This window comes from Coregonus lavaretus, assembly GCF_964263955.1.
Source record: "Coregonus lavaretus genome assembly, chromosome: 2".
Classification (NCBI taxonomy): Eukaryota; Metazoa; Chordata; class Actinopteri; order Salmoniformes; family Salmonidae; genus Coregonus; species Coregonus lavaretus.
In genome coordinates this window covers 12,170,809-12,314,987 of record NC_139989.1, presented here as the reverse complement: position 1 = coordinate 12,314,987, position 144,179 = coordinate 12,170,809, and the positions used below count along the sequence as shown (strand labels likewise).

General features: G+C 43.4%; 4 protein-coding genes across 9 annotated transcripts in view; 1 reads left to right on the top strand and 3 right to left on the bottom strand.

Moving 5' to 3' along the window:
- The window catches only part of LOC311147492 (uncharacterized protein), a 74,846-nt gene extending 47,513 nt beyond the window's left edge, over nt 1-27,333 (top strand). Inside the window, exons 4-9 of the mRNA XM_084184231.1 lie at nt 6,105-6,232; nt 13,254-13,343; nt 17,247-17,382; nt 17,859-17,992; nt 20,303-20,508; nt 23,539-27,333. Of these exons, the coding sequence (XP_084040357.1) occupies nt 6,105-6,232; nt 13,254-13,343; nt 17,247-17,382; nt 17,859-17,992; nt 20,303-20,508; nt 23,539-24,637 (1,793 nt within the window). The 3' untranslated portion in view covers nt 24,638-27,333. The remainder of the gene's footprint in view (nt 1-6,104; nt 6,233-13,253; nt 13,344-17,246; nt 17,383-17,858; nt 17,993-20,302; nt 20,509-23,538) is intronic.
- A 12,367-nt stretch (nt 27,334-39,700) lies between these two features.
- Nucleotides 39,701-44,974, bottom strand: pigm (phosphatidylinositol glycan anchor biosynthesis, class M). The gene is made up of 5 exons (XM_084187720.1): nt 44,516-44,974; nt 42,487-43,025; nt 42,012-42,270; nt 41,572-41,673; nt 39,701-40,188 (listed from the first exon to the last, which is right to left on the bottom strand). Exons 1-5 carry the CDS (start codon nt 44,696-44,698, stop codon nt 40,021-40,023), a joined length of 1,251 nt encoding a protein of 416 aa, XP_084043846.1. The 5' UTR covers nt 44,699-44,974; the 3' UTR covers nt 39,701-40,020.
- Nucleotides 44,975-51,649: 6,675 nt separating this feature from the next.
- LOC311104484 (leukocyte elastase inhibitor-like) lies at nt 51,650-59,964 on the bottom strand. 2 transcript variants are annotated; one of them, XM_084146334.1, is made up of 8 exons: nt 59,605-59,964; nt 56,450-56,647; nt 55,269-55,364; nt 54,245-54,385; nt 53,802-53,919; nt 53,367-53,509; nt 52,841-53,008; nt 51,650-52,615 (listed from the first exon to the last, which is right to left on the bottom strand). In XM_084146334.1, the coding sequence occupies exons 2-8, from the start codon at nt 56,615-56,617 to the stop codon at nt 52,208-52,210; spliced, it is 1,242 nt and encodes a 413-aa protein (XP_084002460.1). In that variant the 5' UTR covers nt 56,618-56,647; nt 59,605-59,964; the 3' UTR covers nt 51,650-52,207. The 2 variants fall into 2 exon arrangements, with proteins under 2 accessions (XP_084002460.1, XP_084002461.1); XM_084146335.1 differs by lacking the exon at nt 55,269-55,364 and having other exon boundaries at nt 59,605-59,731.
- A 163-nt stretch (nt 59,965-60,127) lies between these two features.
- On the bottom strand, nt 60,128-140,568 carry LOC311101070 (zinc finger CCHC domain-containing protein 2-like). Of its 5 annotated transcripts, none has more exons than XM_084142118.1 (14): nt 139,644-140,568; nt 117,540-117,678; nt 117,372-117,442; nt 85,017-85,088; nt 84,577-84,680; nt 82,438-82,538; nt 72,072-72,143; nt 71,010-71,070; nt 70,389-70,533; nt 68,659-68,729; nt 66,062-66,159; nt 65,602-65,745; nt 63,948-65,477; nt 60,128-63,313 (listed from the first exon to the last, which is right to left on the bottom strand). In XM_084142118.1, the coding sequence occupies exons 1-14, from the start codon at nt 140,415-140,417 to the stop codon at nt 63,252-63,254; spliced, it is 3,444 nt and encodes a 1,147-aa protein (XP_083998244.1). In that variant the 5' UTR covers nt 140,418-140,568; the 3' UTR covers nt 60,128-63,251. The 5 variants fall into 5 exon arrangements, with proteins under 5 accessions (XP_083998244.1, XP_083998245.1, XP_083998241.1 ...); XM_084142119.1 differs by having other exon boundaries at nt 84,577-84,677; XM_084142115.1 differs by lacking the exon at nt 60,128-63,313 and having other exon boundaries at nt 63,369-65,477.
- Between the last annotated feature and the right edge of the window lie 3,611 nt (nt 140,569-144,179).

The window sequence follows — 144,179 nt, the reverse complement described above, 5'->3', positions numbered from 1 at the left end:
GACATGGAGCATTCCGGAATGTTTTTGAGGCCACATTGCTGCCGTGGTGGTGGTCAAGGCTGTCATTTTGTCATTAAATATTTTGCTCAAGTTACCTTTAGCTTCAGATATGTCAGGGTAATATACAAACCTATGGTAGTCTATTTTGAAATTCAAACAATATACTGTATGGAAGTAGCTATAATAGTTATATGCCAGTAACATTCAAACATTTAAGTTACAGTATGTTTTGTCAGTCAGGACAGGGGTCTATGTAGACACTTCTATTACCCTCCAACTCTGAGCCAATGAAAACAGCAATGGAAGCAATCATGTTTCTATAAAAACCTCTGTTTATATGATATCATTTTTTCTTTGTCCTGATATCACTTCCCTTTGCTCAGTATCTTCAGCTACAAATGAGCCTTTTGTTTTCATGTGCTCAGAGAGAAAAAAGAGTTCCCTCTAGAGATACAGTGAGGGAAAAAAGTATTTGATCCCCTGCTGATTTTGTACGTTTGCCCACTGACAAAGAAATGATCAGTCTATAATTTTAATGGTAGGTTTATTTGAACAGTGAGAGACAGAATAACAACAAAAAATCCAGAAAAACGTATGTCAAAAATGTTATAAATTGATTTGCATTTTAATGAGGGAAATAAGTATTTGACCCCCTCTCAATCAGAAAGATTTCTGGCTCCCAGGTGTCTTTTATACAGGTAACGAGCTGAGATTAGGAGCACACTCTTAAAGGGAGTGCTCCTAATCTCAGCTTGTTACCTGTATAAAAGACACCTTTCCACAGAAGCAATCAATCAATCAGATTCCAAACTCTCCACCATGGCCAAGACCAAAGAGCTCTCCAAGGATGTCAGGGACAAGATTGTAGACCTACACAAGGCTGGAATAGGCTACAAGACCATCGCAAAGCAGCTTGGTGAGAAGATGAGAACAGTTGGTGCGATTATTTGCAAATGGAAGAAAGACAAAAGTACTGTCAATCTCCCTCGTCCTGGGGCTCCATGCAAGAGCTCACCTCGTGGAGTTGCAATGATCATGAGAACGGTGAGGAATCAGCCCAGAACTACACGGGAGGATCTTGTCAATGATCTCAAGGCAGCTGGGACCATAGTCACCAAGAAAACAATTGGTAACACACTACGCCGTGAAGGACTGAAATCCTGCAGCGCCCGCAAGGTCCCCCTGCTCAAGAAAGCACATATACATGCTCGTCTGAAGTTTGCCAATGAACATCTGAATGATTCAGAGGAAAACTGGGTGAAAGTGTTGTGGTCAGATGAGACCAAAATGGAGCTCTTTGGCATCAACTCAACTCGCCGTGTTTGGAGGAGGAGGAATGCTGCCTATGACCCCAAGAACACCATCCCCACCGTCAAACATGGAGGTGGAAACATTATGCTTTGGGGGTGTTTTTCTGCTAAGGGGACAGGACAACTTCACTGCATCAAAGGGACGATGGACGGGGCCATGTACTGTCAAATCTTGGGTGAGAACCTCCTTCCCTCAGCCAGGGCATTGAAAATGGGTCGTGGATGGTTATTCCAGCATGACAATGACCCAGAACACACGGCCAAGGCAACAAAGGAGTGGCTCAAGAAGAAGCACATTAAGGTCCTGGAGTGGCCTAGCCAGTCTCCAGACCTTAATCCCATAGAAAATCTGTGAAGGGAGCTGAAGGTTCGAGTTGCCAAACGTCAGCCTCGAAACCTTAATGACTTGGAGAAGATCTGCAAAGAGGAGTGGAACAAAATCCCTCCTGAGATGTGTGCAAACCTGGGACCAACTACAAGAAACGTCTGACCTCTCTGATTGCCAACAAGGGTTTTGCCACCAAGTACTAAGTCATGTTTTGCAGAGGGGTCAAATACTTATTTCCCTCATTAAAATGCAAATCAATTTATAACATTTTTGACATGTGTTTTTCTGGATTGTTTTGTTGTTATTCTGTCTCTCACTGTTCAAATAAACCTACCATTAAAATTATAGACTGATAATTTCTTTGTCAGTGGGCAAACGTACAAAATCAGCAGGGGATCAAATACTTTTTTCCCTCACTGTATGGCTTCCTTCCGCTTGCTGTCCTGCTCTCCATTAAATCACTCACTTGATTCTAATCCACAGTGAAATATGAAATGTGTGATTTCCCCCCAATTGGAGTTGCCAAATCTGGGTTATAACAACCGGTTACAACAACATATTCACTGAGATATAACTATCTTTTACATGGAACAAACATACTTTTTATGTTATAAAAACAATATGTCAGATTAAGGATTTATAGTTCTAATGCGAACGTGGTATTGGATCTAGAATGACAATAATAACACAGATTATACTACAATGTTATGGCATTATAACAAGGCAATAAAACTCAGCAACTGAACCGACAACAAATGGCTTCTGTTTCTCTGCAGAAACTACAGCGGAACAAAACCTCTGCCGAAGTAGCTGCCCTCTTCCTTTAGTTAGTCCAAATTCATGCCACATTACCTAAAAAAGAGATTTCCGGATATTCGATACATCATAATGAAGAATTAGGTTCCATTACACTGCGGGCTTAACCTTTGCAGAGAGCATTGAGCACTTGCCAGCAGTCATCAATATTTAACAGCTGTTGTTATTATGAAATTCTTTATAGGCTAATGTGGCTTGCCGGCTTGCACGCAAGGGTTTGGCCAGGTGCCAGCGCTCTGTCAGGGACCAGAGAGAAGATTGACAGACGGTTAGTTTGCGTGACAACGGGGCTTCGGTCAGCCAGCTCCTACTCTGCCTGTACTGCAGCTCCCTCCCCTCTCCCGCGCTTCTCTCTCTCTCTCTCTCTCTCTCTCTCTCTCTCTCTCTCTCTCTCTCTCTCTCTCTCTCTCTCTCTCTCTCTCTCTCTCTCTCTCTCTCTCTCTCTCTCCCTCCCTCTGGTGTTTCTCGTTCTCCTGTGGATTTCCTGAGCTGCAAAGGGAGGGAGGGAGGGAGGGAAGGAGAAAAGGGAATAGGCAAAGGAGGTGGCTGTCAGCCAGTTGCCTTCCCCTCCCCAACCTACCACCCCATAGCCTCAAGTGAAGATATGTGTGCTATCTCTGCGTGCACGCAAGGCCTTTCAGAGGGGAGGGGAACAGAGTGGAGCTCTCACGTGACTGGAGGTCTTTAAAAGCCCAACAGGCTCTGCCAAAAGATGGCACCCCAGTAATATTTACTAAGCTGGGAGCTGAATGCTAGGCCTTCACAGGGAGCAGCCATAAAATACTGCACTTCCATGGAGACTTGAAAATACTGTATTGACACACAGGGAAAATGTAAGACAGGGCTGTTTTGAGTTTTTTAAAGTCTTGTAATGACTTGACACACTTTTTCAGCAATTTGTATGAATGAATATAGAGCTAATGAGTAGGCTACTAAAACAGTCATTTTAGGCTTTCCATTCCATTCCCCCCCAAAAACGTGGACCAAATTACTCAAGAAACCAGAGTGCTTTTATTATTTATGAACTGCACGGGTAGCAATCTCAGAAAGCTTGTGAGAGGATACAGACAATGAAATATGACACTTTCCAGCTTTGCACGCAATACCTATAATTCTACCCGCCCTCCCCCCTCTCCCTCCTTCTGAACCCACGACTGGTTCTCTCAGTTGCTCATTGCCTTGTGAAACATGTCTTTGTGTGCCTATAATGGGCTATTACACCAGGAATAACAGCATGTCGCACGGTGAACAGATGAATTAATGATTTGATCTAGTGACATGTCATGCCAAAGCCTCTCTCCACTTCCTCGTTTGGTAGACGGGAGGATGTGGGTTAGGGAGGGATGTTACATGTAAAAAGGGTGCGTGACGAACCCCACTTTTTTCCACCGCACTTGGCTCCACCCGCAGATTTCATTACCACTGAGGGCTGGCCCCCCTTGCCTCCCCCAACACATCCCAACACACACACACCCCACGCCACCCCCATCGTTAGGCAGCATCCACGGTAGCCCAAAAGTTCTGGCGTTGACACCCCGCTTAACACGATCAAGTCAACAGATGCCATCTCCAACACGCACACATCACCGACACTGTACCGGTTTGTCCTCCTTTCCTCATTTGCAGCCAAAGCCTAGCCTACTCATTGGAGCCTTGCCAAAACGAGCATCCTTGTCCCCCCTTTCTACTTGAACCAAGTGCTGGAGAAAGGTCAGGGGAAGCGGTAAGTTGAGATAATATGCTGATTGAATAAAGGCATCAGGGGAATTTCAGCTTGCTGGGCCTGAGGCTGCCGGAAGAGTCCCCGGCCATGGATGCCAAAGTATAGTACCCATTTGAGTACCCTTGCTTTCAAAATGTGGGGGCTGTGAGCACATAGAGCCCCTCACTTCCTTCCCAATGTGTCCACTTCACAAGTTGTGTATTTGACTGATGGGTATTAGCCATGCATTAGATGATGCACCACCATATAGGACTATATATGAAGTCCTGTAGTTTTAGGAACACACCTGTAATGTTGTTGGCTCAACCACAGACTGCTACTGACATTTGAGGGCTGTATTATTTAAAGCAGGGCGAGTAAGAAGGACCACTTATACCATCATAATTGGGCCTCTAGTCTACATATCCTGACAGTTGTCACCTCACACTAAACGGAGTGTCTTAATAGAGAGCATATAAACGTCGAATCATTAGGTTTTCTGTTTTCTTTGAGACAACACCAAAACAAGTGTAATGAATAAAGTCACTGTTGGCTGAGGAAGCACAACTCCAATGATTAATCATCCAGTATATTTGTCTTTCCGGACTCGCATCCTCTCCAAGGCTTTCGTAAGGGCTAGAGTAGAGTGTGTGTGTGTGTGTGTGTGTGTGTGTGTGTGTGTGTGTGTGTGTGTTTGTGTGTGTGTGTGTGTGTGTGTGTGTGTGTGTGTGTGTGTGTGTGCGTCCGTGTGCTAGAGAAAAATCATGGTCATTGAAAAACTCTGATTCATTACCTGCCCTGGTTTCCACCAGTCAGACTAAACTGAGGTGACTGTAGAATAAGAGTGCGTGAGGGGAGAGTAGGGGGTGAAGTAGGTAGAGTACGCCTTGTGTATTGAAGTAAAGATTCAACCTGTGGTAAAAACAGAGAAGGAACATGAACATGTAGCTCTAGCCTTTGTATCATAAAAAAAAAGTGGTTCAAATCGCTCGCGTGCCTCGGACGGAATTAAGTTCAGGGAAATTGTCGGAAAAGCTGCTGCTCGCCGGTGTAGTGCTGTAGAACCAGCGGAGATGTGGAAAAGGAAGGAGGGAGGGAGTTAGGGGTTGTGTCTGAGTGGAGCAATGAGAGCGGGTTAAAATGAGTCCTAGGTGTTGGTAGAATACACTGTAAGGTCCCGGCGCTTGCTCCTTCATTGGGACCATGGCCCGGTGAGTGTGCGTGACTGTGTAGGTTTGACAGGCCGGCCACTGATCCCATCTGGGTGGAGCAGGGTTGGGGTCAATTCCAGCCAATTCAGGAAGTACACTGAAATTCCAATTCCCTTCAATGCTTTTCAATGAGGAAAATGTGGAAATGGCATTTGGTTTACATTCTGAATTAACCATGTGCACGTTCAATAGTGAGTAAGAAACCAAATAAAATAGGATAGCCTGTGTGTTTTGTCTTTACAGTGCAGGATAACAGGAGAGCTCTATTGGTTTAATAGTCTCAGGGAAATGTTATTGCCAGTGTGTGCGCACTGTTTCGTGCCAATCAGATCAGAAAATCAGATGTTCTAAATGCCATTTTGTGAGGTTTTTCCAAAATAAAGAGTGCGCCATGTGGTGGAAACGTGTAAAGTTTGCTCTTCTTAAGTACCCCATCCTCACTGCTAAATAACTTGTATTTAACTGGGAATATGTTGTGTAGGGGTTATGCCTAACACATGTTAATGATTTACCTTTCCCCACTCCCATACAATATCATTTTATGTATCAATGTCGATTTGGAATTCCATAATGATAAAGCTAGTTGATTTTCTTTTTTCTTGCAAAACGCTTGAATTTGCCAACCACTAAGTAAGAACAAGTAAAGGTAAAGTCAAGTCATAGGGAATAGAAACTTTGTAACTCTTATATTATGTGGAGACTCCATTTATGACTTTTCCCTATCTCATATTTTCCAGTGAATCATGAGAAGCCGTCCAGCAGAAAACATATCAGTCCATCCACCAACCCCCTCCCCGAGCCCAGAAAAGACAGCCTGCCTATGGCTATGGGCAACAGCATCACAGAGAGTGGGCTCCTTCTGGAGGTAAGCAGCCAAATGTGTGTGTGTGTGTGTATGTGTGTGTGTGTGTGTACATGTGCATGCATTTGCATATGTGTGTCAGTGTGTGTGCTTTAGTGCATCTGTGTGTGTGTGTTGTCATTGTTAGAGAGTGTGCCTGTCACAACAGCGACCATCTCCTCGGGTTATGCCGTAGCAGGCCCTGAGGGCTTTTGGGATGAGGGGTGGGGCACAGGGGGGCAATAGCCCCCCTTCCTCTTCCCCTGACCTCTGCTGGAGCGATCTAATATCGCATGACGGACGTGGGGATGGTGGACAGAGAGGGAATGGATAAGTGCAGTTTAGCTCCAGTAGATGCCAGAGTGGACTCATCATGACCAGTTGGCCCCCTGCAGGTCTGCTGGCGGGAAACTGACTTAAACACCCGGAGTCATGGAAATGCGGAGGTTAGAATTTTTCAGCGTTAATCTTCTTCTGGAGGCAGCTTTGCAGAATGGTCACTAGCTGGCACAGCCACAAAGTCATAAAATCACATTTTAAACCTAACCTTAACCTTAACCACACTGCTGACCCTAATGCCTAATCCTAATTTTAAATTTAGACCAAAAAGCACATTTGTGCTTTCATAATTTTTTTTACAATATAACCCATTTTGACTGGCCCATCTAGCGGAAATCGCTCAGTTCTGCCTCCAGTACAAGATTCAGGACAATAAATGTTAACTTGCTGAAAATGCACAGAGAGAAATCTCAGTCACTGGTGCTAAAATGAGCGCATAAGAGAAGAGAGGAGGTGCAAGATTGAAGAGTAGTCTTGCAAAATAAGAGATGTTGTTAAAGTGTCTGTACCACTGCATCATGAAGTGACTGACTCCATACCAGCCAAACAGGTGCATGGCTGATGAGTGTGAACAACAGTGTGTTCGTGAGAGACCCAACTGGAGCTAGTCCTGAGCTATAATACACATGTGAACCACAGTGTGCTCAGATCATTGTTTGTGATCTAATTAGGCATTCAATGTGGTAATGAGTGTTTTATTAAACAAAGGGCTATAACACTATTCCTAACCTAACCAACCCCTGCCTATCCCCCCATGCACACGCACACACACAGAAACACACACACACAGAAACACATTCAGAACACACACACACACACAAACACACACACACACATACACACACATAGAGAAGAGCCCAGTGAGGCTTCGGTTAACGTGTCAGGCTGTCACAACACAGGCTATAAACAAAGAGTCGATTGACTGTGGCAATAATGTGTCGCCTTTCCTTGCGTGACTCCAGAAATGACTAGCTTCACGGTGGTTGCCGTTGCTGTGGCAACGGGCTCTCCTGAGGCAGCGAGAGGATGCCAGTGAGTTTCCCCTTTCTCTCCCTGCCGGCTGCCGCAGATGACTCAAAATACTAGGAACAGCTCTTTTTCACTGCGACCCTGGCACTGCTGCTTTGATCTCGTGGTGACAATGTGAGAGAGGAGGAAACCTATCAAATGTGTGGAGACAAAGGCATGTCACCCCTCCACCCCAGTCCCTCTCTTTCTCTCTCTCCCTCAGCGCAGCCCTCTGCCGTGTCCAAATGTAGTGAGCGTATTTTTGGTAATGCGTGCAAACTGCCTCTTAAGAGTTATAAGTCAAAGCTTTTAACCTTCCACCTCGTTTATAGGAGTCTTGAGGGTATTTGGACTTTGAATTTGAAATGTTTTCTGGTCCAGGCCAGGAGCAGGTGCAAGTTTCCATTACCTAATGCTGTCGGAATTCCATGAACCGGGAGAAAAATAAATGCTGGGAAGCAGTGATTTTAAAATGCTCCCTCTCTCTCTCTCTCTCTCTCTCTGTGAAAACAAATGGAAGAGAGAGAGAGAGAATTCCAACAAGGGGATAGTATTGATAGTGTGATACAGTGACATCTGGCTTAGAGAGAACATATCATATCTGAGGGGTTGGCTGGAGTGCTGCAGCATCATGAACACAGTGACAGCTCTGTCTATGAACCATCTGGGTGTGTAATGTATTATGAATTCATTATCGGCATTTATGTATTGGACTGTTATAGTGCAATGAATGCTTATAGCAAGTCCTATTAAGCACTGGTGAAACCACATTAGGCATCAAAGAAAGTGATACTAAATCTACATCTTCATTGTGAGTAGTAATAAACATTTACTAATACATACACTGTTTCCTATATCCACTATCATTATTACCCCCCCCCCCATACACCTGCGTTAAAGAACAATAATAGATATTCGTGCCAGAATGCAAGAGTAGCTTATCACGCACTGGCCTGCTGTTTTCGCTGAGCAGTGCTTGGTTGCACCATGGCTGGTCGCTGGGGGAAGGGGAGTGCATTTACTAGGTCAGCAACCCCACTGACTGTTGCAGGAGTGTGTGTGTGTATCAGCAGCCCCCCTGACAGTTCCAGGCGTGTGCAGTTTAAACATGTCAAACACTGTCTTCATCCACAACGCTACACACAGAGGGGGAGGGGAGACTCTATCTTTCTACACACACACACACACACACACACACACACACACACACACACACATCAGCGCACTCATGCACACACACTTAGAGATCCATTGCCCGCAAACATATAAGCACACACACACACACACACGTCTCAGAGCAGTACCTGTATACATTAGTACATTAGCAGTGAGCGTGCACAATAAACAGGGGATTAAATGGCATGCCAGTGAAGTGAGCTCACCCTGTAAGGATCTGGGGAGACTCAGTAGTGATAAAGAGAGATGTCATACATCCGTTGACAATTACCAGGGTGGATTTTCTTAGTGTCTCCCTGTAATCTATGAACATGGTTTTGTTATTGTTTTCAACCTGGGGTGTGGAGGATCAGTAGTGAATTGAATTGAGTAAACTTTATTGGTCATATTTAAAGGGATACTTCCTGATTTTGGCAATCAAGCCCTTTATCTAATTCCCCAGAGTCAGATGAACTAATAGATACCATTTTTATGTCTCTGCATCCAGTATGAAGGAAGTTAGAGGTAGTTTCGTGAGCCACTGCTAACTAGCATTAGCTCAATAACTGGAAGTATGTGGTATCTACTAGCATATTAGCAGTTACAATAGACTTCCAGTCATTGTGATAACGCTAGTTAGCAATTGCACTAACGCTGGTTAGCAACTTCCTTTAAACTGCACACTGAGACATAAAAATGGTATCCACGAGTTCATCTGACTCTGGGGAAGTAGATTGCGAAAATCCGGAAGTATCCCTTTAAGTAATTGCAATGGTTTTTGTGGTCAACATACACTACCGGTCAAAGGTTTTAGAACACCTACTCATTCAAGGGTTTTTCTTTGTTTTTACTATTTTCTACATTGTAGAATAATAGTGAAGACATCAAAACTATGAAATAACACATATGGAATCATGTAGTAACCAAAAAATATATATTTTATGTTTGAGATTCTTCAAATAGCCACCCTTTGCCTTGATGACAGCTTTGCACACTCTTGGCATTCTCTCAACCAGTTTCACCTGGAATGCTTTTCCAACGGTCTTGAAGGAGTTCCCACATATGCTGAGCACTTGTTGGCTGCTTTTCCTTCACTCTGCGGACCGACTCATCCCAAACCATCTCAATTTGGTTGAGGTCGGGATATTGTGGAGGCCAGGTCATCTGATGCAGCACTCCATCACTCTCCTTCTTGGTAAAATAGCCCTTACACAGCCTGGAGGTGTGTTGGGTCATTGTCCTGTTGAAAAACAAATGATAGTCCCACTAAGCCCAAACCAGATGGGATGGTGTATCGCTGCAGAATGCTGTGGTAGCCATGCTGGTTAAGTGTGCCTCGAATTGTAAATAAATCACAGACAGTGTCACCAGCAAAGCCCCCCCCCCCACACCATAACATCTCCTCCTCCATGCTTTACGGTGGGAAATACACATACGGAGATCATCCGTTCACCCACACCGCGTCTCACAAAGACACGCCGGTTGGAACCAAACATCTCCAATTTGGACTCGAGACCAAAGGACAAATTTCCACCGTTGCTCGTGTTTCTTGGCCCAAGCAAGTATCTTCTTCTTCTTGGTGTCCTTTCGTAATGGTTTCTTTGAAGCAATTGACCATGAAGGCCTGATTCAAACAGTCTCCTCTGAACAGTTGATGTTGAGATGTGTCTGTTACTTGAACTCTATGAAGCATTTATTTGGGCTGCAATTTCTGAGGCTGGTAACTCTAATGAATTCATCTTCTGCAGCAGAGGTAACTCTGGGTTTTTCATTCCTGTGGCGATCCTCATGAGAGCCAGTTTCATCATAGCTCTTGATGGTTTTTGCGACTGCACTTGAAGAAACTTTCAAAGTTCTTGACATTTTCCGTATTGACCTTCATGTCTTAAAGTAATGATGGACAATCGTTTCTCTTTGCTTATTTGAGTTGTTCTTGCCATAATATGGACTTGGTCTTTTACCAGATAGGGCTATCTTCTGTATACCCCCCCTACCTTGTCACAACACAACTGATTGGCTCAAACGCATTAAGAAGGAAAGAAAGTCCACAAATTAACTTTTAAGAAGGCACGAGGTGATTACCTCATGAAGCTGGTTGAGATAATGCCAAGAGTGTGCAAAGCTGTCATCAAGGCAAAGGGTGGCTATTTGAAGAATCTCAAATATTTTGATTTGTTTCACACTTTTTTGGTTACTACATGATTCCATATGTGTTATTTCATAGTTTTGATGTCTTCACTATTATTCTACAATGTAGAAAATAGTAAAAATAAAGAAAAACCCTTGAATGAGTAGGTGTTCTAAAACTTTTGACCGGTAGTGTATTTATCTACACACAAAATCAAACACACTGTCAAATTGTTGTACCGTCAAATTAGAAAAGGTTTATATTGACACAGGTGTCAAAAGGTGTTAGTTAGTAGTTCATGGTAGAAGCTACATTATTGCTGCTGTTTATTGCATTGTCTAGTAGACATTCTCTTTATTGTTCTTTGTCGTCTTCCTGACATTCCCCCTCTAAATGAGCTAATTGATCCGTAGTCCTCATGCATCATGCAAGGCATCACAACACATTCGCTAAGATAATGTGACGGTCATTTTGAGGTTACACCACCAGACACACAGCCATGGAATTTGTTTTTCAATAAATCTGTGAAATATGCCTGTCACTCAAAATGAGGGAGTACTAGGGAATTAGGACATGAGCAAAATAATGGGGGGAAAGAAGTTGACAAAGAACAGAAGCCTGTTGAAGTATGAGGCGTGTTGTTAGTTTGAGGTTGAAGAAACAGAAGGCCAGTGGCTGTGTATGTTGTGTTGTGCCACACTCTGTAAGAGCTGGGCAGCCACAGAGGGCAAACATAAACCTTAGCCCACAGACAGCTACCACACCAGACCAGATCAGACCACCCCTTATCCATCATGGACTGTACACACACCCCAAACACACAGCATCATTGAACATAGATCAATACATAGCCAAACAGCAGCAGTAGTAGTCCCAGTGCTAGCCTGTGCTAGCCAGGACTGGAGCAGTGTAGCAGCCTGGGCTGACCTGGTGTTGCTCACAGTAAACTGGAGGTGACAGGTCTGGCAGGAGCACAGCGCCAGTCACGCGATCGCCGGGGTCTTGACCCAGTACAAACACTGGGAAGTTCATAAATTACAGTTTGGGGAACCGACTCCTCTGCTTCCACCGCCCTCCTTCCCTCCTTCCTTCCCTCCCTCCCTCCTCCCTCCTCCTCCCTCCTCCTTCCTTCCTTCCTTCCTTCCTTCCTTCCTTCCTTCCTTCCTTCCTTCCTTCCCTCCCGCCCTCCCTCCCTCCCTCCCTCCCTCCCTCCCCTCCCTCCCTCCCTCCTTCCTTCCTTCTTCCTTCCTTCCTTCCTTCCTTCCTTCCTTCCTTCCTTCCTTCCTTCCTTCCTTCCTTCCTTCCTTCCTTCCTTCCTTCTTCCTTCCTTCCTTCCTTCCTTCCTTCCTCCTCCTTCCTTCCTTCCTTCCTTCCTCCTTCCCTCCCTCCTCCCTCCCTCCCTCCCTCCCTCCACCCCTTCCTTCCTCCTTCCTTCCTTCCTTCCGCCCTCCCTCCTTCCCTGCCTCCCTCCCCCTCCCTTCCTTCCCTCCTTCCCTCCCTCCTTCCTTCCTTCCCTCCTACCTTCCTTCCTTCCTTCCTTCCTTCCTTCCTTCCTTCCTTCCTTCCTTCCTTCCTTCCTTCCTTCCTTCCTTCCTTCCTTCCTTCCTTCCTTCTTTCCTTCCCTCCCTCCCTCCCTCCCTCCCTCCCTCACACTTCCTTCCTTCCTTCCCGCACTCCCTCCTTCCCTGCCTCCCTCCCCCTTCCTTCCTTCCTTCCTTCCTTCCTTCCTTCCTTCCTTCCTTCCTTCCTTCCTTCCTTCCTTCCTTCCTTCCTTCCTTCCTTCCTTCCTTCCCTCCATCCTTCCTTCCTTCCTTCCTTCCTTCCTTCCTTCCTTCCTTCCTTCCTTCCTTCCTTCCTTCCTTCCTTCCTTCCTTACTTCCTTACTTCCTTCCTTCCATCCTTCCCTCCCTCCCTCCCTCCCTCCCTCCCTCCTCCCTCCCTCCCTCCCTCCCTCCCTCCCTCCCTCCCTCCCTCCCTCCCTCCCTCCCTCCTCCCTCCCTCCCTCCCTCCCTCCCTCCCTCCCTCCCTCCCCCTTCCTTCCTTCCCGCCCTCCCTCCTTCCCTGCCTCCCTCCCCCTTACTTCCTTCCCTCCTTCCTTCCTGCACTCCCTCCTTCCCCCTCAGTTGTGGACAGCCTGTTGTGAATGAGCTGTATGAATCCCATTAATGAATACTTTCAATATGAGGGCAGTCGATTGAAAACCTCTGTGATGGCTTTGCTCGGTGTTGTCATCTTTTGGGTGTTCCTTGGAAGGGCTTTTGGAAGACAAACACTGTCAGGAAATGTAAAAACTCACCCTCATATCTGTGATATTAAATTGCTAATAACCCAAACAAGATGAGCCAAGCTCCAAAGCCAAGTGCCGCTATTATGATTCATGCAAACTAACGTGTGTCTCTCTTTTGTCCCCTCTAGTCCCTGACTGGCTTTGCGCTGGTGGTGAGCAGTGATGGAATGGTCTTCTATGCCTCCTCCACCATCGTTGACTACTTGGGCTTCCATCAGGTATGTCTCATTATTAAGATATTTTATTAATTTTATGTATTTTATATGGTCTTCCAGGGCATACTGGTAACAGATAACATACGTTCAGTTAAAGGTATTTCTGCTGACATTTACCACAGTCGTGAAGCAGCGATTAAGGGCGACAGCCAGGCTAACTAGAGTAGAGGGACTGTATATGTACTCTGCACATTGAGAGAGCCCCAAGAGGGTTGAGACAGGGGCCATGGCCCACTGCACTCAGTGTCAGCCTGGTAGAAACTGCTGTCCCAATGGGAGCCGGCCACAGCAGCAGACACACAAAAGAAGATACAGTCACACCAGTTCACAATGTTGAGGTGTCAGTCAAAGGCTAGGCCTAGTTACCCTGCCACTGTCTCTTGGCTTTCCATCCCCTGACCTCTCTTAGCCTCTCTCCCCTTCACTTTGCTCCATCTCTCCATCCCTCTCTATGCGGGTCTGTCAGATTATTTGGTGGGGTGTAAAGAACTCCCTGAACCCTTCACCAGAGGGAAAAGGTGATGGGGAGGTCAGCTCAGCAGCTGTTCAGAGAGAGAGAGAGAAAGGTTCTGAGGGGGTCAGGAGGTAGTGACCGGGCCAGGCAGGCGTAAGACGAGGCGAACTCCGGCTTCTCCGACTTCCTCCATGACGTTAATTATTGATGTTATCAACTGGGCATGCCTGTCCTCCCCTACTTAAATCATTTCCCCTCACAGTCATGAATAAAGTGCTTTAACACTATTAGCAGCGCCACCAGCTCCCCAGACAAGGCAGCCGTTTGAGCGCGGGAGATTATTCTGCAAGAGTGCCTGCACTTGCCTTACAAGGAGTTGGGTGCAATAACAGCATCATTAAAATGAAATGAAAACTGAAGTGGTCTGAAAGTGGTGCCTTGCTGCGTGCCAGAGACTTTAGCCGTATGTCACTCCAGAGCTGTGAGTGCTCGTTCATGACACAGCCGCGTTTACAGCCAAATTCAACTGTGTCCAGTTCAAGTGGCTTTGTGTCATCGGCCCTCAATTCTGTAGAGGATTGGGGAGATTAAAATTATATTTCACAAATTATATTTCACAAGGGGTGTGAAAAAGGAGGTTTCTGTGACAGTGTTTAGTCCTGCCATTTAGAATCACCTACAGAAGGATGTTGCATGGTCTGACACAGAATTGTTACATTTCACAGTAGCCCATAAGTTGTCCTAACCCCCACTGACACACTCACTCACACACACTTGTGACTATAGATCACTCAGTATAAATCGTTGTTCACCTTTAAAAAAACATACAATTAATCATTTTTTAAGCGTGTAAGTCTGTTCAATTTTCTAATACAAAACAAACTTCAACTCATAATATGAGTTTATATATACACTACATGACCAAAATGCCCCCCCTTTGTTGCTATAACAGTCTCAACTCTTCTGGGAAGGCTTTCCACTAGATGTTGGAACATTGCTGTGGGGACATGCTTCCATTCAGCCACAAGAGCATTAGTGAGGTCGGACACATTAGTGAGGTCGGCGATTAGGCCTGGCTCGCAGTCTGCGTTCCAATTCATCCCAAAGGTGTTCGATGGGGTTGAGGTCAGGGCTCTGTGCAGGCCAGTCAAGTTATTCTACACCGATCTCGACAAACCATTTCTGTATGGACCTCGCTTTGTGCATGGGGGCATTGTCATGCTGAAACAGGAAAAGGCCTTCCCCAAACTGTTGCCACAAAGTTGGAAGCACAGAATCGTTTAGAATGTCATTGTATGCTGTAGCGTTAAGACTTCCCTTCACTGGAACTAAGGGGCCTAGCCCAAACCATGAAAAACAGCCCCAGACCATTATTCCTCCTCCACCAAACTTTACAGTTGGCACTAGGCATTCGGGCAGGTAGTGTTCTCCTGGCATCTGCCAAACCCAGATTCGTCCGTCGGACTGCCAGATGGTGAAGCGTGATTCATCACTCCAGAGAACGTGTTTCCACTGCTCCAGAGCCCAATGGTGGCGAGCTTTACACCACTCCAGCCGACGCTTGCGCATGGTGATTTTAGGATTGTGTGCGGCTGCTCGGCCATGGAAACCCATTTCATGAAGCTCCCGACGAACAGTTCTTGTGCTGACGTTGCTCGCAGAGGCAGTTTGGAACTCGGTAGTGAGTGTTGCAACCAAGGACAGACGATTTTTACACGTTACGCGCTTCAGCACGTCTCGTTCTGTGAGCTTGTGTGGCCTACCATTTCGCGGCTGAGCCGTTGTTGCTCCTAGACATTTCCACTTCACAATAACAGCACTTACAGTTGACAGGGGCAGCTGTAGCAGGGCAGAAATTTCACGAACTGACTTGTTGGAAAGGTGGCATCGTATGATGGTGCCACGTGGAAAGTCATTGAGTTCTTCAGTAAGGCCATTCTACTGCCAATGTTTGTCTATGAAGATTGCATGGCGGTGTGCTTGATTTTATACACCTGTCAGCAACGGGTGTGGCTGAAATAGCCGAATCCACTAATTTGAAGGGGTGTCCACATACTTTTGTATATAGAGTGTGCACAATATAGTTTACTATTTAATTTACGGCTTATAACTGTCAAGTTGTGGCATTATGTATACATCATGCAGTTGGGTGTGATTGTGAGAAAGAGTCTGATAATACCACTTAAACCTTGACAAAACATTCCAGACATCCATAATTAAGAAGCCATAAAGAAGACAGACACACTAATAGGCAACACTGAAGACATATATAGGGCTGTTTTTAGGACGACACCACAAGAAAGCACTGAAATGGTGCAGAAACAGCATTGTCGCTTTGATCCTATTTGTTCCGTTGTAATTATGCTTTTGAAGATCAAGACGCGAGGGCCAGAGAAAATATCACTTATTCTTATTTTACAAGAGAATCTCACACAATAGACACCCGATCTGTCTGCCGGTGGGAACTGTGGTGGCGCTTGCCATGTGCTTCGGTTGGAGGAATTGTTTTGCAAGGCAAATGTTCAAAAAACCTTGCGTGTCTCCAATGTGGAAATTATGGGGGGAAGGTTGAATATTTCAGTGGGGATCTGTCATTTCCCTGACAGAAAGCACAGCTATTGCTGGAAAGAAAGACACAGCTATTGCTGGAAAGAAAGAGGCATTACAAATGTGGGCTGGGTTGGGTTGTAAGGGGGGTTTTCAGCAGGGCTGGGCTGGGCTGCTCTTCAGGAGCTGGTGTCACGCAATGTTTGACAAACAAGACTTGCCCTCACTGGCCCCGTGGCTCAGTGACATTGGAGAGCCACTGTAAATGCTGCCTGTAGTGTAGTTTAGTAGAAGCATTCCTTGAGGAATTGCAGCAGCACACAAAAAAAGTGTAATATATTGGCAACAACAACCAGCTGATCTCAGACAATCTTCCAGTAAATATGCCACTTTTTCAGAGCTGCTGTGGATATTGCTCTGAATACACGATTTAACTGAAATTGTGTAAAGTCATTCACTGAGTCATTCAAACAGTCACATTCTTTAAACAAAGTGTTGTATATTTATTTAGATTTCAAGTTATTTATAAGTTATTCCAACCACAAAATGTCCTAAACAAGATTCGATCCAGCTTCGAAACTCATACAAAATCACACCAATCCCAATCTGAGCGACAGACAGACCGATTAGCAGCCCGTTAGCCAGACCCATTACAGAACTATGGTGTCACCCCCAGAGCCCTCTGCGTGTGAGGCCGTCAGGCCAACCCAGTGAACCACAGCAGAGGTCACGTGGCGAGAGCGCCACTGTTTGCCAACACAATAAACCAGATCCTGGATCCCATCAATACTTCAAGCGGAGGGGGGCCTGGTAATGGGCTCTGGGTTATGGGTTATGGGTGGGGGTAATGGTTAATGGTTCTGGGGTCTTGATGTGTTATAGTCTCGGTCTCTCCCTCCATGCAGACGGACGTGATGCACCAGAACGTCTTTGATTATATCCACGTGGATGACCGGCAGGAGTTCAGAAAACAGCTCCACTGGGCCATGAACCCCAGCCAGCACGGCTCGTCCCAGGACCACCATTCAGCCGCAGAAACTGGTGTGTATATAATTACCCGCAACAGTAAAGGTAGGGAGGGTCAGGGGGGTTTTAGTGGAGGGAGGCCCTCTGCCTAGAAACAGCGGGAGTGAGCGAGCAGAAATGAGGAGCACTGATTCAGCAAACAGTAAGACTAGACTGTTTGTTTTGAATAAGGAGCACTGTAATCAAATGCTGTTAACTCTATTCACAACCACTAACCAGACTGTGATTAATGGTCAATGTATGAGCGGAAAGTCCCCACCAGACTATGCTTGTTATGAATACTTCAGTGTAGGTAAACAATTGTAAGTCGATTATGTTAGAGATAGGCCTTCATAACCACAGGGATGAGGTGTGTGAGAAATATGAAGGCCTATCTCTAACATAATCGACTCTACAATTGTTTACCTACACTGTAAGTATTTTAAGGCTTGTCTACAGTAAGATACTGGAAATCTGCAATATAGTGAATATTAGTTAATTTATTTTTATAGGAGAGGACTTTGTGGTGAGCAGCCTGTTCCATTCTCAGGAGGCGGGGGGAGTTGCTCCTGAGTTCTCCTCCTTCCTCAACCGCTGTTTCATCTCTCGCGTACGCTGCCTGCTGGACAGCACCTCTGGCTTTCTGGTGAGTGGACTAACCCATCCAAAGACCCCACCCAGCCATGATGCCTCTAATGAGAACTGACTGGGATATACTTACCAAAGGAAAATCTCCCATTTGGTGTCATGTTTGCTGAAATTGTAACTTGAGTGTAGGTATAAATAGAATGTCCCCATATCCCAGGCATAGCAGGCCAGGAGATTTGGTGCTTGGACACAGATTTATTTACTATTTACAGCCATTGGTCCACCTTCCATAGTTCTGACCAGAGTGGTTTGGAGGTTTGGATCCGTCAATGGAAATGGATGGGGCTTGAAGTTGGCCTTGGTTTGAACACTGTAGGGAAGGTCAACAGAGATCCTCCTGTCAACGGGTCCATTTCGATGGCTGGCAAAGACAGCTTTGGTCGTTCAGTTATTTCTCTAGGCTTTTGTGACTGAATAAACTATTTTTTGCATTACCAAAAGTGCTGAGATCAGACAAGTTGTAAGCCAGAATTCATTAATAGCATAATAGTGCTTCAAATTATAGTGTTCTAAACAGCATCTGGCAAAAGTTCTCGACATGAACATGTTCTTTATACAGGAGGGAAAAAAGCATTTGATCCCCTGCTGATTTTGTACGTTTGCCCACTGACAAAGAAATTATCAGTCTATAATTTTAATGGTAGGTTTATTTGAACAGTGAGAGACAGAATAGCAACAAAAAAATCCAGAAAAACGCATGTCAAAAATGTTATGAATTGATTTGCATTTTAATGAGGGAAATAAGTATTTGACCCCTCTGCAAAACATGACTTAGTACTTGGTGGCAAAACCCTTGTTGGCAATCACAGAGGTCAGACATTTCTTGTAGTTGGCCACCAGGTTTGCACACATCTCAGGAGGGATTTTGTCCCACTCCTCTTTGCAGATCTTCTCCAAGTCATTAAGGTTTCGAGGCTGACGTTTGGCAACTCGAACCTTCAGCTCCCTCCACAGACAGACCCGTCGGCAGACCTCAGTCTTAAGGGGGGCATATGAAATGCATGGGAGGGCAGGGCACAATTATTATTAGCCTACAGTACGTATATTTAATAATAAATTCCCTCAAGTGGGGGGGGCACAAGCATTTTTGGGGGCGGGCCCGGCCCCCTATGGCCCGCCCATAGCGACGGGTGTGTCCACAGATTGGCTAGGCCACTCCAGGACCTTAATGTGCTTCTTCTTGAGCCACTCCTTTGTTGCCTTGGCCGTGTGTTTTGGGTCATTGTCATGCTGGAATACCCATCCACGATCCATTTACAATGCCCTGGCTGAGGGAAGGAGGTTCTCACCCAAGATTTGACGGTAGATGGCCCCGTCCATCGTCCCTTTGATGCGGTGAAGTTGTCCTGTCCCCTTAGCAGAAAAACACCCCCAAAGCATAATGTTTCCACCTCCATGGTTGACGGTGGGGATGGTGTTCTTGGGGTCATAGGCAGCATTCCTCCTCCTCCAAACACGGCGAGTTGAGTTGATGCCAAAGAGCTCCATTTTGGTCTCATCTGACGACAACACTTTCACCCAGTTCTCCTCTGAATCATTCAGATGTTCATTGGCAAACTTCAGACGGGCCTGTATATGTGCTTTCTTGAGCAGGGGGACCTTGCGGGCGCTGCAGGATTTCAGTCCTTCACGGCGTAGTGTGTTACCAATTGTTTTCTTGGTGACTATGGTCCCAGCTGCCTTGAGCTCATTGACAAGATCCTCCCGTGTAGTTCTGGGCTGATTCCTCACCGTTCTCATGAGCAATGCAACTCCATGAGGTGAGATCTTGCATGGAGCCCCAGGCCGAGGGAGATTGACAGTTCTTTTGTGTTTCTTCCATTTGCGAATAATCACACCAACTGTTGTCACCTTCTCACCAAGCTGCTTGGCGATGGTCTTGTAGCCCAATTCCAGCCTTGTGTAGGTCTACAATATTGTCCCTGACATCCTTGGAGAGCTCTTTGGTCTTGGCCATGGTGGAGAGTTTGGAATCTGATTGATTGATTGCTTCTAAGAGTGTGCTCCTAATCTCAGCTCGTTACCTGTATAAAAGACACCTGGGAGCCAGAAATCTTTCTGATTGAGAGGGGGTCAAATACTTATTTCCCTCATTACATGCGTTTTTCTGGATTTTGTTTTTGTTATTCTGTCTCTCACTGTTCAAATAAACCTACCATTAAAATTATAGACTGATCATTTCTTTGTCAGCTGGCAAACGTACAAAATCAGCAGGGGATCAAATACTTTTTCCCCTCACTGTACCTATTTTGGGTGCTAAACACTCCACCTCCAAGTTGTAACCTCTAACCTTGTGTCCCTCTGTTAGACCATGCAGTTCCAGGGGCGGCTCAAGTTCCTCCAGGGCCAGAAGAAGAAGTCGGGTTCGGGGGCCCTGCTACCCCCCCAGCTGGCCCTGTTCTGTGTGGCCGTGCCTCTTCTGCTGCCCTCCATCACAGAGATGAAGATGAAGGGCATGATGATGAGGGGCAAGCAGAAGAGCGGAGGGGGCATCATCACTGCACTAGATCATGGGTAAGGATGGAAGGACCCAGCTAGACTCTGACGTCATCATATAGGCTTACACTGACTATACTTCTAAATGTACTCACTTTATAGGCTTCAATTGAGAGTGATATTATTTAAAACTCCCATTTTTTATTGAAGATGGGGGCTATGTCATGCCTTATAAGTTTACTACTAACTTTGAGGCGGATGGAAATCCTTGGAGCATGGCTCAGTCAATCTAGTTTTGCCTTATCTGCAGACCAACCATTCTCAGACCATTCTTTTATTTATTTGAACAGCAACTTCAGTGTGGTCCTAATAGTTAGATTTGGGACAGAGTTGGCACAGTCCAAGTGTTTGGAGTGAGAAAGGGGCAAGGTCAGCCAAGGGGCCAGGCTAAGCTAGGCCCGGCGCATTAACTGGACAGATCTGGGTCACCAAGGGCAAATGCCGCCAGGTATTGGGTTCACCCCCTGCTCGCCTAGACCAATCAGAAACAACCTGTTACATCAAGAACAATAGCTTCACACAGAAGCTGGCTTCTTTCTCTTTCCACCAGCTCAAACACAGACACCACACAAACACGCACGCACACACACTAAAAGGAGCTTTGGACGGCTCACAATACTCAATTAGGACAACAAATGGATTTTCTGTTTTTGGACTCGGGCCTGTGCTTCATGGATCATTAGGGAGTAAAGCAGGCTTTGAGGGTAAAAGTTGAGTTGGAGGGCACACTCAGTAGTAGTCAACTAGGGCCCTACAACTCCCTCTTGTGTTCGCTATGAGTAATGTGTAATATCTCCAAAATAGTATTCTCTTTTCACACTCCAACTCAGGTGGTTCCACAGTTGATATGAAGGAGAAGCACAAAATGGCTTACTTTTCTATAATAAATCAACCCTTTGTAACTTTAGGGTGATAGTGATGAAGCCCTAAAACAATCACAGATATCTTCAGGTTATACGTACATGGATCATAGACTTGCACCTGCACAACATATGATTCAAACATTGTAAAAGTCATACAAAGCTACATTGAGGTGACTGTAAAAAAAAATGTTGGGGGTAGATCAGCTTAATATTGCAGATAGATTGTAACTTCTATCAATGTAATTGTCTGCATCACTTCCAATCCCCCATGTTTTTTATATATATATTCCCCTTTATTACTTTCCAACCCCGCCACCCTTTCCCTACTTGGGGTAAACTAGTGAACAACAATGCTTAGGCCTCTACTTCCAGCTTATACTTACTATCTACATTTTATGGACACAGTCAATTTTACAATAATTATATTTTGTTAGTTTTTTTCTCCTGAACTTCTTCTACTCTCAACCTCTCCGATCATTTTTATGATGTCCATCCGGTTTGCTTCTATATGCCATATCTTTCTAACTGTGCTCTTTCCCAAAAGCTCCCAACATACAACCTATATACTTATTATGGACACAGTATGCTTACATTATTAGTTATCTTGTTATTATTTTGTTGTTAGTTGTTATTAGTCCCATCCTTCAGCTCCATTCAACACCTCCCATCTATCTCTTAACACCATCCATATAGGATTTCTATTTGCCATATATATTTAAACTGTACTGTGATGTTTTACAAAAATTCTGAACCTTTCTATTCTCATTGTTTCTACAGAATACATTTTTGCTAAAAGTATTATTATATTATTGATCGATTGACTATGACTTTTCAGATCACCCAGTAATGCTATCTGCAAGGTTAGCTCCAGGTGACTGTTTAACGGACTGTTCTTTCATGAGGCAGTACAGATATCCAAAAGAAAATACGTTGCACCAGACTTTGATATTATTCCATGTATATTTAATCCATTACTATTGTTCTACCATAGGATCATGATGTTTCATGACAACACTTGTTCAGAGTATAAGTCCAATACACATTACATAAGCATTAGGGATTTGACAGACTCCCGATGTAAGACATAGGTCTACACACTTTATAAACCTGAAGCATACCTTGCTTCTGAGGTGAATCGACGATCATACGTCAAAAGAGCTTCCCACTAATTCCAGTTAAAGCTGTTATGAAGTGACCTCAGTGTCTCCTCCATGACATCAGTGTCTCCTCCACAACCTCAGTGTCTCCTCCACGACCTCAGTGTCTCCACAGTCCATGGTTCTTTTACCCTCTGCCAAAACCAGCTAAATGACAGAATTGAATGATGAGTAGAGGGAGAGAGACAGAGAAGGAGTGATATTGTTTGTGATGTTGATAAATGACAGAACGGGTCATGCTCTTACCAGCAGAGTTCACTAAAGAGACATTCAATAGGTTTTGGTCTCTGTAGGCCTACCCTCGACACGGTGCACAGACTTAAGCCCAGAATGTGTCATTGAAACACAGTTGGGGTCTTAAGAACTAAACATGTATCTGTTTATCACTGAGGGCATTGAAATACAATTTGTAGGGAAGGGAAGGAAGATAACACAGTTCTCTAGGCTAACTGATCCCCAGCTTTGGCAGGAAGTTATATAATCTGCCTGGCTGTGTTTAGATCCTGGGAAAGATTAAATCATTCTCAGAAATAAATACGGCTTCGTTTTTGTCATTCTGAGAATTCGATGTCAATGTTGTTGTTGACTTGATTATTTGAACGGACAAAATGGATAGCTGAAAGGACATGAGAAATATATGATTATTATAATCCACATACACTGTTCTGATGAGACAGGATAAAGCAGGAGAATTGTATTCCTCTCTTGTTGACATAGCAAAAAATAGTCTTGTTCCCTATATGATCATCTCTCTCATATTGATGTGTATATTAATGTGTATAGTGATGTGTATAGTGTATATTGATGTGTGTTGATAGGTATGCATGACTCCCTGTCGAAATAAATGTTGCATAAAAATAAATAGAATAATTTATACTGTAATGAACGGGAGGGATAATCTGTTGAAGTAATCAGATGTCATTACAATACTGACACAAAACAGTTGGGGCTGCCAAAATGGTTTGTTTTCAGATCTAATAAATCACCATAATCTTCCTACCTCTCTTCCCTCTTCCTCCATGTTGCAGTGAGAGAGAGCAGCACTTCAGGAGGCACGCTGGCAGTGTGGCGATGGTGGATGGCGGGGACCCGCTGCTCCTCAACTGCACCAACCCTGGGGGGTCCCAGCAGCGCCTCAAGTACAAGTCGGAGGGGGGCTACTACGGCCAGGACGAGCCCCTCAACTACTGCAAGACCTCTATGGGCGGCGTCCCCCACCACAAAGGTCCAGGCCCGGACTCCCCGTGGCCCATGCGGCCTGCCTCAGGGACCGTCCGGGCTGGGCAGAGTGGCGGCTACATCCTCTCGAATCGACTCGGGAAGGCGGGCCACTATGGCAAGCCCTACCGCATGTCCCCCAGCATGTGTCATGGAGGAGGGCGAGGTGGTGAGGTTTACGTGCCCAAGATGTACGGGAGCCTCCAGAGCCCAGACGGCTCGGACCCCTACTGCTTGGGAGAGGCGGTGAAGAGTGAGAACGGCTACGGCGAGTGCTACGATGGCCGCCTGCTGCCCGAGATGCCCATCAAGGTGGAGCAGGACTCTGACTCGGAGAACGGCTGCGACGCCTACGGCCGTCCGTGGACGTGCCGGGAGCCCGTAGATCGTCGCTACGGCAACGGCTACGGCGACAACAATGGACTTCAGATGAAGTCGGAGGCGGACTACTACGAGCAGTACTCGCCGTGCCAGCGGGGCAAGGCAGGTATCAGCCCCATCAGTCCGCCCTACAACAACGGCCACTTCCAGAACTATAATAATGTAGGGGGCGGCAGGCCCTTGAAGAATGTGATCAACAAGGACCAGTCCCAGTTCAGTCCCCAGAGGCTCTCCCACTCAGACCCCCTATGTAGCAGCCAGAGCATCAACTGCATGGACGTGTATGCAAGCGGCCCCGTGGATCACAACAAGGGATACATGCAGCAGGACTACAAGCTGAGCTACGAGTTCAAAGGTCATGGACTGCTCCACGCCATAAAGCGGGAGCCCATGGACTCACCCCCGTGGTCGGACGGCAGCAGCAACGACATGAGTCATGCCATGGGGCACTCTCAGAGGAACGTTATGCCCCACTGTGTGATGAACGCTGGGCAGCACAAAGCCAACCCCTATGTTTATATGCAATAGACGTACATCCATCCCATACTTCCTCATTCACCAGCATAACACATTGGCAGAAGACATTCAGGATATGGCTCAGGTTTAAAGACTAAGTGTTGAGACAATCAAAGAAAGGAATGGATTTTGTTTTGATGAATGGAAGAAATTGTAGTTATTATCCTAAGCACTTTTGATTTAGTGATGCAAATATTTCTAGTCACATTTCTGTTTGTGTTTTGTGTTGTCTACACTTGACTTCTCTGGTAGGCTGTTTAAAATTGTGATGGTAAACTGTATAAAATGTACACATTCGTAATGGGTGATACAGGATTGTGTTACAGTGAGTGTATCTGGAGTGAATTTGCTATTATGTAAATATTTGACCAGAAATTATTTTCTGTCTAGAAGGTTTACCCAAAGAGGGTCATGCATGCTCTTTTTAGTCAGGTTTTGTAAATCAATTGAAGGATCATTTGAACATGGTACGCATTAGTCTGAATACACTATATATACAAAAGTATACGGACATCCCTTCAAATTAGTGGATTCGGCTAGTTCAGCCACACCCGTTGCTGACAGGTGTATAAAATCGAGCACACAGCCATGCAATCTCCATAGACAAACATTGGCAGTAGAATGGCCATACTGAAGAGCTCAGTGACTTTCAATGTGGCACCGTCATGGGATGCCACCTTTCCAACAAGTCAGTTCGTCAAATGTCTGCCCTGCTAGAGCTGCCCTGGTCAACTGTAAGTGCTGTTATTGTGAAGTGGAAACGTCTAGGAGCCACAACGGCTCAGCCGCAAAACGGTAGGCCACACAAGCTCACAGAACAGGACCACAGAGTGCTGAAGTGAGTATTGCCTAAAAATCATCTGTCCTTGGTTGCAACACTCACTACCGAGTTCCAAACTGCCTCTGGAAGCAACGTCAGCACAAGAACTGTTTGTCGGCTTCATGAAATGGGTTTCCATGGCCGAGCAGCTGCACACAAGCCTAAGATCACCATGCGCAATGCCAAGCGTCGGCGTAAAGCTCGCCGCCATTGGACTCTGGAGCATAGGAAACGCGTTCTCTGGAGTGATGAATCACGCTTCACCATCTGGCAGTCTAACGGACTAATCTGGGTTTGGCGGATGCCAGGAGAACGCTACCTGCCCCAATGCATAGTGCCAACTGTAAAGTTTGGTGGAGGAATAATGGTCTGGTGCTGTTTTTCATGGTTCGGGCTAGGGCTAGTCCCCTTAGTTCCAGTGAAGGGAAATCTTAACGCTACAGCATACAATTACATTCTTTTTTTTGTGTATTTTACCCCCTTTTTCTCCCCATTTTCTTTCTTGTCTCATCGCTGCAACTCCCCAACAGGCTCGGGAGGCGAAAGTCGAGTCATGCGTCCTCCAAAACATTCGCCTTAGACTGCTTCGCCACTCGGGAGGCCCTATACAATGACATTCTAAACAAGTCTGTGCTTCCAACTTTGTGGCAACAGTTTGGGGAAGGCCCTTTCCTGTTTCAGCATGACAATGCCCCCATGCACAAAGCGAGGTCCATACAGAAATGGTTTGTCGGGATCGGTGTGGAATAACTTGACTTGCCTGCACAGAGCCCTGACCTCAATCCCATCGAACACCTTTGGGATGAATTGGAACGCAGACTACGAGCCAGGCCTAATCGCCCAACATCAGTGCCCGACCTCACTAATGCTCTTGTGGCTGAATAGAATCAAGTCCCCACAGCAACATCAACTCCATATTAATGTCCATGATTTTGGAATGAGATGTTCGATGAGCAGGTGTCCACATACTTTTGGTCATGTAGTGTATGTGTGTGTGTGTCCAGTGTGTCCAGTTTTGCGAGAAATGATTTTTTTGCATGATTTTAAAATCTTTGATTTAATCCTATTCTTATAAATCTATGCGCACAACTCAATCAGCTCTAGTCACTATTGTAGAGAAAGATACTGTATTGATCTCTAAGGTCACTATTGCCTGTTTCATTGTTCTTACTACAAAATACATGACATTCTCCTCCAGTCCCACCCTGGCAAGACACACAAGTTACTGAATGTTGTGTAAGTTGACAGTTCATTGTCATATCATTCAAACTACTAAATAGAGGTTAAAACACGGTCACACTCATGTAAAGTAATCCCAGAAGGAACTGTGTTCAAAACTGTTTAAGTTGCTTTCTATGCATGCTCTTATGAATTATGAACAAAATCATGTTGCTCTGCTCTACACAAAACAAAACAAACACGTCACCTTCAGTCTCCACAGTACAAAATAGTCTTTGATGTTTTCTTTCAATATTTCACACATGAAGCTACTGTTAAGATTTTGTTGCACTACTGGGACTGACTCATCATCCATTCAATACCTACCTAGACATGATGTCGAGTTGACATGCACATTGTAAATGGCTTCACCTTTGAGATTTAAAATGACTTTTATTTTTGTGTTAAATTCAGTAAATGTCCAATGATTCATATTTATTTTCTAGCCAGAATTGTATATTTAAATCCAGACATCTGGGGGCTTTGCGCTGTTTCACGAAGGAAAATAAAATATTTTTTTTTTATAAAACATTAACAAGTAAATACACAATTAAGATCTCTGGCTAGCATTGTAGCTGCAAGGCAGCAAGTATGTATTTGCGGCAACTTGTTATTTTTCAGTGTTTTTCAAAAACAAGAATGACCTAATAAAATATAATTCTTAAAGTGATACTCCAGAACTTTTGTATAATTTCAGTAGTTTTGAAAGTGGTACTCAGGAGCCAAAATGGGTCCCCGTTTTTTGTGTACTAGTTCATCCAATTGTGTACTACATCATCCATTTTGTATGATATGTTATGTCCTGCAAAACAGAACCAAAAAAATATATATTTTTGCAATTCATATGATATGTCACAAATCCAATTCGTTTGTTGTGCTTGAGATTCCGGACTGCATCTTTAAGGAAGACAGAGTACCAGTTTCTCTTTTCCTGCTGTCAGACCAAAACATATTGGGTATTACGGCAATATATTGTGCACAATGAATAATAAAAAATACATTAAAAAAATCATGGTAACAAGGTCTGCAAAGGCTCTCTTTAGATTACATGGGTGTCTTTTAACTCAAAAAGGACATTACAACCTTTTGCCAACAGTTTATTATCATGCTATTGTTTATTGACATTAATAGCTAGCTCTTTAGTGCCATATTTCAACCTGCAGTCTTATTGTCTTTCTCCATTAGAAATGGATGAGAGGAAAAAAAGATATGCAGGAGCACTGCCCACTTTATGATGAATGCAGTGTAAATGCTACGTGACAGTTCCTTCGCACGACTAGGGGAATGGAACACGGACCACTTACCACAGTCTGGGAAGAGCTGGAAACAGGGGAAATACTGTACCTTCCTATATTAAGTCAAAACAGTTAATGTCATGACACATTGTAGTAAATTGTATGAGAGGGAGCCATGCAAGTGGAGGAGGGTTCTCACTGCTTGGAAAGAGGCAAGAACTTTGACTAACCTTATGATTCAGAAGACCAAAAACCTTACAAAACTCAGACATATACTGTATATTTCAACACCACACCTTTGAGCAGATAGAAGTAACAATATCATAATGGATAGAAGGGATGACTCCCTGTGAGTGTCCAAAACAGGCTAGCAATCTGTCACTCTTGATTTACAGTATCCTAATCAGTGTTGTCAATTAACAGCTATTAGCTTAATCATTCTCACTGACTATTTGCTGTGCAATCTCACTAGTGAAAAGATCATAAGGCCCCCCAATAATATACGCTTCACGAGTAGCTCAGGATGGGTCAGAGCTCAGCACCGGTCAATGCTAAAAACAAACCAGATATATAGCGCTGACTCAGTGCTATGTGGTAGAGCTAATGAGCTTGGATAGGATAGTGATGAGTGATGACCATTGGTCTCATCGCCTGTACACAACTCATTTACCTACTTTGTAACTGTGCAATACAACTCATATTTTACTTGTTTACTTGTCACTCTGTGAAATACAGGACAAAGACTGAATTGACGATCCAATGAAAAGCTGGATATGACAGCACCAGACATACAGTAGACTGGGTACTTTACAAAATGGTCATGTGACTCTATGATTGACCCTAAGCCGACCAGCCAGCTGGAGGGCTGTCCTCCTCATTGGTTTAGGAGGAAAACCAATCCTCAGAAGAGGATTACCTTCTTCCTTCCATCTTGCTATATCTGCGCCCTAATTCTCCATAACAACCTGTGTGTCCTAAAAGGGCCATAACATTCCATGTCAAAAGTCAAAGAGCGATAGAAGGATAAGCGCTCGGCAGGTCTGTCACCAGCAGTCACATAAGTGTTATTTTAGCTAAGCTAAGCTCATGTAACCAAACATTGCAAGCTCTGATATTGCTCAAATTTGGAATACAAGTAGTCAGTTGTCTGCCCTATATACACAAACAAACAACATTAGGATATCTCAATGCATCTTGGAAATATAGACCTGTAAACACACAGATACAATAGTTGGAAATATCAAATATGAATATTTATGATGACTGTAAACTTAACTTTTTGGTTGCTATTCAATATACAACTTTCCAAGTCAAATTTGTATGGTCCTGCCTAACAAAAATGTATATAGTTACATTTTCTTTGTATGTTGTGTCTAAGGCAAGTGGGCTCAGACACTGAAAACGTAATTATTTTCCAGTCAAAGGTTCCTCTGTGGGTTCTATATGTTTAGTCCCTACTCTTGCAATAACATTAGGCGGCCCCCATAGATTTGACTACAAATCCAATATGGAGTGCAAAATCCAATATGGCTGCCACATTACCAATACATTTAAAATGAGAAATGTTTCAGATTTGTGTACTGTACTTATGACCTGTACTCAATACTATTTTTGTGTACTTCATCTATATTAGGAATCCAATATGCCCACCATATACACTCAAACACTTTTGTCTGGATATATAAAAAGGCAGCAGACTGCTTGGCATAGCAACACCAAGTATTCCAAGTCACAAACCTCTTTGAGGATCACTGAGGCAACTGGGAGACTCTGACGAAAGGAAAGAGAATCCAACCCTGGACTTTGACACCCTCTCCCTAGCTTTACAATTTGCCCCCACTGTGGTATAATTTTCCCCTCTAGGATAGGGCTCTTAAGTCACCTTATCATTTAGAAGTGAGCTTTGATTCATTGCTAGTCTATTACGTCTGCCTGAATCCCAACATGACCTTCTGCTGGCTCACTGCATTTGTGATGCACATTGGGATGTTCCGGTGCACTCTTATCGAGATGTTCCGGTGCACTCTTATTGAGGTTGAGCTGGCACATTGCTTCTTCCAGACAATCATGTCTACCATCCTGGCTGTCTGCCCTGGAGTCGCCGTATATGTTGACTTGGTGACAGTTATGGTATGGGGAGGATGTAACCATACATGAGAAGTGCATAAAGCAGGTGTTCCCTACAATGAACCAACACAACCTGACACTCATTGACAAGAAATGCCATCAACTTAATGGGCTTTCACATGTCATAGGAATTGCACCTCTCCAATGTCAATGCCATCCTGAATCTCCCAGAACTGTCCTCGATAGGCCCACTTCACCATCAATACTCCCCTCAAGCAGTTACTAGAGACAGAGACACCATGGAACTAGATTGCCACATGTCAGGATGCCATTCATCAGCCAAAATGCCGTCTGGAAATTGCTGGCGTGCATTGTCCTCATATGTACCTATTTGGCTACCAACCATGTCTGGCCAGCCCACCTGAACTGGACTCGCATGTGAAGAATGAACTTTCATTCAGGGGTGACTCATGCATTGGTTTGGGAAACTGCAGTAATCCCAACATCCCTATAAGGACATATGCTATTTATGGCAAACAAGAGGCACCTTTGGATGGTAGAACTTGCTGTATGTGATCATGTATGGTGGCTGGGGATTGACTGTGAGATAGTGGTCTTTGTGCTCCATGCTAGATCAGCTCCACCTCCTCTGCAACCCTTTTACTGTCCATCAAAGCCCAGTGATCATCTTCAAATATACAGTGCCTTGAAAAAGTATTCATCACACTTGGCGTTTCGCCTATTTTGTTGCATTACAACCTGTAATTTTAATTGATTTTTATTTGGATTTCATGTAATGGACATACACAAAATAGTCCAAATTGGTGAAGTGAAATGAAAAAATTAACTTGTTTCAAAAGATTATGAAAAATAAATAACGGAAAAGTGGTGCGTGCGTATGTATTCACCCCCTTTGCTATGAAGCCCCTAAATAAGATCTGGTGCAACCAATTACCTTCAGAAGTCACATAATTAGTTAAATAAAGTCCACCTGTGTGCAATCTAAGTGTGACATGATCTCAGTATATATACACCTGTTCTGAAAGGCCCCAGAGTCTGCAACACCACTAAGCAATGGGCACCACCAAGCAAGCAGCACCATGAAGACCAAGGAGCCTTCCAAACAGGTCAGGGACAAAGTTGTGGAGAAGTACAGATCAGGGTTGGGTTATAAAAAAGTATCCAAAACGTTGAAAATCCCACGGAGCACCATTAAATCCATTATAAAAAAATGGAAAGAATATGACACCACAACAAACCTGCCAAGAGAGGGCCGCCCAACAAAACTCACGGACCAGGCAAGGAGGGCATTAATCAGAGAGGCAACAAAGAGACCAAAGATAACCCTGAAGGAGCTGCAAAGCTCCACAGCGGAGATTGGAGTATGTGTTCTTAGAACCACTTTAAGCCGTACACTCCACAGAGCTGGGCTTTACGGAAGAGTGGCCAGAAAAAAGCCATTGCTTAAAGAAAAAAATAAGCAAACATGTTTGGTGTTTGCCAAAAGGCATGTGGGAGACTCCCCAAACATATGGAAGAAGGTACTCTGATCAGATGAGACTAAAATTGAGCTTTTTGGCCATCAAGGAAAATGCTATGTCTGGCGCAAACCCAACACCTCTCATCACCCCGAGAACACCATCCCCACAGTGAAGCATGGTGGTGGCAGCATCATGCTGTGGGAATGTTTTTCATCGGCAGGGACTGGGAAACTGGTCAGAATTGAAGGAATGACGGATGGCGCTAAATACAGGGAATTTCTTGAGGGAAACCTGTTTCAGTCTTCCAGAGATTGGAGACTGGGACGGAGGTTCACCTTCCAGCAGGACAATGACCCTAAGCATTCTGCTAAAGCAACACTCAAGTGGTTTAAGGGGAAACGTTTAAATGTCTAAGAATGGCCTAGTCAAAGCCCAGACCTCAATCCAATTGAGAATCTGTGGTATGACTTAAAGATTGTTGTACACCAGCGGAACCCATCCAACTTGAAGGAGCTGGAGCTGTTTTGCCTTGAAAAATTGGCAATAATCCCAGTGGCTAGATGTGCCAAGCTTATAGAGACATACCCCAAGAGACTTGCAGCTGTAACTGCTGCAAAAGGTGGCTCTACAAAGTATTGACTTTGGGGGGGGGGGGGGGGGGGGGTGAATAGTTATGCACACTCAAGTTTTCCGTTTTTTGTCTTATTTCTTGTTTTTTTTCACAATAAAAAATATTTTGCATCTTCAAAGTGGTAGGCATGTTGTGTAAATCAAATGATATAAACCTCCAAAAAATCCATTTTAATTCCAGGTTGTAAGGCAACAAAATAGGAAAAATGCCAAGGGGGGTGAATACTTTTGCAAGCCACTGTATGTGTATGGACCCGTGCTATGTTCCTCACAACCAATGCTTCTTAGTCATAGTCTATGACCTAGCTACACTCTAACTCAGTGGCTCCCAAACTGTGGGGTGCGCCCCCCCCCCCCCCCCCCCCCCCCCCCCCCCCCGTTGGCAGGGGGAGCAGGGAAACTCAGGCCGGCTTTAAAGGAACTCAGTCCGGCTTTAAACTTACTCTTGACAGTTGTAATAGTAAAATGCACAAGGTGCAATTTCGAAATTGGGTAGTGCATCATCAGTTCCTCCTGTCATGTCAGTCATTGCATGCCTTAAAGAGCTATTTATAACTTGTCAGAAATGTCCAGATCAACTAGCCAATGTCAGCTAACGTTTTTTTATTTAGGGTTTTTAGCCCATAGATATTGTTGTAATTTTTTAGTCACTCAAATATCACAGATACACATTAGACATGGCAAAATGTATAGAATTGCAAGAAAATTTGCTTTAAAACTGCTAAATGTTCTTTGTACCCCATGATAAAATGTATAGAATTGCAGGAAATAAGCTTTAATCCTGCAAAATTCTCTCCACCAACAAGAGTTTTGTTGTTCTAACTAAGCTCTGAGTAACCCGAGGTCAACATCACAGGTTCTGTCACTCTCCACATCTCCTGCTGGGCGTGCCCCAGTCTGTAATCAATGCCAACCACCCACAGTTAATATCGGCCACATTATCATCCTACCTGACTTCCAAAGGAATATAAAGAAATATGAAAGATGTGACCTGAAGGACTTTTTGCCATATTCAACATAAAAAACTCCAACCAACAGGCCAATTAGGCATTGGAAAGATCTAAAGGCAAGTCTGTTTGTGATAGCGCAATCACAGACTTTATTTCACAACCAGACAACCTTCCATTCCACTACTGGAGTATCCCCAGCATCATTCAGGCTGGGATAACATTCCAGTTAGTCAATGGGTCTCTTTGGTATGCAAGCTGCATCTGCTGACTGCCTATACCGAACTGTAGAAATGGAAACTGATCACCCCACAACTCCAATACCCTGCCAGTCATATAGGAAGAATACTACCCTTGTCACTGCATGTCCTGGTCACCTCAAAGATTTTGAATCAACCTTGCACACTTAGTTTTAGTGGGGAAAAGAGGGCTGAAAATGTACACTACTAGACTGTTATAAATATAATCTGTGATTGCCCCTTTGACTTAATTGCAAGACTAGGGGCTAAAGATACAAAATCCTTTAAAGAACCTCGGACACCAAAAAATGTAATTTCGATGTCTGAGCCCACTTGTTTTCTTTAGAGACAATTACAATAGCCACAACATCAAAAAAATAATTTTTGTCAGGCAGGACTATAGAGCACTGAATGAGAGCACATTTGACTTGTAAAGTTGTTTATTGAACAGCTACCAAAAAGTGAAGTTTACATTGATCATAAATATTCATAGTTGATATTTCCGACTATTGTATCTCTGTGTTTACAGATCAAAGATTTTCAAAATGCTTTAAGATATCGTAATGTTGTTTGTTTCTGTATATAGGGCAGGCAATTGCTTACTTGTATTCCAAATTTTTGCAATATCAGAGCTTGATATTGGGTTACATTAGCTTACGTGCCCAACAACTAAGATTTTGAATCCAAACAACTCAGATGTTATAAAGGGTTCTTAGATTAATTGTCTCTTTCTCTTGGTTCCTAACCTGCTGTGGTGTGATACACTCTTTCTTTCAGGCTATAACTTCTCTCTCCCTCTCCCCCAAGAACTATGGGCCATGGCACAAGCCATGGTTTCTTTCTCTCTCTCTCTGATCATGCCTAGATACTGTTTTGTTAATGTCAGTTTTGACTTGTAACTTAAGTTTATGCCTTGTATGATGTTATCATTCATTTTACAATTATATTAAATATCCACCTTTGATATAGACAATTCTCAGACCTTTCTTGATTGCCTACTACTTCAACTATAGTGTCTTGCATATTGTTAAATCATCTTTATGGAGTCAGATATTACATTCACATTTTAGTCATTTAGCAGATGCTCTTATCCAGAGCAACTTACAGTTTGCGAGTGCATACATTTTCATACTGGCCCCCCGTGGGAAACGAACCCACAACCCTGGCGTTGCAAGTGCCATGCTCTACCAATTGAGCTACAGGGGACTATTCAGTTGAATAGACTTTATTAGCATACAAATGCCATTGTCTTATTATGGGTTGCATGTGAGATACTGTATAATACAGTATCCACTACATTGGATGACCCCTGACCTCATCTAACATGAGGCAAAACCATCTGGAAAATATATTAGTCTACCACAGATCCTATAAGGTAAAAATGATGGGCCACAGCTGAGAGGTCATTTGGTTTCATCATACATGCAGCTACATTGTTCAGACCACACGTATGACCCAAAATGCTACGCTAATGGACATCGTCATTATAGAACAAATGAAAAGCAGCAGTGCAACTAGCTACTTATATTGTGCAATAACTCATAGGTGACTTCCATTGATCTGGCTTGCCTCTTTAACTCTACCTAATGTGACTGTTTTCATACTAGCTCAGATAACAATGTATCCTAAATCCCTCTGCCCTTTCACCCATGTCAATTCTACTGTGGGATAGTGAAAAGGTTATGATATCTCCTTGCCTCACAATTCTCTACCTTTCACCTGAAGTGCACTCCTCTTCAAAAGCATTGGATTGCTGTTCCTACAACACTCCTTTGCACTTGAATCCATGAAGGGAAGTGAACTAGTACACACATAGAACATAAGGGTAGAAAAGGAAGAGCTGACCCAGGCAGTAGAGTATAGCGCAGCTTACTGGCTTTATACCTTCCATTCTCTTGATGATCCAAAGGGGAACCAGGATTCGTTCACCATGTAGGGCTTAAATGACACACTAGTAGACGCAGTGGTCTCAGAAGAATGGGTTTATCCCCCAGAGCCTGGGACAGGCTGGCCAAGTCATTAAGCACGGCTTTAGCTCGGCAGGCTATATCACGGTTCCAGGATAGGTGTTGTCTGTATCAGTGGCAATGTGATGGTAGCGGATTAGAGTGTGTGTGTGTGTGAGTGTTTAAACCACAGTATTTTCCCACAGCAGCTGTGTTGAGCACCATGAGCCTGGAAAGATAGACTAAGGCACTAAATGTTCCATGGCACTGGATGCAGTGGAGGCTGCTGAGGGGAGAACGGCTCATAATAATGTCTGGAAGGGAGCGAATGGAATGGCATCAAACACCTGGAAACAATGTGTTTGATGTATTTAATACCATTCCATTCAATCCGCTCCAGCCATTACCACAAGCCTGTCCTCCCCAATTAAGGTGCCACCAACCTCCTGTGACTGGATGTACATGTTCCCGTGCAGGGGGAGCCTCAGTGCCCACTCTCCAAGGCCTAGCCAGAGTGTCTTGGCATGGCATGGGCACCGCTGTGCCCTCCATCTCAGTGCTATGCCAATAGCCCCCGCCTCCCCATCTCTGTGTGACTCTGGGCTGCCTCAGCCCCCCACAGAAAGTCTGTGATCTGCTCAGCAAACCCGTCCAGACCTTCACAGTGAGTCCCATGCCCCTCTTAGGTAAATCCCCCCCACACACCAGGGATAAGTGGCTCCTGCCCACTGTGCCTAAAGGGAGGTGGCCAGGACCACGTTGGGACAGCGGGGGATGCTGAATGGGGGGTAGATGTAAGCCACTGTTTAAAAAGTAGGTAGCGTAGCGGTTAAGAGCGTTGGGCCAATAACCGGAAGGTTGCTGGTTCGAATCCCCAAACCGACTAGGTGAAGAATCTGCCGATGTGCCCTTGAGCAAGATACTTAAACCTAGTTTCTCTGGATAAGAGCGTCTGCTAAATGACTAAAATGTTAAAGTGATAACTGCATCCTGGCTTTTAAGTGTTGGGGTAACCACCTGACTTATTTAAAAAATAACTAGGCAAGTCACATAAGAAACAAATTCTTATTTACAATGACGGCCTACACCGGCCAAACCTGGGCCAATTCTGCGCCGCCCTATGGGACTCCCAATCACAGCCGGTTGTGATACAGCCTGGAATCGAACCAGGGAGTCTGTAGTGACGCCTCAAGCACTGAGATGCAGTGCCTTAGACCGCGGCGCCACTCGGGAGCCCAGAGTTTCGCCAGAGATTCATGTAAAACTTCAAAAATGTTCTGATGAACCGAGAAGGAACATTCTAGCTAAGCAGTGGTTTAGTTTATATACAAAGACACTACATAAACATCACTATGGTGTGTTTTGTTTGAGTTCCAGACATACTTGAGGTAAAAGCATCTCCTTCTTTCATGATACACAGAGGGCGAAGACAGGATGATCAATGAGTTCAATATGCTAAAACGTCCCCCAACAATACACTCTGTGTGCGCTGCAACAATACAGACTAACATCACAAGTGCCAGATTGTCGTCTCTTCATTTATGTTGTTGTTGTCATCCAAACAAAAATAGAACACTAAAAAGGCTGCATTGAGTAAATAAGTCAAAGGTAAGAGTGAAAACCAGAACACCCTAACATACTGGATGCCTAGTATGCTTTGGGGTGAAGTTTCCCCTTAACCTGGTCTCAGAGCATTTTATATTATTCTGTACGCAAATCCGAGACACTCCATTTAGTATGATGTTACGTTTCGTATGGTATGTATTCATTTGTGGATGTCCATCATCCATTTCGTATGATATGTTACCAATTACAATGATATTTACGAATTGCAATTCATACAATATGTTACGAATTTGCAAAACGTACATGTTACGAATTTGTCAAACGTATGATGTTACGAATTCCAATTTGTTGCTGCTAACGTTAGTTAGGTGGCTAACACTAATGTTAGCTAGGCTAGGGGTTAGGGTTAAGGTTAGGGTTAGGTTAAAGGGTTAAGGTTAGTGTTAGGGGAAGGGTTAGTTAAAAGGGTTAAGGTTAGCTAACATGCTAAGTAGTTGCAAAAACTAAAGTTGTCCATGATGAGATTCGAACACACAACCTTGGGTTGCTAGACGTTCGCATTATGCACCCACCCCGACCAACCATGTTCCTTTCATTTTAGCCTTAAGTAACCTTCTGTTTTATGTAACCATACCAAACTTAACATATCATACTATCATACATACTACTGAACAAAAATATAAATGCAACATGTAAAGTGTTGGTCCCATGTATTATGAGCTGAAATAAAAGACCCCAGAAATGTTCCATACGCACAAAAAGCTTATTTCTCTAAAATGTTGTTCACAAATTTGTTTACATCACTGTTAGTGAGCATTTCTCTATTGCCAAGATAATCCATCCACCTGACAGGTGTGGCATATCAAGAAGCTGATTAAACAACATGATCATTACACAGGTACCCCCGCTGAGGGGTATTTCTGTCTGTAATAAAGCCCCTTTGTGGGGAAAAACTCATTCTGATTGGCTGGGGCTGAAATTGTTGCATTTATATTTTTGTTCAGTATAATTTGAGTGTCCCAGATTCACATCTACTATGTTACGTCTGGTCTATAAAACCAGGCTGTTCTCCTAGGTACAGATCTAGGATCAGCTTCCCCTTCCCCTAATCCTAACTTTAACCATTAGTGGAAAATGCTAAACTGACCCAAGACCAACGTCTGGGGGCAACTTCACCCTATTCCATATGCCTACATGAGAAACAAGAGCATGTTTAGCAGCTGCGGAGCTACCATGACATTAATTAGCATGTAATGGTGGCACATACAGTAAGTAGTATGTAGGAGTGCCATTAGCTAGCTGTCACTGAGGAACAAAGGGACTATATGAGAGAATGAGTTGTGTGCTACGCCTCATCCCTTAAGCTACAATAGTACATCACTCTCTGTGACAATAGCATCTGAGTCACTTAGCATTCAATGATATACAAGATCCAAGTCTCTCTCTCTCACACACACATTCCCTTTTGTGGTGATATGAGTGTAAATGCGCTGTATAGAGAAATGAACATGTTTAATCCTAATCCTTGTCAGCACGCAGGCGACCTTGTGGCATGCCATCTGACTGACTGCGCAGAGGAGGCTGTGTAATTCGGTACATCAGAGAGAAAGGGATAGGGCTTGGGGCAACAATGACGCACAGTGGAACCTTTGATGTGCATTGACAGCTGTATAGAGGGGGAGGAGAATGGGGGGGTTGATCCATGGAGACCAATGAGACCTTAATCCTTTTCCATCGAGGGATGCGTGACCGGTTCGCACCCACTAGTCATTACTCCCTCACCATTGGCTCTAATTGGTCACACCCACCACCCCTCCCGTCTTGTCATTGGTCTTGATGAGCAGTGACCTTGGGGATGATGTCACAACCCCAGACTCCAGCAGATGGAAGCTAGTCACGCAACCAACCCAGGGCCTGGAGTAAATGTGTCAGTGCTTAAAGAGAACCCTCATTACCAGGTAAACACTGTAGATTAAAGGAACCGGACTCAGTGTTTCCCTATTGAGCAGGATGTTTTGTGCGTTGTTGAGGAGGTTCAACTAGGCGAGGCGGCTAAATGAAACAGCATTGGAGATGTATTGGGTGTGGGATAGGTTTGGCTGGTGGGTGTGGAGCTGTAGAGAGGGCACTGAGTGCAATAGTGTGACTCATGACCTGGGAATGCAAACTCACAGCTGAGTCACACACAAGCATGAACACACACACAACGCTGCCAGGGGTCACTAAAGTCAGCAGTCATAACCCAAGGGACGGAGTGTAAACACACCCTTGCTTGTGCCTTGTTCATGACCTTTTCAAAGTCAGGAGCATACTTTTAAGTTAAGGACACAAACACGTTTGTTCTTTATGTGGGAAATTCTGGCATTTAGGCCCTTGTTCTACTTAGAGTAAGATTAACTTGTGGATACCATTTTTATGCATATGTGTGCAGTATGAAGGAAGTTAGCGGTAGTTTCACGAGCCAATGCTAATGACTGGAAGTCTACAGGTACGGTAGCATTGCTCGTGAAACTACCGCTAACTTCCTTCATACTGCAAGCAGAGCCATAGAAATTATATACACGAGTTCATCTGACTCTGGGTAAGTAGAACTGAAATGGGCTGAAATGACAGAATCTCGCAGTATCTCTTTAAACAATATGTAGATACCAGAAATAGAGCGGAATTATAAAGCAATAATCTCCATGATATTAAAGTAACAAATACAGTATACATTATTGTTTGTCAGTTGTGTTCATGGCAGTTGTGTTCATGGCTGAATGCTTTGATTATGATGGGGCATTTGAGGATAGAGCCTCTTTTAGCGCTATCATCAGCTAAATGCTGCCACCTTCTGATAAGTTTTTTTAAAAAGCACCCTGTTCTATTTCTATGGACAACGTTCACTTAGTTCACTACTGGGTAGAACATGCTGTTAAGCCTGCTGTTAAAAGTCAATACAATACATTTATGTATTTTTTTTCAACAAATTATGCAAGATTGGATTGTGTACGTACAGTTTCAAATAGCTTTAAAAAAAGAAATACATAAATGTTTTACCAAATTGAAACAACGACCAATATCATCCATTGAATAGACATCCATGCCAGATTTCTTTTCTTTTATACATACATAATTCCCCATATAGTCCAAATAACAAATGCATTGCAATTATCAACAACTAAGTTGGCTACTAGTGAAAAGTCTTCATTTGATCCCTTATATCCAAGGAACATAGAATGAAGTGTTCAAGTAGTTGTCCGGATATCACTCTGCTTTCAGTCTCTGCATGGTGTCTGATGGTTTGTAATGGGTTATAATCTGTACCATAATGAATGAGTTAATGATCAAGAATAGCAGTCCAGCCAGCCAAATGAGCAGAAAGGTGTTGTATCCCTTAAACTCCAGGTAGTACGCAGGGGCCAACCATATACCCTGAGACAAAAGAAGAAGAAAACATTTCCTAAATACAAAGGGTAAGCATTTGCTATACAACTTCAATGACAAGTCATTTTATATGATGCAAGCCATAGTCTGACGCCACTTCGAGAGGACACAAGTTATGTATTTATTTATCAATATTATAATGACCAACTTTGGGGGAATTTTTGAGCTACTGTTTCATTTGATAATATTGGAGCCATGTTGGTTAGTCTGGTAATACTGTATATGGTAAGTTAGGTTGGGTCTATTTTTGAAGCCATTTATGTTTGTATAATGGGACTATAACTAGGTTTCCAGCCAACCTTTTTATGCAAGTAAAGTACGTTGGATAAGAAATGCCACTGCAGGCCTGATTGAAACAGCAAATTTGTTGGTAAACTTTCCAAATGTCGACAAAACAAATACGCTAGACAAGGTGGGATCTTTTTGTGTCTGTAAAATTCAGTGGTGTACTTAAGTAGTTTTTTGGGGGTATCTGTACTTTACTATTTATATTTTTGACTACTTTTACATTTAATTCACTTCCTTCCTAAAGAAAATGTTATACCTTTTACTCCATACATTTCCCTTGACACCCAAAAGTACTCGTTACATTTTATCAACAGAACATCCCTGGTCATCCCTACTGCCTCTGATCTGGCGGACTCACTAAACACACATGCTTCGTTTGTAAATGATGTCTGAATATTGGAGTGTGCCCCTGGCTATCCGTAAAAAAAGTTTTTTTAATGGTGCCGTCTGGTTTGTTTAATATAAGGAATTTGAAATGATTTATACTTTTACTTTTGATACTTAAGTATATTTTAGCAATTACATTTACTTTTGATACTTAAGTATATTTTAAACAAAATACTTTAAAACTTTTACTCAAGTAGAATTTTACTGGGTGACTTTTAATTGAGTCATTTTCTATGAAGGTATCTTTACTTTTACTAAATTATGATAATGAGGTACTTTTTCCACCACTGGTTAAATTAATTATGTGATAAATGGTGGTGGACATGCTTTTATGCTAAAATATTGATATAATAGCCGTCATATCGAAGTAAACTAGCTCCGACTGGGATTTTTTTTTTGAATGGACATCCAACTCGGAATCTCAAGTCGGGAACTTTATAGAGCACTTTCCGACCTGAATACCACTGATGTCATGATTTTTTTATTCGGTACATGGGAATTTAACTGCAAATAAATGCTTTACGTGCACTACGTCAACACGCAAAGCCTTTTATCCGCAACAAGTCAATTTGATGAAAACATCTCGTGGGAAAATGCGCATATCGTTTTTTATTTGGATTTTAGAATATTCACATGAAAATCTGTCGCCAATTGGACAGAAATCTTGCTAAAATCAACCAATAATGCTGCACCTACCTGTCCAGCGAACCAGAGAGCCAGAAGTTCTACTCCTTGTTTTGGTGACAGGGTCAGTCGAGGTAGGATGAGAGGAAACAGACACAGATACCACAGGAAGTACTGCAAAAAAACACAAAACATACTATCAGCATCATAACATTCCCACAAGCTACATGCCATGGGTTTGATGTTACAGTATGCACGCCCTTGGTTTTCAACCAATATAATGCAACAACAAAAAAACACTGCTATCATGATATAGCACCGTCAACACCAGCATGATACAGATTGGGGGAAAGGTCACATTCAACACAACACATGTATCATAACATTTAACCTAACATGTCATACCATCTATGTCATATCAGTGTCACAATATCCATGTTTATCGATTTAATGTTACTTAACACCTAACAACAGTTTCAAACATGATACAGATGGAGGAGTGTCATATTCACCTGGGAGGTGCAGACTTTGTTGAAGGAGACAAAGATGGCGGTGTGGAGGAAGCAGCAGAGGGCCAGGTCTGTGTGGAAGGCCAGGGAGACCAGGAGCAGCAGCAGGGCCTGGGGCAGGAAGGCAGCCAGGCCCAGGGCCAGGCTCCAGGGGCTGTCTGCAGTCAGGTACAGCATGTAGAAGTAGGGGGAGAAGTTGTGGCGGATGTCCCTCCGCGTCAGGTGGTACAGGTAGGTCTCGTGGAGGAAATCCCAGCCGTACCTGATTAGAGACGGTCAAATGGGTAGAGAACAGTTATGAGGACAATTGTATTGGTAACATGATTTACCATTAGAAAACAAGCATCAAACACATGAAATAACAGATTTCAAAACTGACAATTAAAAGCCTTTCATGGTCAATGACCAACCGATCTTTACTAGGAGCATCGACAACAACTCAAGTTTTCATTAGCCCACTGAGCTGTCCCAAACTTACATGTTATAAAACAGGACAGTCAATCCACAGAACACCACTCCGGCCACACCTGCAAACAGAAACAGCTCCTTATTCAGTAGCCTGAGGACAAACCCAAGAGCTCTCCTCCACCACCCCGCTCTCCTCTCCTCCCCATCCTCCCTTCTCTGTAGGGATAGGGCGATAGGCAGGGCATAGGTTACTGGGTATATTTTCATGTGGACGGCCAGGCCGTACAAGATGGCTGCCATGGGGAGCCGCCTCAGCTCCAGGCAGAGCAGCGTGGCCAGAACCAGGGCGGTTAAGACCGACTCGGCGTTGCCTCGGCTGGACACACCGGCCGGTAACGGGTTGAGGAGCCACAGGGAGCAGACACGGCAGGCAGCCTCGCAGCTAAGTCCCCGCTGGCGAAGGATAAGGTAGATCAGGTGGCCTGAGAGCACGTCGCATGTGATGAAGAGAAGCTTCCCGAAGACATGGCTGAGGTAGACGTTCGGGGTCAGGATCCATGCTAGTAGAGGGGTGTAGCGGTAGGTGGATCTGTGGTATGGAGACTGGCCCTGCAATGACATGAGGACAGAATGATGCAGGTTAGGTACACTACACATGTAAAAATCACTGTTTGCTAAAGTGTAGCTTTGCAGGAATGCAGACTCATCACCAGCAGGGACTCACAGCTGGGAGGTTCTCTCAAATAAAGCAAAATTCTCTCAAATAACGATTTGGGCATGAGTAATGTAACATTGACAGATCCAACCAACATTTTATTATATTGATTCTCAAGCCAGTGGCTTTCAGCTGGCCAGGTCCCTGAAATTTTTTTAGGATAAAACTTGCCAGAAGATACCGACCCCACCATTACGCTTGTTTACACTGAGCTGCATTGTGCTCGGAACGCAATCATGGTTACATTAAGACACTGTGGAGCTGGCCCGAGATATGGGTCAGAAAACATACCTCAATGCAGGGATGGGATATGCAACTGTACTCCAAATTTGACCTTTATCCACACTGCTCCATCGAGAACATTTAAATCCTGGTAGTTTCCGGAACACTGCCCTATTTCGTCCTCATGCTAGTTGCCGTAGCCACAGTAGCCATTATGGAATGGCAACGTCGTGTTGAACAACAAAGGAGCTGATTGGCTGACACTGCCATTCCAAAATGGCTGCGGTGGCTACTGCTAGCTAGCATGAGGACGAAAAGGGTCGTTTTCCTGGAAAACAAGCAGTGTTTCAATCATCTCAATGGAGCAGTGTGGATAAAGGTAACATTTGTACAGTGTATGGCGCAATTTCAGTGCCAAAAGAAATTGTATTTGAATCCATAATTTTGAATTTGTATTAGAATATTGAATTTGAATGTAATATTTTTGTATTTGTAATGCACAAATTGAATCATTGAATTCATACATTGGATTTGTATTTCATGACTTGAAACTGAATTGAGTGAATATTGCATTCAGTTTAAAAATTCTATTTCAATTTAATTGATTATTCAAATGAATATATCGCATTAATTGTCTGTGTATTATGTTTAGAAACATTTATTTCAAGTTTATCAAAGTTTCATATATTCAACTTCTCAGATGCATTCAGATTCAGTTATCAAATTCAGTTCTCTAAATTCAGATTCAAAACCAGAGACAACATCCTGGTACTTTGCCAGCCAGGAAAAGTAGAGAACAGATATAATTAAACGCTCACTGTTGTTAAAATAAGCTTCTGAAGCCAATGTGGCATGTTGAATTTATTTTCTTCTTATGAATTTTGCTCTAACGTTTGAACCGTTTTGGCTATAAATATTATGACCCCATTCCTGAAAGCTAGGAATCTCTGGAATATGGATGTCACAAAAACCATTTTGGGACTTTAATCGCGTTCCGACTCCAGTGCAGCTCAGTGTAAACAAGTCTAACGGTAGGTTCGGTATCTTCTGGCAAGGATAAAACACATTGCAAATAACACCAGAAAGGCCTACAACAGATCTCCTGTCAGAACTGTCAGACAGGTATGTATATTTCTAATATTTAAGAAAATGGTGAACTTACTTGCGTGATGAACTTCGAAGCATCTGTAAACACGTGATAATCAATATCAGTGTATTTGACCACCATAGTTCTGTCCTGATAGACACCAAAACTGACCAAAACAAGTCGTACGAAAATCGACACAGTGAAAAGTACATTTTTATTCATAAGCTTGGACAGGGCGCTTTCCATGATACAAGCCATAGCGTTAGTTGTCCAACCTGTTCGACAATAAGTTAGCTAGCAGCTACTGTAGCTAACGTTACTGTCTTCCTAGCTAGGTAATGCAAGGGATAAAGCCATGCCGTGTCATTGTCCTATCGTGTAGATAGCAAGCTAACGTTAGATACATTCACATCTGACTAGATAGCTTGTCCGTTATATCAATTGTATAATAATTTTCACAATTTCACTAGAAATACAAGTTGCTGCAGCTCCTGCTGTTAACTAGGAAGTGTTTTCTTCTTCGTGTGACTTTCCGCCAGACTAGACGATGTGTTGCGTATTGCTGCCTTTCGCAGCTTGGAGTGCGGATTGCACATTTTGGTCACTTTTATTTTTCTTCTTAAATCTTAAATTGTACCACCGTCTAACCCTGCACCTATACACTATCCCCCAAAACCCAACACCCCATTCCCCTACTTTGGCCCTAAACGATCTTACAATTGGCTGTGGGCCTGGGAGGATGGCACCCCTTATCTCAACTTCCTATAGATCTTCTACACTAAAATCTCTCAAGCCCAAATATGTCTCTGCTGCTGCAACTACCACATATATCTTCTGTGATTTCTGCTGCATCAGCGCAGTGCAGTTGATCACCATGTCTATATAGGGCGGCAGGTAGCTTAGTGGGTAAGAGCGTTGTGCCAGTAACCGAAAGGTCGCTGGTTCTAATCCCCGAGCCAACTAGGTGAAAAATCTGTCGATGTGCCCTTGAGCAAGGCACTTAACCCTAATTGCTCCTGTAAGTCGCTCTGGATAAGAGCGTCTGCTAAATGACTAAAAAAAAAAAAAAAAAAAAAAAATAAACGCAAGAAATCCAACCTTACTAAAACGCATCCTCTGGATCTCTCTCTTCAGGCCTACTCACAGGGGGCTCCCGGTGGAATCACTCACCCTTGGGCTATCCTCTACTCTCTTCACTGCCTCAGCATAGGAAACTTTCTTCCCCACAACTCTGGCAATCTCAACCTGTCTCTCTCTCTCAAAGGGCACTTCGGAACCCCAGCTGCATGGGTGCCTCCACAGACACAGTGTTTTCTCTATCCCAACTGTACACTCCCTCTGACAATGCCCTTCTGCACATTTCTCACATCATGGGATCTCCATTCTACACACTGCTGCAACATGTCCGAATCCTTGGCACCTAAAGCACCGTAGCAGGTTCGGAACATAGGTCCTCACAGAATAGCAAATATAACCTAATATGACTATCAGGTAGAAACTCTGTGTCAAAGCTTAACAAGAGAGACAGGGTATTCTCATTCTTGCCATTGCCACCGGGTATACGTCTCACCAAACGGCGGGCGTCACAAACACCAGGAATATTATTTTTCATTTGATTCACCTCTACACTCAATGCTACCCCACTGATCACCGCTTTGAGTTCCGGAGAGCAAAGCACGCCACAGGTTGAGCCGCGTGATGCGAAGAGCCCGATTCCTCTGGGCGGAGGATGGAATTTTGCCTATGCTTTGCTCCATTCTGTTTATTTGTTATCCTGAAAAACTCCCCAGTCCTTAACGATTACAAGCATACCTACAGTGGCTTGTGAAAGTATTCACCCCCCTTGGCATTTTTCATATTTTGTTGCCTAACAACCTGGAATTAAAATTGATTTTTTGGGGGTTTGTATCATTTGATTTACACAACATGCCTACCACTTTGAAGATGCTAAATAAATAAAAATTGTGAAACAAACAAGAAATAAGACAAAAAAACTGAACTTGAGCGTGCATAACTATTCACCCCCCCTAAAGTCAATACTTTGCAGAGCCACCTTTTGCAGCAATTACAGCTGCAAGTCTCTTGGGGTATGTCTCTATAAGCTTGACACATCTAGCCACTGGGAAGTTTGCCCATTCTTCAAGGCAAAACTGCTCCAGCTCCTTCAAGTTGGTTGGGTTCCGCTGGTGTACAGCAATCTTTAAGTCATACCACATATTCTCAATTGGATTGAGGTCTGGGCTTTGACTAGGCCATTCCAAGACATTTAAATGTTTCCCCTTAAACCACTCAAGTGTTGCATTAGCAGTATGCTTAGGGTCATTGTCCTGCTGGAAGGTGAACCTCCATCCCAGTCTCAAATCTCTGGAAGACTGAAACAGGTTTCCCTCAAAAATGTCCCTGTATTTAGCGCTATCCATCATTCCTTCAATTCTGACCAGTTTCCCAGTCCCTGCCGATGAAAAACATCCCCACAGCATGATGCTGCCACCACCATGCTTCACTGTGGGGATGGTGTTCTCGGGGTGATGAGAGGATTTGGGTTTGCACCAGACAGAGCGTTTTCCTTGATGGCCAAAAACCTCAATTTTAGTCTCATCTGACCAGAGTACCTTCTTCCATATGTTTGGGAAGTCTCCCACAGGGCTTTTGGAGAACACCAAACATGTTTGCTTATTTTTTTCTTTAAGCAATGGCTTTTTTTCTGGCCACTCTTCCGTAAAGCCCAGCTCTGTGGAGTGTACGGCTTAAAGTGGTCCTATGGACAGATACTCCAATCTCCGCTGTGGAGCTTTGCAGCTCCTTCAGGGTTATCTTTGGTCTCTTTGTTGCCTCTCTGATTAATGCCCTCCTTGCCTGGAGTTTTGGTGGGTGGCCCTCTCTTGGCAGGTTTGTTGTGGTGCCATATTCTTTGGATTTAATGGTGCTCCGTGGGATGTTCAAAGTTTCATATATTTTTATATAACCAACCCTGATCTGTACTTCTCCACCACTTTGTCCCTGACCTGTTTGGAGAGCTCCTTGGTCTTCATGGTGTCGCTTGCTTGGTGGTGCCCCTTGCTTAGTGGTGTTGCAGACTCTGGGGCCTTTCAGAACAGGTGTATATATACTGAGATCATGTGACAGATCATGTGACACTTAGATTGCACACAAGTGGACTATATTTAACTAATTATGTGACTTCTGAAGGTAATTGGTTGCACCAGATCTTATTTAGGGGCTTCATAGCAAAGGGGGTGAATACATATGCACGCACCACTTTTCCATAATTTTTTCTGGAGAACTTTTTTAAACAAGTTATTTTTTTCATTTCACTTCACCAATTTTGACTATTTTCTGTATGTCCATTACATGAAATCAAAATCAAAATAAATTTAAATTACAGGTTGTAATGCAACAAAATAGGAAAAACGCCAAGGGGGATGAATACTTTTGCAAGGCACTGTATACAATGCCTTCAGAAAGTATTCAGACCCCTTGACTTTTCTACACAATATTACGTTACAGCCTTATTCTAAAATTGATTAAATAAATGTTTTTCCTCATCAATCTACACACAATACCCCATAATGAGAAAGCGAAAACAGGTTTTTAGAATTGTTTGCAAATGTATAAAACATTTAAAACAGAAATACCTTATTTACATAAGTATTCAGACCCTTTGCTATGCTGTTTCCATTGATCATCCTTGAGATGTTTCTACAACTTGATTGGAGTCCACCTGTGGTAAATTCAATTGATTGGACATGATTTGGAAAGGCACACACCTATCTATATATGGTCCCACAGTTGACAGTGCATGTCAGAGCAAAAACCAAGCCATGAGGTCAAAGGAATTGTCTGTGAGCTCCGAGACAAGATTGTGTCGAGGCACAGATCTGGGGAAGGGTACCAAAACATTTCTGCAGCATTGAAGGTCCCCAAGAACACAGTGGCCTTCATCATTCTTAAATGGAAGAAGTTTGGAACCACCAAGACTCTTCCTAGAGCTGGCCGCCCGGCCAAACTGAGAATTGGGGGAGAAGGGCCTTGGTCAGGGAGGTGACCAAGAACCCGACGGCTTTGGGACAAGTCTCTGAATGTCCTTGAGTGGCCCAGCCAGAGCGCGGACTTGAACCCGATCAAACATCTCTGGAGAGACCTGAAAATAGCTCTGCAGCGACACTCCTCATCCAACCTGACAGAGCTTGAGAGGATCTGCAGAGACAAAGAGGGGGAAACTCCCCAAATACAGGTGTGCCAAGCTTGTAGCGTCATACCGAAGAAGACTTAAGGCTGTAATCACTGCCAAAGGTGTTTCAACAAAGTACTGAGTAAAGGGTCTGAATACTTATGTTAATGTTATATTTCAGTTTTTTATTTTTAATAAATGTGCAATAATTAATAAACAGATTTTGCTTTGTCATTATAGGGTATTGTGTGTAGATTGATGAGGGAGAAAAAACAATTTAATCCATATTAGAATAAGGCTGTAACGTAACAAAAGGTGGAAAAAGTCAAGGGGTCTGAATACTTTCCAAATGCACTGTACTACTGTTCTGTACTCTGTCATGTATTTGTACGTTTTATGTGGACCCCAAGAAGAGTAGCTGCTGCATGAGCAGTAGCTAATGGGGATCCTAATAAACTAAGCTAAATACTCATAACATGATGCATCCTCCACTATGCTTGAAAATATGCAGTAATGTGTTGTATTGGATTTGCCCCAATCATAACACTTTGTATTCAGGACAAAATGTTTCTTGCTTTGCCGCATTACTTTAGCGCCTTGTTGCAAACAGGATGCATGTTTTGAAATATTTGTATTCTGTACAGGCGTCCTTCTTTTCACTATGTCAATTAGGTTAGTATTGTAGAGGAACTACAATGTTGATCATTCCTCTGTTTTCTCCTATCACAGCCATTAAACTCTGTAACTGTTTTAAATCACCATTGGCCTCATGATGAAATCCCTGAGCGGTTTCCTTCCTCTGCAACTGAGTTAGGAAGCACGCCTGTATCTTTGTAGTGACTGGGTGTATTGAAACACCATCCAAAGTGTAATTAATAACTTCACCATGCTGAAAGGGATATTCAGTGTTAGCTTCTTTTTTTTTCCCCATCTACCAATAGGTGCCCTTTGCGAGGCATTGGAAAACCTCCCTGGTATTTGTGGTTAAATCTGTGTTTGAAATTCACTGCTCGACTGAGGGACCTTACAGATAATTGTATAATAATATGCCATTTACAGTGGGGAAAAAAAGTATTTAGTCAGCCACCAATTGTGCAAGTTCTCCCACTTAAAAAGATGAGAGAGGCCTGTAATTTTCATCATAGGTACACGTCAACTATGACAGACAAAATGAGAAAATCACATTGTAGGATTTTTTATGAATTTATTTGCAAATTATGGAGGAAAATAAGTATTTGGTCAATAACAAAAGTTTCTCAATACTTTGTTATATACCCTTTGTTGGCAATGACACAGGTCAAACGTTTTCTCTAAGTCTTCACAAGGTTTTCACACACTGTTGCTGGTATTTTGGCCCATTCCTCCATGCAGATCTCCTCTAGAGCAGTGATGTTTTGGGGCTGTCGCTGGGCAACACGGACTTTCAACTCCCTTCAAAGATTTTCTATGGGGTTGAGATCTGGAGACTGGCTAGGCCACTCCAGGACCTTGAAATGCTTCTTACGAAGCCACTCCTTCGTTGCCCGGGCGGTGTGATTGGGATCATTGTCATGCTGAAAGACCCAGCCACGTTTTATCTTCAATGCCCTTGCTGATGGAAGGAGGTTTTCACTCAGAATCTCACGATACATGGCCCCATTCATTCTTTCCTTTACACGGATCAGTCGTCCTGGTCCCTTTGCAGAAAAACAGCCCCAAAGCATGATGTTTCCACCCCCATGCTTCACAGTAGGTATGGTGTTCTTTGGATGCAACTCAGCATTATTTGTCCTCCAAACACGACGAGTTGAGTTTTTACCAAAAAGTTATATTTAGGTTTCATCTGACATTCTCCCAATCCTCTTCTGGATCATCCAAATGCACTCTAGCAAACTTCAGACGGGCCTGGACATGTACTGGCTTAAGCAGGGGGAGACGTCTGGCACTGCAGGATTTGAGTCCCTGGCGGCGTAGTGTGTTACTGATGGTAGGCTTTGTTACTTTGGTCCCAGCTCTCTGCAGGTCATTCACTAGGTCCCCCCGTGTGGTTCTGGGATTTTTGCTCACCGTTCTTGTGATCATTTTGACCCCACGGGGTGAGATCTTGCGTGGAGCCCCAGATCGAGGGAGATTATCAGTGGTCTTGTATGTCTTTCCTAATAATTGCTCCCACAGTTGATTTATTCAAACCAAGCTGCTTACCTATTGCAGATTCAGTCTTCCCAGCCTGGTGCAGGTCTACAATTTTGTTTCTGGTGTCCTTTGACAGCTCTTTGGTCTTGGCCATAGTGGAGTTTGGAGTGTGACTGTTTGAGGTTGTGGACAGGTGTCTTTTATACTGATAACAAATTCAAACAGGTGCCATTAATACAGGTAACGAGTGGAGGACAGAGGAGCCTCTTAAAGAAGTTATAGGTCTGTGAGAGCCAGAAATCTTGCTTGTTTGTAGGTGACCAAATACTTATTTTCCACCATAATTTGCAAATAAATTCATTAAAAATCCTACAATGTGATTTCCTGGATTTTTTTTGTCAATTTGTCTGTCATAGTTGACGTGTACCTATGATGAAAATTACAGGCCTCTCTCATCTTTTTAAGTGGGAGAACTTGCACAATTGGTGGCTGACTAAATACTTTTTTCCCCCACTGTGGCAGACGCTTTTATCCAAAGCGACTTAGTCATGTGTGCATACATTTTTACATATGGGTGGTCCCGGGGATCGAACCCACTACCCTGGCGTTACAAGCGCCATGCTCTACCAATTGAGCTACAGAGGACCATATGGTTGGGGTACAGAGATGAAGTACTGTTACTGTCCCCACTACAAGAAAATAATACTTAAATACATGTAATTTTGTCCTCTGAACATTTAATTGAAATACTTTAGAATCCCATTCATTCCTATAGAGGACTGCTTCTTCTAGGGAGTGCCAATATGGCCGACCAGTGGCGTCAAAGCCTCTCATTGGACAATACATAGTATCGTCAATCCAGGGTTTATATACATCATTGGTTAAGACACCCATGTGAACACACAGGAAATGACACACACACACACTTAAGTTCATATATCATCTTTATTTCTTGTAAACGATCATATAGTTGCTTAATTGGAAAAAACGGCAGTATTGCATCAGAAGACTAGGTGAGAGTACATTATCAGAACATGAAGTAAAAATACGTTTGAAGATAATTGCACTTCAGTGTGTTGAAGAAGGTGGAAAGTAGAGAAACATCGATCATAAGGCAAAATGTGTTGGATACTTTATAACATCAGGCCAGTAAGACATTCATCAAATTCCTCAAACCTAATTTTACCACAAACGTTTACATTTTAGTCATTTAGCAGACGCTCTTATCCAGAGCGACTTACAGTTAGTGAGTGCATACATTTTCATACTGGCGCCCCGTGGGAATCGAACCCACAACCCTGGTGTTGCAAACACCATGCTCTACCAACTGAGCTACAGAGGTCCAATACACTCAACTCTTCAATTCTTTGGTAAGGCGTTGACATCAAAGCATATAATCAAGCACACAGATGGGATATTGATGTAGCTGCTGCAGTATATACTATTAATACCCCTTCCTCCCTCCACGTGGAATGTCCCATTTCCTATATAGGGGAGCAGTAGCGACCGTAGAACAGAATGCTCTGGGTGGGGTTGTGTCGGATGAAGAAGAGGAAGGGGTGGTCGGCAACAAATTTTGGTGTCCTCATGGCACAGCGCATCATCATGATGGCGGCTGTGGCGCCCGCTGCCTCTGTTCCCTCCTCGTTGACCTCCACAAAGGCCTTGTGAATCACCTCGGACAGCACCAGGTCGTTGCTGGGCGACATGCCCGAGAAGTCACTTTTGGAGTCGTCGAAGGCGTCCGTCATGCCCATGCTGACCAGCAAGTCCTTCAGGTCCAGGCTCTCCTCCAGCTTGAACTTGGGCAGGCCCACCTGAACCTCCACTGTGTCCATCATGTCAGGCCTGGTCCACTCCACAAGGTTATTGTATGTCAGCTCCTTCTCCAGCTGCGTTGTGGGGGGGAGGAGACAAAGTCAAGACATTGACACGTCTAAAGTATGACAATGACTTTTTTTGGTGTGAGCTAACCGTATAACTAGCTTTGTAATTCAAGTTAACTTAATTCTCCACATCATTATGCAAATGCAGATATTTCAATTGAATGCTGTGCAGTTACATGTGTATTGTGTTGGCCACAAAACCATCTTGTTGAATGTAAATGTGAGTCCTACCTTCTTCAGACCAGTGGTGTCATCCTCCATCTCATTAGGTAGCATGATGAGCATGCTCAGTTCGTTCCCTACGTAGGGCAGCTCCAGAATCTGGCAGTTGGCCTCTGGGATGAAGGTCAGGGGGAACTTGGCCTTCTGATGCATCATTTTCACTGGCTTACTCTCATTCTGCACTCAATGAACGGAAAGGTAGGGAGTCACACACTATTTTGTTAACAGTTGCCTTCTTGTGTGTAATTTGTGACTACAAAGTATTTTCACCATTTTAGCAAAGGTTACTCATGAAAGTGAAGCAAGCTAGAACGTTACTCTCACAATAGACTCAGAAGGGATGACTGGAACCGACTACAGTAACAGTTCAGTGGAAGCCAGCTCTTTTCTTTAGAAGTACTACTCTAAAGACAGATAATGAGTGATCACCACATTCATTGCGCAAACAGACACATCAGAAAAATAAATGAAAAGGCACTCCTCAGATTGTGTCGGGACTTCGTTCTGTATATCAAGCTGGTTGGGGAAACACTACCTTGTTCAGTTTGAACAGGGCATCGCTGGTGCTGGTCTCTTTGAACTTCTTCTCCCAGTTGCCCTTGAAGTAGATGGCATTCACCAACACTAGTCTGGTCAGGTGGTCGACAATCCCTTCCGCCAATAGGTTCTTGATTTTCTCTACAAAATACAGAGACCATATAACTTACAGAAGTGATGGTAACATTGTAACAAGGTGTAGTTACATAACAAATCAAACAGATACATCATGGACACCTAATGGATTTAAAATCCATATGAACAAAATGTATGTAATTAATTAATTCTCAATCCAGTCCCTTTGATTTTTACACCGAATTTGAGAATATTTAGCATTCAAAATGTCAGTGAATAATATAATCAATACATAGGCTGTTTATAAATAGAGTTAATATTATTGTGCACATGGAGACAGCTTGCGGCATCTAATCACCTGCGGTCTGGTTCTCCACCCAGGCGTTAATGTTCTGTCTGGCAGTCTCCGCATTGGACTTGAAGTCCACAGCCTCCAGCTCGGCATTGTAGTGCTTCTTGGTGTCGCCGAGGAAAGTCTGTCACATTTACCAGAGACACAAAGATAAACACAGTCAATATCCTAGCTTTATCAATCCCTAAGTACCTAAAATAGTGTCTAGTCTACAATGATGTACAGTATAATTGTATGTACAGTCTAATGATTGCATTTTCCTGGATATTCTATCCATTCTATCTTTTTGCTGACAACTCTCTTCGTCATATGTTCCAACGAGTAATGAAATGCATAATGACCTCTAACCTAACACACTGTGATTCATTAGGGTCAATTCAGATTGAGCACAAATATCTAATCTTAGACACCCACTTACTCCACTCACTGTGTAAACAATAGGGCTTTACCTCAACAAACTGGTAAGACTGCTCTCCGTATAGGCGATTGGCCAGGCTCAGTGCGTACGGGGCTCCCTTCTTGTTCAGTTCACTCATGAGTTTGCTGAAGCCGACATGGACGTTATCCGTAGCTTTGTGGAGGTGCAGGGACTGCAGACAGGAATATAAAAATAATATTTACAAAAGTGACATTGTGGTAGCATCTTCCTGTAGCATCCATGACATGCAAACCCCTAGCCGAAACACGACTCTTATGTTTTCTCAATAGTCGTGTTTCGGCTAGCAGACAAACCCTCCATTGTTTACTGTATTCATCCACCATATCACCATATAAAGAAATGTTTTCAGGAAAAAAAAGTGTAAACATTAAAATGCATCCAAACATCATAACTTCTGTCGTTTTGACATTTGGTGGTTGAACATGCCCAGCACAGATTACGTTCATGTTGCTCTCAAAGTGGATAAGGAATCCTTGGTATGTGTGAGTGTGACAAGACTTTCATGTTTTATATTTCCGTTTTCAGATGGCAGCTTATCAAGGGTTATGAAAAATATAGATAATGGCAAGTTGAAACGGAGAAGAAACCTTATAAAAGAAAGAATATGCTTGTGTTCCCTCAAGTCCCAAATGTACCTACGACATTTTGCACATAGGCTATAAGATGATTTGTGTATTAATTTGTATGGGACTTATATCCCCTCACATACGTACTGTAAACAAACCACATAGAAGACAGAAAACACAGACCCCACACCAAGACTATCCAACCCTTTTCCGGGAGAGCTACGTCCTGTAGGTTTTCGCTTCAACTAAAGATAAGATTAATAAAGTTAGATACATCTTGGAATGGAGCGAAAACCTACCAGAGGGTAGCGCTCCAGGAACAGGGTTGAAGAGCCCTGCACCCACACTGATAGTAGTACCTTGTTCCCACCAGTTGGCTACCTCACCAACAGCCCAATGTTAAGTGGAAGCAAGCTCTCTTTGAACCCCCTGGGTTACCCATTCCTTACTATATACTTATATTAGCACCTTTATCAGAGCCAGCGGAAGCTGGGGCTTTTGTACTTGCTGGAGTAGTCCTGGGTCAGCCTTTTTAGATTTGTCTGCTTTGACAAAGCAGAGGACCTAGTGGAGGTCAGTATGATAATTGGTTATCGTTTTTGAACAGCATAGATGTGGGGAGTGGGTGGAATACGACACTGTGTGTGCGTGTGGCTGGCGAACTTTGTAGGTTCCAGAAATAATCCTTCAAAAAGTAATGTAGGGCAGTAAATTATGGCCGTTGAGTCCTTGACAGGTAAAGAAATTGAGACCACCCCTACAATATTTGTTCTGTGAAGATTGCTCAATAGGAAGGTATCCATTCTTGTCCCACCCTTGTGTACTCTAGACTCACCCTTTTTATGACCTCAACTCTACACTGCTGCTATTTCATCACTACCTACATGTAAAGAAAGGCTTTAGTCACATTGGAAAATACATTCCATGGTTATTATAATACATCTGCTGGCTGACAGCTAAATGGAGGTTGTACAAATTAATATATTTTTTTAACTGTCAGTGCCTCGCCCCCTGATCCCATGAAAACGTAAGCGTTTATCTGGCACCTCCATGACTACTAGCTGTACACAGACACGCGGAACAGAGAGACTGATAAGAGGGATTACTTTATTGCTCTCCATGTTGCCACAGTAACAGCCAGTGTGTACTCAAATAAAGCCTCATCTGCTGACTAAAAGGAAGCCTTCTGTGAATCATCATGGATAGTTTACCCATTTGTCAGCCACACCCTTTCCTATTCATCTCAGAAAATCCCTGTGAAAAACCTTTCCAGTGTAAGGGAGAAGCTATAGTCAATTTAGGTGCACTGTTAAATAAATGTTCCTGTGCATGTGACTAAATAAAAAATCTAATCTAATCTAGTCTTGATGCAAGTTTACATTACAGACAGGATAATGACAAAAAGTAAAGGCTACATTATCCAATCTTTGTCGATAGTGACCCGCCTATAACAAACTATTTAATCAAATATATTTGTATTCATTCCAGTACCATGGTGCTGTCTGTATACTATATGTGCACACTAAACAGGATAATCAACATAAGTATAGTTGGATAAGAAGTCACATGGGTGAGAGTAAGATTATTATGTTTGAATGTATGCGTTTTTGGATGGACGGGATCCCCGAAAATGGGTCACACTCACTCACCTCTGACATCTGGGTAGCAGTGTTACCTCTGGCTCCCAGGGACACCATGGCCAGGGCAGAAGAGATGCTGAGAGGGGAGTAGAAGATATTGCCTGTTTTGTTGCTCTCTGTGATCTTCTTGAACAGCTCCAGAGAGAAGTTGGTGTTGGCCACAGACACTGATGCCATTGTAACAGGTGGGAGAGACGGCAGGCAGAACTTTGGAAGAAAAGTTAAGAAGTTAGTGTCAGTGGGCACTGCGTCTAAAACTTCATTGTAACAGAGCAGTCATATACAGTAGCCTATACAATGGAATGCAATTATCGCGAGTGCCATCTTGGGCTGATGCGAAAGAAAAAGTAGGCTAAAGAACATATAATTAATGTAGTCTAGCTAGTAGTCTGATTAATCAGGCTGTGTAATACACAATTAATTGGTATATACAGCTTGAAACTAATGCCTGCACAATTGTGTAAATGTTCCTTACAAGCCAGAATGTTTAATAAAATTACATTTAAACTTACTCTAACAATTAATTGTGTATTACAGCCTGATTAAATCATTGCCTGACCACTCAAACTGAATTCTTCCTCTGCTCTATCGTTCGCTACATACTTGCGAACGAGTATGTACATCATAGTGGTGCACGGTTCAGCTGTTTGTTCACCCGCACCCGCCCGCAATTGCTAATAACCCATCCACAACCGCCCGACTACACACAGAGTGTACAAAACATTAAGAACACTTTCCTAATATTGACTTGCACCCCCTTTTCCCCCTCAGAACAGCCTCAATTCGTTGGGCATGGACTACAAGGTCTCAAGCGTTCCACAGGGATGCTGGCCCATGTATCCCGAGTGGCGCAGTGATCCTGGTTCGAATCCAGGCTCTGTCGTAGCCGGCCACGACCGGGAGACCCATGGGGCGGCGCACAATTGGCCCAGCGTCGTCCAGGGTAGGGGAGGGAATGGCCTGCAGGGATGTAGCTCAGTTGGTAGAGCATGGCTTTTGCAACGCCAGGGTTGTGGGTTCGATTCTCACGGGGGGCCAGTATAAAAAAGTAATGTATGCACTCACTAACTATAAGTCGCTCTGGATAAGAGCGTCTGCTAAATGACTTAAATGTAAATGTTGACTCCAATGCTTCCCACAGTGTCAAGTTGGCTGGATGTCCTTTGGGTGGTGGACCATTCTTGATACACACGGGAAACTGTTAAACATGAAAAACCCAGCACCGTTGCAGTTCTTGACACACTCAAACCGGTGTGCCTGGCACCTACTACCATACCCCGTTCAAAGGCATTTAAAACACATACACAATCCATGTCTCAAGGATTACAAATCCTTCTTTAACCTGCCTCTTCCCCCTCATCTACACTGATTTAAAGTGGATTTAACTGGTGACATCAATAAGAGATCATAGCTTTCACCTGGTCAGTGTTACGGAAAAGGCAGGTCTTCCTAATGTTTTGTACAGACAGTGTATGTGAAAGTGAACATTTGAGGCCCACAACCGACCCAAACTGGCTTATAGAAAATGCGCTGTCGGCTACAGTCAAAGCCGGCAGAACGATTTTTTTGCCAGAGGGTGCAGTTTTTTTTGTTGTTGCCTGATTTAGATATGTTTCTGCTTATACTTTCCAACATTTTGGTAGGCTATTTGTTAGTCCACTTGACTATTTATTAGATACATGCATCTTATCTTCGGTCATTAGATGAATAGCCTATATGTTGCCCTAGAAAACGAAACCCTTGCTCACCGGAGTGTCATTAATCGATGAATGCTTCAATCAGTTGACATCGGTAAAGTTCTGTCATCTGCTTCTTTCACAGAGAAAATACATTTATGGATCGGGAGAAAATGAAATATCCCCAAAAAACTTGTAACGATTTTCTGGGGCAAAATGTCCAAATTACATCAGTTTGACCAATTGTAACGAAATAGAACGCTGTGAGAAGATTTCAGTTTGGCTTGGCTGGATATTTTATGTGGTTGAAAGAGGTTGATAGCAGTGCCGGCTATGTTATATGTAATATTGTGAGGCGCTATACAAATTCGACAGTCACAAGATGGGGACTTCAAATAGGACTATGGCACGTCAAGGGAACTGTAGCCTACTGTTCAGACGGCTTAAATGGAAACTGAACTCTGGACTGACTGTAGGTCTAGAACCTCTCACATAGCCTTAATATTAACTCCTGCAGAATTAAGCATTTCTTGCAGTAAAATGGCACTGACTGTAGGTCTATACAGACTGTATTTAACTGCGCATTCGCATTATCTCAAGATGCTGAAAGAAATCACATTTCTCCACTCTTATTCCCAAGTCAAAATGTAGCTAACATTTGCTGTACCATTTTACTGCAAGTTAATATTAAGGCTATGTGAGGGGTTCTAGACCTACAGTCCCCGCTCCCACTTACCGTCAACCAATCATATCAATGCAGTGCTATACAGAGCCCTCCATGTTGTTACAACATTGAGAGGCGCACAGCGATCCTGCACAGACAGAGCTCAATGTGGCCTCTGCGTGCCTCTGGAGGCACACCCTCCATTCGGAGTTTTCAACCTCATTTTCGAATCAAAACATACATTTGCCCTTACGCACTAATGCCAGATAGGTTTTTCTTTGGTTTAGGCTAAATGTAGCCTATAGATCTAAATTGCACAAAAATTATACATTTATGGTTTTTAATGTTTTGTCTTTATTCAACATGGCCGCCACCCGCCCTTCATCCACACAATATTAATTTATCCGCGGGGTGGATATAAGCGCGGGGACTGCGGGTTGAGTCAACATACATCATACATCATTGCGGAGAAGAAACTAAAGTCCGTGGGCGTGGCGTAGCGTTTGGCTGGAGCAAGGAGTTTGGGTTACCAGTAGCCAGGCAAGATTTTTCAACGATCTAGTTACCCACCTACGTTGATTAGAGTTATCAATGTCCAGTCCCCTTTGATCTTACATTGATGGTGTTGTCTATATAGCCAAGTAAACAACAATAGGTCTTATTATGCTAAATAAAGTAATTCACCAATTAAAAAAGTAATCGCAACCAACCTGAAAATCCGTTTATCAGGATGGCAAATGGCAACAGGGTTAACATTGAAAAAAAATAAGTTAGTCAGTGCCTTCACCGGTAGATTGAGAAAATATTTTATTACAGCAACTCACCAATTAATGGTTCTTTATCAATGTCAGGTAGTGCTCTCTTCAGCCAGGTGACTTCAGTAGGTGGTTTACTACAGACGAGTTTCAGCTAACCACCGGAAATATGTAATATACAAGACAGACACGCCCTGTGGGGGTAGTCACTAGTTACCACAACCACAGTCATAAACCCCGCCTATTTCTAACATTTATAAAATCTGATTTTAAACGTAACCCTAACGATAACCTTAACCACACTGCTACCCTTAAATTAAGACCAAAAAGCACATTTTTATTTTCACGAATTTTACAATATAGCTAATTCTGACTTTATGACTGTGGTAACTAGTGTAAACACCCGGTGGGCTGTCAGTGCTCTTCCGCATTCTCATCAGCTGACTACTACGGCAAGCCAAGTGGATAAAACTGTACTGTGAAGAAGTTTATTTATTTATTTTATTTTTTACCTTTATTTAACTAAGGTACAAACAAACTACATACAAGCAGTGTAGGACCTAATTACAACAGACTGAAATAAACAAGAATGTTGGGGCATTTTGTATTTATTGCTGTTAATTCCAGGAAAACAGATCAACAATTTGCATAAAATCAAAATTCGTTCTAGAAATATATTTGACCTTTCCAGTACAATAACATTTAGATATCAAAGAATACAGTAAACATACACCTTAAGGTAACAGTGAGTGTACCCTCTACAGTACAGCATTTTTAACCATATATGTTCAACATGTACAACTGGCAGGTTAATATGTACAATTGTCCTCCATGCTCACATGGTTCTTCAATCATCCAGCCGATTTTGTAAAGCAGTCCACACATTTTCTTTCCCTGTGTTCATGTCCGCACTGTTCCAAGTTTGCCTCAATATTTGAAGTAATTGCAAGAAATCTCTGCTTCCATCAAATCAAGCAGAAGAAATGTAGAATACTTCACCGGTTGGTGGAGACAAAGTGTGGCTACTCATGAAAATGGACATAACTTCTCATATCAACAAACAAGTGTGTACTGTAAGTGTAATATGCCTATATGCCATTTATAATGTGTAGACCCCAAAGCTTAAACAGACACGAAAGAGCTCTAAATGATTGACAATTATCTCAAGGGATATGATGTCTGAGAAGGCCAGGGATTGACATTGAAGCCTGAAAGGCACTTGCCCATCGTCAAGTCAGGATAATTTTTTGGTTGTCCGAAGACTATGATCACTTGCCCGAAAATGTAAATGATCTATTTACAGGCAGTAAGTAAGTGCCATATATTGCCTGCATTTCACCTACACATAGGAATCAGAAAGATTGATTTAATTATTTGTATTTTGGAATAATTCTTCCATTTTGTACATCAGTTAAAAACATTCTCAGAGAAGGCTCAACTTGCCTGACAGAAATAAATTGTCTGTCTTTCACTTATTAAACAATGGGAAGGAAATGGAAAGATCAGATTTAGGCTACTGGAATTCTTTGCAGTTTAGTTGTTTTCAAAAATCTAATAAACTGCCCAATATGGCAACCTCAGAGCAGGGTCAACTTGCTCAACTGCTCAGTTCACTTGCTCCAGGCAATATGGCAACCCTTAATGTCAATCCCTGGAAGGCTACCAATCCTGATATTCAAAAAGCTCCAGTCAGACACCTCCATTAGTGTTCACACTTTTCATTTTCATACTCACATGAAAACATCAATTTATAGCGTGTATGTGCATAGATTTGAGTACATTTAACAATGTACAAACATATGCCATACAGTTAGATCTCACTGCTGCATTGAAGGAAGAAGAAACATAGTGTCTAGGAAGGCTACATGACACCTGCCTTTGCCACCACAGTCCTGTAGAAATGGCTAAAGAAAATAGTTATTTTCAGAGGAGAACATGTTATCACTTATAGTATTATCCCTCCTAACCACTGATGCTCCACATGGCACCACCTTGTAGCCCGACTTTGCAGTGCAGTGCAACATTTCCAAGAGAATACTGGATGGAGGGGCAGCAGTGTAGCACAGTATAGAGCGTCACTGCTGCAATAACATCTGTGTCTAGGTTTGATTTTAGGACTGTTTCAGTGCACTTGAGAGACTTCAGAATTCCTGGTAGCTATAGTGCACGTTACCAAAAATAAAAACACAGCAGCATTTAACTTCTATATGACAGACATGATGATTAAGAACATCTTACTATGTGTTTCACATTATATCAAGTGGCAAATGCTTTAAGAATCCCCCCCCGAAACTGCCAGATTCCTTAACATTAATAAGTAAATGTTGTACATTCAAAAACACTGCAGCGAAAAAGAGAAAAATAATCAGTTTCTTTTTTTAACATTTACTTTTTTGTTGGTTTGCATTCATCTTTCGTAGCTGTACAGTTAAACAATACAAATCCTAGTCGAAGAACAATAATAAGTAGGTATAAATATACCGTTATAAAAAACAAAGTATATGGAACTCTTTCATCGAGATCACGCAGGATCCCCATGTATTCTGAGAACAAAATAATTTTGCGAAGCTCCCATACACATGATGTCTTAAAAAAAAAAAAAAAAAAAATCTAATAATATAAGAAATAAGTTAGTAAACATGAGCTGCTGTCTTGTGCCAGTCTTCAGTGCAAAATACCAAAAGCCACTGGGGGATTGGTGGGGGGTATGCGTCTCTATGGAAACGAGACAGCTTCACCCTCAGCTGTGATGGGGATGTCTCAGGCACAAGTACTCAGGACCCTCCTCGCACACGCTCTTTAAAAATGTAAAACCAAAAACGTGAATAGCTAGGTTTCCATCCAATTGACGACATATTTTCATGTGAATATTCTAAAATCGGCATAAACAAAATATGCGCATTTTCCCACCAGAAGTGTTTCCACCAAACTGACTTGTTGTGGATAAAAATCAGTGCATGATAACGTAGTGCACACAAAATGTACTTTTTCACTTACATTTTCATGTACCAAATAAAAATCTAAAGTTCAATGTGTTTCCATCGCATTTTCATCTCTACGGATAGTTTTGTCACAAACTGTTGCGTTAAATTGCAAATGTGCCGACTCCGGTCTTGGCATGTGCTCTAGCCAACAGCTCCCAGATACAGTGCGGTAGGCTAGTCTACATGATGAGATTATTATGGATAAGAGCGAGAATATTTGCATTTGTTAAACGGCAGTCAAGCATCGATCATCATGTCACCAGAATCTGACATTTAATGGAAAGGAGCATCAAGATCACTGCGCATTTTCACCTCCCTGTGAAGTTCAACATAAATTATTTAATCTGTAGCCTAATAAACTGCATGGTTTCCCCGAGTCGTAGTGGGAGGACCACACACCATATCATCGCATTACTCCAAGTTTACTTCAATATGATGGTTATTATATCAATATTTGCGCATAAAGGCATTTCCATCTCATTTTACCTACACAAAAAGATCCCACCTTGTCTAGCATATTTTGTTTTGTCGAGATCTGGAAAGTTTACCGACACATTTTTATTTCCATCAGGCCTGTCATGAATTTTTTTATCCGACATGTATTTACCCGCATAAAAAAGTTGGATGGAAACCTGGTTAATGCCAGGGAAACGTTGAGTGATGCTCTCTTGAAATGGAGGGGTCTCTGACCGCTCATGACAAGAAACAAGATGGCGGAATGAGAAGACTTCTTCAGTCGGCGTTGTCTAGTGCTTCGGAAGAGTGGGAGGCGGCGTACTTCAGCCGAAAGCCACCTGAAAAACAGAGGGGAGGGGAGGGGAGGGGAGGGGAGGGGAGGGGAGGGGAGGGGAGGGGAGGGGGCGTCAGTCGAACAAATAAGAAATGGGAAACGATAAAAATAAACAGAGAAAGTAAGCAAAAAGACAAGGTTCCACTGAGATGTCTACAAATTCCCAACCTGCACCTAATCGTTTCCTCTGCTTGACATGTGTGTCATGTCATTTGGTCTGTGTTTTTCATTTTTAACTGTTCTGCTGTGGTTTGTCTTTGCCCTGCTAACAGAGAGTTTGAGAGAAATGTCCACAGGTCTCCTGAGATGAAAGAGCCCTTTACAGCAGCTCCTGGCTCTAAATAAGTCCTGCAAATGGAAATGGGGGTGGCTAATAGTCTGGTTTTGGGGGGTAGGGGGTGGGGAGGGTTACTGCAAAGGTGTGACTTACCAAGCTTGATTAAGGGTGCCCTCTGTGTGGGTGGGTGTAGGGCACTGGTGTGTAAGAGAGAGATCAAGAGCGGGGTGAGGGGGGTCAGTCCTGAGGGCTGACCTCTACTTGGGGGGGAAGTGCTGCAGGGGGGGCGGAGGGGGCCGTCCGAAGAGGCCAGCGGCCGCCCCTCCCCGCTCCACCCTGCCCCTGGCGGTGGCGCTATTACCTTGCTGTGTCGAGTCAATGGAGGGCTGTTTGCAGTCCTGTGCGTAGTGGCCACTGACCCCACAGTTGTAGCACGAGACGTTGGCGTTCTTCTTGTTGACGCTGACTGCTACCCCCAGGGCACCTCCGCCTCCTGCCCCGGGCACCATGCCCACACTGGAGGGGTAGATGTGTGGGTAGAAGCGGCTGTAAGGTGCCATCTGCTGGAGGCTGTAGCCTTGCTGTGTGCCCAATAGGTGGTCAGAGTGGGAGTGGGGGTGTGTGTGCAGCAGGGTCTGGCCGGCGTAGGGGGCCGGGGCGGATGGGAAGAAGGGCAGCTGGGCCTGGCCGTTGCTCTGGAGGGGCGGCTGGCTGAGGTAGCTGCTGTTGCACAGGGACGTCAGCTGGAAGATGGGCGGCACACCGAACACCTGCCGCGGCGGCATCTGGTGGGGGAAGAAGAATGAAGGCGCCGTGTGGCTGTTGTTGCTGGTGCCGCAGCCTCCCCGGCAACCGCACGCCCCGCAGCACATGGGCTGTTGCTGGGGGGTCGCCTGCTGCTGCTGCTGCTGTTGTTGTTGCTGCTGTTGTTGTGGTTGCGCTTGATGCTGGGCGACGAGGTTACTGGCACAGTTGGTGCTGTTGATGTAGGAGGTGGAGTCGCTCTGTGCCGTGCTGTGGGTAGGGGCAGGGCTGGGGCTGGGCGCAGGACCGGGGTTGTGGGTGGGCACAGACGGGGGCACCACCGCCTGAACCTGTCCAGCTGTGGGCACTACCCCTACTCCGGCTACCCCTGCCCCCAGCGTGGCCATGACGGAGGTGGGGATGGGGGGCATGGTGTATGGAGAGGGCAGGCCTGAGGGAAGAGCCATGCCCGGGTGCTTGGCGTGAGGGATGCTAGGTTCCCCTAGGGGTACAGAGGGGGGTAGGGGGGTGGCGGCAGGGTCGGGGTAGGCCGGCTGCAGGGGTGAGGCATAGGGCGGGCCGGGAGCGATGACGCTGATGGCTCCAACCGGGGGCTGGTGGGCGGTGACACCCTCAGAGGTGGCAGAGGCCTTAGGAGGGGCCGTCTTGAAGCGCTGGACCAGGGGCTGCAGGGCAGGGCTGCCAGGGGGGTGTAAGCCCAGGGCGGGGGAGCCAAACCCTGGAAGCACCATGGGCACTGCAGCAAGGGCATCCCTCTTCTCTGTGTCCCCTGGCACAGGAACTGGCACTGGGGTGGGCATGGGCTCTCGGAGGACCAGGGGCACCTGCATGATCAGTCCTCCTACAACCTTGTTGTCTACCAGGGCCGCTGCCACCTGAGGAGGGGGCAGGACTGGCAGAGAGGCATCGGCGGGCAGTGCTCCATTGGGCAACATGTAGGGCAGGGGGTGCATAAAGGTGATGGGGGGAAAGTTGGGGATGGTCTCAGGGCAGAGGTGCTCCCCAGCAGGCTTGGCAGAGGCCAGGGGGTGGATGGTGGGCAAGCCCCCCCCTGCAACCTCCTGGCAGGGGAAGAGAGCGTCCGCTCTGCCCTGGCTGCTGGAGTCGTCTGAGTGACTATCTGTATCTGTGTGAGAGAGAGCGAGAGGGAGACAGAGAGCGAGGGGAACAAGTCTTAGTGCTCCTGTCCAAAAACCTAAACAAGCACAAACTCTAATAATGGTGTGTGTGTGAGTGGGTGTGCGTGTCACCTTTGTCCTTCTCGTCCTCACTGTCCAGGCTCTCTGGTCCGTCGTGCTGGGGGCTGGAGGGGGAGCTGTAGCTCTCAGATGAGGTGTCTCCGTACACGTCCTGACTGAAGCCTCCGTCTAGACGGCCGTCTGGACACACACAACCTGAACATGAATGACACTAGATTTAATTAAATATGATTGCAAAGCTTTGATTTAGATCAAATAAAACATTTGAAGGCATATGAGTGTGCTAAGGCATTCAAATAAGTAACTCAAAAGACTAAAAAGCTATGCCCTATAAACTTGTACAACACTGCTCTCTGTTGATAAAATTAAGTTACTACAAGCAGTAAGCCTCCATTTCATCCAGACAACAAAAACACAATCTTTTTTCTCCACAGAGCATTTGATAGCGTTTCAGAGTCGACTGGGATAGGAAGAAGACTGCCAGGGAAAATTAATCTCCATAGATTCCCACCTTTCCCTGTCGGTTGTCGCGTTCGCTGAGAAGCCGGAGGCACCATGCTCCCATTCGTCAAGTAGGCAGCTCTTCCCTCTCCTTTCTTCCCCTTTTCCCTGGAGGAGAGAGATAGACAGGCGAGGGGTTAGTCATAAAGGATAAAGGAGGGAGGATAAGAGAAATGTAGGCCTGTGGCTTGTCAGATTAGTTGGTAGCAGGAGGAGACAGCTCTGTTTTTAGCAAGCTAGCTAGCGAAATGCTAAACCCTCTAGCCCAAATAGAAATGTTTCTAATAAGTAAATAGGGAGAAAAACAACTATATTTGAGGTCTCTGCTAGTTCTCAAAGTGCCTGTAGCAGTCGTCTGCCTGGTAGCTAGGCAGGGGGGATGGGGGATTGGGTGCCTTGGCAACCACCTCTTATGCAGACCGGAATTGTGACCTTAAAAAAAAAATGGAAAACAGCTTACATGCTAAACCATCTCTAGCTCTGCTGTTAGCATGCTAGCATAATGCTATGCCCTCTCTGTCAGGCCCTATGGTGCGGGTGGGGGTTCCTGAACTCAGTCACAATGTTTTAGCGTTTGCTTCCCGAGCCCGTCATTCCTGTCATGGCCACGTTTGTCTGAGTGCGCGATGCGTGCTCGGCACCTATCACAACGTAGAAACTGTACGGTCAAGCCGGTTCAGTGTTGAGCCAGTATGTCTGAATAGGGAAGTCTCTTAACTGTCAGTCAATGTTAGGACCATTTTAGAAGGCGAGTGATAATGACTGTATTCACTGGGTGGGTGACTGACTGTCTTCTTGCCATGATAGATTATGAGCAGATGAGCAGATTCAACCGTAAGTCAGGGTTGAATATTGATATAGGATACATCCCAAATGGCACCCATTTCCCTATATTGAGCACTACTTTTGACCAGAGGCCTATGGGACCTGGGCAAAAATAATGCACTATACAGTATCTCACAAAAGTGAGTACACCCCTCACATTTTTTTAAATATTTGAGTATATCTTTTCATGTGACAACACTGAAGAAATGACACTTTGCTACAATGTAAAGTAGTGAGTGTACAGCTTGTATAACAGTGTACATTTGCTGTCCCCTCAAAATAACTCAACACAGCCATTAATGTCTAAACCGCTGGCAACAAAAGTGAGTACACCCCTAAGTGAAAATGTCCAAATTGGGCCCAATTAGCCATTTTCCCTCCCCGGTGTCATGTGACTCGTTAGTGTTACAAGGTCTCAGGTGTGAATGGGGAGCAGGTGTGTTAAATGTGGTGTCATCGCTCTCACACTTCCTCATACTGGTCACTGGAAGTTCAACATGGCACCTTATGGCAAAGAACTCTCTGAGGATCTGAAAAAAAGAATTGTTGCTCTACATAAAGATGGCCTGGGCTATAAGAAGATTGCCAAGACCCTGAAACTGAGCTGCAGCACGGTGGCCAAGACCATACAGCGGTTTAACAGGACAGGTTCCACTCAGAACAGGACTCGCCATGGTCGACCAAAGAAGTTGAGTGCACGTGCTCAGCGTCATATCCAGAGGTTGTCTTTGGGAAATAGACGTATGAGTGCTGCCAGCATTGCTGCAGAGGTTGAAGGGGTGGGGGGTCAGCCTGTCAGTGCTCAGACCATACGCCGCACATTGCATCAAATTGGTCTGCATGGCTGTCGTTCTAGAAGGAAGCCTCTTCTAAAGATGATGCACAAGAAAGCCCGCAAACAGTTTGCTGAAGACAAGCAGACTAAGGACATGGATTACTGGAACCATGTCCTGTGGTCTGATGAGACCAAGAAACTTATTTGGTTCAGATGGTGTCAAGCGTGTGTGGCGGCAACCAGGTGAGGAGTGCAAAGATAAGTGTGTCTTGCCTACAGTCAAGCATGGTGGTGGGAGTGTCATGGTCTGGGGCTGCATGAGTGCTGCCGGCAATGGGGAGCTACAGTTCATTGAGGGAACCATGAATGCCAACATGTACTGTGACTTACTGAAGCAGAGCATGATCCCCTCCCTTCGGAGACTGGGCCGCAGGGCAGTACTCCAACATGATAACGACCCCAAACACACCTCCAAGACGACCACTGCCTTGCTAAAGAAGCTGAGGGTAAAGGTGATGGACTGGCCAAGCATGTCTCCAGACCTAAACCCTATTGAGCATCTGTGGGGCATCCTCAAACGGAAGGTGGAGGAGTGCAAGGTCTCTAACATCCACCAGCTTCGTGATGTCGTCATGGAGGAGTGGAAGAGGACTCCAGTGGCAACCTGTGAAGCTCTGGTGAACTCCATGCCCAAGAGGGTTAAGGCAGTGCTGGAAAATGATGGTGGCCACACAATATATTGACACTTTGGGCCCAATTTAGACATTTTCACTGAGGGGTGTACTCACTTTTGTTGCCAGCGGTTTAGACATTAATGGCTGTGTGTTGAGTTATTTTGAGGGGACAGCAAATGTACACTGTTATACAAGCTGTACACTCACTACTTTACATTGTAGCAAAGTGTCATTTCTTCAGTGTTGTCACATGAAAAGGTATACTCAAAGATTTACAAAAATGTGAGAGGTGTACTCACTTCTGTGAGATACTGTATAGGGAATAGTGATCACCTGTCTGGTTCCAGTGCTCGTGGCTTGCTCTTGGTGGCAGGGTGGCTGCTTCTCTTCTCACTGTCCTGATGCTGCAGACAGAGGAAAAATATATATTCAGACAACGGAACATTCAATGATACAAGCTAACAGGTGTGTTAAGATTTGGGATGGAGAAAAAGCCTGCACATTCAATTAGCTCTCCAGGAGGAGGGTTGATTTATCATGTAATATTCCTCATACAACCACAGGAGAAAGGAAATCTAAAGTCTGTGTCTTTAAAACCTATAGCTCCAAGGGGACTATACCATGTGCCAGAGCAGGGTGCCAGAGCAGGAATGCCATAGTGCTGCTGCCTGTTACACAACCCCTGTCACATGATGAGGGCCACATGAATGAGGCGGTGCTGGACTCTGACCCAGAGCTATAGTGGGGGGGGGGGGGGGGGGGGTCAAAGGGCACATCGCTTCATCCTGGCTAACGCTGATAGCAATCCTATTGCTGCTGAGCTAGACATGTTATTACTGCTGCTGAGGGCTGTGACCTTGGAGCACACACACACTCTTGTATAACTAACCTTGTGAGGACACACAAAATACTATACCCTAACCCTAGCTCCTAACCCTACTTCTAACCTTAACCCGAAATCCCCTAGAAATAGCATTTGACCTTCTGGGGACTAACAAAATGTCCCCAGTTGGTCAAATTTGTGTTTGTTTACTATTCTTGTGGGACTTCTGGTCCCCACAAGTATAGTTAAACACAAACACACACACACACACACACACAGAGGTATATTGACATAAGATGTTAGAAATAATCAATGTGATTCTTGATGCCACTGTGAGATTGTGGCCTACGGTTCTGGATAGAGGGAAACTTCATCCCACATAGGTAGTAAAAACGTTTTGACAAAACAAAACTTTTTGGGAGCATAAATCAGTATGCGGCCAGGCATTCTCCCTATAGAGAGAATGTAACATGTGCGCCATTCAATGAAAAACATCCATGCTTGCGCAGTGAGCAACGTAATCCGATCTATACTAGTTTATGTCAATAACTCTGTGAAGGGGAAGGTTTTTTTTACTCATTGGGGCCCTGTGTGTAATGATTCCTGAATGGACAAGCCCCCATTGTATAGGTTCCTTTGAGAAGCGCTGTGGGAAGAATGTGCTGGTTCAGTTGATTGCAAACATACTCTTGATTGATGTCACTAAGCCAAGAGAATAGTCCACTGGCCCCTGTCACATGGTTGTGGTGGCTGAAGAGTTGAATGTGATACACATTTACACACGCAAAGATGCTCTCACACACGCTTATGTTGTTTATACGGAGCATCAGCCCTAATTTGGTCACTGACACCACAGGCTAAAGTGGAGAAGTAGTGGAGCAATGTGTCAGCCATCTTAAAATGTAACATGTCTGCCTGGTCTAAATGAACTCCTTAGTCTGTGTAACCCAGGGTTGTCTGTCAATGTTCCTGAGGGGCCATTTTCAAAGTCAACAACAAAAACAACCAATCAGAATGTACTGTATGTTCATACATTGTACACAATGATACAAAACTATCTGAATAACAATGCCTCAATTGCTTAGCGTTAACTGTAAATTCATTGTTTTTTTGTGTGAGTTGGGATGCGTCACAAATGGCACCCTATTCCTTATATAGTGCACTGTGGCCCTGGTCAAAAGTAGTGCACTATAAAGGGAATAGGGTGCCATTTGGGATGTAGCCTTGTTTTCTGTCTCACCTGCTCTGGGCCCAGCCCCCCAGAGGCGTCCTGGTTGGGTTTGAGTGTGCAGCTCTTCCTCCTCCAGTCTGGCAGGCCGTTGTGCTCAGAGCCGTGGGGTCCCCGCCGGCCGCTCTCACCCTGGGAACTTTTGGCATTGGGAATGCTGGGAAAAGGAGAGGCGGAATGAGAATCATTTTCATGTCTTTCATCAGAAACAAAACTATGGGCACTTGTGTAGATCTGCACTGTGGTGGTAGGGAGTACTCACTTGAAGGAGGAGTCACTCCTAACCACAGATCTAGGATTAGGTTACTCTACCCTCATTCCAAACCATATTCATTAGGTGGGGAGATAGACATATGACCACTTGACCAGTGGTTAGGAGCAACTTCTACCTACTACGGTGTTAATGTAGCACATGGGGATGTGTGAAACTCACTCCTCAGCCTGAAGTGTCCCCACTTGCACTGCCGAAAGCTTGTCGGTAGCGCGACTGGTAAGACGCTTCAGGAGGGCAGTCACGTGTGTTTGCAAGGCGGAGGTCTTGGGTTCGAGCCTCGGTATGAGCCGAGTGAGGAAAGCGGTACTCGTTAAGCAAGCAGCGTGACGTCTGTTATATTAAGTCAATAGGGGGCTTACTTAAGGCTGGAGCTCTTGCTGCCATGTGTCTTCCGGTGCCCCTGAACGTACGGCTCCAAATCTGAAGGGTAGAGACATTATTTATTCATTCATCTTTTTTAGTTGACAGGAACAATACGCTTTAAATCAACATTTCAGTTCACATCAAAACTCATTTCCATCCTTATCAGTCAGTAGCAACAGGCTTTTCTGTGCTGTCCTCAGTGAGGAACGTTGTAATGCATTATGACATAAGTTATTATACTAATAAGACATTAATTGGTTTAGCTAAGCCTTCAGTGAGAGTATATGCTGCACATCTGAATATCACAGCACTGTGGCCTGTGATTAGCCTGTGAGCCGAGAGCACGGACGACGTGCAAAATATAGCCTCGAAATGCAAGGGAGGGAAGAGACAAAGACAGAGAGTAAGAGAGGGAGAGAGAAAGAGAGAGAGAGATAGTCAGAGAGAGAGTGAGAAAGAGAGCCCAGGCTTTCCGAGCGCCCGCCCAAAATAAACAGAAGTTAGCGACATAGCGCTACTTGTTAGTCCTGGAGTACAGGACTTCCTCTCCTGCCCTGCCGAGCCAGAGAAAGAATCCTGTGCATTCCTCCCTTCCCCTCCCCCTGCTCAGTGGAAACTAAATTAAAAGACACCTAAAACAGAAATGTGACAGAGTATAAGTGCCCTATATTTCTGGTTCACACATGGTTAGCTGGCGAGCTACGTGACTTAACATAGGCTTTTTCATTGGAGTTTAGGCAAACCCCTGCGAGGAATAGTCTAGGCTAAATGTATCTGTAACAACCCTTCATCAAATCAACAACTCTCACTTCTCTTCCCACCAGTTAAGGTTTTACTAAGGTTAACTGTCAAAACTTCTCAGTCTCCCAGAATATACTTCTTCTAGATTCCGCCTCTGAACTGGGGACTAAACAGGGTTGGGATGAGGGGAGTGGGCTTCAGGGTGACCTGGGTTAGGGTGCGATGGAGCCCAATGATGTTAGGGGGTTAACCATGTTGGAATGAGTAGGATGAACAGGGTTGTGGGGTGAAGCAGGTTAGGGATGGGGGGTACTCACACACACCTTCCTCCTGGCTGGATGCCTCTGAGCAGTCCTCTTTGTATGGCTTCCCCAGGGCCACGGGGTTAACTGGAGAGAAACACACACACACACACTCAGTCTAATTCCATTATAATAAAAATGTTATGACTTACCCAGTGTGAAACTGCTATTAGTTTAATGTGAACAAGTATAATGACACATCAAGTCAGTCTTTTAGACAACCTAGTCAGGTGGCCCGCCATCACAAGTAGGGGAAGTCGAGCTAGGGGAAACTCTGCAGTTAATCATGGAGCACCTGATCTGAGCGGTATCTCTCTGTGCGATTTGTGTCACCCTCTCCTTCTCTTCTTTACCATCTGGACCTTGTTGATCACTCAGCCCGTGTGTGGATCACTCTGCGGCGACACAGACACTCGATCGGGTCCCCGACACCCGCCTCTCCCACCTAGGTTGTCAGCCCTCTGCTGTCACCCACCACTGGTCTCTCAGGTAGGGCAGGGTAACCCTATTCCCTATATAGGGCACTACTTTTGACCAGAGCCCATAGGGAAAAGGGTGTCATTTGGGACGCAGCCTCTGATACCAGATGGCTTCAGTAGGAGACACAGTAGGGAGTGTAGGTATTGGCAAGAAAGCAGTTTTGACAAGTCAGTCTGATGTCTTTGATATTAAAGGGGAAGTATGGGGAGATGCTTGTTTCCCATGCAGCTACATGATGCATAATCATTCACATCCTATCCTTCATAAACAGTAATTCCATTGCAGTAAATCACTAAGACATCTAGGCAACACTTCACTTTAAGCAAACTGTATAATGCATTATGAGGCCAAGCTCTCTAAGGCCTAAATCATTCACACCTTTAAATTGACAGTAACTGGTACTGATGGCCAATGGCCTATCAACACCTCTAAACTCCCTCCATATCTCCTTTCCTCTCTCTTCCTTCATCCATCAATCTGGCGCTAGCTGGAGAGACTGACTGTGACCCTCTGCTACTTCTCCCTCTAATAAAATCTCCAGGAGTCACTGAGGTGTTTGTTAGCACAAATCAAATTCTCCCTGCTTGTTTCCCCTCTATCCTGCTCTGAGGGTACGAAATGGAAGGACATTTAATTTAGGTTGTGGAACATTTGCTCCGAATCCATTTTAACAGCACTGTTAATGATTCGGCAGCTCAAAGGACGTTCCAAAAACAGCAGGGTTTATAAGCGGAGGGAATACAGAAGGTCGGAGAGGGGTAAAGGGACTGACATTTACAGGATTAACCAAAAGGGGAAAATATTTAACAACTTTCATTCATTTTGTGTCGAACTGAGCCACATTAAAAGCTTTGAGTGCCTCCTCTGATCTAATGCTTCCTGTTATGACAAGAATAGGGTTGCTCAATTTCACTGATTTCCTCCAACTGAGAATATGACAAATACAGAGTCACAAATGGCAGCCTATTCCCCATACAAAGCACTACCCTGGTCCAAAGTAGTACACTACATAGGGGAATAGGGTGCCATTTGAGATGAATCCATAGAGTGGGGCCCAGAGAGAGGATGGGTAAAAATAGGTGGATTGCTAGCCATTGCGTTGAGAGTCAGTGGTAGTCCTCTGTAGTGCCAGTACAGTAGTCCTGAGGCTGAGTTATGGGTTGCTTCCAAAGTGGCACTCTATTCCCTATATAGTGCACTACCTTTAACCAGAGCCCTGCTCAAAAGTAGCACACTATATAGGGAATAGGGTGCCATTTGGGACACATCTATGGTGACGTGGCCCACTTCTGAACAGTATGTCCTGTTGGTGGGCCTGCCAGGGCATCGTGCTGCCTGCACCGCTCACCTCACCTGGGTGTCAACGCACAGCAGCTCTGCTCTGGGGGAAGGCTAGGGAGCTGTGGGTGATTCACGCACGTACACACTAAGCCTAGAGCCCACCTCAAGGCATACAGTGTATGTTTGTATACGTTCATGCATACACATGGTATGATAAGAGTATGCACGTACACACTTGCACTTATTATTAAAACACACACGTCCTCCTCCTGCTCTGTGTCCACAGGGCCTTCTCAAACCCCCTCCACTCCATAGCAGCCCCAGTCTGTTGATTTTGGATGATGTAGGATCCTTCCGGCAGCGCTTCTCCCTGGACAGCTGCCTGGGGGTCCTATTCATCAACCTGCTGCCCAGCCACAGCCATGGAGAGAGGGATGGAGCAACGCATGGATGAGCTGAGCTTTTGGCGGATGGCTAATGTACCATGATGTATCGTGATCCATGACATGAGTTAGAAGCATGATGACATGGCCATGGATGGTACTGTATGTCATTTGCATGCCTTATGATCATGTGATTTTAGGTGAGGGGGTTGGGGCTGCTGCTGCGGTGGAGGATTCACGCTAGTGATGGCGGAAAAATGTATACAGTTACATATCACAACATTATTCTGGATGATATTATATCGCTACTTTGACTCAAAGTTAGAGATGGGCATGTTTATTTGAATATCCGAACGGATGTTAGTATCCGATTACTTACGAGAGCATTAATAAAAAAAACAAATAGGCCTAATTTAAAAGGTTTTACCTAAAATTAGCTAAATACAAGGATAGACCATGACATTACAAATGTTAATAAAACAACAGTTTTATGACTGTTTTTATGAGTGCGCCCCATAAAAAATACATACAGGTAGCCTACACAATTTTCACTGTGTCACTTGCAGTGTTTCCCCTATGATTTATTTCAGCAGCAGTGGCAAAGATAGTGGTGGGGGCGTGGTAGTGGGCGTGGCCAATGGCAGGGTTTTATAGGTCATCCTCTTGGCCGTAGACACATTTTCAGTTTTAAAGCTCATTTCCTGCAATTCTACACATTTTGCCATGGCTTATGCTATCTGAGTGACTCAAACATTATAACAAAATCAATGCCATTCTTTGAATTTTAGATTCTCCCTGACTGTCTTATTTTTATTTAGGTGATAGTTAGTTCTCAAAGAATGTATTGCTCCATTATCTTTTCTACATACTTTATATCTGGTTTTAGTCATTTAAGTTTACACTGAAAACATTTTACCATCCCATTTTGTTTTCTTCAACAAGCCCCAAACTTATTTTTTTTGTGGTGGCCACACATGTAGGGGAAACACTGATTGTTATTGTCAATCAATCAATCTAAGCAGCACCTACAGTGGGGAGAACAAGTATTTGATACACTGCCGATTTTGCAGGTTTTCCTACTTATAAAGCATGTAAGGTCTGTAATTTTTATCATAGGTACACTTCAACTGTGAGAGACGGAATCTAAAACAAAAATCCACATTGTATGATTTTTAAGTAATTAATTTGCATTTTATTGCATGACATAAGTATTTGATACATCACAAAAGCAGAACTTAATATTTGGTACAGAAACCTTTGTTTGCAATTAAAGAGATCATACGTTTCCTGTAGGTCTTGACCAGTTTGCACACACTGCAGCAGGGAATTTGGCCCACTCCTCCATACAGACCTTCTCCAGATCCTTCAGGTTTCAGGGCTGTCGCTGGGCAATACGGACTTTCAGCTCCCTCCAAAGATTTTCTATTGGGTTCAGGTCTGGAGACTGGCTAGGCCACTCCAGGACCTTGAGATGCTTCTTACGGAGCCACTCCTTAGTTGCCCTGGCTGTGTGTTTCGGGTCGTTGTCATGCTGGAAGACCCAGCCACGACCCATCTTCAATGCTCTTACTGAGGGAAGGAGGTTGTTGGCCAAGATCTGGCGATACATGGCCCCATCCATCCTCCCCTCAATACGATGCAGTCGTCCTGTCCCCTTTGCAGAAAAGCATCCCCAAAGAATGATGTTTCCACCTTCATGCATCACAGTTGGGATGGTGTTCTTGGGGTTGTACTCATCCTTCTTCCTCCAAACACGGCGAGTGGAGTTTAGACCAAAAAGCTCTATTTTTGTCTCATCAGACCACATGACCTTCTCCCATTCCTCCTCTGGATCATCCAGATGGTCATTGGCAAACTTCAGACGGGCCTGGACATGCGCTGGCTTGAGCAGGGGGACCTTGCGTGCGCTGCAGGATTTTAATCCATGACGGCGTAGTGTGTTACTAATGGTTTTCTTTGAGACTGTGGTCCCAGCTCTCTTCAGGTCATTGACCAGGTCCTGCCGTGTAGTTCTGGGCTGATCCCTCACCTTCCTCATGATCATTGATGCCCCACGAGGTGAGATCTTGCATGGAGCCCCAGACCGAGGGTGATTGACCGTCATCTTGAACTTCTTCCATTTTCTAATAATTGCGCCAACAGTTGTTGCCTTCTCACCAAGCTGCTTGCCTATTGTCCTGTAGCCCATCCCAGCCTTGTGCAGGTCTACAATTTTATCCCTGATGTCCTTACACAGCTCTCTGGTCTTGGCCGTTGTGGAGAGGTTGGAGTCTGTTTGATTGAGTGTGTGGATAGGTGTCTTTTATACAGGTAACGAGTTCAAACAGGTGCAGTTAATACAGGTAATGAGTGGAGTACAGGAGGGCTTCTTAAAGAAAAACTAACAGGTCTGTGAGAGCCGTAATTCTTACTGGTTGGTAGGTGATCAAATACTTATGTCATGCAATAAAATGCAAAATAATTACTTAAAAATCATACAATGTGATTTTCTGGATTTTTGTTTTAGATTCCGTCTCTCACAGTTGAAGTGTACCTATTATAAAATTACAGACCTCTACATGCTTTGTAAGTAGGAAAACCTGCAAAATCGGCAGTGTATCAAATACTTGTTCTCCCCACTGTATGTCAGAGGCGCCATGTTTGGCAAATGAAGTGGGAGATTCCTAATAAATGCCAAATGGAATTACAATAATGGAATTAACTTGGCTAGTGTAGCTAGCTATCTTCTTTAGCTACATCAATTTGATGCACTCCAGACAGACACTACCAGATGAGATGATAGGTAGATAAGCTATTGCAGCAACAAGAGGCCCACCCACTTGGCAGACAAGCCCACCCACTGGGGAGCCAGGCCCAGCCAATCAGAATGAGTTTTTCCACACAAAAGGGCTTTCTTACAGACAGAAATACTCCTCAGAACCCCCCACGCGTTCTCTGGAATGATGAATCACGCTTCACCATCTGGCAGTCCGTACGGACTAATCTGGGTTTGGCGGATGCCAGGAGAACGCTACCTGCCCCAATGCATAGTGCCAACTTTAAAGTTTAGTGGAGGAGGAATAATGTCTGGGGCTGTTTTTCATGGTTCCGGCTAGGCCCCTTAGTTCCAGTGAAGGGAAATCTTAACGCTACAGCATACAATGACATTCTAGACGATTCTGTGCTTCCAACAGTTTGGGGAAGGCCCTTTCCTGTTTCAGCATGACAATGCCCCCGTGCACAAACTGAAGTCCATACAGAAATGGTTTGTCGAGATCAGTGTGGAAGAACTTGACTGGCCTGCACAGAGCCCTGACCTCAACCCCATCGAACACATTTGAGATTAATTGGAACGCCGACTGCGAGCCAGGCTTAATCGCCCAACAGTGCCTGACCTCACGAATGCTCTTGTATACAATACAACAGGTGTAGACATTACCGTAAAATGCTTACTTACAGCCCTTAACCAACAATGCATTTATTTATTTGTTATAAAAAAGTAAAATAAAACAACAACAAAAAAGTGTTGAGAAAAAAAGAGCAGAAGTCAAATAAAATAACAGTAGGGAGGCTATATACAGGGGGGTACAGTTGCAGAGTCAATGTGCGGGGGCACCGGCTAGTTGAGGTAATATGTACATGTGGGGAGAGTTAAAGTGACTATGCATAAATAATTAACAGAGTAGCAGTAGCGTAAAAAGATTGGGTGGGGGGGGGGGGTAGTGCAAGTAGTCCGGGTAGCCACAATTAGCTGTTGAGAAGCCTTTTGGACCTAGACTTGGCGCTCCGGTACCGCTTGCCGTACGGTAGCAGAGAGAACAGTCTATGACTAGGGTGGCTGGAGTCTTTGAAAATGTTGAGGGCCTTCCTCTGACACCGCCTGGTATAGAGGTCCTGGATGGCAGGAAGCTTGGCCCCAGTGATGTACTGGGCCGTACGCACTACCCTCTGTAGTGCCTTGCGGTCGGAGGCCAAGCAGTTGCCATACCAGGCGGTGATGCAACCAGTCAGGATGCTCTCGATGGTGCAGCTGTAGAACTTTTTGATGATCTGAGGACAAATGCCAAATCTTTTCAATCTCCTGAGGGGGAATAGGCTTTGTCGTGCCCTCTTCACGACTGTCTTGGTGTGTTTGGACCATGATAGTTTGTTGGTGATGTGGACACCAAGGAACTTGAAGCTCTCAACCTGTTCCACTACAGCCCCGTCGATGAGAATGGGGGCGTGCTCAGTCCTCTTTTTTTTCCTGTAGTCCACAATCATCTCCTTTGTCTTGGTCACGTTGAGGGAAAGGTTGTTATCCTGACACCACACGGCCAGGTCTCTGACCTCCTCCCTATAGGCTGTCTCATCGTTGTTGGCGATCAGGCCTACCACTGTTGTGTCGTTGGCAAACTTAATGATGGTGTTGGAGTCGTGCCTGGCCATGCAGTCATGGGTAAACAGGTAGTACAGGAGGGGACTGAGCACGCACCCCTGAGGGGCCCCCGTGTTGAGGATCAGCGTGACAGATGTGTTGTTACCTACCCTTACCACCTGGGGGCGGCCCGTCAGGAAGTCCAGGATCCAGTTGCAGAGGGAGGTGTTTAGTCCCAGGATCCTTAGCTTAGTGATGAGCTTTGAGGACACTATGGTGTTGAACGCTGAGCTGTAGTCAATGAATAGCATTCTCACGTAGGTATTCCTCTTGTCCAGGTGGGAAAGAGCAGTGTGGAGTGCAATTGAGATTGCATCATCTGTGGATCTGTTGGGGCGGTATGCAAATTGGAGTGGGTCTAGGGTTTCTGGGATAATGGTGTTGATGTGAGCCATGACCAGCCTTTCAAAGCACTTCATGGCTACAGACGTCAGTGCTACGGGTCGGTAGTCATTTAGGCAGGTTATCTTAGTGTCCTTGGGCACGGGGACTATGGTGGTCTGCTTGAAACATGTTGGTATTACAGACTCAGTCAGGGACATGTTGAAAATGTCAGTGAAGACATTTGCCAGTTAGTCAGCACATGTTCGGAGTACACGTCCTGGTAATCCGTCTGGCCCTGCGGCCTTGTGAATGTTGACCTGCTTAAAAGTCTTACACGCTCTCCGTAGCCGATGTGAGATCACATAGCCATCCGGAACAGCTGGTGCTCTCATGCATGCTTCAGTGTTGCTTGCCTCGAAGCTCAGTTGGCAGAGCATGGCGCTTGCAACGCCAGGGTTGTGGGTTCGATTTCCATGGGGGGCCAGTATGAAAAAATTAATGCACTCACTAACTGTAAGTCGCTCTGGATAAGAGCGTCTGCTAAATGACTAAAATGTAATAGAAGTGGTTTAGCTCGTCTGGTAGGCTTGTGTCACTGAGCAGCTCGCGGCTGTGCTTCTCTTTGTAGTCTAATAGTTTTCAAGCCCTGCCACATCCGACGAGCGTCAGAGCCGGTGTAGTACGATTAAATCTTAGTCCTGTATTGACTCTTTGCCTGTTTGATGGTTCGTCGGAGGGCATAGCAGGATTTCTTATAAGCGTCCGGGTTAGAGTCCCGCTCCTTGAAAGCGGCAGCTCTACCCTTTAGCTAGTGCGGATGTTGCCTGTAATCCATGGCTTCTGGTTGGGGTATGTACGTACGGTCACTGTGGGGAGGACGTCATCGATGCACTTATTGATGAAGCCAGTGACTGATGTGGTGTACTCCTCAATGCTATCTGAAGAATCCCGGAACATGTTCCAGTCTGTGCTAGCAAAACAGTCCTGTAGCTTAGCATCTGTGTCATCTGACCACTTTTTTATTAACAGAGTCACTGGTGTTTCCTGCTTTAGTTTTTGCTTATAATCAGGAATCAGGAGGATAGAGTTATGGTCAGATTTGCCAAATGGAGGGCGAGCTTTGTATGCGTCTCTGTGTGTGGAGTAAAGGTGGTCTAGAGTTTATTTTCCTCTGGTTGCACATTTACCATGCTGGTAGAAATGAGGTAGAACGGATTTAAGTTTCCCTGCATTAAAGTCCCCGGCCACTAGGAGCGCTGCCTCTGGATGAGCGTTCTCCCGTTTAGTTATGGCCCTATACAGCTCATTGAGTGCAATCTTAATGCCAGCATTGGTTTGTGGTGGTAAATAGACAGCTATGAAAAATATAGATGAAAACTCTCTTGGTAAATAGTGTGGTCTACAGCTTATCATAAGATACTCTACCTCAGGCGAGCAAAACCTCGAGACTTCCTTTTGTGCACCAGCTGTTGTTTACAAATATACACAGACCGCCACCCCTTGTCTTACCGGAGTCAGCCGTTCTATCCTGCCGATGTAGCGTATATCCCGTCAGCTGTATGTTGTCCATGTCGTCGTTCAGCCACGACTCGGTGAAACATAAGATATTACAGTTTTTAATGTCCCGTTGGTAGGATAACCGTAATTTTAGGTAATCTAATTTATTTTTAAATGATTGAACATTGGCTAATAGGATTGATGGAAGAGGCAGTTTACTCGCTCGCCGTCGGATCCTTACAAGACACCCCGACCTACGTCCACGATATCTCCGTCTCTTTCTCCTGCGAATGACGGGGATTTGGGCCTTGTCAGGTTTCAGTAGGATATCCTTCGCGTCCGACTCGTTGAAGAAAAAAATCTTTGTCCAATACGAGGTGAGTAATCGCTGTCCTGATATCCAGAAGCTCTTTTTGGTTATAAGAGACGATGGCAGAAACATTATGTACAGAATAAATTACAAATAACGCGAAAAAACACACATAATAGTACAATTGGTTAGAGGGCTGTAAAAAGGCAAAGGGTGGCTACTTTGAAGAATCTAAAATATATTTTGATTTGTTTAACACTTTTTGGGTTACTAAATGATTCCATATGTGTTATTTCATAGTTCTGATGTCTTCACTATCATTCTACAATGTAGAAAATACTAAAAATAAAGAAAAACCCTTGAATGAGTAGGTGTGTCCAAACCTTTGACTGGTACTGTATGTATAAATGGAAGAGTTGTCTGGCTCGGCTACACAGACGCATCACACACACACACAGTTGCTTGCTTGCTTGCACGCACACACACACGGATTTCCGTTAGCTGGTAATAGCCGGCTTTTGTCCCCCCCAAAAAATGAACATCCGATAAATACAATTGACGCTAGCCAATCCCCTTGAGAAAATGCATTTTAGCCTATTAGTTGATTGAAATACTAGTTGATGTAGCCCAATCATTGCGCAACAATTCTAAATGCAATCACGTGTTAAAAACAATGGCCACGATAAAAAATTGCCATTTTTATTTCTCAACTGGTAATTGAAGCGCGCTTCCCATTCGCCATTCAAGTGCATAGGCAACTAGACAGGCTTCAGAACATCACACACCACTTCGCAATGAGCTGCAGGCAGTATGCATTTAGAAAACAAATACTTAATTGGTTGAAACCTGTTTTACTACATATGAGGCATGTCAAAGTAGCCCAGCCAAAATCCAACCAAACGTGCATGCAAATATTTTATAAATATTATATACCATTGAAACCAGTAGCCTATTTCTAGCATGTGCTACTGCTTTTCAAATCAACTCTTTCATTGTCCAGTAGCCAAAGGCACAATCCTAGTCATATAAGCAACCCATGCTAGTTGTTGCATCTTTAGATCTCCCCTATTTCAAAATTTCTAATGGATACATTAATCTCGCATGTGCGGTGCGCTTTTGACAAAGGTGTTTCCCCGCATTATGGAACGAGCATTCGCGCTTAGCCTACTGCCTCGTGCACATTTCTGCGCTTATAATGTGAAGAAATAATATTTTATCAACATTTTAAGCTAAACGTTCTGATCTGTTGCATGAGCCTCATTTGCTTTGTTCGGAATAGGATATTTATTTCTCGCACAGAACGACAAGCTGACCAATAGAATAGGTCGACTTTTGTACTATGGGGGATAGTAGATTGACATAAGCTAGTGATTTTGCTGTTCGTTACTCATCTTGCTGGCTGAGGAAAAGTAAATATGGACAGTTATTCTAACATCTTCAAATCGCGCATCATTTGGTAAGATGGACGCACGCCGTTGCATCCTCGAGCTGCATGTTCTGTTAAGATGAATTACCATAAACGAAATGTGATTTCTGTCATTCTGAGCACCGTGGGTGGACGCCCTAATCAGGTTACGCATCCAATGCATATGGGTCCGGTAAATTTCTTAAAATGTCCAGTAAATGAAAATGCTGCCGGTCAAATGTCCTGACACACGCACACACGCACACACAAACACACACACACACGCACACACACAGACTTCTTACATCTGCTGCAGCTGGGGCTGGAGGAGGAGGACTCACACCGGAAGAAGCCACAGACCTTGCTTGTCTGTCGGAAAGCTTGTGGAGCCGACAGAAACTTCTCCCTGGCAAGAGAGAAAAAAAAGATTTTTGTAATTTTACTTCTTTGAAAAAGAGACCTTTGTAAAGGGGTGAAAAATATAAAATTACAAGTTAGCCAAGGCCCAAAGCTGAACTCACTGTGTGGGGTAAAACGTTGAACCAATACACTGGAGGAATCTGATGTGTCGACTAGTAATAACTTGACTGTACTGTCAGTGTTGACCCACATTTTAAAGCTGGATGGAGTTCTACTTTAACACGAAGCGCTGGGCCCGTACTCATAAAGTGTTGATCTAGGATCAGTTTAGCCTTTTAGATCATAATAAGATTATATGGACAGGGAGGATCTGATCCTAGATCAGCACTCCTACTCTGAGACTTTATGAATATGGCCTCTTTTCAACAGGATCTATTCCATTCCTCAGGATCCGCTCCTCAGTTTACCTCATAACTTAGGCATATAGCTTGTTGCCACGCAACTTCTCTGAAGGTAATATTGCCAGCCAGATTGTGAGATCCGTGCCGTCACAACACAGCGGGATCCCAAATGTCAAACGGAAATAGTCTCATTTCTATCTGCTTTCAAGTGGAAACGCATCAGAGTACAAATTCCATTCACTTTGCAATATCAGTGCAATAAGGACATTTGATGAAAGAACTGCTGAATTAATTCCACTGTTTGTTAGCGCCTGAGAGTGGGCCAAGTAGATAGAGATCATGTAACCCAATATGTTTTTAGAATTATGGATCCATGTGTAATTCTATGGCATAGTAGGCCTGTTTCATCTGTAGCGTGGCTGTGTTGTCAGGTTACAGTAATGTGGTCAGATATTAGACACAAGGGGTGTGACTGGATGATCTGGAACGAACAATGGCCTTACCCAGCTGACTGACGAAAAGTGGCCCTGCCCTTTGGATATGAAACCAAACCTGAACCTGTGTGTGTGTGTGTGTGTGTGTGTGTGTCAACGCTTAAATGACCAGGCCAACATACACTGACAATTATTTAATCCAATCATCACCTAGGTCCTACACATCAAATTACTCTTGAATAGGCTTACATTGCAAAGGATAAATGCTTCAAATTTGTGTGTTGTTTGTTCATTGTTATCTATCAGTTGAGTTAATGGCCCTCTAAGCTTTCATTTTCCAGAAAAACGAAACTTACTAGAAGTGGTTTCCAGGAGGGGGCATTGTTGTCCTCACAACAAGTAACCGAGATGGTGTGTCATGTACACACATACACATGTCTCTAACAAACACGCACACACACACGGAAACAGTCAGTCAGTGGATACTGTAAGCCAGTCTGCTTATTGCTAAGGGTTTTGGTCCCAAAAAAAATCTAAAGGGCACTAATCTGTTTGCATTCCTTTGAGAACACAGAGGAGGACATTTTGTTCAAGTATTCATGCAGTCATGTTGTTACAGAAGAGCGGAGGGGATAAAAGTCTAATTAGATCAACATCAGTGAGAGGGAACAATTGAGACACTCTCCTTGGAGACTGTGGGAGACTTCACCAATGAGAAACTGACAAATGGTTCAAAGAAACGGACGAGAAATTGCCAAGTAGAATCCCTTGGGTGTAGGCATAGCCTAGGCTGACTATATGGTCTCACTGCAGCAGCTACAGCACACACTATTCTATATTCTTTGCAATTTAGCAGACGCTTTTATCCCAAGTGACTTACAATCATGCGTGCATACATTGTTTACGTATGGGTGATCCCAGGAATTGATCCCACTATCCTGGCGTTGCAAGCACCATGCTCTACCAACTGAGATACAGAGGACCACAAGCCTGTTACTTGTGAGTACTGATATTGCACTTCTGGTGCATTAGTGTAGGGCTCCACTACCTCAACACCGGTTTTAATTCACAATCTGAGTCGTCTGTCATGCAGAAATCGGGACAACCTGGCGTACCTACTAGTAGTTGGCACACTTTTCTTTGAGTGCTGACATGAAATGTAGCCTTCAATCTAACGATGGTGAAAAGCAAAACCCCCCCAAAACAACACAAAGCAAGACAGGCAGGCAGGTAGGTAAGCAGAACTCACTTGAGGTTCCCCTCCACTTCCCTGATCTCGTACTGGTCTCCCTGGTAGAGGAGCTGGAGGATGCCCTTTTCAAACGACTCGGTAGACTGCTCCTTCGGAAGCTGCTTGACAGGGGGAGGACAAGTGAGTTAAGGTTTAACAAGTCAGGTACAGTACCATTCAAACAAATACCTTCAAAACAAGAGTGAGAGTTCATTAAGAGTTAATTAAGTAAATTAATTATTCAATTAACTAAGTAACTAAATTAAGTAACTAATTCATTATCCCTGCTCATTATAAGTGAGTGGGTGAAAATCCAATCGATGCTATGCAGGGAACTTGGGGTCAATTCCATTTCAACTCAGTCAATTTGGGATGTGAATAGGGATAGCTAACAGTACAGATTGCAATGTTGATCATAGCTTTATTGGATTTCTAAAACACAAGTTAGTGATTTATACCTTCAACAAGAAGCTTTCCAGTTCAAGATGTGTTTTCGTGACATTGCTGGATGAGGAGTCGGACCACTTTACCTGAATGAGAAGAGAAAATATTGTTACATTATTTTCCAAGGGATGTACTGTACATTGATGTTGGCAGATATTGAAAGGAAATGCAGACACATTGGGTGAGGACACTGGGGAATCAAATTCACATCACATCATAGGAATGTTTTTCCTCAAACAAACAAAATCTACAAATCTACCATCTTGGCTTTGCTGCTGACACACCATTGGTGGTAATAGAGATGATCAAGATAACAGCTAGAAGACAATAATAAACAGTGTCGCCCGAGCGCTACAACATGACGTTAGAAAAACTGCTGTTAAAAAAATGGTTTGGTTTGATCAAATCTTCAGAACATTATTTTTTGTGTTTGTACAGCCCTGCGTTTGTTCTTTGCTGCTTTCCGAACCTAATGACTTGGACTCACAATGGTATTCTTGGTCGAGTTTCAGGGACTTTTCCTCAAAAGTAAAGTCAGTTCAACAGTTATTTGTCCTACAACAGGATGTGACTGGGTCAAAGGGGTACGGACGGCACTATAATATTTTGTGTATCTGTCAGTAAAGAGTGCAAAATCACATCTGTCAATTACAAGTGAGTATGAGAGAGACAGCGAGAGAGAGAGAGAGACCAAGAGGCAGAGAAACAGAGAGACAGACCTTGAGACAGGCAGAGAAACAGACAGACCTATAACAAGAGAATCCACTGGTGCTACTGCACTAAACAAGAGGACTAACTCGGGTCAAGGACAAACAGATGGAGAGGGAGAATGACTCACAACAGCAGTCTGGCAATCCTCACTGTGTAGCTCTAGTCTAGTTCCTCTCTCCATCCCTCTCCCCCAAAACAACATCTGTGGTCATTTAGCAACAGCTCACAGCCCTGTGCCTGGTGGCAGCTACAGTGCAAGTGAAGTGCCGGAGAACTTTCTCCAGATACAACAATAAGCACCTCGTAAAGCACAAGACATTAGCTATGCTCCGGCACCATAACCAGACTGGCTCTGATGAGGACATAAAGAGGGTGACGGGCGGCCATGGAAGTGACTTTTCGGGTCATTACTGTGGTGCTGGTGCGATTACTATTATAAATGGGCTCTGGACTCTCCCATACAGCCTCAGGTTCTCGGTTCAATTAACTACTGATATTTCCCATCATGGAATATGAATTGTTTAAGCACATTATCATTCTCTGGAGATTGGTGATATTACCATACATTTGCAATAGTTGTTTTGAACTTCAAGTAAGGCAAGACTTTGGTTGACGTTTGGCCTATATATTTTTAATGATCAGCATGGTTCCCCCTAATAGGATTGACTTGACCCAAAATGCTATGAAGGTTTAAAGTCTTTAGGCTCCTACTCCATCACTTTAACGAGATGATACATCACTATTACTGTAACCATCAACAATGACAGGTTTACAACCAGACCAACCACTTTCCCACTTAAAAGCTTAAAATCAACCTTTTGTAATTAAAAGTAATGTTCTCACCGCCTTAAGACTACATCTAATTAGATGCTAGTAATGACATGTTGTAAAGTAGATTGAGATGATACAGATCTCTAACTAACGTCACGACAAGCCATAGCACGCTGCACGATTAGTTAGACTGAACTTGATTTTTAGGGCAGTTTATAGCCCAAAAATGTTGGACATTTTCTGACCAATTTTGGTATTTTAAAAACTCACAGCGCAAACCAAAGTGGTTGGTCTAACCACCCTTATTGAGTGAACTACCACCCAACTGAAAGCAGATGTTCACTTCACACTGAGCATATTCCAACAAAACAAAGTCAAGTGCAACCAGACAGATACGCCAAAAAGGCCAAACGTGGCGTAGTTAGCTTTTCCAATGTGGAAAGAGTTGACATGGTCACCATATGGCCCTACCGGTTGTCCCGCCTTCCCACCCCCTACATTGAAAAAAGAGCCATTTGAAGAAAGTTCTAAGAGCAGAGACAACGCCAAGACATTTTAGCTCTCTTACACGGCTAGCTACATCTTCTGTGAACAATTGAAGAGGACTACAATGGTTCAATTAACTTAGGCTAAACTCTCTTGGGAAAAGCACTATAAAGAGTTTGGCCATTGAGGTTTAAATAGCAGTTAGTATCACATGTATAAATTCCTTGGCGGCCATGTTAGCACGTAAATTGTAACAACAATAAAAAATAGGCTAGCTCGAACGCTAGCCAATGTATGAATCTGCTTTTGGGGCACCTCTAGAACCACACTGCTGACAGTCACGCCTGCTACGATAAACATACCTACATACACACACTCTGGACTGTGCTAAACGTTAGGCTAATCACCAGCACTACAACAACAATAGAGCTGCTAGAGTAAACCCCCAGGGTGACACAACAAGCGGAAAAGAGAGCGAGAGAACAAATAAACAAGTAGCATGGGCGGAGGGGGTGAGGAGAGAGAGAGAGCGAGCAATTGAGAGAGCGAGAGAGAGGGAGCAGGCCTCTTTACAAATCACTGCCTCCTCATTGATGTTGTCTGGCGAAATATAATTATGTTGTTGTTGGGCTATTTTAGTCATTCATTTCAGAAGCTGATACAGAAGCTGATTTTCTATTGGGTTCAGGTCTGGAGACAGGTCTTTGAGACTGTGGTCCCAGCTCTCTTCAGGTCATTGACCAGGTCCTGCCGTGTAGTTCTGGGCTGATCCCTCACCTTCCTCATGATCATTGATGCCCCACGAGGTGAGATCTTGCATGGAGCCCCAGACCGAGGGAGATTGACCGTCATCTTGAACTTCTTCCATTTTCTAATAATTGTGCCAACAGTTGTTGCCTTCTCACCAAGCTGCTTGCCTATTGTCCTGTAGCCCATCCCAGCCTTGTGAAAGTCTACAATTTTATCCCTGATGTCCTTACACAGCTCTCTGGTCTTGGCCATTGTGGAGAGGTTGGAGTCTGTTTGATTGAGTGTGTGGACAGGTGTCTTTTATACAGGTAACGAGTTCAAACAGGTGCAGATGATAACTGGTTGGTTGGTGATCAAATACTTATGTCATGCAATAAAATGCAAATTAATTACTTAAAAATCATACAATGTGATTTTCTGGATTTTTGTTTTAGATTCCGTCTCTCACAGTTGAAGTGTACCTATGATAAGCAGGAAAAACTGCAAAATCGGCAGTGTATCAAATACTTGTTCTCCCCACTGTGTGTGTGTGTGTGTGTGTGTGTGTGTGTGTGTGTGTGTGTGTGTATATATATATATATATATATATATATATATCTTTGTTTGTAGCAATGTCACATACATCATTTTAAATAATTGCGCCTTTTCGTTGTTAAAATAGGCCCATGATTTTTTTCTTCCAAGTATTCGAATACCAACGTCCGTTTGGATATTCGAATAACCATGCCCATCCCTACTATCCACTTCCTCATCCTCTCCCATTGTCGCGTAGAGATGTATAGAGATCACAGTGTTGTGATCATTGAGACAGATACAACGTTGCGATCTCTATACATCTTTATGCGACAGAGGGACAGAATGAGGAAGAGGATAGAATCTTGTTTCTTATGATTATCAGTAAAATTAACACATTTATAAATTTGTATGACTATAAATGAACAACCACCCTGATTTGGAGAGGTTAGGTCTATTTCTCTGCTTTTGAGATGAGCCGGCTAGTAGTTCCTGGAGACTTCCAGCAATTGTGCTAAGCTAACAATACACTACCTTCAAACTGCACACAGACATAAAAAGGAATTCCCTCTGAAAATTATTTTAAGCAAAAAAATATCGTGTTGCGATGCAAGCTGGCTAAAGTTATTGTCACTTGAATTGTCATTGAATAACACAAATTGCTGACATTTTGCCCTGCTACTGCGGCTGGCTAGCCATGTAGGTAACGTTATAGCAGTCATTGCATTACTAGACAAACAGTCGAGTCTGACGTGACTCTGCTGTAGTAGGTAGGTAGCTCATGCATTCACGATTAGTTGGCTCACTTGGCTGCTGCCTGGCCATTGAGCCAGCATGCTTGCTTGCTAGCTAACGTTAACTAGCTATTTTCAGGCAGCTACCCTTCGAAATGCGGTGGCCAATTGGTGAACAAGCTATAAGATGAACAGTTTCCCATGGTTTAAACATAGCTAACCAGCTGGCTGTAGGCCATGTAACCAACAGCATAAACTCAGAGTCCAGCGAAGTTAACTAGCTAGCGTCGCAAATCAGTAAGCATTAAACCAATGCACCATGCAGACTGTATTTGCTACGAAGTTACAGAAAACTAAACCAGCAACCAAACCAAAATTAGATGCATTCTAAACTCAGGACCAATGATGGGAAACTTAGCTAGCTATGTAGCATTAATTTGTTTAAGCAGAGAATTTTTTTTTGCAGCATCCTGAGTGGCGCAGTGGTCTAAGGCACTGCATCGCAGTGCTAACTGTGTCACTAGAGATCCTGGTTCGAATCCAGGCTCTGTCGCAGCCGGCCGCGACCGGGAGACCCATGGGGCGGCGCACAATTGGCCCAGCGTCGTCCAGGGTAGGGGAGGGAATGGCCGGCAGGGATGTAGCTCAGTTGATAGAGCATGGCGTTTGCAACGCCAGGGTTGTGGGTTCAATTCCCACAGGGGGCCAGTATAAAAAAATATATATATATGTAAGTCGCTCTGGATAAGAGCGTCTGCTAAATGACTAAAATGTAAATGTAATGAATGATAAACATGCATTTCTCCGGTCTGTCTGTGCTACAAAATGTGTTGCAGTCATGACGCAAGTGGCGCTAGCTAGTGCTGTCAAATACTTCCACGTTTATCGTTTGACCACCTGTTTTCAGCTACATTTCAGTCAGTTATCCTCCGAAATTCGGTGGTCAATGGACAAAAATGACTAACTAAAATGAACTAGTCACGATTTGTTGTTGCCCATGTATAATCATAGCTAGATAACCAGCTCTGCTGGCTCATGTAGCACTTCACATAGGCTAGCTGAGCGGTTTTATTAGAAAACGGCTGAGAGTCAAATCCTGTAGCTAGCAAGTCCACCTCGAAGACAATGTTATTTGGGGTGTGGTTATGTTTGATTAGTCATTTAATTTTAAGATAACCTTCATCGAAGTTTGTGGTTACTACTGGTTATGGATCCGAGGCGAGAGAAATTGTCTTCCGTGTTTTTTTGTTTGGTCAGGGCTTGGAGTTGGCGTATTGATATTTTGAACACTGGCACGACTTCCATAGACAGTGCGGATAACAATGGAAATTGCCAATGGCTTAGAACCCCATTTCAGCCAATCAGACTGCAGATTCCTCCAAACCCCTTTTATAACACCAAGTAAAAAGAGAGGGAGAGAATAATAATAATAATAATAATAATAATAATAATTGCTCCTTGTCACCTGGCACGCCAGTCCACTTTTTAAAAGCTAGGATTAGGGCAACTTTATTGTGGGAGTTTTTTATGGCCAAACTGGTGTGCATAGTATAAATTGTTTTTATTTTATATAATTGTTTGATATTTATTTATGTATATTTTATTTAAATTTTTAGGGGTAGATCAGCTTCAATATTGCAGATAGATTGTAACTTCTATCAATGTAATTGTCTGCATCACTTCCAATCCCCCATATGTTTTCTTTCCTTCTTAATGCGTTTGAGCCAATCAGTTGTGTTGTGACAAGGTAGGGGTGGTATACAGAAGATAGCCCTATTTGGTAAAAGACCAAGTCCATATTATGGTAAGAACAGCTCAAATAAGCAAAGAGAAACGACAGTCCATCATTACTTTAAGACAAGAAGGTCAGTCAATATGGAAAATTACAAGAACTTTTAAAGTTTCTTTAAGTGCAGTCGCAAAAACCATCAAGCGCTACGTTGAAACTGGGTCTCATGAGGACCACCACAGGAAAGGAAGACCCAGAGTCACCTTTGCTGCAGAGGATAAGTTCATTAGTTACCAGCCTCAGAAATTGCAGGCCAAATAAATGCTTCACAGAGTTCAAGTAACATACATCTCAACATCAATTGTTCAGAGGAGACTGCGTGAATCAGGCCTTCATGGTCAAACTGCTGCAAAAAAACCACTACTAAAGGACACCAATAATAAGAAGAGACATTATTGGGTCAAGAAACACGAGCAATGGACATTAGACCAGTGGAAATCTGTCCTTTGGTCTGATGAGTCCAAATTGGAGATTTTTGGTTCCATCCGCCGTGTCTTTGTGAGACGCAGAGTAGGTGAACGGATGATCTCCGCATGTGTGGTTCCCACCGTGAAGCATGGAGGAGGTGGTGTAATGGTGCTTTATTGGTGACACTGTCTGATTTATTTAGAATTCGAGGCACACTTAACCAGCATGGCTACCACAGCATTCTGCAACGATACGCCATCCCATCTGGTTTGCACTTAGTGGGACTATCATTTATTTTTCAACAGGACAATGACCCAACACACCTCCAGGCTGTGTAAGGGCTATTTGACCAAGAAGGAGAGTGATCAAATGACCTGGCCTCCACAATCACCTGACCTCAACCCAATTGAGATGGTTTGGGATGAGTTGGACCGCAGAGTGAAGGAAAAGCAGCCAACAAGTGCTCAGCATATGTGGGAACTCCTTCAAGACTGTTGGAAAAGCATTCCACGTGAAGCTGGTTGAGAAAATGCCAAAAGTTTGCAAAGCTATCATCAAGGCAAAGGGTGGTTACTTTGAAGAATATAAAATATATCTTGATTTGTTTAACACCTTTTTGGTTACTACATGATTCCATGTGTGTTATTTCATAGTTTTGATGTCTTCACTATTATTCTACAATGTAGAAAATAGCAAAAATAAAGAAAAACCCTTGAATGAGTAGGTGTGTCCAAACTTTTGACTGGTACTGTATATCCACATCATTTTAAATAGAAGGACACTTTAAAGTCCATTATTCCCCTGAAGAGTATGAATTAGACTGTTTGAGAAGGTTTGAATCCCAAGCAACCCGCATACACATTGTTGGAAGTACAATAGACCAACATAGCTACTGTAGTAGGTCAAAGCTGTGTGCTTGAAAACCTTGGTAGAGCATGGGTGGAGTAGGCATTGTGGTGCTCATGTGCATTTCCTTTCGTTTTTGGCTTCAGAACAATGCATACTTCTCACTTAAAACATTTTTTTCCCCCATTTCCATGGTTTTTACACAGAAAGGTGATTATAAAAATTACAACATTTCCACATGCAAAAGGTGTCTTTCGAAAATGTAATTTGCGCTTCAAATGATGTAAATAAATTGATGTCTTTTGTCTAACATAATTTATTGTCCAGTGGCAGTTTTCCAAAAGCATCTTATGGCTAAATAAATTGTTAGATTTAACAATGCGCCTACGAAGGTTCTAAGAGCTGTTTCCCAAAACCATTGTTACTAAAGTTGCACGTAAAAACACGTTATTTACCGACTGCCTCAGACCCCTCGTAGAACAGCTAACTGGTCTTTAGATGCTTTTTTGCCCTTGCGCGTCACTTTATACACAGAAGATCTCCGCTAAACATAGAATCAAGCAGTTAAATCGGTCTCTCTGTGACCGCCGATAATTTCAGAATGAAGTTCACTACAATACAAAGTTGCCAATGTCTTTGCAATTGTTATAAACATGCAAAGGGTAAAAAGATGCTTCAAATGAAAACTGAGATTAATGCATTAAAAGATCAATACAGTAGGCTACATAGGCATATATATTTAAATCACATTGAAATAAATGTAATGTTCAATCGAGTTCTATTTTGCTAATTGTAAGCTACTGTCTGTAATTTTGGTTTACATTTCATGATATGTAGGCCTAACACCATGTGTGCAATGATGTGCCAAATATTTGATTTAGTACATACAGTGGGGGAAAAAAGTATTTAGTCAGCCACCAATTGTGCAAGTTCTCCCACTTAAAAAGATGAGAGAGGCCTGTAATTTTCATCATAGGTACACGTCAACTATGACAGACAAAATGAGGAAAAAAAATCCAGAAAATCACATTGTAGGATTTTTTATGAATTTATTTGCAAATTATGGTGGAAAATAAGTATTTGGTCAATAACAAAAGTTTCTCAATACTTTGTTATATACCCTTTGTTGGCAATGACACAGCTCAAATGTTTTCTGTAAGTCTTCACAAGGTTTTCACACACTGTTGCTGGTATTTTGGCCCATTCCTCCATGCAGATCTCCTCTAGAGCAGTGATGTTTTGGGGCTGTCGCTGGGCAACACGGACTTTCAACTCCCTCCAAAGATTTTCTATGGGGTTGAGATCTGGAGACTGGCTAGGCCACTCCAGGACCTTGAAATGCTTCTTACGAAGCCACTCCTTCGTTGCCCGGGCGGTGTGTTTGGGATCATTGTCATGCTGAAAGACCCAGCCACGTTTCATCTTCAATGCCCTTGCTGATGGAAGGAGGTTTTCACTCAAAATCTCACGATACATGGCCCCATTCATTCTTTCCTTTACACGGATCAGTCGTCCTGGTCCCTTTGCAGAAAAACAGCCCCAAAGCATGATGTTTCCACCCCCATGCTTCACAGTAGGTATGGTGTTCTTTGGATGCAACTTAGCATTCTTTGTCCTCCAAACACGACGAGTTGAGTTTTTACCAAAAAGTTATATTTTGGTTTCATCTGACCATATGATATTCTCCCAATCCTCTTCTGGATCATCCAAATGCACTCTAGCAAACTTCAGACGGGCCTGGACATGTACTGGCTTAAGCAGGGGGACACGTCTGGCACTGCAGGATTTGAGTCCCTGGCAGCGTAGTGTGTTACTGATGGTAGGCTTTGTTACTTTGGTCCCAGCTCTCTGCAGGTCATTCACTAGGTCCCCCTGTGTGGTTCTGGGATTTTTGCTCACCGTTCTTGTGATCATTTTGACCCCACGGGGTGAGATCTTGCGTGGAGCCCCAGATCGAGGGAGATTATCAGTGGTCTTGTATGTCTTCCATTTCCTAATAATTGCTCCCACAGTTGATTTCTTCAAACCAAGCTGCTTACCTATTGCAGATTCAGTCTTTCCAGCCTGGTGCAGGTCTACAATTTTGTTTCTGGTGTCCTTTGACAGCTCTTTGGTCTTGGCCATAGTGGAGTTTGGAGTGTGACTGTTTGAGGTTGTGGACAGGTGTCTTTTATACTGATAACAAGTTCAAACAGGTGCCATTAATACAGGTAACGAGTGGAGGACAGAGGAGCCTCTTAAAGAAGAAGTTACAGGTCTGTGAGAGCCAGAAATCTTGCTTGTTTGTAGGTGACCAAATACTTATTTTCCACCATAATTTGCAAATAAATTCATTAAAAATCCTACAATGTGATTTTCTGGAAAAAAAAATCTCAATTTGTCTGTCATAGTTGACGTGTACCTATGATGAAAATTACAGGCCTCTCTCATCTTTTTAAGTGGTAGAACTTGCACAATTGGTGGCTGACTAAATACCTTTTTTTCCCCACTGTAGCTTAAGCATTAGAATAAGCCACCTCAATATTTGCAGCCATAGGTGATAATTATTTCTAGGAGCTGATCCGTCGTCAGTATCTAATGTGAAGGTAAGATATGAAGGGAGAACGCTGATCCGAGAGCAGCGCTACCTTTCTTTCGATCCTATCAGTATCGACATATGCTCTAACGACGCACTTATTGAAAGTTCTCTTTACGTGGTGTTTTGGGAAACGCATATGAGTTGTTTGGCCGTTATAGAAACGATGCATCGATAAAACCCTCGTAAGCTTAAGTTCCATTGCTATCGGGAAACCGGGCCCTGGCTATTACTTCATAGACATGGCTATTTGCATTTATGCAAAACATATGGATTTTCCCTTTAAAAAGAGGGGAGGGGGTGAATATCAATAGCTGCTTTACATTAAGCACATACCAGTTCCTGTAAGTGACTCTCAAAGTACTGAATAATTTGTCTGAGTGAGCATTTCGAAAGAAACCCCCCCCCCCCCCAAACATCCCTGGGAATCCCCCCTAGACTCCCCTCCAGTTTTTTTTACTTGTTGATGGCCACTTCCCACTTCCCATAGACGTCTATGTTTGGTTTAGATTTGGTCCGATCCGGATTGGCCTACAGTGCATTCGGAAAGTATTCAGACCCCTTGACCTTTTCCACATTTTGTTACGTTACAGCCTTATTCTATCAATCTACACACAATACCCCATAATGACAAAGCAAAAACAGGTTTTGCCTGGCGAGTAACCAAAGGTTTGCTGGATCGAATCCCTGAGCGGATAAGGTAAAAATATATATATTTTTAAAACTGAAATACCACATTTACGTAAGTATTCAGACCCTTTACTCAGTACTTTGTTGAAGCACCTTTGGCAGAGATTACAGCCTTCTTCTTGGGTATGACGCTACAAGCTTGGCACACCTGTATTTGGGGAGTTTCTTCCATTCTTCTCTGCAGACCCTCAGGCTCTGTCAGGTTGGATGGGGAGCTTGGCTGCACAGATATTTTCAGGTCTCTACAGAGATGTTCGATCGGGTTCAAGCCCGGGCTCTGGCTGGGACACTCAAGGACATTCAGGGACTTGTCTCGAAGCCACTTCTGCGTTGTCTTGCCTGTGTGCCTTGGGTCGTTGTCCTGTTGGAAGGTGAACCTTCACTCCAGTCTGAGGTACTGAGCGCTCTGGAGCAGGTTTTCATCAAGGATCTCTGTACATTGCTCCATTCATCTTTCCGTTGATCTTCCCTTGATGCTGCCACCACCATGCTTCACCGTAGGGATGGTGCCAGGTTTCCTCCATACGTGACGCTTGGCATTCAGGCCAAAGAGTTCAATCTTGGTTTCATCAGACCAGAGAATCTTGTTTGTCATGGTCTGAGAGTCCTTTAGGTGCCTTTTGGCAAACTCCAAACGGGCTGTCATGTGCCTTTTACTGAGGAGTGGCTTCTGTCTAGCCACTCTACCATAAAGGCCTGATTGGTGGAGTGCTGCAGAGATGGCTATCCTTCTGGAAGTTTCTCCCATCTCCACAGAGGAACTCTGGAGCTCTGTCAGTGACCATCAGGTTCTTGGTCACCTCCCTGACCAAGGCCCTTCTCCCCCGATTGCTGTTTGGCCGGGCGGCCAGCTCTAAGAAGTTTCTTGATGGTTCTAAACCTTTTCCATTTAAGAATGATGGAGGCCACGGTGTTCTTGGGGACCTTCAATGCTGCAGAATTTTTTTGGTACCCTTCCCCAGATCTGTGCCTCGACACAATCCTGTCTCAGAGCTCTACGGACAATTCCTTCGACCTCATGGCTTGCTTTTTGCTCTGACATGCACTGTCAACTGTGGGACCTTATATAGACAGGTGTGTGCTTTTCCAAATCATGTCCAATCAATTGAATTTATCACAGGAAGACTCCAATCAAGTTGTAGAAACATCTCAAGGATGATCAATGGAAACAGGATGCACCTGAGCTCAATTTCGAGTCTCATAGCAAAGGGTCTGAATACTTATGTAAATAAGGTATTTCCTTTCTGAATGCACTGTATATCTGAACCAATCACAGACATCCATGTTTCACAAGTTTGGACAGCACAGTAAAGTAGAGGTTATCAAACCTCTCCATGGGGACCCCAGCCAATTCCATGTAATTGATATATTCCAGAGCTAGCACACCTGATTCAACTTGTCAACTAATCCTCAAGCTCTTGAATAGCGAGTTCAGAGCTACAGCAAAATTGTGAAACGTCTGGGGTCCTCGAGGAAAGGCTTGAGAACCACTGCAGTAGAGCACAGCAGAGTGCAGTACATCACAGTACAGTAAAAAAAAGTTGAGAAAGTACTTTCAACATTCATTCAGAACCGAAAATGAACCTGATTTCCACATCCGGAAAATACGTATTTTCAACGACAGGAAAATACATTTAAAAATGTTCCCCCAAAAATATTTTCACCTTTCATTCAGAACCTAAAATGAACCTAACTTCAACGTCAGGAAAATGTATTTGAAACATAATTTTGCTAACGGGGTTCAGATTTGTGGGAACACAATGAAAAGTAACTTGACACTGTTGATCAGTCAGCGCAAATTTTTATAAAAAAATGGGATGAAGAAAATTGCATTGAGAGGAGGTTGTACTGAATTAATGCATCATAAACAGCGTCGGGTCTGTCTTGTGTGTTGATCTAGCTAATTAGCTAGCATGTGTACACTCACTGCAATGCACAGCTGATGCGCTACCTGCATGTGCATTGGCCGGGTTTAGATTCAATATAGCCAATTGTTTCTTAGCAAGACAATTCGTTTTATCATCTACAGTTTGTGTTGAGGAAATGTAGGCTAGCTAGCAGTGATCGTACTGAAACTGACATCTGGCTGCACAGGTAGCTATCTAGCCAGTTTGACTGTATCATGCCGGAGTAGCTAGATGAGCAATGCCCATTGCATGTATTATAAGTTAGCAGCGTGGCAGTTTCCCAAAGTTTGGTGTTGACTATGCACTTTACTTAGCTAGCTAGTTATGCTTTATGGAAGAATGTAACTTAGCTAGCTAGGATATATTGTCAACATTGAGTTGTGGTGCACAGCTATGGTATTGTCTTGTTGGCTTGTAGCTACTGGCTAGTTGGCTAGCTAACTGGCTATAATAGCAGCCAATGATGTTAACTAGCTTATTTGTTTGTGCTCTGATTTAGTTTACACAGATGACTTCAGCCATATGAAAAACCTTCCATAGCAAAATATACCTAGCTAGCTAGCTTCCTTTGCTTGTAGCTTGCTTCTTATCTGACTGGTGTTAGCAAATTAGCTACAGCTTATAGCCTGCTACTAGCTAGCTGCTGTTGCGCAGCAACCGAGTTGCTGTGCCCCGTTTTAGAACTCATGACTAGAGGCGAGGAGTGTGTTGTGTACCTCCAATCAAGTTGATTTGCAAAGAGATTGGTGTTATATTGGCTTAGATATGAGGAGATGTTAATTTCACATTGAGCTTCAACCAATGCCGTACTATTGTGGAGGCAATTTAAACCAATAGTGAGTTGGAACTCTGCTTGGTCCAATAAGGGGTAAGAGGAGTAATAGAGACAGCCGGTTAGCCAGGCCACCATGTGTGAGTTTAGAAACACGAAGAGGGGGCCATTGCCCGTCACTCATCAGCCCTGGCATGCCGCACCAGCCATGCATGGTCAGGGAGTTTGAACGACTGGCTGGTTGGTTGGCTGTTTCCCTGGCACAAGTGCCTTCCATGCCAGCCTTGCCAGTCTGAGATCACCGTCTTCCATGTGGACAACCACCACTGATCACAACCTTGATCATGGCATGTCTGGGTATGCGAGATAACCTTGATTTAATAGAATAATTAGAACATAACTGACATAACTGAGATGTATAACATATCTAACATAACTCAGACCCATTCAAACTCCTGTAGTAACTTACTCAAAGTGGGGGACTTCAAAACCTTGAGCCCTGGGTTCTGGCTAAGCTGGGGCAGGAAAGAGCACATCCCCCTGACTTGGAACCTAGCCAGGACATCCCGTTTCGCAAACAGGCCCGGGGGTGGGAGGGAGGGGGGTTACAGAGAGGGGGTGGGGGTCCCGGCAAACCCTGTAATCTGCTCCACTGAAGGATTGGAGGAGTGTGGGGGGAGGGTCAAACAATCACCTCTTTCATAGCCCCAATGATTCAATCATGTCATTAGAGAGAAGGGTTGTGCCTAAGGCTGTACTGGAGGGCATTCGGGGAGAGAGAAAGCGAGCGAGAGCACACAGACTCACACAGAGAGTTCTGGTGTTGAGCCCTTTAGGCCTAGAAAGACCCAGAGAGAAAGAGTAAGAGAGACAGAGAGAGAGAGAGAGGGAAAGTGAAAGAAAGAGAGGGAAAGAGGGAAAGAGAAAGAGAGTGAGAGGAGGGATATAGCTGCTTAGCCTATGAGCAAGCAGAGCCCGGCTAAAGATAAGCGCACACGATATCTCTGAGTCAGACCTATTTCTCCTCAGCTATTTATTTAGAGGGAGTCCCCCCTGCTTCTCTCCTCCTCTTTCCTCTCACTCCTCACTTTATGATCTACACGTGATGAAAAGGTGCTGGCCAGGTCAACCCAAGTGGGAGTGCATAAAAAAAGTTTGGGGGAGAAAAAAGGCTAACATTTACATTATGCTTCTGTTTAGCCGACTGTGTTCGCTAAGAAAGGGCATTGCCAATGGAGTTGCCAAGGGAAGAAAGTAGGCTAGATTACTAGACGTGGACATGATTGTGTCTAGATTAGTATCAAAAGCTCTGAGTGTAGGCCCATGTCATAAATAATATCCTCTGCCACAGCTGACTATAAAAACAGCTGCAGTTATGTTGACAAACAAGTTGTTGTTACCAAGAACATCACCCTCATTCCAAGTCTAAAGAAGAGTATGTTGTTACAGATGAGTCATGCAATAGCAATGGACTCAGACACATTCTCTCTCTCGACAACCACTCTGCATCCTCCCGTGGTTACCACATAACCAATATCAACACAAGGACTAGTGGAAATAGGCTTGTGCATGAGAGGTGTGTGTGTGTGTGTGTGTGTGTGTGTGTGTGTGTGTGTGTGTGTGTGTGTTGCTCTATGGCTGAGAAGATGAACGCCCTGTCAGATTCTATCACTTCACTCTGAGGCGACACAATGGATGCTGTGCCGATGCCTGCATTCCATGCTCATTCGTTCAGCCTTATCTGGAGGGCACTACCAGGGAGGCAGGCAGGCAGCATTCTCCTGCCACTGCCAGGCAACAGTAGCCATACCCATACCCTGGCCCTACCTAGCCTAGACCAGAGCCCTATATAGACCTAGACCAGTTCAGTCCCAGTCCCTCACCAATAGGCCTATACAGTCACAGTCATTAGGGTAAGTTTGAGTTGTAGTAAATTGCCACAACACTTTTTGGAGAACGGAGGGAGACCAAGTCAAAGACGAGGAAGAGTGAGGTGCCCTTACACTCAAATCTAGTTTTCTGTTTTGTTTCAGGTCAAATGTGTTTGTCTCAATAATTACGAGGGAGTAGTAAGAACGCATAGCTTTTACATAAGATCATACTTTACATTAGGGCTGACCCCATTTAGTCGACTGGTCGATTGTTTGGTCGATAGGCTGTTGGTCGACCGAGCTTTCTTTAGTCGAGCGGTCACATTATTATTGATTTCTTATGGTGCACAGGACACCTGTCTGATTGGCGCTTGTCTCAGTGGACTAATCCATTACGGAGAACACGGGGATGGCAAGTCCATCACTCTAAGACATGTGATACTGAAATTGTATATGGTTATATTATGTAAAAAATTATGATGCTACACTAATAAATCTAATAATATTTTATAGTAAATGCGCTTTCTCCCGCGTTTGATACGGTCGCTGTCCGCGGTTCTGATACAATCTTCAGTGCGCCGTAGAATTGGCGCCTTTCCCCATGTTGCTATGTGCATAATAGCAAAGTTAACCAGCATATTGGGATTGAGAACAATGTGGCGGAGGCCTAGTTGTCTAAGAAAATTGAGGAGAGGAAACCAATTTAATTAGGTCTATAATCAATAGCATAGCTGTTAAATGTGCCTGACTTTTTAAATCATCCATATATATCTACATAAATAAGATCTTGCTTCTGTTGCCTGTTTGAGTGTTTGTTTGTTTAATAGTCTACTGATTCCGTGAGCACCAAGCCTTATGCACCGGCAAAACGTGGGATAAAGCAATTTCACAGATTTGGCTGTTTTTAATCTTTGTTATCCTGTAATAAAGGCTTCACAAAAAATTCTCGTTAGAACAGACTGGTAATACTTATAATTTATTTAGTTGTTTACACTGTTCCAAACAGGTAGAAAAATTATATTGTAATCTAACAGCACCTGTTTGTCGCACGTAGCTCTCGCTCCTTTACCCTCCTTTTCCTTGATCTCCTTCTTATTGTTATTACAATTATTATTATGATCATCATTATAATAATAAGTAATGTCATTATCACATTAGTAGGCTTTGTATAGTAGCCTTCTATAACCACCATCGAGCTGTAGGCCTAAGAGCGCATCCTGTTTAGTCTTAATACCATAACTTACTTAGGCCTATATTTCAATATATAGGCTACTGTATCAATCATTCATTAATTTGTTCATGCCATCACACAGCATATCAATCAAGCATTTTAGTTTTAAAATTAAATAATGGGAGCTTTGAATAATTAGCCTAAACAATAAATAAACCGCAATTCACGAATGCATGCGACTGTTTTTAGTCTGCTGTAATAATGGCTATATATATATATATATATATATATATATATATATATATATATATATATATATATATATATATATATATATATATATATATATATATATACACACATACACACACATACACATACAGTGGGGAAAAAAAGTATTTAGTCAGCCACCAATTGTGCAAGTTCTCCCACTTAAAAAGATGAGAGGCCTGTAGTTTTCATCATAGGTACATGTCAACTATGACAAATTGAGGAAAAAAAATCTAGAAAATCACATTGTAGGATTTTTAATGAATTTATTTGCAAATGATGGTGGAAAATAAGTATTTGGTCACCTACAAACAAGCAAGATTTCTGGCTCTCACAGACCTGTAACTTCTTTTTTAAGAGGCTCCTCTGTCCTCCAATCGTTACCTGTATTAATGGCACCTGTTTGAACTTGTTATCAGTATAAATTACACCTGTCCACAACCTCAAACAGTCACACTCCAAACTCCACTATGGCCAAGACGAAAGAGCTGTCAAAGGACACCAGAAACTAAATTGTAGACCTGCACCAGGCTGGGAAGACTGAATCTGCAATAGGTAAGCAGCTTGGTTTGAAGAAATCAACTGTGGGAGCAATTATTAGGAAATGGAAGACATACAAGACCACTGATAATCTCCCTCGATCTGGGGCTCCACGCAAGATCTCACCCCGTGGGGTCAAAATGATCACAAGAACGGTGAGCAAAAATCCCAGAACCACACGGGGGAACCTAGTGAATGACCTGCAGAGAGCTGGGACCAAAGTAACAAAGCCTACCATCAGTAACACACTACGCCGCCAGGGACCCAAATCATGCAGTGCCAGACGTGTTCCCCTGCTTAAGCCAGTACATGTCCAGGCCCGTCTGAAGTTTGCTAGAGTGCATTTGGATGATCCAAAAGAGGATTGGGAGAATGTCATATGGTCAGATGAAACCAAAATATAACTTTTTGGTAAAAACTCAACTCGTCGTGTTTGGAGGACAAAGAATGCTGAGTTGCATCCAAAGAACACCATACCTACTGTGAAGCATGGGGGTGGAAACATCATGCTTTGGGACTGTTTTTCTGCAAAGGGACCAGGACGACTGATCCGTGTAAAGGAAAGAATGAATGGGGCCATGTATCGTGAGATTTTGAGTGAAAACCTCCTTCCATCAGCAAGGGCATTGAAGATGAAATGTGGCTGGGTCTTTCAGCATGACAATGATCCCAAACACACCGCCCGGGCAACGAAGGAGTGGCTTCGTAAGAAGCATTTCAAGGTCCTGGAGTGGCCTAGCCAGTCTCCAGATCTCAACCCCATAGAAAATCATTGGAGGGAGTTGAAAGTCTGTGTTGCCCAGCGACAGCCCCAAAACATCACTGCTCTAGAGGAGATCTGCATGGAGGAATGGGCCATAATACCAGCAACAGTGTGTGAAAACCTTGTGAAGACTTACAGAAAACGTTTGACCTGTGTCATTGCCAACAAAGGGTATATAACAAAGTAGAGAAACTTTCGTTATTGACCAAATACTTATTTTCCACCATAATTTGCAAATAAATTCATAAAAAATCCTACAATGTGATTTTCTGGATTTTATTTCCTCATTTTGTCTGTCATAGTTGACGTGTACCTATGATGAAAATTACAGGCCTCTCTCATCTTTTTAAGTGGGAGAACTTGCAGAATTGGTGGCTGACTAAATACTTTTTTTCCCCACTGTACACACACATACACACACACACAGTGAGGGAAAAAAGTATTTGATCCCCTGCTGATTTTGTACGTTTGCCCACTGACAAAGAAATGATCAGTCTATAATTTTAATGGTAGGTTTATTTGAACAGTGAGAGACAGAATAACAACAACAAAATCCAGAAAAACGCATGTCAAAAATGTTATAAATTGATTTGCATTTTAATGAGGAAATAAGTATTTGACCCCCTCTCAATCAGAGAGATTTCTGGCTCCCAGGTGTCTTTTATACAGGTAACGAGCTGAGATTAAGAGCACACTCTTAAAGGGAGTGCTCCTAATCTCAGCTTGTTACCTGTATAAAAGACACCTGTCCACAGAAACAGGACAACTTCACTGCATCAAAGGGATGATGGATGGGGCCATGTACCGTCAAATCTTGGGTGAGAACCTCCTTCCCTCAGCCAGGGCATTGAAAATAGGTCATGGATGGGTATTCCAGCATGACAATGACCCAAAACACACGGCCAAGGCAACAAAGGAGTGGCTCAAAAATAAGCACATTAAGGTCCTGGAGTGGCCTAGCCAGTCTCTAGACCTTAATCCCATAGAAAATCTGTGGAGGGAGCTGAAAGTTCGAGTGGCCAAACATCAGCCTTGAAACCTTAATGACTTGGAGAAGATCTGCAAAGAGGAGTGGGACAAAATCCCTCCTGAGATGTGTGCAAACCTGGTGGCCAACTACAAGAAACGTCTGACCTCTGTGATTGCCAACAAGGGTTTTGCCACCAAGTACTAAGTCATGTTTTGCAGAGGGGTCAAATACTTATTTCCCTCATTCAAATGCAAATCAATTTATAACATTTTTGACATGCGTTTTTCTGGATTTTGTTGTTATTCTGTCTCTCACTGTTCAAATAAACCTACCATTAAAATTATAGACTGATCATGTCTTTGTCAGTGGGCAAACGTACAAAATCAGCAGGGGATCAAATACTTTTTTCCCTCACTGTACATACACAGTGGCTTGAGAAAGTATTCACCCCTTGGCATTTTTCCTATTTTGTTGCCTTTCAACCTGGAATGAAAATTGATTTTTTGGGGGTTTGTATCATTTGATTTACACAACATGCCTACCACTTTGAAGATGCAAAATATTTTTTATTGGGAAACAAACAAGATATAAGACAAAGAAACAGAACTTGAGCGTGCATAACTATTCACCCCCCCAAAGTCAATACTTTGCAGAGCCACCTTTTGCAGTAATTACAGCTGCAAGTCTCTTGGGGTATGTCTCTATAAGCTTGGCACATCTAGCCACTGGGATTTTTGCCCATTCTTCAAGGCAAAACTGCTCCAGCTCCTTCAAGTTGGATGGGTTCCGCTGGTGTACAGCAATCTTTAAGTCATACCACAGATTCTCAATTGGATTGAGGTCTGGGCTTTGACTAGGCCATTCCAAGACATTTAAATGTTTCCCCTTAAACCACTCAAGTGTTGCATTAGCAGTATGCTTAGGGTCATTGTCCTGCTGGAAGGTGAACCTCCGTCCCAGTCTCAAATCTCTGGAAGACTGAAACAGGTTTCCCTCAAGAATTTCCCTGTATTTAGCACCATCCATCAATTCTGACCAGTTTCCCAGTCCCTGCCGATGAAAAACATCCCCATAGCATGATGCTGCCACCACGCTTCACTGTGGGGATGGTGTTCTCGGGGTGATGAGAGGTGTTGGGTTTGCGCCAGACATAGCGTTTTCCTTGATGGCCAAAAAGCTCAATTTTAGTATTATCTGACCAGAGTACCTTCTTCCATATGTTTGGGGAGTCTCCCACATGCCTTTTGGCGAACACCAAACGTGTTTGCTTGTTTTTTTCTTTAAGCAATGGCTTTTTTTCTGGCACTCTTCCGTAAAGCCCAGCTCTGTGGAGTGTACGGCTTAAAGTGGTCCAATGGACAGATACTCCAATCTCCGCTGTGGAGCTTTGCAGCTCCTTCAGGGATATCTTTGGTCTCTGTTGCCCCTCTGATTAATGCCCTCCTTGCCTGGTCCGTGAGTTTTGGTGGGCAGCCCTCTCTTGGCAGGTTTGTTGTGGTGCAATCTTCTTTCCATTTTTTAATAATGTATTTAATGGTGCTCCGTGGGATGTTCAAAGTTTCTGATATTTTTTTATAACCCAACCCTGATCTGTACTTCTCCACAACTTTGTCCCTGACGTGTTTGGAGAGCTCCTTGGTCTTCATGGTGCCACTTGCTTGGTGGTGCCCCTTGCTTAGTGGTGTTGCAGACTCTGGGGCCTTTCAGAACAGGTGAATATATACTGAGATCATGTGAAAGATCATGTGACACTTAGATTGCACACAGGTAGACTTTATTATTTGAATTATGTGACTTCAGAAGGTAATTGGTTGCACCAGATCTTATTTAGGGGCTTCATAGCAAAGGGGGTGAATACATATGTACTCACCACTTTTCCTTTATGTATTTTTTAGAATTCTTTGAAACAAGTTTAAAAAAAATATTTCACTTCAACAATTTTGACTATTTTGTGTATGTCCATTATATAAATTACAGGGTGTAATGCAACGAAATAGGAAAAACACCAAATGGGGGGTGAATACTTTTGCAAGGCACTGTATATATATTTTTTTTACAGCAACTGTTTGGCACACATAATACTCATGGAACGCTTGCTCCTATACCCTCCTTTTTCTTCATCTCTAGTAGTTTCCACAACTAAGTTAAATGTCTTCCACAGATCTGACTTCCCCTTTCCCTCCTGAGCAAACATTGAACATTTGCCCATTTCAAGTTTATTTTCCACATCCTCCACATCCATTTTGCTGTCAACATTTCTGTGTTTGGAGTTTGTTATAACCAATTTATTGATGTGATTATGATAGGCTATAGGTCAGGCCCTATTGGTCACATGCATGCGATGCTTACATGTTTCACGTAAAGAGAGCAAGGGTTGAGGGAATAGGGAATGTTTTTCCTAAACAAATTAGGGATTTCGGTAACATAACTTTTTAGTCAGAACAAAGTAAGAAACTAAATGACTTGCTGTGCTGTAGTGGCTTTTCACTGCAGTAGGGAAAGAGCGAGACAACATGCGCCAGTCACACTGTGTCTTTATTAATTTTTTTACACACTATGACCGCCAGGCTCTTTCCTGAGTCATTTGTGTTTTAATTATTTAATCAAACAGTGTGCTTAAAGCATCAGACAAGCGCAGTGCATATGTAGTTGATTTTATTCAAACTATACATGGACAAATAAGTTTAAACATTTCGACCAATGGATTGGTCGAAAGAACAGGACGACTTTTTTATGTCGGGGACAGCTCTACTTTACATGAACCCAATAAATGTTTATGACATAGATATGTTAGGCAATTATTACGACAATGTTATCTGGGCCTTATGATAGAGGCTCAGCATTATTGTTTGGCTTTGTGATCAATCTCGCATTGTTATTTCACAGCGGTGTCTGACTGTAGACAAACAAGCCTGGGTCACACAGGGGTTGACATTAAGCTCTTAAAGTCACTTGCCCATCGGGCCAGTACAGGTGACGTGTTACCAAAAGGTCATGGTAATTTGCCCCCTAAATAACATGGTCTGTTACACACACACACAAATGGTTTAACTTTCAAGTAACTTTCATTTTAACATAGTTTAAATAAATCAGCACACTTATGACAATATTCATTACCTAACTTGGAATATGTAAGGGAGTTCCCTTACTCGGACAGACTTGTTTGTTATAGTTGTCAGTATGAAACAAAGTAATGATCACAGATGTAAAACACTCCAACATAGGGGCATGCAATTTCAGTGAATCAGCCATAGTGTTTGGTGAATAAAAAAAATCATGTGGATTATTTACACACTCCTTACCTTCTACAGTATCCTTATAGTAGCCAAGTGACCTAAATATAACATTTTATTTTTGGAGAACTATCCCTTTGATGATAAGGTGTGCGAGGAAGTTTATTTTCCACAAGCCTTTTCCTCATGGTAAATTAATGAAACCGTAAACACACTGGCTAGCTAGCACACTACTAGAGGCAGCACAAAGGACATTTAAATCAAATGTTTAGGCCTATATTCTCCTGTCTAAACTGAAAAACGCTTAAGTTGCCAAGTGATTTGCTAAATGAAGGACTACAAGCACCATTTGAGCCACGAAACGCACTACAGAAACAGGTGCGTCTTTCTCATCAATATCACTGTTCACCGTTTACTCCCGTTTTAACAGGGTGTAATTAGCTTAATACTGGTAGTTGAGACACACAGTTAACAGCATTAGAAAGCTAAATTGCTTCCCTTTTTAACCATTAGATAGCCTACCCCAGATAAAGTATGTAGAAAAGATTATGGAGTAATATATTTTTGAGAACAAACATTCACCAAGATAAAAACTAAACAGTCAGGGAGAATCTAACATTCCAAAAATGTCATGGCATGGGGCCCCCATTGATTTTGTTATAATGTTTGAGTCACTCAGATAGCTTAAGAACAAGGCATAAGCCATGGCAAAATGTGTATAATTATGGTTCCTTTTTTGTTTTGAGTTGCTAATGCACATGAACAAATGGAACACTAGAGTCAACGTGAATTAATGGTTGTCTTTGGGACCAGATTACACCTGCCCGACTGTTTAGATTACCTGCCCGGGGCAATCGGGCAAATGTTAATGTCAATATATGCTGTAAAAGTGACTGGTTTCTCTAGAAGCGACCCTAACTCACATGGCTGTCCTGTGCTGTCCCAGGACCGGGGGGTAAAGTCTACCACTCGCTGAGTCACAGAGGGATAATCAGTTGTTTTTCCTACCTTTCACAAGGCAGTTTCACTAAACACACAAAACCCCACTTACTGACCCAAGCCTTGTGTGACAAGCCATGCCTTAAAAATACTTTTTTATTTATTTTATTTACAAGGCTAGATGTTGAAAGGGCAGTGGCATGGAGAGAAAGAACAAAATCACTACACACTGAATAGAACTGCCTTGTTCAAAACCAAAGTGGCCAAACTTAAGCTTTTAGTCCACTTTATCTCTCGCTTTCATTCCCTGTTGACTTGTGCGTGTGGAGTACAGGGGGGTGCATTGCTACTAGCGTCAGTGCAATGACAGACTAGCTGTTCCCACAGACTTCCAGTCATTGAGCCAACGACTATCAATTTAAAAGCACGGCCCGCCATAAATATATACACTACCAGTCAAAAGTTTGGACATACCTACTCATTCAAGGGTTTTTCTTTATTTTTTTTAAACAATTTTTTTAGATTGTAGAATAATAGTGAAGACAAACTATTAAACAACACATATGGAATCATGTAGTAACCTAAAAAGTGTTATAATATATCAAAATATATTTTATATTTGAGATTCTTCAAATAGCCACCCTTTGCCTTGACAGCTTTGCACACTCTTGGCATTCTCTCAACCAGCTTCATGGAAGTAGTCACCTGGAATGCATTTCAATTAAACAGGTCTGCCTTCTTAAAAGTTAATTTGTGGAATTTCTTTCCTTCTTAATGCGTTTGAGCCAATCAGTTGTGTTGTGACAAGGTAGGTTTGGTATACAGAAGATAGCCCTATTTGGTAAAAGACCAAGTCCATATTATGGCAAGAACAGCTCAAATAAGCAAAGAGAAACGACAGTCCATCATTACATTAAGACATGAAGGTCAGTCAATACGGAACATTTCAAGAACTTGCAGTCGCAAAAACCATCAAGCGCTATGATGAAACTGGCTCTCATGAGGACCACCACAGAAATGGAAGACCCAGAGTTACCTCTGCTGCAGAGGATAAGTTCATTAGAGTTACCAGCCTCAGAAATTACAGCCCAAATAAATGCTTCACAGAGTTCAAGTCACAAACACATCTCAACATCAACTGTTCAAAGGAGTATGTTTGAATCAGGCCTTCATGGTCGAATTGCTGCAAAGAAACCACTACTAAAGGGCGGTGGAAATTTGTCCTTTGGTCTGGAGTCCAAATTTGAGATTTTTGGTTCCAACCGCCGTGTCTTTGTGAGACGCGTGAGGGTGAATGGATGATCTCCGCATGTGTAGTTCCCACCGTAAAGCATGGAAGAGGAGGTGTTATGGTGTGGGGGTGCTTTGCTGGGGACACTGTCTGATATATTTAGAATTCAAGGCACACTTAATGGGCATGGCTACCACAGCATTCTGCAGCGATACGCCATCCCATCTGGTTTGGGCTTAGTGGGACTATCATTTGTTTTCCAAAAGGACAATGACCCAACACACCTCCAGGCTGTGTAAGGGCTATTTGACCAAGAAAGAGAGTGATGGAGTGCTGCATCAGATGACCTGGCCTCCACAATTCCCCGACCTCAACCCAATTGAGATGGTTTGGGATGAGTCGGACGGCAGAGTGAAGGAAAAGCAGCCAACAAGTGCTCAGCATATTTGGGAACTCCTTCAAGACTGTTGGAAAAGCATTCCAGGTGAAGCTGGTTGAGAGAATGCCAAGAGTGTGCAAAGCTTTCATCAAGGCAAAGGTTGGCTATTTGAAGAATCTCAAATATAAAACATATTTTGATTTGTAAAAAAAAAAAAATGTTACAACATGATTCCATGTGTGTTATTTCATAGTTTTGATGTCTTCACTATCATTCTACAATGTAGAAAATAGTAAAAATAAAGAAAAACCATTGACTGAGTAGGTGTGTGCGGTGGCCCACTGCTGCTATATTAATATAGGGGAAACACTGGGAGCCTATATGGGCCCTGGGCTGTGCAGTCTTGCAGAGGCCTGTTGTCCCCTCTCTCTTGGTCTGTCTGGCTTGGCTGCTAATGCAGTCAGTGGATGACCTGCTCTCTCTATGCTACTCTTTGCCCAGAGGAACAGACGGCTAAATCCGTACTGTCACATCACCCTACCTCTCACTCTCAGACGAAGAAGACTGCCAGCCAGTAGGATGATATAGTGAGAGCAAGAGTGAGCGTGACAAAGCAAGGGTGTGTGTGTCTGTGTGTGCCCGTGTCTTTCTTCGTGGTGTGTGTACACAGGCTTACAGGGTGCCAGGTTTTGCCAGCCAGCCGTGAGTTTTTACTGCCTTGCTACCCGGCCCGTTCTGGCTATTCTGACTGAGTCAGCTCAGTTTACCAACCATGTCCGGGCCAAGTCCAGAACCAGACCCATAATTTCACTCCAAATTTACCTCTGGGGAGAAATGACAGGAGAGTGAGTCTGTCTGTTATACAGCACGGGGAGAGGATGGGTTCACACTTGAACGCACAGGTGCTTGGCAGCGCAGAGCAGGCTGGGTTAGAAAATGAGGAGATGGCTAAAACCGCCATGACCATCTCTCTCCACTCGGCCTGGCACAGACTGTCTGGCCGGATTATGTCCAAACACTTAAAAACCTGAAAGGACTTTGACTATTGATTGTTTAAAACACTTGGACGTTCCCCTATTGGTTGTATTGAAGGACTACTCAATTTCATTGATGGGACATGCCATGACTGTTTCTCCTGCACCTGGCTGTGTACTGGAGCAACGCAGGTTGATGTTGCACGCAAACGCTCTGGTCCGCTTACACAGAAAGCGACACAGGTCCTAATCCAGGCACTTGTCATCTCCCGTCTGGATTACTGCAACTCGCTGTTGGCTGGGCTCCCTGCCTGTGCCATTAAACCCCTACAACTTATCCAGAACGCCGCAGCCCGTCTGGTGTTCGACCTTCCCAAGTTCTCTCATGTCACCCCGCTCCTCCGCACACTCCACTGGCTTCCAGTTGAGGCTCGCATCTACTACAAGACCATGGTGCTTGCCTACGGAGCTGTGAGGGGAACAGCACCTCCTTACCTTCAGGCTCTGATCAGACCCTACACCCAAACGAGGGCACTACGTTCATCCACCTCTGGCCTGCTAGCTCCCCGACCTCTACGGAAGCACAGTTCCCGCTCAGCCCAGTCAAAGCTATTTGCTGCTATGGCACCCCAATGGTGGAACAAGCTCCCCCACGACGCCAGGACAGCGGAGTCACTGACCACCTTCCGGAGACACTTGAAACCCTACCTCTTTAAGGAATACCTGGAATAGTATAAAGTAATCCTTCTCCCCAACCCCCCCCCATTAAAAAAAAGAGGTTGTCCCACTGGCTATCATAAGTTGAATGCACCAATTTGTAAGTCGCTCTGGATAAGAGCATCTGCTAAATGATGTAAATGTTCCCAGGCCAGCGGTAGCAACAGCAGGCAGGTGGGTCTGGCTAGCTAGTACCATGCCAAGCCACGTTCAGGGTGCAGTGACGCTTTCACTACCACACCACTAGGCAATAAAAAATAATAATAAGTCAGAGTCAGACAGAGAAACATATTTAGTAATTTTCACATTAGGAAATTGTGGGGATGAATACAGGCTACTGAAGTCCATGCGAGTCCATATTAAAAGAGATACCAGTACTACACACATTAGAAATAGCCTCGTTGTTTGGATACCTGAAAGTAAGGGCGGCAGGTAGCCTAGCGGTTAAGAGTGCTGGGCCAGTAACCGAAAGGTCGCTGGTTTGAATCCCTGAGCCGACTAGCTAAATAATCTGCCGATGTACCCTTGAGCAAGGCACTTAACCCTAATTACTCCTGTAAGTCGCTCTGGATAAGAGCGTCTACTAAAATGTATTTTTTAAAATGTAAAGTAGTCCAAAACAGGCGGCAACCCCATGTTCTTTCTACTTAGCTACAGTGCAGCTTAGAATTTCCATAGCATGTGCAAAAGAATGGGAGTGGCAGGTTTACCTTGGTCTAGGTTCTGCTAGTATGCTCCAGATAGTAAGCCTAAACCATCTCACACAGCAACATTACACACACTGAGCATTCTAGCCTTTTGCTAGTTCTACTAAGGAGGCCAGGCTACATTTACTGACATTAGGTTAGGGTCGGACTATTTAAGAACATTCATCCATTTTAGTTTTCCCTCATTTTGGTTAGCTAGCATTTAGACGACCGCTATCACAATTGATTTCACGCTAAAGGAAGGAATCATCCAGATTCACATTATAACTCTCAACATGTACCTAGACATTTCAAATCAGCAACAAAATTAAACTCCTAATTTTCAGTTCACTTTGGCAGGCAGACAAGTCAACACTGGAGCTAAAAGAAGAAAAAAAATGGCTGTTGGCGGAAAACGAGACAGGATACATGTGGTGGAGGCATTTATGCACAACAGTAATGACACATTTGCTCGCTCAGGCAAAAAGAGGCGAAGGAAGAGGACGAAAAATAAGAATATCTGGAGAACATTAACAACAGCCGGGCTGACACCACGGGCGAAATCCTAACGCCATCGTCCGCAAGACTGGCTGGGAGTCCTCATCCGTCCGTCAGTCACTCATCCCTGCAACACCCATCACTCTGCCCGTAAGGTGAGGACAGCATCAACAGGGACAGGCTGGGGAGTTATGACACAGAATGAACAGAGTGAGTGAGAGAGACTGTGTGTGTGTCTAGCACAGCAGCAGTGTTTCCTCATCCCTCATTAGAGGCTAAATCACATGATCAGAGCAGTGAGAGAGGGGTGGTGGGGTGACGGGGCTTGGCACGGGGCCTGGCTTGGTAAGGCTCAGGCAGGCAGGCTAGACAAAGGGAATCCCCCAGCGGAACACCTCTCTCTTGCTGCTCCCCTCTCCTCTCTCTAGCAAACCGTGCCCTGTCTGTCCCTGCCACTGCCCCACCATGGCACCACCTGCTGAGGTAATGGAGTTAATATCCTGGCAACAAAGACTAAAGTGACTTACTGTATTATGAGGGTCAGTATGACCTGGCTTTAAGGGACATAACCTCTGCTGTGCCAGGAGAAATCCTTTGTGGACCTAAAGAGGCCATATGACAGGGCCACTGGCAAGAGAGCTGACCAGCACCAGGGGCAGTACACTCAACCATATCGACATTGAGGAAAAGGTTGCTGGAAAATGCAAGTCATCCCCCTCCATACATAACATGTAAGCAGGGAAGGGCTTTTCAATGTTTCCTCCCTTAGTTTGAGCAGCCCCTGTGCATTTTTAGGAGGCCACCTAAGGGATGTCATTGAGACAAACACCCACCAAGGGGGGTAGCCTAACTAGCTACAACGCATCACAAACAACACACATTGACAAAGACAAGCCAGTATGAACCCTAGCGGGTTTCCCTGTTTGGTAGAAACATGTGACAGTACTGGCGCAAGGAGGCGGGTCACACACACAAACAAACGAGGAATTTGTCGAATTCCAGCCAGCTCCAAGGTCGTTGCCCTTGTTCCATTGCTTGAGTGGCGAGCGCGGGGTAACGTTTACACACAAGGCCATGGCAAAAGATCAGGGGGATACGTGGTGGCGTTTTCAATGCTAGCCTGGTCCATCGCCCCTGCTGACAAGTCAATAAATCGTCCGTCATCAAAAGCAGTTGAGCTTTAGCTCTCATGTAAAAATAAAACCAAGGCAAAAGCAGGACAGTCATTGCCCTCAAATAAAATCTTCACATGTATCGACATAGGCTTAGCTGATGAGTAAACCAACATGCCCCCGCACTAACACAAACACACTTCCTCCTCTACAGGTTATTATCTGGTTTACACAGTGTCAGCTTCAGACAGGTTCAGGATTACAGTGTCTGACTGTTGTGGCCATGCCAGCATTCAGTAAACCAGCCCATAAAGTCTGAAAAGGAAACTGGCGGGAGAGCTTAACACTTTCTGTGGCCTTCCTGAGGCCAGGCTGTGGTGTGTTTAAAAGCTGCTAAATCATTCCCACCAGACCATGAAGGAAGGTTGTGACCAAGACGAGAGGTTCGCTAGGAGATAGAATACAGAACTACTCTATGTGGCTACAAAATCACCAATTAATCTGGGTTTTGATAGGCTAGCAGTGTCTTCAAATCATTTTGTTTTTCTGCATTGTATAAGAAACAGGTGCCCCCTACTATAGTGTATACTATGGTAGGAATACTCAAGCATTCCCTGTAGTGTTTTTGCGGACTGAAGTCTTTACTGTAGTATACTGTAGTATTTACAGTTTACTATAGTATAAATACTGTAGTAAAAAAATAGTAGTATATACTATGGTAATTACTGTAGTGTTTTTGCGGACTGTAGTATATACACTGTAGTGTTTTTGGGGACATTACTGTAGTATTTACTAAACGGTTTTTGTTTTATTATCTTTGACATAGAATTGGGGTCTTTCTACTTGAGGAGAAATACTAAAAGAGCAAATTTTCCATAATCTATAGGTAGGTAGGACTGGGTTGTGAACGGAGAGTTCAGAGCTTCTGCTCTTTTCTATAACCTGTAGAGAACAATATATGGTCTATACTTGGCATGTAGGTTTCTCACTTATAGGTGGCACAAATTGGGATATGGGGGAGGGGAATGGGCACGGTATATGCAAATTAAATACTGTAGTATTTAATATAGTTTTTAAAATGCAGTGTTTTTGCAGACTGTAGTGTTTTTGAGGACATTTCTGTAGTATTTACTAGTGTTTTTTTTTTGTGTAGTATTCTACAACATTCTATACTAAGTAATACACATGATCGAGGGATACTACAGTATGTAGTTTAGTATTCTACAGTATACTACATAATTATATAGTAAGTACCGTAGTATTCTATAGTAAACGGTAGTATTTTTTGTGTGTGCTGATACAAGCAATGGCCTAAAACGTTATTTCCAATAAGCTGAAAGACATGAACACAACATGCTCTCCAAACAGATCTACATTAGGGGCCTGCTACTAGTGCTAACAGATAGAAAGGGAGGTGGTAGCTCGGTTTGATTTGGAGCCTGGTGGGAGCCAGGAATGGTGAAATCACACCCAGCACCAGAGCCAACTGCCCGCTGTGTCAGAGCAGAGCTGAAGGCAGACAGCCGTAGGCCCAGACACAGCTGTTGAGTCGTGTCTTTGACACAGGGCTGTGCTCTCACTTTCCCTTTCTCTCATTACCTCCCTTTCCCTCTTGCTCTCTTTAAGTCACACTACCGGATGTTCACCCCAAGAGATCGCACCACTTTTTTTTATCCACACAGAGGAGGGTGTGAGAGAGAGTCGGAGGGGGAAAAGAGAGGTGGAAAGTAAATATGTAAATAAAAAAGGTGGATAGGAATTTCTTTCAATATTTCAGGAGGCGAAGGAGAGTGTTGGAGAGTTGGAGAAAGTATTTCCTGTAACACCCCCTTCCCCTCCCCGTTCTTATTTTTCCTGGAGTAGTGACCTCTATGGCCTGTGCTTCTCAACTCATACTGCCAAATGCCACAGGCACAGGACACGCTCACAGGAAACTCCACTGCACTGGCTGTTCCACGAGCAATGCAGAGTTCGATACTGCGACCAAAACAGTCGTATTTGTGACTGTTTGACTTGGCAGTGCGACACAGCGATTTTTTTTTACCGGGACACGTTCGTTTTTGGTTCACAATTAGCTTTTTTCTTTTCATGATTTATTCAAACAGTAATGTGCAATTGACCAAAAATAAACCTACTTTCTGAAGAGGAAACAACGGCACTATGCAGTGCGCATAGGGCCTATGTGTCTACCACTTTGTGTAGCCATTAGCAATGCTAATGATAGCCTAACCATCTTCGGGTCGATGGAAATGCAATTAATAGTGAACTACAAAGTAGCCTATGCCTATCTGGCAGAATAGGTAGAGCATGGCGCCAGGGTTGTGGGTTCGATTCCCACGGGGGGCCAGTATGAAAAAATAAATAATAATGTATGCACTCACTAACTAAGTTGCTCTGGATAAGAGTGTCTGCTAAATGACTAAAATGTAAAAAAAAAAGTAAAAGTTAGTAAGTAAGTAAGTAGTAAGTAGTACTTTAAAGTATTTTTACTTAAGTACTTTACACCACTGCAGAATCATGATTATATGCATAAATTTAGTGGCCATTTGTTTTGAAAACTTCATCACAAGTGCGCTACAGACATAGGTAGTGAGTCCAAAAGCTAAGCTTCCCTAAAGTAAAGTGTTGTAAAGATGGCGCCGTTTTGCAAGCTCCGACCCAACATTGCTATTGTCGTTTATTTTTCCTCTATTTTTAAGAACTCTTGAACATCAGATCGGCAGTTACTTACCCCCATTTGGGCTTCGACTCATCTGCCCTGTGCTCTCTAATTCCAACTCAATTTTCGGGCTACCCAAGAGGAAACGGCGGCGTTAGAGGCAAGAGAGTGGGGATCCTGGTGAGATTCAGGCGAAGGGAAAACCGGCCACCTCTTCCCTCCACTCTACTGGCCAGTCACTTGATAATAAGATGGATGACCTCCGATCGCGGATTTGCTACCAACGGGACTCTCGGAACTGCAATATTCTTTGCTTTTCAGAAACATGACTCTCGAACAAGATACCCCCCACGGCTATCCAACTTGATGGATTCTCCATTCACCGGGCGGACAGGACAGTGGAGTCGGGGAAATCGAGGGGGAGAGGGATTTGCTTCTTCATAAACTCCAAATGGTGTGCTAATTCCAGCGCGGTGGAAATGTCGACACACTGTTCACCCGTCTTGGAATACCTGATGGTCAAATGCCGACCCTTCTACCTCCCGAGAGAGTTTTCAGCTGTTATTGTGACTGCTGTGTACAATCCACCTCAGGACAATAAAAATAACACGCTGGTGCTTAACGACCTGTACAAGGCTATTAACAAGCAGGAAAACCTACACCCAGAGGCTGCCTTTCTGGTTCACTAAGACATGTGATGCCCAACTTCCATCAACACCTCTCCAGCGCCACTAGGGGCGATAAAGTCCTACACCACTGCTATTCTACCCACAAGCCCTCCCTTGTCCTCCATTCGGCAAATCAGATCATGACTCCGTACTCTTGCTTCCTGTTTACAAGCAGAAGCTGAAACAGGAAGTACCCGCGATTCTCTCCGTTGAGAAATGGTCACTAGAATCAGAGGTTATGCTACAGGACTGCTTTGCTAGCGCTGATTGTAATATGTTTTGAGACTCCGCCGATAACATTGACGAGCTAACTACCTCCGTCACCAGCTTCATTCGAAAATATATAGGCAACGTTGTACCCACGGTGAGGGTTTTCTGCTTCCCCAATCAAAAGCCCTGGATTAACACAGAGGTTGGCGATAAACTAAAGAACTGGGCAACGTAAGAACACTAGGGCATGCTAATTTAAAAAATGGCTAGTCATGATTAGCCTGGTTCCGTATGGAATGCAGGCACATTATGGGACACAGGCCAGGTCATTATCAATTATCATGTTTTTTAACCAAATCACTGACAAAGTTGGTAGCACCAGTGGGACCAGTGGAAAAGTGTAGAAACCTGCAATGACTGACTCAACTATACTATCATTGTTGGTTATTACAATTGAATTAAAATGGCAAGAAAAGTTCATTCCGGAGTGAAGTTGTGTGAAAGTGTATGAAGACTGAGAACATACCACAAAATTGTATTCCCTGTCTGTCCTCCTCCGTGAGATCCCCTTCAACACGATCTTCTTTATATGCACAGCTGTGAGGAGAGGGAAGAGGATTACAGTTGTACTTTTCTTCCCAATTGACTGAGGGATTTGTAATACTGTGTGGGGGGGGGGGTTTCACTGGCTTACCTTCCCTCTGGGCCCTCCTGCTGGGGGGTGTCTCGCTGGCGTGACGAGCCTGTCCCTGCGCCTGCGTCCTCTCACCCAGACTGGCCTCGGTGGTGACTGCTGCTGGGCCCTGGTCCTCTGCTTTCTGGGCCTTGTTGTGCTGGCGGAACAAAAAAGGACTAGTGAGTAGAAAGCCTTCAACACCACAGCTGCACTCGGGCAATTAAAGAGATGATGACTTCCCACACAGCAAGGTCACCAAGATGAATCAAACTAGCCTCCCGAGTGGCGCAGTGGTCTAAGGCACTGCATCGCAGTGCTAGCTGTGCCACTAGAGTGAGTACACAAAACACCACAGTATCCATACTCACATTCGGAAAATAGTCTCTCTCTACAAACACAACTGACCGGCTTTTAAACAATGGGATGTGTGATTGAAAAACCAGAAACAGGTGGTGCAATGCAGAGGAATGTCCACTGATTGGTCCACCTCAGCAATCAGCAGACACCCCAACGACCACCAATCAGGAACATACAGGACATTAGGGCAGAAGGAGAGGAAAAACACAAAAAGACACAGGATACCTGTATCCGTAACAGTCTGCTAAATGTGTAAATGTATCAAACTCCGTGGTCCTCTGTAGCTCAGCTGGTACAGCACGGCGCTTGTAACGCCAAGGTAGTGGGTTCGATCCCCGGGAACACCCATACACAAAAAAAAAAAAAATGTATGCACGCATGACTGTAAGTCGATTTGGATAAAAGCGTCTGCTAAATGGCATATTAAATATTAAAACTCCCAGAACATCTGTCAGGTGTGAGCGAACAGCTATCTGGTCTAATAAAAAACGTTGCCGCCGGTGCTATCGTTGTGGTGGCGCGTTTGTCCTTCAGGGACCCATGCAGTTGTTCATAAGGTGGTATTTGAACACTGGGTGTAGGGCAGCCAACCCTAATAAGCGGCCCGCGGGCCAGATCCGGCCCGCAAGAGCCAAATGTCTGGCCCACACTGACAGCATTGGCATTCACTTGTTATAATAAACATTAATTTAATATCCGCGGCTCTGCTTTATTTTGAAATTATCCCACATCTTGACCTGTGGCCTTTACCGCGTGCATACAGTGGGGGGGAAAAGTATTTAGTCAGCCACCAATTGTGCAAGTTCTCCCACTTAAAAAGATGAGAGAGGCCTGTAATTTTCATCATAGGTACACGTCAACTATGACAGACAAAATGAGAAAAAAAAATCCAGAAAATCACATTGTAGGATTTTTTATGAATTTATTTGCAAATTATGGTGGAAAATAAGTATTTGGTCAATAACAAAAGTTTCTCAATACTTTGTTATATACCCTTTGTTGGCAATGACACAGGTCAAACGTTTTCTGTAAGTCTTCACAAGGTTTTCACACACTGTTGCTGGTATTTTGGCCCATTCCTCCATGCAGATCTCCTCTAGAGCAGTGATGTTTTGGGGCTGTCGCTGGGCAACACAGACGTTCAACTCCCTCCAAAGATGTTCTATGGGGTTGAGATCTGGAGACTGGCTAGGCCACTCCAGGACCTTGAAATGCTTCTTACGAAGCCACTCCTTCGTTGCCCGGGCGGTGTGTTTGGGATCATTGTCATGCTGAAAGACCCAGCCATGTTTCATCTTCAATGCCCTTGCTGATGGAAGGAGGTTTTCACTCAAAATCTCACGATACATGGCCCCATTCATTATTTCCTTTACACGGATCAGTCGTCCTGGTCCCTTTGCAGAAAAACAGCCCCAAAGCATTATGTTTCCACCCCCATGCTTCACAGTAGGTATGGTGTTCTTTGGATGCAACTCAGCATTCTTTGTCCTCCAAACACGACGAGTTGAGTTTTTACCAAAAAGTTCTATTTTGGTTTCATCTGACCATATGACATTCTCCCAATCCTCTTCTGGATCATCCAAATGCACTCTAGCAAACTTCAGACGGGCCTGGACATGTACTGGCTTAAGCAGGGGGACACGTCTGGCACTGCAGGATTTGAGTCCCTGGCGGCGTAGTGTGTTACTGATGGTAGGCTTTGTTACTTTGGTCCCAGCTCTCTGCGGGTCATCCACTAGGTCCCCCTGTGTGGTTCTGGGATTTTTGCTCACCGTTCTTGTGATAATTTTGACCCCACGGGGTGAGATCTTGCGTGGAGCCCCAGATCGAAGGAGATTATCAGTGGTCTTGTATGTCTTCCATTTCCTAATAATTGCTCCCACAGTTGATTTCTTCAAACCAAGCTGCTTACCTATTGCAGATTCAGTCTTCCCAGCCTGGTGCAGGTCTACCATTTTGTTTCTGGTGTCCTTTGACAGCTCTTTGGTCTTGGCCGTAGTGGAGTTTGGAGTGTGACTGTTTGAGGTTGTGGACAGGTGTCTTTTATACTGATAACAAGTTCAAACAGGTGCCATTAATACAGGTAACGAGTGGAGGACAGAGGAGCCTCTTAAAGAAGAAGTTACAGATCTGTGAGAGCCAGAAATCTTGCTTGTTTTTAGGTGACCAAATACTTATTTTCCACCATAATTTGCAAATAAATTCATAAAAAATCCTACAATGTGATTTTCTGGATTTTTTTTCTCTCAATTTGTCTGTCATAGTTGACGTGTACCTATGATGAAAATTACAGGCCTTTCTCATCTTTTTAAGTGGGAGAACTTGCACAATTGGTGGCTGACTAAATACTTGTTTTCCCCACTGTACGTAAGACGTGCTTTGCGCGCTTTGCGTACTCGTCTCCACTCGACTAGCTACCTAGTGTAGTGTCACACACACACACACACAGTAGCCGCAGCCGCTCGCCAGTTAACCCTCTTTCATCAAAAGGACTGACCACTTCCTCACAAAAAAAGTATTAAATCCAGTCAAACCAACATGGCAAATCGCCAAGATACGCAAGGTAGACCAGGAGAACCGTCAGTTCAAAACTGACTGGACTGAGAGGTATTGCTTTTTTTTACCGGACCACAACAGTGCTAAGCCCACATGCTTAATATGCATGCAGACTGTAGCTGTAATCAAAGCGGACAATCTGAAGCGGCATTTTAACTCTATTCATGCTGCCAGTTTTAATGCAAACTACCCAGAAAAATCTGACCAGCGCAAACAAAAAATTGCAAGCATGTTAACGTCATACAAGCACTCGGTTTTAACTATGTGTAAAACAACATCGGCACAAGAGAGCGCAACAGCTGCCTCATTACACGGCACAAGAGCTAAGAAGCCATTCGCCGATGCAGAGTTCATTAAACAATGTGCAATCGACATGGCTGCCGAAGTTTTAAACCAAGAGGAACCAATAAAAAAATAAGTTGTTGAGTTGTTGAAGCAAGTGCCGCTGTCGGCTAACACGGCAACCAGAAGAGTTGAAGTTTTAGCGGAGGAGTGTTTTTCCAGTCTACTCACAGATTTGAGGAAAACCGAAGCATTCTCACTGGCAATAGACTCGTCTTGTGACCGAACCGACATGGAACAGCTGTCTGTGTTCGCAAGATTTTTTGATGGGAAGACATTCCGGGAGGAGCTGCTGTGTTTGATTTCTCTACCCGGGCGTACAACCGGGGAAATAATATTCAACGAGCTGACACAGTTCTTCGAAAGGAATGGCTTAGATGTGAGTAAAATTGTCTCTGTTGTTACCGACGGGGCTCCGTCAATGGTGGGACACCACCAGGGCTTGGTAAGCAGGCTTTCTGCCGTTAACCCAGCACTCCTGGCATTTCACAAGTCAGTTTGGTGCCAAAAAAGAGACCATGGATACTGTGACTCGACTAGTTAACTTTGTCTGTGAGAGCTCTAGTCTGCAGCATCGCCTTTTTAGAGCATTACTCGAGGAAATGTCAGCTGAACACAAGGATCTTTTGCTCCACAATGACGTTCGCTGGCTGAGCAAAGGCTGTGTGTTGGAGAGGGTGTGTGACCTGCGTGATGAACTTGTGTAATTTTTATCCAGCCTGCAGAGCCAAAAAGCCAGCGACTTTTTGAGCTTTTTAACTGACAACAAGGTGATATCAGATGAGACATGATGTCACACAAAAAAGTAACATCTAAATCACCTTAACCTGCGACTACAAGGCAAGAACCACACTGTTGCTGACATGTATGAGGCGATTGAAGCTTTCCGGTCAAAGCTGCACCTCCTGGAGACAGACATTCATGGGAGAAAGTTGCACTTTCCACATCTGCGTGAGCATTGTCAGAAGAATAAAATGCAGGAAGATCCAGCAATGAAGGATTTTGTGTCCAGGCTGGCAGAAAACTTCAAGGAAAGATTTGAAAGCTCCCCTAAAAACTCTCAGCTGACATCCTTCTCTTCGTAAGACAGCCGTTTTCTGTCAGCTGACGGCCAGTGGACTGCAGAGGCCAAAAAGCTGGTGCCTTCCATAGATGAGGCTGCTCTTCAGATGGAAATCTTGGAGATGGGAACATCTGATTTGCTCAAAGCTCAACACAAGGATGCACTGGTGAGTGACTTTTGGATCAACGTGGTTCCCCAAGCTCGTTTTAAAAACACCAGAGATATTGCAATGCTCCTACTCACGATGTTCCCCTCAACATACATCTGTGAATCAGCATTTTCTTCAATGAATGCTATCAAGAGCCAGGACAGAAAGACTCTCAGATTCACATCTTGGACAGTGCCTCAGGATTGCCACAACAGAATACAAGCCTGACATCAGAAAGGTTGCCTCATCCCGTCGCTCTCACTTCTCTCACTGATTGGTGAGTGAACCAGATCCAATTATTTTTTTGCTATTTTTCAATCTTCTTGTGGTATAATAATTATTACAATGAAATAACCATTTCATATTTAATAGCATGTTTCCTACTAAATATGCTACACAGCTTAAATAAATGTAAATGGCATCCAACTAGTTTTAAATGTTTAAATGTAATTTTAAATGTAATACACAGCAATAAAAAAATTATACACAAATAAAAGCTAATTAATTATATTGTCACATTAATATCAAACACTTTTGGTTGTTAACAGCTTGATATTATTTGGTTCACATATTTATTTTAAAAGTTTAAAAACTAATGTGGCATATTCTGATAACACATTTGAAAAGTACCTAACTAAAAATCTCTGTCTGTCTGTGTTTGTCCTTGTCAGTAACCGGCTGAGGTGGATGTGGTGGAGGAGTCACACGCAGGACACAGAAGCTAAGTCAACCGACTTTACAGCACAAAACAATAAACAAGACACTGACCTCAAACAAAACAGGAGGCGAGTGATACGCACCAGTGCGTAAAATACAATACTCCAAGCGCACGAAAACACACAGTGCGACAGACCAGGAAAATACAAAACACGAGCAGCACCAAAATGACAGGCGAACGATAACACACAACACACGACTAACAAAACGAGAAACTTATAGGGGACATCATTAACCCAAACGGAAACAGGTGTACAATAAAGACAAAACCAAACAAACATCGATAACATACAACGGTGGTAGCTAGTACTCCGGGGACGACGACCGCCGAAGCCTGCCCGAGCAAGGAGGAGGAGCAGCCTCGGCCGAAACCGTGACAGTCCTTCTGTCTCTTCTCTTAGAAAGACCGCCTGAACGCAGATATCCAAAGCATGGGTGTTCCAGACAGAAGTGGGCGCTGTGTGTGTGTGTGTGAATGTGTTTGCTGGACTTTTTGTTTGCACAGAATATGCTCCAGGGGCATTTCATAATTAAATAGTTGGTTTTGGACTAATTTAGTATTTTTCTCTTATGTGACTCCTAACACCACTACTAATAATTATAAAATCACAATAGAAGTGAAAACTCATAAAACTGTCGCCAAAAAAAAAAAAACGTTGGCCCTCGGCTTGGCATGCCTGACCAAATTTGGCCCTTTTGGAAATCTAATTGGGGAACCCTGGTGTAGGGGATGAGAAATACAGCAGCCAGCCCTCTCACATACACAGCATTATTGTAGTTCATTACATCCTTGATAGAATCAATTAGCGTTTACGTATTCACAATTGACAATGGGTTTTGCTGCATCAATTCCCAGAGATCTCTTTACACACACACCACATGTTTGCAGACCATGAGAAGGGATCAGGGCTTTGGTCCATGGCTATCAGCTAGAAGGAGGCAGAGCTGACAAACATAGACTGACAGTTATGCCACCGCTGAAGGTCATGGGAGAACAGAACACAGTTCAGCCCCACCGTATCAGCTCAACACAAGCCCTTCAGAGCCAGAGGAGAGAGAGGGGACAGATATAGTAGTGCTATTGGAGAACTGGTACTAGGACTTATATGAAAATAGCAAAAGCATAGTCCTATATGCTTCAAATATACCAGGGGGAAAACAACCATAGCACTCAATAGAAGGATAGCCTTGGTCCTATTTCAGTGGCACTTGATTGATGCCAAACACAACACAGCGACCACATCAGCTACTGCTGGTTTGAAGCCTCTCCTCCCTCTTTACATTTGACATGGTCCAGGAACAACTGGCCTTACAAATGGAGCTCTGATTTAATTTGGCATTAACTCGACATCTGCTGCTTCTGCGGTGGAGAGAGGTGATTCACCATGAGATCATCAAGGGATATTTCTGGAACGAGTCAGTCAGTGGACATCATCACTCTTCTTCTTCCAACATGGTTCAGTGGAGATTGGAGAGTGATGTAATGAACTGCATGTTGAACTGCAGAGGGAGTCTCTATATGAGCCTGTTTACAGTTGGGTAAATCTATTTGAATGCAATCACTTTTTGACAGCACCCCTTTTGATTTGAACAAAACTTTCCATAAATGTTTGCCCAATGTGGAAGTACTAAAAGTGACTTTTTGGACCTAGATGCCAAAACATTCAAGAGATAAAGGTGCTAAAGTTGACCTATTTTGCATACCCCACCATAACATCAGATATCCATGTCTTCATCACTAGAAAAGATAAACGGTTGAGATTGATAACATTTAAAAGCTTACAAACAGGGTTGTCAAACTATTTTATAATTTCTTTAAAAAACATTTAATACAAATGTCATTTTTAAACCTTAAATGTGAATTATCTAAAAACGTGTCAACTAATTTTTTTTTCATATTCACATGTTGTAGCTTAGACCCTATTTTGCATCATCTGAGGTTTTTGTGTTGTGCCCGCCATCAGTTTTTGCTGATAAATGTACTAAAATTGAATAAAATTTACATTTCTACTTTCAAATGGTGCCACAAAGATGGTTGGAGGCTGGTGGGAGGAGCGATAGGAGGACGGGCTCATTGTAACGGCTGGCATGGAAATCAATGGAACGGTATCAAACATAATTGCTCCTGTAAGTCGCTCTGGATAAGAGCGTCTGCTAAATGACTAAAATGTAAATGTAAACATATGGAAACCACGTCTGACACCGTTCCATTGATTCCATTCCAGCCATTACAATGAGCCTGTCCTCCTATAGCGCCTCCAACCAGCCTCCTCTGGAACACACATCAGAGAATTGAATTGGAATATCGGTTGTTTTAAATTATACTGTCAATCCTCCATAGGAAACCTATTGAAATCATATAAATATGGATCATAGAATAGACATGACCATTTAAGTTGAAATTCAAAAGTGGGTGGACCGGCCGCCATGTTTGTGGTAGTAATTAGAAGTAAAAATGTAAATTCAAGTTAAATGTCAATGGTGTACCAGCGAAATTAGAGTGATCTATGATTGAAATTACACCCACCTTGTATTCAAGAGCATGTTGTCTCTCAACCGATGGCTGGCACACCACAAAAACCTCAGATGATGTAAAGTAGGGTCTAAGCTACAACATACAGTGGGGAAAAAAAGTATTTAGTCAGCCACCAATTGTGCAAGTTCTCCCACTTAAAAAGATGAGAGAGGCCTGTAATTTTCATCATAGGTACACGTCAACTATGACAGACAAATGGAGATTTTTTCCCCAGAAAATCACATTGTAGGATTTTTAATGAATTTATTTGCAAATTATGGTGGAAAATAAGTATTTGGTCACCTACAAACAAGCAAGATTTCTGGCTCTCACAGACCTGTAACTTCTTCTTTAAGAGGCTCCTCTGTCCTCCACTCGTTACCTGTATTAATGGCACCTGTTTGAACTTGTTATCAGTATACAAGACACCTGTCCACAACCTCAAACAGTCACACTCCAAACTCTACTATGGCCAAGACCAAACAGCTGTCAAAGGACACCAGAAACAAAATTGTAGACCTGCACCAGGCTGGGAAGACTGAATCTGCAATAGGTAAGCAGCTTGGTTTGAAGAAATCAACTGTGGGAGCAATTATTAGGAAATGGAAGACATACAAGACCACTGATAATCTCCCTCGATCTGGGGCTCCACGCAAGATCTCACCCCGTGGGGTCAAAATGATCACAAGAACGGTGAGCAAAAATCCCAGAACCACACGGGGGGACCTAGTGAATGACCTGCAGAGAGCTGGGACCAAAGTAACAAAGCCTACCATCAGTAACACACTACGCCGCCAGGGACTCAAATCCTCCAGTGCCAGACGTGTCCCCCTGCTTAAGCCAGTACATGTCCAGGCCCGTCTGAAGTTTGCTAGAGTGCATTTGGATGATCCAGAAGAGGATTGGGAGAATGTCATATGGTCAGATGAAACCAAAATATAACTTTTTGGTAAAAACTCGTCGTGTTTGGAGGACAAAGAATGCTAAGTTGCATCCAAAGAACACCATACCTACTGTGAAGCATGGGGGTGGAAACATCATGCTTTGGGGCTGTTTTTCTGCGAAGGGACCAGGACGACTGATCCGTGTAAAGGAAATAATGAATGGGGCCATGTATCGTGAGATTTTGAGTGAAAACATCCTTCCATCAGCAAGGGCATTGAAGATGAAACGTGGCTGGGTCTTTCAGCATGACAATGATCCCAAATACACCGCCCGGGCAACGAAGGAGTGGCTTCGTAAGAAGCATTTCAAGGTCCTGGAGTGCCCTAGCCAGTCTCCAGATCTCAACCCCATAGAGAATCTTTGGAGGGAGTTGAAAGTCCGTGTTGCCCAGCGACAGCCCCAAAACATCACTGCTCTAGAGGAGATCTGCATGGAGGAATGGGCCAAAATACCAGCAACCGTGTGTGAAAACCTTGTGAAGACTTACAGAAAACGTTTGACCTGTGTCATTGCCAACAAAGGGTATATAACAAAGTATTGAGAAACTTTTGTTATTGACCAAATACTTATTTTCCACCATAATTTGCAAATAAATTCATTAAAAATCCTACAATGTGATTTTCTGGATTTTATTTTCTCATTTTGTCTGTCATAGTTGACGTGTACCTATGATGAAAATTACAGGCCTCTCTCATCTTTTTAAGTGGGAGAACTTGCACAATTGGTGGCTGACTAAATACTTTTTTCCCCCACTGTATGTGAATACTAAAAAATCTGAGTTTACGCGTTTAGATAATTGACATTAAAGGTCAAAACAAAAAGCTGATTTATTATTAAATATATACTTTTAAAATTATAAAGTAGTTTGACAATCCTGTTTGTAGGCTTTTAAATTATATCAAACTCAACTGTTTATATTTTCCAATGATGAAGACATGGATGTCTCATGGTATGGTAGGGTATGCAAAATGGCTTGGAGCACCTCCATCTCCTAAATGTATTGACATTCTGGTCCAAAAAGTCACTTTCTGACCACTTCTTCCCCGGGCAAACATGTATGGAAAGTTTTGTTTAAAATCAAAAGGGATGCTGTCAAAAAGTGATTGAATTCAAATGGATTTACCCAGTTAGAAAATAGCCCAAGTATGTGAAGTAAGATCTTCGTCTCTTCGACATCAGATTTGCAACTTTTGCTTACACTATCCTATCTATCCTGTACATTGGACACAGCAGCACGTTGGAGATTGACCTTCTTACCCAAGCAATTCCACCTGGTGTAGCCTAGGCAAAAAATTGGCCAGTACTCAAGCAAGTACCCCATTGGTAAACTTCTAGGAATTGAGAGGTCTAATTGTGGTCACTCTAGGCTCAAAGTGACTGAACTCTCTTCTTTTCTGGTTAACTGCGGGGGTGGAGGGGGTGGATTGGGACAGTGTTTGCTATAACAACACACTTAAACCTCATACCATTTCACTTGAACGGTAGTAGCTGTTCTTCAGATTATAATTGCTCGCTATGAGAGTGTAAGTAAATCTGAGTTGTGAGGTTGCGTGCTGCTGGCTTCAAACTCTCTTTCTTCAAGTGGCTAAATATGACATCAGGCACACATAGAGATGCAGCTATTTCAGTGGACAAATGGGTCAACTAGTTACGTCGGGCAACAACACTACAGTCAACATGGATGATTGCCCACCACAGAAAAGCAAACCTTTTCTAAATAAATAAAGAAGTGGAAATAGGATGTGACCGTGACCACAGGTTGTCACACAAATATACAGTTTATAGCCTATTCAAAGTATGGAGCAAATAAAATCATGGATGTGTCTGTTATTGGTCCTTCTTTAATAGCCTACAAAGTGACAAGTACCACTCCAATATAAAGATAGGCCTGCATCTCAGTATAAAGTAATAAGGAATTTGCTTTCACCTGGCCAAATAGTTTGTTTAAATCAGTAATGGCGAGTAGATAAGGAGAAGAGAAGACACCCTGTTAAGATGCAGCACCCCAAGAAGGAAATCCCTCTCTGTCAACAAACTGAGACCCTGGCTGGCCTCCCCGTGTCCTATATTCTTGAGTCAGTCACCTAATGCGGAGTTGGTTTCAAGCCCTTGGCTCCCAGCATGGTTTTGAGCCCCACACTCTGGCATAACTTCCTTCTCCCTGTAGAGTTGCCAGGCCTGCAGTGGGGGGGGGGGGGGGGGGGGGGGGGTGGGGGGGGTGACAACCAGTTCCCTGTGACACTATTAAATGCCTAGAGTAGGGTATGGCCTGATATGTCTATGTTAGAGCACTCTTTAGTGGGGATTTTCCACATCTAGCGAGAATTCTGGTTATTTCTATGAAGATGTCACACACTATAAAAGACAACATGAGACTCACAGCCTTACTTAGGGCCATCAATGGATGGATCAATTCATAAGCCACAAAAAAAAAATACTTGACTGTATCTGATGCAGTGTTGTTTCAAACAGTGGCATGGGGATTGATCCAGGTATGTCCATTTCAACACAGTGAATCACATTACTAAATAAACTCTGTCCTCACAGTCACCTGTAGAATGTTCTATGGCTGTACTGTGACTTTCTCCAAAACAATTCTACTTGATTACCGACAATGGTAGGCAACTCTGCCACCAGGTAACCTAACCTACAGGAGGGGTGGGGTTAAGGCCGATGATGTAATGCCTTCCAGTTGTGGAACCTCGGTCTGGGGGAGGTAATTTGAGAACGCACTGAAAGTAAAAAAAACAAAAAAAAGACAATTTTGTTCAAAACATACTTTTTTTGCACTTTGGTGTGTGTACTTTAGTGCATTTATACTGGGAATGTTCAAAAGAAATCGCTGGAGTCTGTCTTTAATAGCCACCTGAGCACAGAGCATGATTTCAAAGGAAGAGTGCTTGTTGTTAATCGTTGGTGCAAAAGCTGATTAATTTGAACAAATACTGCATCTTCCCCCATCTGTCAAATGTCAACCGTTAAGAACTAGCCATACTCTTTTAGCCTTTTGTAAGACATTGGGATATAATCCTCATTATTGTGGGGGTGATAGCCCCCACAATAGCATGCCATTGGTTGAAGCTCAATGTTAAATTCAAATCTTCCTACCATCATATCTTAGCCAATATGACACCAATGTCAATGAAAATTTGCGAATCAACTTGGAGGTCAAATCAAATCAAATTTGATTTGCCACATGCGCCGAATACAACAGGTGTAGACATTACCGTGAAATGCTTACTTACAGCCCTTAACCAACAATGCATTTATTTCTTAATAAAAAAGTATATTAAAACAACAACAAAAGTGTTGAGAAAAAAAGAGCAGAAGTAAAATAAAATAACAGTAGAGAGGCTATACAGGGGGTTTCCAGTGCAGAGTCAATGTGCGGGGGCACCGGCTAGTTGACGTAATATGTACATGTGGGTACAGTTAAAGTGACTATGCATAAATAATTAACAGAGTAGCAGCAGCGTAAAAAGACGCAACACACATGACAACTCGTCATGAGCTGTCCGGCCGTTACAGAGAACCACATACCAGATTTTTAACAGGGTTGTTAGCATTGGGAAAAAAAGACAATTTCTTGCCCCGACCTAGCTCTATATCTAGTCATTGTATAAGAACGAGACTACAGCGTCTATAAAGTGACCATTAGACCTGCCACCTTTCGGACTGAATAAGTTTGTAGGGGCAACTGTTTTGATTAAATGTATCGCTCTTACGTGCAGAAACGATTTGCTACGTTTTTGTAGAATTTCTGACAATGCTAACATATTTTCAGTCGAATCTCAAGAGTTCTAAAACCGGACCAAAGCACTTCGGTTGCGCAGCAACAGCGCTAGTAGCTAGCTAACACCAGTTGGATGAGAGCTACAAGCAAAGGAAGCTAGCTATACTTTGCTATGGAAGGTTTTTCACATGGCTGAAGTAATCTGTGTAAACTGTTGGCCTTAACATTTGCGTGTAATCAAAGCACAAACAAATAAGCACAAATAAGATAGTGAAAGTCCGTGGCTCTTATTGCCAGTTACCTAGCCAACTAACATTAGCTAGCAACGTTAGCTAGCTAGCTACAAGCCAACAAGGCTGTAACGTTAGCTGCATGGACTGATCATGCATTCAATGTTGACAATATCTCCCACATCCTTCCACAAAGCACAGCTAGCTAAGTAAAGTTCATAATCAACACCAAACTTTGGGAAACTCCTAATGTATAATACATGCAATGGGCATTGCTCATCTAACAATACCGTTAGCTAACGTTACTCCATACATACACTAGTCAGGTTGATTATATTTGTGTATTCTCCAGGAGCGAGCTTCAAATCAAATCAAATTTTATTGGTCACATGCGCCGAATACAACAGGTGCAGACATTACAGTGAAATGCTTACTTACAGCCCTTAACCAACAGTGCATTTATTTTAAACAAAAAAAGTAAGAATAAAACAACAACAAAAAAAGTGTTGAGAAAAAAAGAGCAGAAGTAAAATAAAGTGACAGTAGGGAGGCTATATATACAGTAAAATAAAGTGACAGTAGGGAGGCTATATATACAGTAAAATAAAGTGACAGTAGGGAGGCTATATATACACAGTAAAATAAAGTGACAGTAGGGAGGCTATATATACAGGGGGGTACCGTTGCAGAGTCAATGTGCGGGGGCACCGGCTAGTTGAGGTAATATGTACATGTGGGTAGAGTTAAAGTGACTATGCATAAATACTTAACAGAGTAGCAGCAGCGTAAAAGCTTGCTCGATTGTCTCGTTTAAAAGAGATCAGGGACATTTTTTCCAGTTTACTCCATATTGGCTTAAATGTGTTTCTGGTTTTTCGCTTCCCCTCTGGAAAATCAGATGTTAATATTAAATCAATACTAATAACTACATTCTTTCTGTTGCCATTGTGTATTTTTACTTTACTTGTATTGCTGTGTTATGCTGTATTATAATATTGTATAATAACGTTGCATAATCACCTTCCGGTGTAAAAACCATGGAAATTAAAAAACGGATGTTTTAAGTGAGAAGTATACATTGGTCTGAAGCCGAAAAAGAAAGGAAAATGACATGAGCACCACAATGCCTACTCCACACATGTTTTCCAGCCTACAGCTTTGACCTACTACAGTAGCTATGTTTGTCTATTGTACTTAAAACAATGAGTATGCAGGTTGCTAAGGATTCAAACCTTCTCAAACAGCCTAATTCATACTCTTCAGTGGAATGATGGACTTTACAGTATCCTGTTCTTAAAATAATGTATGTACTGTATATCATTAGGCTGTATATATTTTTAGATATAGGCCTATTGTAAATGTGTAAATTCAAATACACACAACTTTAAGCTACATATTCATTTGACAATTAACTGCCCATTGATCAGCACAGCAATTGATAAAACAGGACCATGTTTGCAAAACAAGTGTTTCTGAGCTTATGTCAATATTACACAGGTAAGCTAACGGTTACAGAAATCAGGAATGCAGGCAGGCTCTATAGACCTCTATATGAGTGACTGTGTCCAACACATCACCACCTGGTGTTATGTTGGGCACCTACTGACCAAAAAAAGATTTAGAAATATTTTTTATCTCAATTGCTAAAAAAAAAAAGTTCAGGAAATACAGGCAGGCACCACATTACTACAAGACAAAACATATCGCTCAATCAAGCATGATGGTCTTGTAAGTATAAAAGAAAAGCTTGTTTTCATATAATTTAAAAAAGCTTGAAAAGGTAGTGCAATGGGATTAGTGTGGTGTGTGAACAATCACATTATTGTGGGAGCACCTCCTCTAAGTGTGTGAATTAGGCTGTTTGAGAAGGTTTGAATCCTAAGCAACCTGCATACACATTGTTTGAAGTGCAATAGACCAACAGCTGTGAGCTGGAAAAATGTGGTAGAGCATGGGTGGAGTAGGCATTGTGGTGCTCATGTGAATTTCCTTTATTTTCTGGCTTCAGACAAATGCATACTTCTCAGTTAAAACATAGTTTTTTGTTTTTAAATTGTCATAAGGAGCCAGTGGAATTTTCAAGGACTCACGATCTGGAAAATCAGTGCACATACTCAAAAAAATAACTTTCCCAGTTGTGCAAATTCCCCCTTAGTATCCCCAAACACACGGTTCTCATGCAAATCCCTTTTTTGCTGATTACAACGCTTTCCTTTCCCTGAGGTTATGTGGCTGATGGATTTATTGCCGGAGAGTGGAAAAGCTGAATCCCTCGTAAAGCTAATACAGATAGCAACTAAAACTCATCCAAGATTGTAAGCAACAAGTTCAATTTGAAAGGCAACAAGTTCAGTTTGAAAGGCAAGCATATACTGGTGTGTGTTGGTTATTATAGCCAGGCCTACTACAATTTATGAGTCTCTCGTCCTTTCTCTCCTTGAATGAATGAAAAACATTATGCACTTAGCCTAACTGTTAGTAGCTGGGTTTCTCAACTCTACAATATGTATATCTCATGGAGTTGTGAAAAACTTTTAGTAGCTTTAGTAGAATTTAACTCCAGTGTTTGACAAATGTTATGTCAATGGAACTAAGATTGTAAAAAAAAAAAACACATATCCTTTTAGTCAGATATGTGACTAAGATTTTAGCAGCATTGCTTTTAGCAGTAGTCTAAGTTATCTACTATTTGACAGTTTATCTAGTTTGAAAACATTTAGGCCTATGCTCACTAACACAAAACAAGATAATCAGATAATGGTAAAGGTGAATTCTAATGTTATGACAAACGGTATGTTGTCAAAGGGCAACACCCATCACTAACTTGCTATTAATTGCTCCTCCCTGCTGTCAATCACGAGAGCACAAAATGACTTCTTGCATACACACGTTTGTCTTGCTAGCTAGCAGATACTTTTGCTTTTAAAACATCAGGAACATTCAGAGATGGATGAATATGGACAAAAACAGTACTTTGTCACATAGCATGAAGAGATTCACAACTGGCTAATGTTAGCTAGCTACGCTTATCTACACGCCTAACGTGCATCAAAAGCTAACTTGCTAGGTACAATATTAGGTAACTTGTTATTGCCAAGTTGGCTAACTAGATAGCTAGCTAGCTACCATTCTTTGGCTAAATAGCCAAACGTACTAACTGGCTGGCTAACTTGCCGTGCTCCTTGGCTACGAGCTATACTACGGTAGCTAGCTAGCTATAATGTGCAAACTTCACTGCTAGCTAGCTACCTAGCCCAACGGCTGGTAGATGGCGATATGGAGTCGTTTTTATCTTACCGTCCAAACGCATTGTATGCAGCCGGCAATACATTTGGATCCCTCGTGGACCGGTTCGCACCTAAAACATTCTGCATTCAGGCTGCATAGGCTTCGATTTCCTCCTTAAATTTATTCAATGGCGAGAAGGCGAACGGGGAAAATATGCATGCTTTCCTTATGAAACATAATTTTCTACCACCACGCTAGTGGCTAAATGTTAATCCCAGGTGTATCGCGTTCAGCCAATTAGGTTGTAGCAGTCCGTTTTTTCACCCCTAACCAGCAGTGCTGTATCACATTAGTGGAAACCAAGACTGTTTTCAGGGCAGACCAGGTTGTAGCTAGATATGTTTGAGTCGCGTCGAGGACAATTTTAGCATTTTAGCTAATCCTAAACCTTTTGAAAAAAAAATATATTTTTACTGACAAGCAAGCACTTATTTTATGGTCATTTTCATACAATGTTTGGGAATTATGTAGGAGTAAGGCATTTGTGAAAATTGGGAAAGCTGCCGTATGTTTTGACAATTAATAGAAACTGCAGTAAATAAAACCATCTGTCTAGGTCCGGAGTCAGACCGGTGCGCCATAGCCAATCAGAGCTACAGTAGGTCTATATGCAAATAATCCATTTGCCACACAGGCAGTGTTGCCAACAATATTTAGTGAGTTTTCAGACCTCTCCAGCTACGTTTATTGGTAAAAGATTCTAGCGACAAATTCAGCTACTTACACAGGCCTGCCACCATTCTCTTTGAACTGGACTGTGTGTTTACAGGCAGTAGCAACAGCGCAACTTTAGATAATTAGAAAGCATTCGCCAAAAGCCGCACAATACACCTGAATGTATTTCTGCAAATATGTAAATACCAGTCGTCTTATATTTGGGAACTTTACAGTCCTATTGCTCAAACAACCATGAAAAGGTAGTCTCTCTCCCCCTCAGTTGCCTACGTAAATCAACAACAACAAGATCAACAACTCATGTTAGCCAGAACGAGATGAGCGAAAATCTAACAAGGGAACAGTAACCCTTTCAAACTTTTTCAGTTTGTAGTTGGCCGTAAAAAAATTGCACTGATAAACTATGGGGAATAGTAGCCTGCTCGCCCTTCTGTAGCTTGCCTGCCAATGCATGCTTGTCCCAACCCACATTTTGACAACTGAATGGGAACTTGCCTGCATGCCCATTTGACCGATGCCAAATACATTTGATTGACAACTAAGAGATATGCTAACTGTAACAGTCGTTCAAGTTCAGCATAGCTAGCTAGCAAAGTGATTCACATTTCTTGCTAGCTCACCAAATGACACCTGCACCTCTAGCTGTAGCCACAGAAAAACAATATGGGGTGAAGTCGGCCACTCACCCACTTGTCCAATGACAACATCCTCCCAGCAGCTAGCTAGCTAACATTAGGCTCCATGTTATTTTCTTGCTAAATAAATAGCTACATAAATTGATAAGTTAGCATATTAGCCACGTAATGACTGAATTGTGATCGTTTCCCTTGATAGTTTGATTGTATTGACATTTCCAGCCTTGGTTACATTTGTCTGTTGTTGTCTAAAATACTGAGTCATTGAATCTGAAACAGTGCATCCCGAATGGCTGGAGGAAGCAAACAATGTGCCAGGCCAGCTGTGATTTACAACCTGATAGCAATATTTGTTGGACTACCAAGAAATGTATTGGTGAATTATATTAATCATGCATTGAACTGCATTGATCTATTCTGCCAACAATACCTCACTCTACGTCATGGAATGTTTTGTCAAATAGAACCTATTTTGAAAACCTCTTATAAAGTTAGTTTTGTGGCAAAAACTGGGAATTTGATATGTTTTACTGATATGATTGTATGTTTGTTTCATATCTGCAAGTAGTTAAAACTATATCAGTTCCACTTTAACCTCATTCTCCTCAAAAGTAACTTCTGCTAGTCAAAAATATGCAGACCCGCCCTTGGTTTCCTCTAATGCGATACAGCGCTGCGTTAAAGCCAATTTATGCTTGATCTGGCCATGCAGACTGGAGGCTCCGTATGGAGGGTGTGACGCAATTGAATAGCCTCCGGAGGTCAAATCGAGCACCGTACGGCAATGCCGTGCACCTTCCAAATGTTTTAACAATGCGGAGGGCTCCGCATTGACATGATTGGTTGACAGTAGGTGGGGATGGTACATCCTGTATGAACGCAAACTCACTTCCTTGACAACAAACATGGAGAACTTTGACGTAAGGCTATCAGAACAAGTTCACAAATAAAAAACATATTTAAAGATACCTTGTGTAGGGATTTTAGAGGCACAAAAATGAGTTACTCTTGAAAAGAGATTGGGGAGGTAATCAGGATAGATGCGGTAAAGAGCACTGGGAAACGGACTCCAACATCTCAGAAGAGGTCTTGTCATTTTGTTTAGCCAGTTGCTTATAATTAGCTGGATGGCTATAGAGATTAGCCCTGAATCGCTACGAGTGGTGCGGTGCAGACCAATTTATTGGATGCGTTTGACAGCTCCCCGAAGCACACGCAGAATGAATACTAAATCTCTATAGCCATCCAGCTAATTACAAGCAACTGGTTAAATGAAAAGACCTTACCTCTTTTGAGATGTTGGAGTCCATTTCCCGGTGCTTGACATAGGAGCTCAGCCAAGATAGCATGAAGTAAAAAGGCTGCACCGTTTTCCCACCTGCATCTTCATCCCGAATCTCCCCATTGCCCCCCAGAAACATTAGCCTACATTAAGGCTATTGTTTAATATTTATATGTGTATTTCACATTATGTTGAGGTACAAATCAGAGTATAATGCTTGTATGGATGTCAACCCCAATACATGCTCATGTCATCAATCAACTGCATTACAGTTAAAAACTACTTTGACTACCACCACCGATTTCTGTATGCTAGTATGCTACCAGCGTATACGAATGGAAGTTAGCATTTAGCAGTCACTTTTTCTAAACCTGAAAAGGTGTTAACTTATCAAATCAAATTGTATTTGTCACATGCGCCGAATACAACAGGTGTAGATCTTACAGTGAAATGCTTACTTACAAGCCCTTAACCAACAATGCAGTTAAGAAAGAATACCAAAAAAATATATAAAAAAAATACAATATAAAACAATACGAAATAAAAGTAACAAATAATTAAAGAGCAGCCGTAAAAATAACAATATGCAGTGAAAACAGCCAAATATATCAAAATCGGATTTTAGTAACCACATTGTGGGCCTGTTACAATACATAAATCATGACAGATTTGACAAATATCCACTTTGTTAGATCAGATTTGTTGAATGTGTGCCAATCCAGCATTCTTCTATCCCACACAGTCTGCATTCCATTGACCTCTTTACCGCATCTATCCCTATTAGCTCCCCAATCTCTTCCCAGGAGTTCAAACTAATTTGTGTCTTTGAAATCCCTACATGAGGTATGATAAAGATGTATTTTATTTGTGAACTTGTTCTGATAGCATAAATGTGACCCCTTACACAAAGCTGGGCGTATGTCGCACGTCACTACTTCACAGGAGATGCATTTGAACGTAATAAACATTTTTTTCTTCATCAAAATGTTTTTTGTTGTTGTTCAAGAAGTCATTTCTGCAACATGTGAACTTTCATGTGCCTTAATAACAAACTTGTATGTAATCTGAAATATAAATAAAATGTGAAATCACAAAGCTGTTTAGACACAGAAAAAAATACAGAATCTTGCCTAGCCATGATTGGTTGAAATAATGAGGGGGCTGGGACATTCACGAGAAAGAGAGTCCATTCTGTCACTCAAGGTTTCTCTGTCAAATGGCACATCCTGCTCTCTGCTACCACGGATATTTGAAAGATCCATTGGATTAACTAATATTTTCATCATGGACTACATGCAAAGTGTAGCTACAGCTTTCAATACCAGTGTTGTCCTGACTACAGCTGCTGGTATCGACACAGCTCTGTCTTCTGTGGCTAAAGCAGTCTGGACTGCTAATCCATACACCGGTAAGAGTCTACAGCTCAACTACGAAGATAGCTACATGCACATAGGCTACATTATTTTCTCAACTATACCAAAAAGTTGTTTTCATTGCTAGCTATATAGCTAGCTAGGTAGACAGTTGCATACAGGTACCATTATAGCTTGCTTCGTCCCACAATGAGCCATTGTTTACAGATGGCTTGTTGCGGGACGAAGCAACGGTAAGACAGCTAGCTGAATTGGACAGTTGCATTCTGCTGTTAATGTTGATTGCTGATGTGCTAAGGCATGCATGACGATAATCTTTTTCATGTTTGCCAGTTTGTCATGTTTAACTAGCTAGCTACCGAAAACAGCCACTGTGATGTGAATGCTAATCGATTAACAAGCTAACCAAACCCCATGTTACGTTATAGGGACAGCTGCTAAATTGAGAAGATCAGGATTACATGTCCTGCTCTAAAGATATCATAACATGACCTGAACCAAAATCACTCAAAAGATGTTATGATATAGGCCTAGATATTGTTTTTACCTAAGCCTTTGTGTGTTTTAAGTTTTTCCTAATTGTAGGCTACTACCTTCAGCACTTGAAGAAGATAATAAAGTATGTCATTGTTGAAATCTTAACCACTACCTCCCTGCTTTAGCACATGGCCACATTTGCATGTGTTCCCATGTGAATTATTTTACAAGATGGGTGGGTCTAAGGCTTTAGAGGTTGTGAACGATGCTAAATTGGCGTAAACAAAGAACAGCACTAGCTGTTCACTGTGAAAGGTTATCTTTATTATACAACAATAGGCAATTTAATACTGTAAATGGCTTGCCTAATTGAGTAACTTGGTGAGATAATGTTCAGAGAATCCATTTAGGCAATTTGGTGAAAGTATTCCTTTTCTAAATATATGTTTCCCAAGGATTAATGTAGAGCAAGTGTGAAAATCACAGCAAAATGTTTCAATGCCCTTTTCTCCTAAATGGGATTATACATTTATCACCATATTTCCTCCAACTACAATGTACAATATGCCATTTGGAGCTCTGAGTCTGTACTTTTATCCAATGTAAAAAACAATTTCAAAATGTGGAACATAAGACTAAAAGAGATGGTGGGTCACAAATTGGCTTTTTGGGGTGAAAAAAAAAGACTGCTCCGTACCGCACCGCCGTGCACCTCCCAAATTGTGTAACAATGCTGAGGGCTCCCTATAGATTTGATTTAATTTATTAGGATACCCATTAGCCGACGCTAATAGCTCCGCATTGACATGATTGGTTGAGGGTAGGTGGGGGCGGGAGGTCCTGTATAAACACAAACTCACTTCCTTGACAACAGCTCTGCTAAGCGCAAGAAGTATGAATGCCCCGATTTCTACAGAGGCCGTATAGCAGTAAACGCTGTACTCCACTGCAGGTGCCAGATTGACCATGCAGAGCTTTTAACGCAGCAGGCATAAAAGAAACGGAACCCCTGGTCTGATAGATTCAACCTGATTGGCTGAACATGATACACAACATCCGGGATTACCAGTTAGCATGGTGGTGGAAAATACGCATATTTTCCCAATTTCATACGGAAAGTATGCCTATTTTTCTTGCCATTATATAAAGTTGAGGAAATTGAAGCCTATGCAGCCTGAATGGAGAATGTTTTAGATACGAACCAGTCGATGCTGTACTCCCTCTAGTCGGAACCATAACGTCATCTCTATCTAGGCTACCTCAGGGGTTTCCCAAACTCGGTCCTGCACTACTAGTACACAGCTGATTAAAATATCCAACTCATAATCGTACTTTGATTATTTGAATCTGTGCTAGGGCAAACAAAAACGTGTACCTAGGTGGGCCTCATGACCGAGTTTGGGAAACCCTGATCTAGCTAGCGGCGTCAGTGCAGAGGCCCAAAACTCTATTTAGAGAGAAAGTTAACTCATTTGTTTTACATTTACATCATTTAGCAGACGCTCTTATCCAGAGCAACTTTGTTAGCTTGCCACTAATTTTGCAGCTAGCGAATGGTCGTCACTAGTTACTACAGCCACAGTCATAATTATGGCTAAACCCCGCCTATTTCTAAAATCTGATTTTAAACCTAACTTTACCAGACTGCTAACCTTAAATTAAGACAAAAGCTCATTTTTGTTTTAATGAATTTTTATGATAACCTTTGTGGCTGTGTGGTAACTAGTGACAACCCCAGTTAACGTTAGCTAACACACTAGTCAATCAAACTGCTAATCAATGTTACCTGGGCGTTTATTCTGCGCTGATTCTGCTGTCTCTCGTCCTCTATAGCAAGTTCAATTTTGTCCAGTTGCTCTAGAACTGTTTCTCTTTGATGAAAAGGGAACGCTGGATGCAGGGAGGCCATAGTAAAAAGCAGCGCCAACTGCTCCAAGGGTCCGATCGCTGCCTCCATTGGAAGCCCGCAATTCTGTTCTATTCTCCCGAACGCTTTCCCGTCCACACACGGAGAATGGAACGGGTGCTGTTGAGAGTCCTTGAAGGGCGAAACAGAGTAGCCATAGTTTTTGTAGAACAAGGAGGGATCCACATGGCTCAGTATCCGAAATAGTATTCCCGCACACTCCCTGCTGTCAGATCCCAGAAGAGACAAGCAGACCAGCAGTTTGGAGCGCACGACAGGGTCGATAACATTTGATAAAATGGCCAAATCATTCGGACTGTTGGCCCTTATCTCGACATCCCGTAGAACGTGGTTGTCTTTCCGTGCCAGGTCCTCCAGACAGGAGCCCAAAAACCGGAGCTCGAGTGGCTGGCACATATGCAGCAGTCCGCACATAAACTCGATCCGCTTGGCAGGATTTAGATGCAAACCAAACCACTCGAAAACGGTCTCTTTATCCAATTGAGATGGATATCCTGGGTGTCTAGAGGAACCTTCGAGCCTGTCAGAGACCGTGGGAGAGACAGATCTTGGAATATGGAGATCCGGCTGTTCCTCGGCCGTATCGTCTCCTTCTGCCTCCGCAGTTCTCATGGGCAGCTTCATTTTAAGCATTATCAGCTCGACTAGAAAGGCTTCAAGGCGTAAATTACGGGTTTATATACATCCTTTGATCGTCGAATCGTTTTTTTAAAGCAGAATCAACGGAGGAAAATAAATGTTTCTGTGTTTTGTAATAATCACAGTGACTCGGCGACAAGCTGTAGTTTTCTCCACTGTAGACGGCACTCTGGTGACCTGTCAATCACTCACAAACCCCTCCCCTTTCCATATAAGCATTCTGGGTCCTGAACGTTTGTTGTTACGCAAGTGTCATAACAACTTGAGTTGATCGTTTTAGTTTATTTATCTACAAGCTAGGTAGAACTCAAATGTGTAGAGAAAGCTACATTTTAGATGTATGTAATTTTTAATCTGTAGTATCTTATGAAATGGCAGGCCTATATTATGTGATAGGCTTCTATATGTGCAACTCATCTTTTTTTTTTTTTTTTTGTAATGTGTTAACTACAAAGGTAGTCTAAAAATGTTTTATTAATAGCCGATGTTTTCAGTACTCAATTTATTACAGTATACACTACAGTTTCATGTATTCACTCAAATGCTTGGGCCTAAAGCAAAGGTTAAAATTATATATGTGTATTCAGGTATATTATCTTCTCTTGATTTAGCTATTTAAGCATGTAAAGCATGTGTTGGTACCACTTTACATTACAGTGTGTTCTAGTTATTATTCCTATGGACCGATCCTGAGATAAGCCTTCCTCTAGACAACACTGACCCTTAGTGGCTCAAAAATAACATTACATAAGTAGTGCACTGCATAGTACCAAGGCCTGAATTATGTTCAGTCCTTTACAGAAGTGTGTCTATCCTGGTCCTGGGGTCCCAAAAGGGTGTATATTTTTTGTTTTTGCCCTAGCACTACACAGTTGATTCAAATGATCAACTCATCATCAACCCTTGATTATTGGGTGTAGTGCTAAGGCAAAAACAAAAATGTGCACCCCTTTGGGTCCCCAGGACCAGGATAAAAAAAAACCCCACTGCTTTACAGTACCCCACTGTATATGAAATAAACTGAATAAAGATATAAACGCAACATTCAACGATTTTACTGAGTTACAGTTCATATCACTATTCAACGCTGGTCTGACCAATCGAAATCCACGCTTCAAGATTGTTTTGATCACGCGGACTGGGATATGTTCCGGGTAGCTTCCCAAAAGAATCTAAACGAATACACTGAAACAGTGACTGAGTTTATCAGGAAGTGTATAGGTGATGTTGTGCCCACTGTGGCTATTAAAACCTACCTTAACCAGAAACCGTGGATAAATGGCAGCATTCGCGCCAATCTGAAAGCGCGAACAACCGCAATACAAACAGTGTAGCTACTCACTCCGCAAGGCAATTAAACTGGCAAAACATCAGTATAGAGACAAAGGGGAGTCGCAATTAAACGGCTCAGACACTAGACGTATGTGGCAGGGTCTACAGACAATCACGGACTACAAAAGGAAAACCAGCCACGTCGCCGACACCGACATCTCACTTCCAGACAAGCTAAACACCTTCTTCGCCCGCTTTGAGGATAACACAGTGCCACTGATGAGGCCCACTACCAAGGACTGTGGCCTCTCCTTCTCCATGGCCGACGTGATTAAGACGTTTAAGCATGTTAACCCCTGCAAGGCTGCCGGCCCGGACGGCATCCCTAGCCGCGTCCTCAGAGCATGCGCAGACCAGCTGGCTGGTGTGTTTATGGACATATTCAATCTCTCCCTTTCCCAGTCTGCTGTTCCCACATGCTTCAAGATGGCCACCATTGTTCCTGTACCCAAGAAAGCAAAGGTAACTGAACTAAATGACTATCGCCCTGTAGCACTCACCTCTGTCATCATGAAGTGCTTTGAGAGACTAGTCAAATATCATATCACCTCTACCTTACCTGTCACCCTAGACCCACATCAATTTGCTTACCGCCCCAATAGATCCACGGACGATGCAATCGCCATCACACTGCACACTGCCCTATCCCATCTGGACAAGAGGAATACCTATGTAAGAATGCTGTTAATTGACTATAGCTCAGCATTCAACACCATAGTACCCTCCAAGCTCATCATCAAGCTCGAGGCCCTGAGTCTGAACCCCGCCCTGTGCAACTGGGTCCTGGACTTCCTGACGGGCTGCCCCCAGATGGTGAAGGTAGGAAACAACATCTCCACTTCGCTGATCCTCAACACTGGGGCCCCACAAGGGTGCGTGCTCAGCCCCCTCCTGTACTCACTGTTCACCCATGACTGCATGGCCAAGCACGCCTCCAACTCAATCATGAAGTTTGCAGACGACACAACAGTAGTAGGCTTGATTACCAACAATGACGAGACCGCCTACAGGGAGGAGGTGAGGGCTCTGGGAGTGTGGTGCCAGGAAAATAACCTCTCACTCAACTTCAAAAACAAAGGAGATGATCGTGGACTTCAGGAAACAGCAGAGGGTGCACCCCCCCTATCCACATCGATGGGACCGCAGTGGAGAAGGTGGAAAGCTTCAAGTTCCTTGGCGTACACATCACCGACAAACTGAAATGGTCCACCCACGCAGACAGTGTGGTGAAGAAGGCGCAACAGAGCCTCTTCAACCTCAGGAGGCTGAAGAAATTCGGCTTGGCACCTAAAACCCTCACAAACTTTTACAGATGCACAATTGAGAGCATCCTGTCGGGCTGTATCACCACCTGGTACGGCAACTGCACTGCCCGCAACCGCAGGGCTCTCCAGAGGGTGGTGTGGTCTGCCGAACGCATTATCGGGGGCAAACTACCCGCCCTCCAAGACACATACAGCACCCGATGTCACAGGAAGGCCAAAAAGATCATCAAGGACATCAACCACCCGAGCCACTGCCTGTTCACTCCACTATCATCCAGAAGGCGAGGTCAGCACAGGTGCATCAAAGCTGGGACCGAGAGAATGAAAAACAGCTTCTATCTAAAGGCCATCAGACTGTTAAATAGCCATCACTAGCACATTAGAGGCTGCTGCTGCCTATTGAAATCACTGGACACTTTTTAAGAAATTGAACACTTTACATATTCGTCACCAAACCCACTGGCTCCAGGTCATCTATAAATCACTGCTAGGCAAATCCCTGTCTTATCTTAGCTCACTGGTCACCATAGCAACACCCACCCGCAGTCTGCGCTCCAGCAGGTATATCTCACTGGTCATCCCCAAAGCCAACACCTCCTTTGGCCGCCATTCCTTCCAGTTCTCTGCTGCCAATGACTGGAACGAACTGCAAAAATCTCTGAAGCTGGAGACTCTTATCTCCCTCACTAACTTTAAGCGTCAGTTGTCAGAGCAGCTTACCGATCACTGCACCTGTACACAGCCTTTCTGAAATTAGCCCACCCAACTACCTCATCCCCATATTGTTATTTATTTTGCTAATTTGCACCCCACTATCTCTATTTGCACATCATCTTTTGCACATCTATCATTCCAGTGTTAATACGAAATTGTAACTATTTTGCACTATGGCCTATTTATTGCCTTACCTCCATAACTTACTACATTCGCACACACTGTATATATATTTTCTGTTGTATTTTTGACTTTATGTTTTGTTTAACCCATATGTAACTCTGTGTTGTTGTTTTTATCGCACTGCTTTGCTTTATCTTGGCCAGGTCGCAGTTGTAAATGAGAACTTGTTCTCAACTGGCTTACCTGGTTAAATAAAGGTTACATTTTTTTTTTTTTTTTTTTATAATGTTTACAGTCACTTTAATGATGTTTAATAATGTTT

Excerpts from the sequence above, each read along its gene's own strand:
- LOC311101070 (XM_084142115.1), bottom strand. The coding sequence starts at position 140,417 with ATGCTTAAAATGAAGCTGCCCATGAGAACTGCGGAGGCAGAAGGAGAC. Across the intron at positions 71,071-72,071 it reads CAGCCAGGAGGAAGGTGTGT|ATTTGGAGCCGTACGTTCAG; the intron begins GTGAGTACCCCC and ends TCTACCCTTCAG. Across the intron at positions 65,746-66,061 it reads GCGACAACCGACAGGGAAAG|GTTGTGTGTGTCCAGACGGC; the intron begins GTGGGAATCTAT and ends ATTCATGTTCAG.
- pigm (XM_084187720.1), bottom strand. The coding sequence starts at position 44,698 with ATGGCTTGTATCATGGAAAGCGCCCTGTCCAAGCTTATGAATAAAAAT. Across the intron at positions 41,674-42,011 it reads ACAAAGTCTGCACCTCCCAG|TACTTCCTGTGGTATCTGTG; the intron begins GTGAATATGACA and ends GTTTTTTTGCAG. Across the intron at positions 40,189-41,571 it reads CTCTCTGGTTCGCTGGACAG|GGTATATGGTTGGCCCCTGC; the intron begins GTAGGTGCAGCA and ends CTTTTGTCTCAG.
- LOC311104484 (XM_084146334.1), bottom strand. The coding sequence starts at position 56,617 with ATGGCATCAGTGTCTGTGGCCAACACCAACTTCTCTCTGGAGCTGTTC. Across the intron at positions 53,920-54,244 it reads AGTCTTACCAGTTTGTTGAG|ACTTTCCTCGGCGACACCAA; the intron begins GTAAAGCCCTAT and ends TAAATGTGACAG. Across the intron at positions 53,009-53,366 it reads CCCTGTTCAAACTGAACAAG|AATGAGAGTAAGCCAGTGAA; the intron begins GTAGTGTTTCCC and ends CATTGAGTGCAG.